The 108,678-nt window shown below is 39.5% G+C and overlaps 2 protein-coding genes across 2 annotated transcripts; one reads left to right on the top strand and one right to left on the bottom strand.

Annotated features, from left to right (window-relative positions):
- The first annotated feature begins 1,010 nt into the window (after window positions 1–1,010).
- Window positions 1,011–27,601, top strand: Ripply1 (ripply transcriptional repressor 1). The gene is made up of 7 exons (XM_013118187.3): window positions 1,011–2,130; window positions 13,242–15,617; window positions 16,551–16,605; window positions 17,181–17,245; window positions 17,743–17,896; window positions 20,053–20,114; window positions 25,819–27,601. Exons 2-7 carry the CDS (start codon window positions 15,520–15,522, stop codon window positions 25,991–25,993), a joined length of 609 nt encoding a protein of 202 aa, XP_012973641.2. The 5' UTR covers window positions 1,011–2,130; window positions 13,242–15,519; the 3' UTR covers window positions 25,994–27,601.
- A 14,544-nt stretch (window positions 27,602–42,145) lies between these two features.
- Window positions 42,146–108,000, bottom strand: Tbc1d8b (TBC1 domain family member 8B). The gene is made up of 21 exons (XM_005076699.4): window positions 107,687–108,000; window positions 93,344–93,454; window positions 90,754–90,872; window positions 89,326–89,551; window positions 88,292–88,532; window positions 83,884–84,091; window positions 83,122–83,286; window positions 72,566–72,715; window positions 71,728–71,878; window positions 71,052–71,266; window positions 59,696–59,813; window positions 58,027–58,312; window positions 56,587–56,713; window positions 56,006–56,104; window positions 53,850–53,918; window positions 53,462–53,702; window positions 52,261–52,326; window positions 49,891–49,974; window positions 48,633–48,689; window positions 45,982–46,079; window positions 42,146–44,657 (listed from the first exon to the last, which is right to left on the bottom strand). Exons 1-21 carry the CDS (start codon window positions 107,814–107,816, stop codon window positions 44,265–44,267), a joined length of 3,354 nt encoding a protein of 1,117 aa, XP_005076756.1. The 5' UTR covers window positions 107,817–108,000; the 3' UTR covers window positions 42,146–44,264.
- Window positions 108,001–108,678: the final 678 nt, after the last annotated feature.

Genomic DNA, 108,678 nt, shown 5'->3' with positions numbered 1-108,678 from the left:
CCAGACACTCCCCACCCGCTTCCTTTCAGCTTCTCAAGCATGCCATGTACTCCTTAATCGGAAGATGTTTATAATCCAGATTCTTTTGGCCTGGAACTCCTTCTGCTTTTTCTAAAAGTCTTACCGTTTAGTTCTCAGTTTACACATTGCTTACCTAATGTCTGGTGTCCCTTTGTTGGATAGCATTCCTCTCTGCACTGAAAGCACTTTGTTAACCCCATCCTGCTCCCCCACCACCAGTCCTCCTGGGATGTAGTGGTTGCTTTTCCCTTAGTGGTCTATAATTGCCCAGAAAGCATGGTTTTTACTTGTGATTTTCATTAAGCTATTCTACAGTCATTATCATATAGTAACATTTCCATAGGACACATTCAATTGAACTGAGAAGACAATGTGGTAAGAAGAGAAATGGTGGCTATCTCATGGGTGGGAGGACTCTGGGAGAAGAGGGAGATGTAAGAGGATTCTGTAATGGAAACAAATGGAGAAGACTTCTTGGCGGTGCAAGAGAAATGTCTACAGATATCTCTGAGAGACAGGAGAGTATTATGGTGTTTGGGGACATGGCTATGAAGATCTCGGCAGAGAGGTGTGGAGTAGACAGTTGTACTGCACTGGTACATGGACTTTGAGAAGAAAGGAGAGGCGGGATGGAAATCTCACAAGGTCCCACCCCTAAATAAAGAGCTATATGCAGTTAAAGACTGCTTAGAGATGGAGAATCAGTCTTCTCTTGGGAATTCATCCACAAGTTTTTACTCTAGACTTTTACTCTAGCTTTTTCTCTGTGCCTTTGGAGAGTTCCAAGGCCAGTAGCTAGGGTTCACATTGGCAAGGTTACCATGCTATCATCCATCTGCATCAAATTGTAGAATAAGGAACATGCGATTGAGGCATCTTGAAAGGCCAAGTTTGTGTTCCTCAGCTGCCAGGTGATCCACATCTCAGAATAATGGGGTTTCACTAAGTTTAATGCAGATGAATTTAGAGACATGTTAGCCGAAAGGTAACTCATCTCCAGTGGCTACCGATGGTACTACTGATCCCTATAACTACACGAATGAAACTCAAATGTATTTTTCCAGGTCAAAGAAGTCAGACTCCAAAAGATGCTTGCAGCATAATTCCATTTGTGTGGCCTTCTCAGAATGACAAGATTATAGGGATGAAGAGGAGATCATTGGTTGTATGGCACAGGAATGGGAAAGAGTTGAAGTGATATGTATAGGAAGTTAATTTGGTTATTGGACCTCTAACTGTTGCTGCAACAATTCTACTATGCATTTGTGGATCCAGGCGTAGTGGTGCGTTCATGTAATCCTAGCTCTTGGATGCTGGAAGCAGGAAGATTCAGTTCATCCCCATTGACATAGTGAGCTCAAGACCAGTCTAGACTTCATGAGAGCCTGTCTCAAAACACAAACTTCATAGAGATGAATACCAAGAAGAGTGAATTATGTGTATCCTTGCATATTATAAATCTATTATACGAAAACCAGCATATATTCATGAAAGAGTAATTATATTTTCCAAGACGGAAAAAGGCATTATATTACACGATTGTGAATTGGTTGGATGAAGGGCAGCTAGATTCTAAGCTTGGCTCCTACACTCAAACAGTTGCTGTATGTTGTTTGGGGCTGGAGTATAGAGTGAAAATCAAGCCTTACAAGGATAGGTAGTTGGCCAAATGAAGCCTTTTAAACCTTTCCAGGAACAATTCTAGGATTGACCTACAAATGACTCTTAACTGGAGAATTTCCTACCTTTGAGAATAGATATTTATACTGAAATATTCTTACAATTGCATTAGTTATGGGACAATAGAAATTATCTAATTGTAAGTTCACTTGAAAGAGGTTTTCCAGTAGCAGACAAGGAAGTCATAGGTCTTTGGAAGTGAGAAGTATTTAATGTGTCCTTGATGGTTTCATATTACAGGGGCTACAGGAGAAGAAATGTGTGTAGTCTTTAGATATTGAGAACTGCCTTTGTGTGACAGCCAGCAAGGCCACAGGGACCTCAAACCATACTCACAAGAAAGTGGATTCTGATAACACCCTTGGAAGGGAATGTTTCATCAGATTCTCCTGATAAGAGCCCAGCCCTGTTGATATGACTTCAGCATTGGTAAGACCCTAAGCAAAGAACACAAATGAACCCATCTGGACTTCTGACCTACGTCACTGTGAGATAATGAGTGCTGTATTAAGTTGTTAAGTTTGTTGTAATTAGTTATGGCAGCAATAGAAAATGAATTGTGTGGAATTCTTTATGATAACTAAACTTCGCAAGTGGTAGTTTCTTAATATTTATTTGCAGTGTTGAAACTAAAACCCTATCAAGGCACCTTTTGTACTCTGTTACATTAAAATCCATTGGTTTATCTTGTACTTTGAATGGATCAATTATCCATGCATGGTTTTTAGAACATCATACATTAGTCATTAGAAAAATACCAGTTAACTTGGTTACAGAGATCTTCTGGTTGTTGACTCATTCTTGACTACACAATATAAACAGCTTTTGCTCACCTAATATCACTACTAATCTTGCCATAAAGGTCTTTAAAGGTATAAGGAAGTTCTCAAGCTCCCAGTGTGAGATAGGGGTTTTCAGATGTGTATATTTTACCTGAAAACTTAAAATGTATGATTGACAGCAAATACCTTTAGTTGTTTTCCTTATGGTGACAGGATCACTTTGTTGATTTTCAATAAAACACTAGGCAAATACTCAAAAACTACAGCCTACTATTGATTTCAAGTAAAGAAAATGCTCCATTAAAAGTTGGATAGTGCTAATTAAAAAGAGAGGGGTGATGGAAGTTTGCCAGGTTGGCTTTCAGTTAGTTGCCCAAATGTTGCTCACGACAAGTCATCATACTTCAGTGCGAGGTGGAAATATTCCTTTCCTACTTATACACACACACACACACACACACACACACACATACACACACACATACACACACGCGCATGTGCACACACACACTATGAAAAAGATATATCTTAAAAATCATTTATTGTTATTGTAAGTGTGTGCAAGGATGTGTGTACCATGGTGCATATGTGGAGGCCAGAAGAGAACCTTGTGGAGGTCTTGCTTTGTTTTGGTTAGGTTTTGTAATTCTTCACTTCCAACTGTGTGCTGGATCAAGATCGCTAAGTCAGGTCACCAGGTGTGTGAAGCAAGTACCTTTACCTACTGAGCTGTTTCTCTTTCTTCTATCTCCATTAGTTTTGCTTGTTTTAAGAGGTGGGATCTTTCTTCCTCTCTGACTTTCTTTCTTCTTTCCTTCTTTCTTCCTTTCCTTCCTTCTTTTGTGCATTTCTATTTTTTCCAGTTTTATTATTTGCCCATAGTGGGCAGAGAAGACACATTTTAAGTCGACAACCACAGGAGGAGTCTGTACAAGATAATGTGTATTTAATATCATATGCCTCGTCTTTCCTGTTCTTTTCCTTGTTTTAACTTGCTCTGTATTTACTCTTTGTGTCTTTCACATCATGCATCTCTAACCCATTCACTTTCTGCGGAGCCCCAGAGCCCATGTTGTATATTTGTTTTAAGAGATCAGGCTAGCTTCAGTTCACAATCCTTCCAAATCCACTTCCTAAAGCAGTGGACTACTACACCTGGCTGAAATGCAGTAATTTGGATCATTTCGTCAAGATGTTCTGGTGGCAGTTCCTCTATCAGGAGTAAGTGCATTGGTTATGAAGACTGAGTAAGAACACTGTCTTCCTCCATGCTGAGGCAATGGAACTTTTACCACACCCCATTATTGATTTTGCTCTTGACAGAAAAAGGCAACTAGTATCTGAGCATTACAAAGGTCCATTGAACACCTTCAGAATCTTAGGGGCCCCCCCTTTTTATTTTTGGACTGCACTTTCAGGGCTGTTGGTCTAAGCCAGGGCTAGGAGGTGTGGGAAGAACGGTTTAAAATGGCTGGCTATAAGGAAATGAGGAAAATTTTTCTAGGTTCATTCGCCCAAGTACTTACACTCTTCTTAGTTCCTACTTCCAACATCCCTTGTGTCTGAAGACAATAGTTGCTCTCCACGGCTGTCGACATTCTGAGATCTTACATGTTCTGTATCAAATGCCCAAAAAGGCAACAGAGCATCCTGGCCTGGCCTGGGCACTGCCATAGCTGTTTGCTAGCCCACCCTGGTTCCCTGTGGCTCTGCTAGTCTAGAGCTGTTTGTCTCTCGGCCCAAATGCCCTGTGTCAAACACCATTCCACTCACAATGAACGAGCACCTGCTGTGGAAACAGTCCAGTGCCAGGTGCTAATGGGAGGGAGAAAGCATCACTTAGCCATTGACTTTTGTGTAACACCTACATAAAGAGGCTTACTTCACAAGTGCAGAGGAGACTGAAGGGAAAGGGGAGTATCCCTTCATGGGAGGGGACTTCAGATGAGGGGCCTCTGGGGGAAGACAGACACCAGTGCAGCTTGAAGGCTCCCTGGAATTCATGTGGGTTTATGGAGGAGTTCATAGAAGACATCAGTTTCTTGTTATACAGGTGAGGGAGACATTTAAGACTGTGGAGCAATAGTACTAATCAGAGTGATGGGAGTGATGCGGAAGCTGTGCGGAGTTGGGGGTCAGACCGAAAGTGTGAGAACAAATCGTGGGTACCCGTTCTCTTCTTGCCAGGCATGAGTTGCTACTACATGTGGGTGAGCAGGATGGAAGCCAAATCTGGCCCAATATGTAGAAAAACCCCAAAGATGTGAGAAGCCAAAAGACCTAAAAGCAACGTATCTGCCGTATCTCATTTCTTCTTCCGCTAGCCCTCTGAGACGGGCCTTGGCATTTTCATCTGCAGGAACTTGAGACCCAGACAAATGCATTAACTTACTCAAATTCACCCAGGTGGTAATCTACAGGGAAATTCTTCCAACATAGGAATTTCTGTCTCCACCGTCTAAGTTCTAAGTAACCACAGTGATGGAGAGAAATGGAATGATATAAAAGGGGAAGATTCAGAGTATACCAAGTGCTAGCTACACATCAGGCTCTGAAGAAAATCTATGTGCTCCTCTGTTCAGGCTTGTCTATAGGCTTCTGAGGTAGAGATCATTGTTACCCTCACATCCAAGTCTAACTAGAGAGCTGAGACTTCCTGCTTGAAGGTTTCCTGCAGAAACACAGGCAGAAGATGATTGGGGCCTGAAACCAAATGACCACCATGTCACTCAACAGCCTCTTGACCCTTAGCCAATCAGGCATTCTGTGCTTCCATTTTCTGCTCATCTTTGAGTGGGAACAATAAGATTTGTGGAAGGAGTCAATGAAATAAGATAATAAAGTGCTTAACACACTGCTTGAGAAACACTATTAATAATTTTGTTATTGCCGTTTTATTAGTTGGCCAGAATCTGCCTTCCAGGAAGGCATCTGTCAGTGGCTACCAGGGTATGGAAATTTAGAAGACAAGAAAAAAAAAGAGTGTACTGGGTTAGAGAGATGACTCAGCAGTGAACAGCACTGGCTGCTCTTCCAGAGAACCCTGGTCCAATTCGCAGCCCCCACATGGCAGCTCACAACTGTCTGTAACTCCAGTTCCAGGGCATCTGACACCCTCTCACAGACATACACACAGGCAAAACCCCAATGCATATAAAGCAAAAATAAATAAGCCTTTAAAAAGGGGTGTACCACAGGAAATTCAGCCCGGTCTTCAGAAGCCTCATGCTAGTGACGGAAAGAAGGTGGGATCAGAAGGGTAGGATGGGGTGGCTGCGATGGAAGAGGCAGGCCTAGACCTGGCCTGTCAAAGTGCAGGAGGGAAAGAGCCCTGGCAGGAGTGACCTTAGCAGGCCCTCTCCACTCTAGCCTCCTCCTTCCCCTGTAGTTTTGTTTGTCTAGGCCTCCACAGTCCAAACGAGGAGCAAATGGGGAGCTACAAGAGGCTCTGCTAAGAGAGTGACACCACAGGGGCCATACCCCTGACTCAGATGGTGGCCAGGCCGCTGGCACGGGCTGCAGAAGGAGAGCTGTGTAGTAACAAACTGTTCTCCAGAGGGAACTCCTTGTCCCAGCAACCTGAGGTACTGGCTCCAAGACTTGGCACATTTGGGACATTTGGACCTGAGGGCAGAGGCCCCAGGGACCTTTTGCTATCTGTGCTTTGGGAGAAGACCTTCTTTTCTCATCTTCCTGAGCAGTTCCTGCCTGTCTTGTTCCATGTCTCCGCCACTGGGCATCCAGGTTTTGTATCCTTGGCCCAGGGTGCTGATTCATGAAGCAGACACTGCAGAGAACGAATAAGATGCATTTCCCAGGCATGAGAGGACACTGGTTATGGGGACTTTCAGGGGCTGCATTATACATGCCCGCTGGCTGAGGCGTTCCCGGCATCCTTGGTAGCTCCCTTTCTGCCCTGGCTTCCGGTTGCAACACCGCAGGGTAGTGTTGAGCAAAGGGACTGAGTTCACACCCCAGCTTTGTCACTTTGAGCTCTTTGACCTCGGACAAATGTCTGATCTCACCTGCAGAATGAAGTCTTTAGTAATCTCTTTCTTCTAAATGTGCTTGTGAGGCTAAACTAAGCCCCATAAACTGCTTGAGGCTTTGCCTAGCCCATCAAAGTTTAACCAATGTTCCCTGCTCTTAGTGTCTGCTTTGTACGACTTCTCCCTGCCAACATCACGTCCCCTTCTTGATGCACCCTTAAACGCAGTGCAGTTCACTGGCTCCCTCACCCAATAGCTTTTCTGGAATTGACAATTCTATTGTTACGAGCAAAGGACTGTGTGAATAAAATGAACTACAGAATAACGTCTCCATTAAATACTTTAATGCTATCATTTCTTTTTTAACCTGTTTTTTAATTTAAATTAGAAACAAGCTTGCTTCACATGTCAATCCCAGCTCCTTCTCAATCCCCTCCTCCCCCACCCCAAATACCCCCAACCACCCACCCAATCCCAAATCCACTCTCCAGGGAGGGTGAGGCCCTTCATGGAGGAATCTCCAAAGTCTGTCATATTGTCCCAGGGCAGGGACTAGGCTCTTCCCCATGTGTCCAGGCTGAGAGAGCATCCCTCCATATGGAATGGGCTCCCAAAATCCATTTGGATGACAGGGATAAATATTGATTTATTGCCCAAGGCCCAAAAGAATGCTGGCCTCTCAGCTATCAGTCTGGGGTCCATGAGCTCCCCCTTGTTCAGGTCAGCTATTTCTGTGGGTTCCACCAGCCCAGTCTTGACCCCTTTGCTCATCACTCCTCCCTCTCTGCAACTGGTTTCCAGGAGTTCAGTTCAGTGTTTACCTGTGGGTGTCTGCCTCTGCTTCCATTAGTCACTGGATGAAGGTTCTAGGATGGCATATAAGGTCGCCATCAATCTCATTATCAGGGAGGGCATTTAAGGTAGCCTCTCCACTATTGATTAGATTGCCAGTTGTGTCATCCTTGCAGATCTCTGGAAATCATATTAGTGCCAGATCTCTCCTCAAACCTATAGTGGCTCCCTATACTATGGTATCTCTCACCCTGCTCTCCTCTATTCTTCCCCCGACTCAAACTTCATGTCCTCCTATCCCCTCTTCTTTGACCCCTCTCTTTCTCCCAGCTTCCTCTCACCTTCCCCCATGCTCCCATTCACCTCAAGAGATCCTGTCCCATTCCCCTCCTCTGGGGTACCATGCATATCTCTCTTAAGGTCCTCCCTGTTTCCCAGACTCTCTGGTAGTGGGATTGTAGGCTGACACTCCCCTGTTTCATGTCTAAAATCCATATATGAGCGAATACATACCATGTTTGTCTTTTTGTTACTGGGTTACCTCACTTAGGATGGTTTCTTATAGTGTCACCCATTTGCCTGCAAATTTCAGGATTCCATCGTTTTTTCCACTGAGTAGTACTCCATTGTGTATTCCACATTTTCTCTATCCAAACTTCAGTTGAGGGGCATCTAGGTTGCTTCCAGGTTCTGGCTATTACAAATAATGCTGTCATGAATATAGTGAAACAAACGTCCTCGTTGTATGAATATGTATCTCTTGAGTATATGCCTAAGAGTGGAATTGCTGGATCTTGTGGTTGACTGATTCTCATTTTCCTGAGGAATCTCCATCCTGATTTCCAAAGTGGGTGTATGAGTTTGCACTCCCACCAGCAGTGGAGGAGTGCTCCCCTCTCTCCACATCCTCTCCAATTGCTGTCATTTCTTTTTACTGTGACCCACAGTAAGTAATGTGTTTTATAGCACAATAGTACACAAATCTGTCTGTCTGTCTGTCTATCTATTGATCCATCTGAGTAAAATAAGTTTCTCAGAATAATGCTGCTTATCCTTGTGCAGTGGGATTCATTCTTTTTTATATATTTTTGAGATATGGCCACTCTATGTAGCTGTCCTGGAACTCACTATCTAAGCCAATCTGGCTTAAAACAGAGATCCCTCTTGAGTGTTGATAATGAGAATGTGCACCACCACACCCAAGTGGGGTTACATTTGCTATTCATTTTGTTAAGTGCTGATCTCAGCCTACCAAGTTGATTTTGAAGCCTGCCACGAGTTACGACCCAAGGTCTGAGAAACACAGGGATAACCCGGAGACTCTCCAGTCCACTCTAGAGTGAGAGGCAGATTTTCATAGACTGCCAAGTGTGAAGTGATTCCAGAGGAATGGCCTATTTGTGGATTGGCGATCGTCACCGGGAGCTGCAGAGAGTCAAAAGAGGCAGGAGCCCGGAGAGGCAGGCTGGCTCCAGTGACAAGGGACTGCCATACAGAGCAATTTCTGTTTTTCCCAGACGTACCTGGGTGTGGCTAAAAGTTTTTAAGCAGAGGAAGATCCATCCACAGGACTGTTATAGAAAGATTATTTGGAGTACCTTGGAGGACACTAGATTGGCAAAGCTAAATCATGGACAATCAGGAAGCAATGTTGCTTCATGTGGTTTCAGATGCTGCGTTTTAAATGTGCTTAAAGCTAGTCTCAAACATGTCTTCATGGATCAAAATGGAAACCATAATATCAAGTCATTTTTGCCAACAAGAAGTAAGTTTGTTTATTTCTGTAGCACAAAAGTCTGTGATTCAGGATTCGACAAACTCTTGGAAAGAATTTTCTGCATCGATCTGATTGGGGAAGTGTTTTCCCTGCAAAATGTTGTCTAGATGCTTGAGGATATGACAGCCAGTTGCTGACAAGTTAGATGAATATGACAGACAGGCAAGATTCAGAAGTCCAACTTTTTTCATTTTCTTTCTGTATTAATTAAATTCATTCAGTGATAATTTAATGCACATATACAAAGCATTCTGATTACTCTCACTCTTCACATGTTTTTTTGGTCTCCCTCCCACCCAGGCCACTAACTCTCCTCCACACACATCCCCTTTAAGCTTTGATTGTGCTTTGTGAGATCAGGGATCGTGGAGAATTGGGCCCTTTCTGTTGACAATACCGGCTGCGCGAAGTGTGGTTCTTGGTTCATCCCATCAACGTGCTCAACATACTATTCAGATGTAATGGCTTCACTAGGGGGCCAGCAAGTTGACCTGCATCAGGCAGGTATCACACCATCCGAGTGCCCATGACTCAGTATTTGATACACGTTTGGCTTTGGGGAGTGTTTTCCAATTTATCACTCCAACCACTGAGATTATTGTCACCAGTTTGCCACCACCTTCTGTCACAAAGCCAGTTAAGAAATGGTTCATTGCTGTTGACTAGAATAAGGGAGGATGATAGTCTAAACTGATGATTTAAAAATATTTTTAGACAGCTCACAGGGCATCCACTTACTGATTCTTTACATTATTCCCACTTGCTTCCCATTCTAAATGGCTATTAAATAGTCCATGATGAATTCTTTGGAAATATTTACTGTAGTTATAAAAGGATCAGCTCTGATTGGTTGTTGGCCACTTCTGGTAGCCAATCACCATGCTCCTCATCCTCAAAGCTCTGGTCTGCTCTCTGTAAAAGTTCTTGAACTACCACTGCAGTGTATATTTCTGGGCTAAATGTGTTCATAATGTTATGAATTGTCTTTGCTGCATTACAATCATTTTGACATTGGGTAAGAAAAATCGCTAGAATTCCCTTTTTGTCTATATCCACAGTATAAAACAAGCACCAAGGGAAGGCCCTATAGAGATGGCTCAGGGGAAGAGTACTGACTGTTCTTCCAGAAGACCCAGGTTCAATCCCCAGTGCCCATGTGACAGCTTGCAACCATCTGTAACTTCAGTTCCCAGGAATCCAGTGCCCTCTTCTGGCCTCCTGGGCACTGCATGCATGTGACCCACATATTGACATGCAGGCAACATATCCATATGCATAAAATAAAAATAAATAAACCTTAATAAAAATAAACAAACAGCCAGTCATGGCGACACATGTCTTTCATCCCAGCACTTAACAGGCAGAGGTAGATGGATCTTTGTGAGTTTGAGGCCAGCCTGGCCTATATCGTGAGTTTCAGGATACCCAAAGCTATACAAAGAAACCCTGGCTCAAAAATAGAAAAAAAATAACAAGTAGTAAGTCATCGACAAAAAGACATAAAGCAAGAATGGACATTAAAATGATATTTAACATAGCTGCACTTATTTATGAATGCAGTAGTCAGCCAGGCAGTGGTGGCGTACACCTTTAATCCCAGCACTCGGGAGGTAGAGGCAGTTGGATCTCTGTGAGTTCAAGGCCAGCCTGGTCTACAGAGCCAGTTTCAGGACATCCTCCAAAACAATACAGAGAAGCCCTGTCTCGAAAAAACAAACAAACAAACAAAAAACCCTGTCTCAAAAAAATAGATGTATTAATGTAATATCAAATAGAAAATCTCAACAATGCAAAAAGCACAGCCACTTTTATAACAACCCAACATTCAGGTGAGAGTAGATAGAGGGAGCCTGGACATGCTGGGGGAGACAAAAACGAAGGATATCAAAGAACTAAACACAGAGGTGGAGGGTGTTAGATCAAGTGACTGGCGCAATATGATGCTGTCGGTAAGGTGGGTACACAGGAGGCTTGTTGAGGGAGAAGAATTGTTCAACTTTGGAGTGAATTTTAGATGCCCATTGGGAAAATTCCAGGCTGGAAATACAGCTCTCATTCTTTCACTCATTCTATAAATATTTATGAAGTCAACGCTAAGAAACTAATGTTTCATTTTGTCAAGTGGGAACATTAAGGAAATAAGCTAGCATTCACTATTACCTTCACTTTGAAAAAGAGATCATTTAATCACCACAAACCAGGAAGGATAGACTCTTAGAATGAAGGACAGTTGTTTAGAATTCAATAAATTTAAACTGTTGAGAAATTGTCCTAGTGAAGTGTCTACCAGTCAATTCTGCTGTGACCCACTGAAAACATCACTGTACCATGGGGATCTGAGGACCACTGAGTGCAGAAACGAGCAGAGGAAGAGCAGTCAGCTTCAAAGACTGAGCCAGGCCTGGTAGAGCACGCCTGTAATCTCAACAGGCAGTAGAAGCAGAGGAGTCAGAGTGTCAGGATGGTATGGGCTTTGAGAGTGAGACTCTGACTAAAAAAATCCAAAACAGTAAAAAGAGACTATGAGGTTTAGTTTCTGGGAGAGAGATGGCAGAGAGGAAGGGGCAGAGGGAGAGAAGGAGTGAGAGAAAGGGGCAGGTGATCATGGAGGCCAAAAGAGGAAGATGGATTTGCTTGGCCAAGAGTGCCTGTTGCTGGACATTGCCTAGTAAGGGATGGACCAGAAAAAGGAGCTACAGTTCAGAGTTCATCGAATTTGGCAATTAGGAGGTCATTGGTGACCTTTGTCAGTATGCTCTCACTGGGATGATGGGACTAGAGCCAAATTGCCTTTGGCTGAGGTGTGAATGGGAAGCTGAGGAAAATTTAAGTCTAGAAGTTAGGCTCTACTTTCAACATACTTGAGAAAGAATGGAAGAAAAGAAAGTGGGAAGGAGGCAGGAAGAGAAAGAAACTGAGGGAGAGCAGACTAGGGGAATAAGAGAAAAAGTGTGAGGAGGGAGGGTGCTTGTTTTAGGGAGTCACAGAAGCAGGCCTTTTATACTCTGGTGTAGGGAAGTTGGCTTTTCCTGAAGGGAAAGAGGATACTGCCTTGGAGAGAGGGCCCAGAGGAGGGTGGATGAGGCCATGGCCCAGGAGAGAAGGGATTAACCTTTAACGAAAGGGGCACCTTGTCCCTTGTTAAGGGAGGGTGGAGGGTGGGAAAGACGTTGGAGAGGCAAGCCAGTTTTGGGGGTTGGGGCAGGGCACTGAGGTAATCCATGCTTGAAGGCCTCTGTTTTCTCAGGGAAGTAGGAGGAGAGGTTGTTCTGAGCAGGGAGAAGGGTGCGGCAGGAACATGGTAGGGAACTGAAGGAAATTTGGAATGAGGCCCAGAGAAACGTGGAGGCTGCTCTGGGGCCTTGACAAGGGAACCTCTCTGAGGTTGCTGGAGGGGTTCCGGTTTGGCAGAGGCTAATTAAGACTGTCTTTCTCCACCCTCCAAGCTGTGAGCCTCAACACAACATCCTCCTCTTTCTATCCGGTCTCCTTGCCAAGCAATGCCTAACAAAGTGTCTGGCCCAGAGAATGCACCTACTCCTCACAGAAAAGTCAAGGAAAACGATCGCTGATAAACCCTGCACAATATAATTGATAGAGAAATTAGTTGTTATCATAATTGCCTTTATTAGAAGTTCTGTTTGGCTTATCTTGGTCCTTCCTGCAATCATGTTGACCACCTCATTCCTGTTCCGTACTAAGTAAGACAGAACAGGCAGACTCTGATACTTTGGTTCAGCAACAGGCCTTTATCCTACAATGTGGGTGGGTGATGCTGAGGTGAGTCTTAGGAGGCAGCAGGCAGAGCAGTTGTACAGGGAGAACTAAGAGTCATGGAGACAGGCCTGGAGGCTCCCTCAGAGTTGGGACAGCATGCTGGAAGCTGAGTGTAAGAAACCCCATGAGGCCTGCATTGCAGAGGGAAGGGACGGGCTGAAGGAATACAATTTCAAGGTCAAAGGTGGCATGGTGGATGACATGACTAAGTCAGGTTGGGCATGACCTGGGACCTCCAGAAAAATGTGTGTCCTCCCCCTTTCCTTCTGACCTCCTGCTTATGGTCAGAGGTCACCTAGAGGTCAAAAAGATTCCAGGATGTGATAATATGTCTTAAGCTCTCTCCGCTTTGCATGCTGCCTCTTTTTAGCCCAGTCCTTTTGGCTTTGCTCCCTTCTCTCAGTTCCTTGTGTTTCCTTTTAGCAAATTTGCACAGGATCTCCCTCTTCAGGATACAGAGTCCAGTTCCAACTTCACGCAATTCAGCATGAGAGCGCTCAGCCCAGACCGAGGTAGTGCATTCCACAGGACTCACTTCATCTCATAGAATAAGCCTCTGTCTGTGGACAGCAGGTACAGTGTCAGACCCTTAGGTGGTTGTACTGTTAGAAGCTTTTCCTTTGATTGAGCCAAAAATGAGTCTCCCTGGCGGTTCCGCCCTTGGGTCTTGCTCTAGCTTGCCCTTTGAGGTCGTACAGAACAAGCAGAATTCATTGCAGTCGAATCCTCGGGTGTTTCAAAATGACTGCTGTCTCTCCAAGACTTTTCTCTGCTTCACAGATAAAGGGTTTTCCTTTGTCTATATTTTTAAAAATACATACAATTTAATCATCTGTTAAAACGTATAGACATCCATATATTGAGAATTTCCTGCATCCTACTTCTCCCTTTCTAGACATACTCCCCATCCGTACCCACGCAACTTCGTATCTTTATTCTTATTTTTTGTTCATCAGACAACATCAGTTCAGTTGTGGAAATCGTTTCAAAAAAATCACAAAGAAGGAAGTGACGCTTCACCTTACTCTCTAACCCCCTGAGCTGACAATTGCAACATCTTTTCTTCTAACCAGCCCATTTTTTTCTGTGCATACTGTACATTCCACATCCATTATCAAAATGGAATCGTCCTTAGTGACATTTTCGAAACTGAGGCGTTTCGCTCTTGAATACATAGGCTGTTTGTGCATTCTTTCACTGGAACATTTTAAACATGAAGTTGTTTTCTTCCTTTTCTTTTTTTTTCTGATGCTAGGGGTCAAACCCCGCTATGGCCGTGCTCCATCACTGAGCCGTATCACCAGCTCTGTCTTTACTTTTTATTTTCTTTGCAGTACGGATCACAGTGAGGCTCAAATTCAAGCAGAGTGCTGAGAGGCGGGAGCTACATAGGGAGCCCTTGAATCAAGTGCGTCACACTCTTTAACATCTAGCTTTACAGTTTTCTTCACTGATACGATGAATCTGACTGCTCAGTATGCGATTACATGAATTGTCCACGATTAGTAAAACTAACGGGTTTCCTATTATTGGACACTGAGGCGGTTTCTAATTTTTGAACATTACAAACCAGGCTGTGATGAACATCCAAGACACTAAATCTAGGCAGGTGCTGGCCACTGAGGTCAGGAGGAATATTTTTGAACCCTCTAAGCATGAAGTGCCTGCCAGTTGTTGTAACTGGAAGCTTTTTGGCCAAGGCCCAGAAGGTGGCTAATACCAAGCGCTCTGCTCAGACCGTTTGGCTTGCTGGGGTCGGTGCCCATTACCCAGCTCTTGTCACAGAGTGTTCAGGCTGGCAGGGCCCTGGGGACCCCTAGGCCAGCACCCTCATCTCACGTGAGAGGACGGAGGCCTCCTATGGTCCTTTGGCAGCACAGTGCTGGGCAGAGCCCTCCCAGCCTCCAGCACCTGGGCTCCTAAACTAGAAGCTGAGCTGTGCCATTTGGAATCTGCCCTGCAAACTCCCTGGGCCTGCTCCCCACACCACACAACTCTCTGCTGATGCCAGAGGGGGCTTTAGGCACTTTTGCAAGGCAACTGAGCAGTGAGGTGGGGGGGGGGAGGCATTGAAAGATGTCTTGAGGTTTCCCCTGCAAGAGACTGGACCTGTGCCACCCAGAAGCCCTCTTTATCCTAAGCCACGTGACAGGCTTCATGGCAGTGATCCTGTATCAGGTCCACCTGGCAAATCTACTTGGGATTTGAGCTGAAATACCTGGTGAGTTCCTCTCTCTCCTCAGAGCTGGCAGCCTCCTTTTCTCACTGGGAAGCAGCTTTGCTAGAGGTCCATGTACCCAGCCCTCTGGCCCAGACAAACATGGGTGCCTTGTGTGCTAATGAGCTCCACTCCTTCCCACCTTTGGCCTTGGTAGTGCCTGGGGAGTTCACACAAATGGCGTGAAATTTGCCCCCTGCTTTGTTTTCCTTTCTGAGTTGGAGCTACAGCAGACCCCTTGCCTCCACGGGACCCTGTTTATTCAACTGGGAGAGATTTCACACCCAAGAACATAGCTGTCTCTCCAGGAGCCCCCTCCCTAAACCTTCACAACCATCCCACATTCCGCCACCCCTGCACTGCCTGAATAATTGATGAGTCAAGGCAGGGCTTATAAAAGGGTCTCTGGGGGAAAAGCCGAAAGAGTGCTGAAGGTTCTGAGGACTGGAACAGCCCACAGCCATCTGACTCGGTGTCCCAAGGATGGACCCTGCTCCTGCTGCTGCTCCCCCTGGCCTGGCCCTGGCCCAAGCTCCTGCTGTAGCACAAAACAATGGACAAGAAGTTTCTGGAAGTGGAAGGTAAGTGAAACTTGGCCCTTGACAGCCTGGCCTCGGGGAAATGAAGGTGGGAGATGGTGAGATGCCCATGCGGGTGGTGGCCCTGTTCTCTTTGAAGGAGGGAGACGAGCGTCTCAGACCTCACTCGATACCTTTGACTGGAATATTTTACCTCACTCATCACTCCAGGTGACAAGAGTGGGCTGAGAGACAGTGAGCATTGCCAAAGCTGAAAGCCAAGTAGCCTAACTCTCATGGGCTAGTCTGTCCAATTCCTGAGGGAACGGGAGAAGTTGCCATGGAATTCGGGCTTAATGCAACCTGGACTATGGGACCTAGATGGTGGCAGGTGACATAGGGTGAATGGGACAAAGTCTAAAGAGGCCTTTGGTTGAAGTGCTACCTCTGTCCTGAGCACGCCACCACGAGTTTCCTATTTGCTTTTCCTTGCCATTAGAAGAAGTCTAGAGGAGAAGCAATGGGCCTAGGAGTACTCTGGGCCTGTTCTCCAGCTAGGCAAATGGCAGAATTCTGTTCTCTACTACTTGAAGCAGGAGGTAGGCAGCAAGATACTCCCTATATAACAGGCATTCTCTCCTCCACATACTTCACATTCACATTCAACAGTTAAGCCCCTCCTGTGTACAAGGCATAGTACTAGGGGTTGAGGGTTCAGATGAGCGAATATGTCTCCTTTGCTTAAGTGGCTCAGACAGACAATCACAAAGCAGGGAAATAATAGCAGTGATAACATTGTTGGAGTAGAGACCAGGGGTATCTGTCACAGCCTTGGTTCAGTGGTCAGATGGCTCGTGAGCCAAGCTTTTAGGAGACCGCTTCTGTGATTAGAAGAGGCCTATGTTTAGGTCTCTTCCTCCACCACGCTTCTGTGATTAGAAGAGGCCTATGTTTAGGTCTCTTCCTCCACCAATTGCTCTTTTCTGTTTGCCCTAGAGAAACTTGTCTTTGGAGACCCTGGCTATCCTCCATAAATGATCGCCCAAGGCAGGTGAGGATGTTGGTGGACTGGGCGAGTTGGAGACCCTGTGACATGTTTGCACAGGCACTGACAGCCATGTCCCTTCTCAGACATCCCTTGACTCCAGTCCAAGGCTGCCGATCTGGGGCTGCATCTTGCCAACTTTGGTCGCATTTTATCCCCACAGCAGCTCTGGTTGGAAGGCAGGGCTAAGGTTTCCATGACAAATGAGACTGGAGATGAAAGCTTAGAGTGGGTAAGGGACCAGGGCTGGACTCGTAGAGTGTGGTAGAGCTGCTGCTGGAATCCAGGTCTCCTGATACCTTGTCCCAGTGCTCTCCTGCTTCGCTCCGGGAATGTTTTGTCCTCTGGAGAGTCTCCAAACAGGCACTGGAACACGGTCAGGGAAGAAAACAACCCCCATGACTCTTACTACTTGTTTTTTAACCAGATCCAAGACAGGCCCCTTGCTGTAGGGCAGGGCTGGGAGGTGGCTGGATCTCAGAGATGCCTAGAGTCTTTTGAAGATCGTCAGAGCCTGCAGATCTCTGACCCTTGATTTGGGAGAGGCAGTTAAGCCACATGCTAGCTTTTGCTTTTGACAGGCTGCTGGTGGGGCAACAGCTGCTGAGGCCACCAAGGCTGAGTCTGAGTTCCATCACCCTGTCAGGTAAGCCTCTGGTGTTCAAGTTCAGAATGTGACAAACAGCCATGAGCACTATGTATGCTCATGACAAGCTCATGACACAGGTGGAAAGAGGCCATGGGACTTAGTAGGCCAAAGTGACTTTGACTTTCCGCAGAGGCCTTCCCTGTCACTGAGCCCTAAGGATGGAATCCTGTGAACCCACCAATGATAGAATCCTCAGTAGAAAAGGAAGGGCTGGGATGATGGAGTCGTTAGTGGTATCAGCGTTAGCACTGAAAGACGCTGGGGTGACTCACCCTCTATCACAGCCATAGGCCCGTCAGAGGTGATGTTCCTTCCTGGAACCATTTTTGTAACAATCACAAAGGCTCTGCACCAAAGCTGTTTCTTCCTTTCCCTCTCAGACCTTTCCTGCAGCTAGCAACCAGTTCTAAGGATCTGCTTCCTTCCTGGCCCTATTAGTCCCTCTACATTGAGAGTTGCCTAAGTTAGGGACCCTGTTTCTGCTTTGTCTGCAGACTCTTCTGGCCTAAATCCCGTTCCTTTGACTACCTGTACAGTGCTGGGGAGATATTACTACAGAATTTCCCTGTCCAGGCCACCATCAACTTATATGAGGATTCTGACAGCGAAGAGGATGAGGAAGACAAGGAGGAGGATGAAGAGGAAGAGGTCAATGAAATAGGGTCAGAAAAGGGTGCGAGGGTACCAGAGGCCACAGCACACAAGGCCACATCTCATTCCCCTGAGCCACCCATGACCTGTCCAAACTGAAGCAGTCCCACTTACACTTGGCAGATTTCCAAGGACATCGATTAGCTAAGAGTCTCCAGACACAGATTTTCTGGACTGGAACCAGTGTCCTCGGGCTGTCTAGCTCACCGTGGTTCTCCTAATGGGCCTGCGAGTCTAGGCCTCTGGCATGTTCTTGTCTGGGCTGCTCTTGTGCCAACAGGAGGCGGTTCCTAAGACCTGGAAGGGAATCAGGAAGCCTTGATTTCTGAAGCCCTTGGGAAGTAGAGCAGGGCAGGGGATGCCCTTGGACAAGAGACCAGTCACTCCCCAGGGCCCTTTGATCCCCCAGTTTTCGAAGGTAGCCATATGAGCCAGTCTCCAGGGGAGAAAGGCTGACCTCCAGCTTCCTCTCCCGAAACACCAACACCAGACCCAAGCAATACTGGGGCACTTCCAGGGAAGGGAAGGGAAGGGGAAGGGATGGAACACACGTGGGCATCTTGAGAATCTGCTTGTCTGGGGATCTGCATCCACTTTGCCTGCTATTCATTCAGTTCTGGGTATTGGCAGAAGATAAATCAGGAGAAAAATAAATGGAATGATGTTTGCCTTTTTCTGGGAATTGCGCTGATTTCTTAACTGAACTCTGCCCGTGTTGTGAAGCCATAGAAGGAGGTCAGTTTGTTGCTCTACTTCTACCTGAGGTCAGCTGACAGAGTTTTCTCCTCTGAGAACGTAATCCTGGAGAGAAAGCCTCATGCCAGGCTGTCTCTGTTCACTTGTGGAGTCAGGCTTGACTAAACGTCAAGGACAGCTCAGAAAAGAAAGGAAAAAGCACCCCCACCCCTCAACCCCGACTCCTTCCCACCCCCCCCCCCCACCCTCCCACCCCCGCCATGGGACAGCTCGAGAATTATGGGTAGAGGATGAGGACTGAGGTAAAGGTGAGATGGATTTTCTCACTTAGTACTTGGGGGCTGTTGTCACATATAAGGAGGAACACTTGGGCACTCACCACATCTTGTCAATTGTATCTGTTTGGTTCCCTTAGTATCTACCATAGCTCAGGCCTTCATGTTACTCCTGTCCCAATTAGTCTTCAACGAATTTTCTCACTTCCAGCATATTGTTTCACAATCTATCTGCACACGGGCCACCAAATCAGGTCATGGACTTGCTTCACCAACAGCCAGACTTATTACCCCCCAAAAAACTCATGCCACACATCCAACACTATACATTCACAAATCAAGTCTTTACTGTGGGAGTCTGGATTCTTTAGTCATCTGATTTTGTGTTTGGCTTTTTTTTTTTAAAGACAAGGTCTTGGTATGTATCCTAGCTCATGTTGGCTACAAACTTACAGCAGTCCCCCCATCTTAACTCTCCACTGCTGGGATTATAGGTGTATGCCCCAAATGACCGGTGCTGATCATGTAATTTCTGCCTGTCTTTTCAGACTCATCTCTCTGCCCTTAAAATTTGTTTTGCTTGCCCTTGAGTGTAGCATACTTTCTAACTCTTCTGTGGCTTTAAACTCCTGCCTGCTATGGCTTTCCACTCTTCTCAGCCTTTGAAACTCTCGTTCATTCAATAGAAGTACCCTATGTTACCTCTTTGTAGGGAGTGTCTCCAGAACCCCAAGGTCAGGATTGGTAACCTCACATACCCACTGCCTCATCTATGACAGTACCTGTCTAATCCTTCCCTTTGCTGGAACCTGTGTTTGATATCCCACGCAACTTGGTGGCCTAGCACCCCTCACACACACACACACCAAAAACGATGGCTCGGAAAATTGCCCAGGTGTTCTCAAAGCAGCTCTCAGGAGAAGCACTGTGGATCCACTCACCCACTTTCTCGAATCTTTCCTCAACCATGGAAGGGCATGCAAATGGCATCTTGATGCAAAACAAAATGGTGACTTCCCTCCTCTCCCTTCTCTCTCAACCTGGGAATTCCCTAGATGAGATGGATAGTCTGGAGTAGGCCACCAAGCTCACACACTGCTGCCATCTATCGGTTAAAATTGTACCTTGGTCTTGGAAGAAGACTCTCAGGCAACTGAACTTTGACCACTCTAATTCCTTCAGGCCATTCGATGCCGTCTGGTAAGTGAAGTGGAATCTCCCAGAAGCCAGATGCACCACCTTGGGTGAGTTACTTATCCACCCTGAGCTCCATTCTCTTAATCCAGGCCATGAAGTGAGGGGTGACAGTTGCTGTCAGTGAGGCTGTGCCGATTCAGTGAGATGGAATAAAGAAAAGAGCACAGGCCCTGACGCATAAGACACATAGGATGACTCCTCACAAGACAGCAGGACTCGCAGGAAAGTGAGTGCCTGGACTAGGAACTGTTGATAGTTAAAAGGTGTCTGTTTCCAGACTGATGTGATGGTGTCTGATCTATTTAACTAATGAGTATGTCCCAGGCCTCTTTGGTTAATCTTTGTCATCATTTGATGGCTTATCAGTCAAAGCAAAGCTGGCAGTGTTTATAAACAATTAAGACACAAGAAAAGTCTGTTGGGGCTTTTGGAACCTCTCTACATTCAAGTGGTCACTAGATTTGAGGTTCCTTTATCCTGGGACAGGGGTTTTAAAACTTAGCAGCCTTTGGCAAGAAACCCTTTCTTCTGAATTGAATGCAAAGGACTAACATGTAAATCAGATAGAAATGGAGCTGCCCCAGGGAAACCAAAAATCAAGCTGTGAGGTGAGGTGGTAGAGTGGGGTGGGTGCAGACCCCATTCCCCCTTCATCACCCCCCCCCCCCCCGCACCGTGTTGTATTATATTTTTTAAGCTGGCTCTTTCATTTTCTCTCATGAAATACCTTCAAGGATCCCCAGATCATGGGGGAGACAATTTGGAAACACTGTTCCAAGGGTTAAGTCAAGAATGATTTGAAACCCAAGGAGGATTAATTAGTAATTTAACATGTCCAATGTTCCGTTTTAAACCCTTGTTTTGAGTCCTAATCTCCTAGCATTGCAAAGCTCATAAATTGCTCGAGTTCTTCTTCTACCATAGGTTATAGGGATTTAAAATCCTTGGAATCCCAATATCCTTGCCTTTAAAGTATTATATAGCATAGAATTACAAATCCTTAAATCCTCATGGGCTTAAAGACCCTAAACTCCATGGAATAGTAATTCCCAACTCAGAGGGAGCGCTTCTCCCTCGCCTCCCCCCTTAGTGCTCACATGCTGTTTACTGGACTGGCATTTCGTCTCATGTCCCTCTCAGTCTCGTGTCCTGAAATGGCTCCCAATCCTCCGCCCCCGGCACAGTTGCTTAGTGTTTGGAACTTTCTGTTCTAACTAGGTAGTGCCAGTGAGCCCTGCCTTATAACAACTCTAATGGCACTCACTGTGTAGATTCAGGAGAAAAGATCTGCACAAAACCCAGTTCCTCCTACTTGTCCCACCCTTCGTACTTCATCTAATATCACTCCAGCATCGATTGTTCCCTACGTGATAACAACATTTATTGAAGGTGCGGCTGTATTTGAGCTGGGCCTTGAAACATAGGCATCCATACAACAAATGCCAGGGTCTAGAGAGATCAAAACAATAAAGTAAGGGTGCCATGTTAAAAAAATGTGCATGAGGAGATGTAAAAAAAATAGAGAGGTGGGGAAGATCTGGGAGGAGTTGGGAGTGGGAAAGATTATGATCAAAATATATATTATGTAAAAGAAACCCAACAATTTTTAAAATTTAATATGTATGGAGTTGTATCTGCCTTTATATCAATGCACCATGCAAATGCAGTGCCCGAAGAGTCCTGAAGAGGATATCAGATCCCCTGGAACTGAACTTACAGACAGTTGCCAGTCACCATATGTGCAGGGAATCAAACTCTGATCCTTTAGAAGAACAGCCAGTGCCATTAACCACTGAGCAATCTTTCCAGCCTCAAGACCCAAAATTTTGCTACCAGAGACTGGGAAGAAAATAGGACGAACTGTTGGCTCTAGCCGCAGTTGAGGTGTGTGGGTAGTTGCCTCTTCCTCCTCAGTGGCATCCCGAAGGGCACAGGCGGGAGAATGGCTGGGAGGAGTGGCAGGACCACAGATAATTCTCGAAGCGCATTGCTAAGCAGCAGGTCTGGAGACTTGACATGAAACTTTCATACAGCCCTGAGGGATGGTACTTAGGGAAGCTAAGGCTTACAATGGTTTTATAAGAACCAATAACCTGGGTACTTGTAAGGTCTTCATATGAGTCTCCTTTAGCCCTTACAACATCCCGAGTATATCATCCTTATTTTATAAATGAGGAAACAGAGGTTCTGGATAGCAAGGAGTCTGCTCACAGTTATCCTTATAGTAAATGACCAAGCAAAGCCTTGGGAAATGACAGCATCCGCTCGTGGTTACAGTGATGGGAAGTGCTAGAAGTAGGATTTGGGGCCCTCAGGTCTGAAGCCCTAGACGGTGAGGAGGAGAAATGAACAGGGCTTGGCAAACATTTAGTTCTGTGTGAGAGCCAAGAAGAGAATGTTTAGGTGCTGCCTGGAGGGAAGTGAGTCAGAGGATATGAAGAACTCTCGGCCAGTAGCCAGGAAAAGCTGAAGGCCACTGAAAGGAGTCACAGAAGGCGGCCTTTCTGGGGTCTGGTGCTGGCAGAGAGAAGCAAGCGCTTAGAATCCTAGCTATAGGTACAGTGTTACCAGAGGCAGGGTGCTGATAAGAGATGAGGGGGGATTGTCACCACCGAGGGCTATGCTGGTTGACAGTGGGTCAGGCTTCAGCTTCCCAGACCATGTTCCAGCTGGGTTGGGAAGCCACGCAGAACTACCGACTGTGGAGTTCTCCCTAGATGACAAGTGTAGTGATTTCCATCCTGCCTTCCCACTCTGCTCGGAAAGCGCCTCACCAAAGCCGGGCAGAGTGTGCGATGCACGCGTGCATTTGACTCAGAGAAGTGGAGTCACCCAGCCAATAGTCACGCAGTGAGACAGCTGGAGACCTGTGACAGTGCAATGCAGTCATGACTTCTAACTCCATTCCCCGAGAAGTCCTGAGAGCCCTGCAGGCAAGCTGCCTCCCACAGACTACAGGAAAAAAGTCTGTAAACTGTCACCTATACCTGTCATAGGTGATACCTGAAGCCCGAGGGGAAATGTAGATTTTAAAAGACTGAGAGACAACCCTACAAGGAACTGGAATCACAAGATGTGAACAGCCGGCCCTGCACTCCGGGCTCAACTGGTGTCCATTACCAGAAAGAGACACAGCGCCCTCTTGTGGTTGAGCTCCAAACCTACAGTTTTAGAGCTTTAACTTGCTTTTACTATGATTGTAATGAAAATGTATTTTCTCAGTAAACGAAAAAAGCTGACATCTTCAAGCTGTCTGCAACAATAAAAACATAGGAAACACATTCATAAATCTTGTTTGAAGAAGGTATATATGAAAGTTGAAGAAAATAATATAAAAGGAAAAGTATCACTTAAAATGTCTCCATGTAAAAGAATGGCTTACACAACATCCTAAGAAATTGCCACTTGAGACTAGGACAAAACCATTAATATTGACAAAAATCATTCCCAATAGTTCAATAGGACAACTGCTCAAAGACAACATAAAAGGGTAACCTATTGGCAAGTTCTGCAATTTTTTGATGTCCATGGATTCAGTACAGCTTAAAATGCAGAATGCAAGTAGAAAGGGTTCCCATGGGGTTTGATACAAAAATGCATCACCCACTAAACGTCAACAAAACCTACAAGCGCGAGTCACCTCATGCATGCTGTTTTGTTGTTCTTGGGAGTCTTGCTGGACTTGGTCTTCTTAATTTAAGCTATCCTTCTACCTCAGACACCTTAAATAACTGAGACTATGGGAAGGTGACACTATACCTAGGTGGCAATTTTTAGTGCCTGGTTGTTATGGGGATGGGCTGTGGCATTTAACCGAATTTCAGTAGCAATACTCTTCTCTAGTAAGCAGTCACCAGAACATTAATTCTTAAGGCTTGGTTTCCCTCCCTCCCCTTCTCTTTCCTTCCTCTTTTCCTTCTTCCGTCCCTTCCACCTTCCTTACTTTTAGGCATGCACACATTATGTGCACATGTACACATATATACACATGGACACACTGTCAAAATGGTGTAAGACATAGCTTCTTAAACTGTGGGTCCTGACCTTGTGTGGGGTTATGTAACTGAATCAGAGGGTAGAAAAATTTGGCGACAATAAACGTTTTCTGAATGCATATATTAACACATAATATCACAAGGCAGTTTTCACCCAGCAGAGAATCACTGGGTATATCAACCACACTCCATGGCAGGTCCCATGGTCAATCCAAAAGGAACTCCATGTTTGCGGTATTTGTGGCTGTAGTTTTGTGTGTGTGTGTGTGTGTGTGTGTGTGTGTGTGTGTGTGTGTGTGTGTTTGTGTGTGAATTCCTTGTTTGGACATGTTTTGTATTATTTGGTTTCTTTTTGTTCTTTTTTTGAGAGAGAAAGAGAGAGAGGAGATAGAGAGACAAAGAGAAACAGAGACAGACAGACAGAGAGAGAGGACAGAGAACAACAACAAGTTAGGTGGTTGGGAGGGGAAGATCGTGGAGGCATTGGAGGAGGAGGGGAAAACATGATTAAAATATATTGCGTAAAAATTTAAATCAAAGAAATGAACAATCACTTCCCAATCAGATACGGCACGAGGCTGAGTCGTTTTGTGCAGTGCTCAAATGGAGCACTGTTTATGTCACTGCAGCTTTCTTGCTAAACACATGACACTCACACTTGGCACTGCACTGTCTGTCACACCATGCAGTGCCAATCGATGCTGTCCGAAGTGCCTTGAGTCAGATTCAAGATTACTGCATTTATAAATTGCAGTGCTTCAACTATCCAGAAAGAGCTCTCTGTTCACCAGTTTCTTTTCCCATCATTTCTCAGCCTGCATCAAATTAGCACTTTTTTTGAATTGTATTAGAATGTTTGATTTTAAAATTTGCTCCTGGTGTTGCCTATGTGAGCTTCAGTAAAGCAATCATCAAATGAACTTTGGCTTGGAATGAATGCAGCATCTCCAACAATTTCCGCAATGGTTCTAAAACATGCTCTTACCATTTTGTACTACATACGTAGGTGAAGTGGCATGCTCAGCACGGACAATTACGAGATCCAAATCTGTCCGCTACCTCTGGAAATTGTGAAAGATGCTCTACAGCCTACAGGATCAACTATTGTGCCAAGGTTTCATTTTTTGTGTGTAGAAAGAGACAGGCACATCTCTCTCACCTGCAAGCGCGTCTGTTTTCATATTTGTTATTGTTGCTGCTCTTGTGCGCTCACACGATGCCTGCCTGTGGGAGTGAGTATAACATGGTGCTCATGCGGAGTTCAGAGGATAACTTTTCACAGTCAATTCTCTCCTCCATCATGGGATCTTGGTCTCAAACTCAAGTCATCAGGTTTGCACAGCAAATATTTTACCACCTGAGTCATACCCAATAATCCAGCCCTGCTTTTATCTTTAACAAATGGTAAAATTACATATATGCCAAAGAATAAAACAACAACAAATCTTTATGTTTTATTATGGGTAAATGTGTGAGGATTAAAACACAATAAATCTTTATGATTTACTACAGGTAAATGTTTGATGTGTATAACAATTTTATATATTTGCATACCCAGGGTTGTGCAAAATTTTGTAGAGTGAAAAGGGGTTATGAGTGAAAATTTAAGATGCTTGTTTTAGTACTTGTGGGCCAGACAGGCTAGCAGACTTGATTTTCTCCGTGCATGTTTTTAAGATTCCCAACAGCACATCTACTTTCTCTTGCAGACGTTAATATTGCCTCACACAGGCCCTCATCTCTTTCTGTATTTTAGAGTAAGTTTGCATCCGTCCTGTCCTGTGGTCCTTTCCATACTCACTAAAGAAACGGACTGTGGTAAGAACGGAAATGCTGCAGTCACGGCTGCACAGGAGTCAGGACCAGCACCCAGAGCCTTCATGTCAAGCTCAGCGCTTCCCCCCAGCCCTTTCAGTCACTCATGGCCCTGAGTTCAGTCCAAGGATGAGGCACTTGTACCCCAGGACATGACTGAGTCTTGAATGTCACATCATTGTACTCTGATACGCAGTTTCCTGCTTCTACAGAGGCTGAAGTTGTATTCCAGATGAATTGTCAAACTAGACATCTTCACATAAAAGAAACGGCAGCATGTTGCTAGGCCAGGCGACCAAACATAACCACATCTTAAACCCATGCCAAGAATCCGGTCAAAGACTAGAAGACAGTTGTGAAGCGATACGAACATTAGCTCCTCAGCTGAACACTGTGCTCACAGCCAGCTTGGAGCTGCCTCCCATCTCCTGTTAGAACTAAGCACTGGGTCTCAGAAGGGCAACTTGTCTCTAGTACGTGCAAGGATTGTGCAGTGCTGATGTGTGTCATCGGCATGGCTCCCAGTGGCAGCATCTCTTCACAGGCACTGGGGGAAAGAGGAGTGACAATAAATAACTCAAAGCTCTCAGCGTCACTTGACATGACTCAGGGGCAGAGAACGTAGGCTTGACAGTCAGTTCCAGGGCTGTGTCCTCCTATTCTAGCACACTGGCAACAATCCAAGCAGGACTGAGATAAATTACTGAGCCCAAAGACCCCCTCCCTAGCCCTTATTTGACATGGGAGCCCTGGCAAGCATGGCTCCGAGGAGAGAGGAAATTTTGTTACTTCCTCTTGCTGGATTTCTGAATGACACTGAATTTCTCTTTGTGCTGTCACTTGATCCTCACTCTCTCGTCACCATGGCAACCCAAGTGAAGGAGCCACCATTGAAATCAATGCCTTAACGATAGGCATTTGTGGAGCAGCAAGTGCACACTGTCTGACATTGGGGAAGCAGAACACTTTTAACCCTGTCTCCACGCTTCAGCCGTGGTCTATGGCAGAATACTTTCACTTGTAATTCCAGACACTTCATATAGCCCTCTCTTCAGTCTTTCTACATGGGAATTACTAATCGGATTAGCTGGAGATCAAGTCCTGGGCCTCCTGTCATTAGTGAGCAGAGTCATCATAGCGAGATATGATACCCATCTGTGAGTACACATCCATCCGCCACTGGATTAGTAGGTCAGGCCACATCCGTTCTGAAGACTTTGACTTCTCAGGCTCAGAGACAAGTATCGTTCTGCTACATTTTTCCCAATCCCTCAGAACCAGAGTCCCCTGAAATGGAAAAAGTGGGGGAAAGATGGGGCCAACAAGTCAATGCTGAACTGTCAAATCAAGGTTTTACTGGTATTCACTGCTGTGTCAGAGAGAAGGGCGAGTGTTAAGACTCAGCTATGAAATTTCATTTTGGACCCACAGCACCTATGGTTTCAGTTCTATCCCAGGCTGTGTCCGCTATGGGCAGAATGGGGGCACATACTAATTTTCCTCATCCACCACTGACTTCTGAGGAAATGGGGCATACATTCAAATTAAATTCAAATTCTTTTTTTCATAATAACTTTTAAACTGACACAGTAACTATGCACACTACTGGTAGGCATTCCAGTGCATTTATAATGCCAAATAAAGACAGGATCAGGGTAATTGGGTTATCTATTCCCTACAAAGATTTCTCTGTGTTAAGAACATTAAAATTCCTCTGTACTGGCCATTTGGGATTATTTGATTTACTCTTGTTAGTCAATAATCTTACCATTCTACATAGAACACACAGAGTCATTTTCCCTACTCAACTGTATTCCTACACCCTTTACTAACCATTTGTTCCCATACTCGCACACACTTCTCATCCTCCAGTGCCCTGAGACTCTCTAATATTTCCACATGCAAATAAGAACACATGGCACTTGCTTTCCTGTGCTGTACAGAGCTTCCCGTTGTTCACAGCATTCTTATGGGCATCATGAATTGAAATTCTTAGTCTAGGAAGGGAGTAGGGGTTTTATCTTAGGATGACAGTGAAAACTCACTCTGCTCACAACCATGGAAACCTGTTCGATCAGTAGAACATTCTTGGGAAACTCTCACCCACGCTAAAACAAAACAAAACAGGCTTACAACACAAAACCATTCTCTTTTGTTTGTTTCTTAAGACAAGGTCTCATTTATGGCAGGCTTGTCTTGTGCATGCTTTGCAGCCAAGGGAAATAACTTTGAGATATAAATCTTCCTGCTTCTACCTCCCCTCCTATGATGGTTTGAAAGAAAATGGCCACCATAAGATCATGAGGAGTGGTGCTATTAGGAGGTGTGGCTTTACTGGTGTAGAGGTCTTGTTGCAGGAAGTGTGTCACTGTGGGGGTGGCCTTTGAGGTCTCCCATGCTCATGGTATGCCCAGTGTCTCAGTTCAGTTCCTGTTGCCTGTGGATCAAGATGAAGAACTCTCAGTTCCTTCTCCAGCACCATGTTTATCTGCCTGCCACCATGCTCCCTGCCATGACAGTAGATAGTGAACTAAAGCTCTGAACTGTCACCCAATTAAATGTTTTCCTTTATAAAAGTTGCCATGATCGTGGTGTCTCTTCACAGCAACAGAAACCCTAACTAGTGTACCTCCAGAGTGTAGAGATTTTAAGTTTGCATCATTATGCCTGGCTAAAGGTTACTCTTTATAAATGTAGTAGTTCCACTAATATTTATTATTTCAGAGATGAGAATAAATCAATGGAAAGGAAGGAACACAGGCTATCAGGAGACCCTAACTTAGGTACTGGTTCAACTTCTGTCACATCAGCAATAATATACTGGACAAATGATTTAGTATCCTCACATCTTAAACAGGGACAGTCTTTAGTCCATTAACCTCATTTTTTTGTTTTATTTTGGAGGGGGTTGGTGAGGGCCTGAGAGCTGTGTGCCTGGTTATATGTTATAGCCCAGTTGGAAAACTGTGAAAGCTAACATCTCTGTGTTTGTTTATTTGTTTTGTGTATATGAATGTTTGTGAACACGTGCTTGCCACAGTGTTCATGGACAACTTGTGGGAGCTGGTTCTCTCTACTCTCCATGCATGTCTCAGGGATCAAGCTAGGTTGTCATGCTCAGCAGTAGTTGTCATTACCTGCTATGCTATTTCTTCAGGCCAAAACTAATCCTTTAATAAGGATTGTGCAAAGAAATTCAGCATCATGGTCTTTCAAATGAGTCATCAGTCGTGCGCCGGTGTGTGGTGTGTGTGGTGTGTGTGTGTGTGTGTGTGTGTGTGTGTGTGTGTAGAATACTTGCCATCTTTTCTGTCTTTTCCCTTAGCATGTTTTTTGTTTTTTGAGACAGGGTTTCTCTGTGCAACATTCATGCCTGTCCTGGAACTCACTTTGTAGACCAGGCTGGCCTCGAACTCACAGAGATCCGCCTGCCTCTGCTTCCCAAGTGCTGAGGTTAAGGGTAGGTGCCATCACTGGCTGGCCATGTTTGTTTGTTTTGAGAGAACTTTGTTATATCCTAAGCTAACCTGAAGCTCATTAAGTAACCCAGGATGGATTTGAACTTGTAGCCTTCCATCTAGACCACTAATTCTCAACCTGTGTGTTCCAATCTCTTTGACAAACCTCTATCTCCAAAAAATGTTTACATTATGATTCATAACAGTAGAAAATTACAGTTATGAAGTAGCAACGAAAATAATTGTATTGCTGGGAGTCACTAACAATGAATAAACTATATTAAAGGGTCGCAGCATTAGGAAGATTGAGGTTCTAGACATTTCTCGAGAAAATCCATTTTTATTGAATAAAAAAGACCACATCCAGCTGACAACACTGTAACTGAGAGATAAGCCAATAGAATTAAAAAGAGAGAAATAAGGGCTGGAGAGATGGCTCAGTGGTTGAAAATCCTTCTTGCTCCTGTAGAGGACCCATGCTCACTTCCCATCATTCACATCGGGGGCTCACAGATATTTATATTTCTAGATCCAGGGGGTCCTATGACCTCTGTGAGGATCCACACAGGTGGCATGCGCGCACACACACACACACATACACACACACACACACACACACACACTGTTTAAAAATAAGAGTTAAAGAAAGCTGGTGTGGTGATTTAAACCATGATCCAGAACTCTGGTAGTAGAGGCAGGAAGTCTGTGAGTTTGAGGCCAGCCTTATTTCCAAAGTGAGAGAGACCCTGTCATTAATTCATAAGTAATAAATGCTTTAAAAAGGACAGAGGCAGGCTAAAAGTAACCATTTAAAATACACAAACACTATCTATGAGTGCATATTTGCGAGATTTCAATTTATATTCACTTGTTTTTCAAATGCTCCTCAGAAGGCTCACATTGGTCTGTTTGGCTTTAAGTCAACGGCTTAGCCAGCTAGAGGGCAAGAAAGCATATAAATTAGCCTCAAAAGCACCACAATGGAACTGACAGCTGCATGGAGTCAATAAAAGCCAAAGACAATGGGACAATCTTATTGAAGTCCTGGAAACAAAACAAGAACAAAAAAAGCAATCTAGGAGTTTCTACCCAGCAGAAATGTCTTTTAAAAATGAAAGCGAATACACCCACACACATGTAGCAAATTGAATTTTGTCAAAAGCACAAAAGCAATTCTATGGGAAAGATTTTGTCAGAGAAAATGCTGCTGGAGCAATTGCACAGGCAGAGGCAGAAGACACGAAGCTCAAATTTCACCTCATATTTTATTAAGAAATTCAAAATGAATCAACTCTTTCAGATTCCACATATAAGTGGTATCATGTGCCATTTGTCTCTCCGTGGGTGGCTCCACTTAAGATGGTACCCTCCAGTCATCCATCACAAATGCCAGTGCTGCTTTCCATTTAGAGGCTGAACACTATTCATCGGCCATGCACACCACCTTCTCTTTATCCATTCATCTGCCGTTTGTTCAATTTACGTTATTGTGCACAGTGCTAGAAGGACCGTAGGAGTATCAATATCTGTCAACATACAGATTTCATTTCCTGAAACTTACCTCACAGAAATAGGATGACGGTTATTTAGGGCAGCGGCTAGAAAGCAAAAAAAGGAGGTTCCTGACAAGTGAGTTCAAGGCACCTATTGTACAGTACGGCGACTATGGTTATGGACAATATGTTGTAGTTTTGAAATATGCTGACAAAAAAGAAAGATGCTGACAGAGCCAGGCATGATGGCGCATGCCACTATGTGATTCTAGTACTTGAGAGACTGAGACAGGAGAACTGCTATAATTTTACAGCATAATGAGATAGCTTGTGAATTCCAGGCCAGCTAGGGCTATATAGCAAGCTACATACTCTGTCTCTTAACAAGGCAAGGGACAGAACACTAAATGTTCTCAGCACAAAAAATTATAACTACGTAAAGGTAATGTGTACCTTAACTGTAGAGATTTGGTTACTCCACAATGCAGAAATGCTTTAGAAAAAACCATGACATAATTTTTCCTCTGATTTTAAAAGACAATTTAAGGTTAAAAAATCATAAAAAGCCTAACAATGAAAACAGAGCATACACATGTCAAATGATTCCACAGCTTGGTTTTCAGAATTTCATCCAGGGGCAATAAGGGAATGAAGAAAAGACAGACACATTCCACGAAAGCCCAGAACTGGTAGACTGAGCTCTCCAATGGCAACGTCACGGCACCCCTCCCCCCAAAGTGCAGCCTGTTTATTTTATGCAGTTGAGCAGGGAGGTGGGTTATTGCACACCATTGCACAAGGACATGGGTTTATTAGGGAGCGTTCTTCAGGCCGTAAACACTGAAGGGTGGGAGAAAGCTACAGTGGACTTTTTCTGTGCACACTGTTAACATCCACACATAGGCCAGAAGAAGGCTTTGCCATCCCTCTGAATCCCACTTGGGGAAGGCTTTTCTACTCCATGGGTCTGAAGTATTGGGGTCTTTGACATGCCCATGCTCATGCCAAACAATACACATTTACTCAGGACCTCACTTACTCCCTACACACGTGCACACACAAATAAAACAAAATAAATATATTCAAATAACAAAATAAAATCAAAACCAAAACCTCAAAATGGATCATAGGGCTGGTGAGATGGCTTAGCAGGTAAAGGTATTTTATGCGATGACCTGAGTTCAATTCCCCACACCTACACAGTGCAAAAGGAGGGCCACAATATGTCCTCTGACCTACACATGTGTGTGATGGCATGTGTGTACCTGCACATACACAATGCAATAAATACATGTCACATATGAACAATAAATACATGCGTTTTTTAAATGCATCATAGGCCAATGCAAAAACAGAAAATCTTTGAGATTCCACAAGCAGGCAGAATGCCAACACAATACCAAATTTATGATAGGACAAAAGAAAACTGGATAAACTGGATCTCATTAAAATAACAACTCCTGTTCTGTTAAAGATCCTTTGAGGAAGAGAAAAGACAAGCCATGGAGTGTCAGAAAGTTATTTACATGTGGCAAAGGACAAAGATGGCATCTAGATCATAGAGTCCTCAAAATGCAACAGCGAAAACCAACAAGAAAAGGAAAAGTAGATATGAAAATCAGTTAGGAAACGGGCAAAGGACATGAACTTCACCCATGAGGGTATACAGACGGCAAATCAGCACATGGGAAGATGTCTGGCATCATCGCTTACATTCAGTTGCTAGTCTGTCATAACAAAATAGCACAGGGTGTGTGAGTTAAACTGCATTAATAACTCTCTCATAATTCTGGTGGCTAGAGGGCCAAGCCCAAGATGGTAGCAATGCTGGCTTCTGAAGCCTCTCTCCCCAGCTTGTAGATGACTGCGTTCTCAATGCTTCTCCATGTCCTTATCCCTCTGTGCACACACACCCCGGTGTCTAACTTACTTTCTTAAAAAATGTAAAGCATTTGTCTTCGTCCTTTGAAATTTTCCTATGAGTATACAATGTACTGATCCTATTCACCCCTCATTTTCCACTCCAGCCCTCACTACTCCCCAGTGCCTACAAACTCTGTGTGTGTGTGAGTGTGTGTGTGTGTGTGAGTGTGTGTGTGAGAAAGAGAGAGTGTATGTGAGTGTGTGTGAGTGTGTGAGTGTGTGTGAGTGTGTGTTTGAGTGTGTGTGTGAGTGTGTGTGAGAGTGTGTGTGAGAAAGAGAGAGTGTATGTGAGTGTGTGAGTGTGTGTGAGTGTGTGTGAGTGTGTGTGTGAGAGTGTGTGTGAGAAAGAGAGAGAGTGTATGTGAGTGTGTGAGAGTGTGTGTGAGTGTGTGTGAGTGTGTGTGAGTGTGTGTGAGTGTGTGTTTGAGTGTGTGAGTGTGTGAGAGTGTGTGTGAGAAAGAGAGATTGTATGTGAGTGTGTGTGAGTGTGTGAGTGTGTGTGAGTGTGTGTTTGAGTGTGTGTGTGAGTGTGTGTGTGAGAGTGTGTGTGTGTCCCACTGAATCCAATTAGTGATGCTCATATGCATGTGGCTGTGTGGCCACCCACTGGGGCATGGACAACCTACTACTGATTCTTCCTCCACAAAGTCATCAACTGGTAATTGCTCCTCAGCTAGGTTGGGGCTTTATGAGCCCCTTTCCTATTCATGCAAGACTTTTTTATCATTTAAATTTGCTTTCAGATAACTTCAGATGTATGTAAAATTGTGCAGGCCTGCCTCTTTTAACGTGAAACCATTTCTTGTTGGGTTAACACACCAAACTAAAGGCCTCCTTTTTAAATTAAATATATTGTTTGACAACTTCATACATGTATATAACATAACTCTTACTCTCCATTCTCTCCTTTCTCCCTCTCACCCCCTTTAAGACTGGGCTCGACAACTGTCATGAACGAGGGCAGGGCTCATGGCACCCTGTCTCTCCCTGGGGGACTACTGGCTTTTGGTGGATACTAGGACAAGGCCTTATTTTTTACTTACTCACCTCTTAAAAAGCTTTGTTTCCAGCCATGCAGTGGTGTAGCAGGCCTTTAATGCCAGCACTCAAGGAGGCAGGTGGATCTCTGTGAGTTCAAGGCCAGCCTGGTCTACAGAGAGAGGCTCCAAAGCTACACAGAGAAACCCTGTCTCAAAAAAACAAAAAAAGGCTTTGTTTCCAAATATGCTCACATTATCACATTATGAGGTAATGGGGATTGGGCTTCAATATATGAAATTGAGGTAGACACAGGATCATCTCATAACAATTAATAATATCACAAATGGTGTTCAATATTGAGCACCAGGACAATATAAATTAAAATCTGCAATGAGATATTACCACATACTAAGACAGCTGTAATTAAAAGACAGAAAACAACAGGTGGTAGCAAGGATGCAGAGAAAGTGGAAACCTAATCCAGTGCTACTGAAAATGTGAAACAGTTCAAGCACGTTAGAGAACAATCTGTCAGTGCCTTAAAATATTCAACACGGAGTTACCATATGCCTCAGCAATTCTATTTCCAGATATATAAATACCTCAAAGAAATGCATAAATATGGGCACAAAAATCCAAACACTAGAATCCTTACAGACACATTATTTATAATACTTCTAAATTGGACAGCCAAGTTTTCATCAAAAGTAGAATGGATGTTTTTTACTATATCTATACAATGAAATATCATAGCACAATAAAAGGGAACTAAGTGTTGGGACACAATAGGAATGCATCCCAGGAGCATAATGACGAGTCAAAGAAGCTAAACACGAAAGAATACATATTTCATCATGGCTGTGAGATTCCATGTACACAATTTTCAAAAACATGGGCAAGAGAACTTTGAGATTTAAGAGATCAGTATTATCTTTATCTCTGGAGAGAAGGGAAAGGGCTAAGGATCAGCAGGGGGCAGGAGGCTCTCTAATATGTCTGAGTAATATGTTCATCCAACATGACTACATCCACTTAACTGGTGCTTTGGGTTCATATAGAAAAATAATCCACATAAAATTTCCAGGGACTGTGACTGGAGTCCTAGTTCTGACACAGGGCAATAGACATGGACTCCCATACCAAACCAAGAATCTATCTCCAATTGACATCTGCTTGCAAAGGAAAATTACGTTTTCTTTAATGGAGACTCAGTGGGTACATTTACCACACTTAAGAATGGGCCCCGTGACCAGCAGTAGATAGACAACACAGACAAACTCAATTGTATTTTTGTAGACTTTTTCTTTCATATTGCTTTGTTTGGGCATGTTTTGTCTTATTGATTTTTTGTGCATATTTTGTATTTTTATATTTTTCGGTGTGTATGTTTCTTGTAATTTTTATCTGGCTTGTTTTTATTTTTGTCTATTTGTTTTCTAAAGAGAGAGAAAGGGCATGGAGCTGGTGTTTGCGTATCTGGGAGGAGTTGTGAGAGGGGAACCATGATCAAAATATATTGTATAAAAATATTTTTTTAAATCCCCAGGGCCAGCTAGATGGTTCATCTCTTGCTGTGAAAGTATGATGTTTTAAGTTTGACCCCACAAACACATGGTGGAAGGAGAGACCCAACTCCTGAAGGTTAGCTGTCTTCTGACATCCATATGACTATTGTGGCATGCGTCCAGTTAAAAAATTTAAATATCCTCAAATTATTTTAAAAAGTTAGGCATGGTAGTGAGGCAGGTGGCATTGAGGGGGTAGATGCAGGAGGATCATGAATCTGAGGAGTTTTCACTACAGGATCCAGAAAATTCCCATCACTTCCTGAAACTTTCCTATGTTGATTCTTTGTGGTCACATCTACCCGTGCCCTGAAAGCTGGGGCAGCCGTTGGTTTTTTCTTCATCACTATATCTTTGGCTTTTCAAGAATGTCTCTCTAATCTTTGTTATTTTAAAGTAGTGTAATATGTAAAGAAAGACAGTTGAGCAGTACTGAGAATCAAAACGAGAATTTACATCAAGAAAGCAAATAGGACACACCTCACAGGCAGACAGACCTGCTCCTCACTGAAGTATATATCAAAGGAGGGTAGAGTAACCCCTTCCCTATAGAATTCTCCATTCATTCATTTTTATGGTGCTGAAGAATAGAAAACAGGGCAGTGTACAGACATAAACCTGAAATTTTATGTCAGTTCTTTATCTTCCATTTATTCTATTTGTTTTTGACAAGGTCTGTTTGTGTGGCCCTGGCTGGCCTGAAACTCAGTCTGTAGAGCAGGCTGGCCTCAAACTCACAGAGATCCACCTGCCTCTGCCTCCCTAGTGCTGGGATTAAAGACCTGCACCACCACTCATTTTATGGCCAGTTGATTTTAACAAAGTTGACCAGATCAGAAAATCTTTTCAATAAATTAGGACAATTGAATATCTACTAGCAAGAGAATGAAAATAAAATATTCATTCAAAGCAAATAAAATCACCTCAAAATGGATTAAAGGTTATAAAACTCTATGAAATTGTCACAAGCAGTTTACTGACTATGAATCCAAAAGAACAGGCAACAACAAAAACCATAGGATTGTATCATCCAATTAAAAGAGCTGATATAGTTGAGGAAACAGCCACGAGGGTGAGGAAACAACCCACAGATTAGGAGAAAGCACTTGCAATCTATTCATCTGCTAAAGAGCCAATACTCACAACATGTAAGAAGTAAGCTCATTGGCAAGGAGACCTGTTTACAGTGGTTGCCTTCATCTAGTTCACTTGCTCTCACAACACACTTTATAAACAACAGGCCTGGAGACTGGGAAAGTCAAACCCCAAGAGGCAAGCTACATCAGTGTTTGCTGAGGGCTTTCTTTCTGTGTTGGGAATTATGTTTCGATATGTGAATTTGGTAAGGAGAGACACAGACATTCCGACCATAGCAATGGACAAAGCCTTGATGTGATATTTCTAAAATAAGATAAATAATGGACACATGTACTGTTCAAAAACAAAAACAAACAACCCCAACAACCCAGCATTAATAACTACTCAGAAAACACAAATTGTAAGCACCCTGAGATATTTCTTCCACCTGTTAGAATGACTGTTATCAAAAAGACTAAAGATAAGCACAGACAGTGACGTGGAGAAACAGGACCGTTGTACACTGCTGGTGGGAATTCAAATCATGCAGTCACTGTGGCCAACATGGAGACACCTCAGAGACCTGGAAAGAGAAGTACTGTACCATATACTCAGCAATCTCACTACTTAGGGAAAACGAAATCAGTATGTCAAAGACTCTTGCAATCTTGTGTACTATGCAGCACTACTTGCAACAGTAAAAACATAGAACAAACTTTTGTGTGTCAAACTGATGAATGGATAAAGAAAATCTCTCTCACACACACCTTTTCTTCAAAAAGAAGAAAATGCTGGATTGGTGACAACATGGGTGAACCCAGGGACACTATGCTAAATGAAATAAGGCAGGTACAGAAAGGCAAATAACATAACGGTATATGCACATTTTAAAAGTCAAACTCGAAGAAGCTGATATAAGAATGGTTAATATTTTTCTTCAAGGCTTGTGAAGTTGCAAAAGAGATCGTAAATAAATTTATGGGTGCCAATTTCAGTCTTGCTATATTCCATTGTTCGTGCTTTATAAACAGTGGTCAGGCAAAAGGCCCATCTTTAATCACTTTCAGTGAAGAGGAACAATGGATAACCTGTGGCCTCTGACTGCCAGTGTAAATAAGGGAGTCAAAGATAACTGCAACTTTTATTGTAATCATGTAAGGAGATTCCTCCATGGTAAACAAGGAAATGAAATGGTCTCACTAGTTAAAATCAGATGCTTAGTATACCTGTAATCATGAACTAGGGACTCAGAAACTCTATAAATTATAAATCCATAATATGTTCCTGGGGTCATATTATAGGTGGGAAAAACAAGATTATTTTTTATAACCTATGTATATCACATCTCAATTAATTTTCTCTTTCTTACTCTTTTAGGATGCATGAGAAAATAAGATACTTTTCATAAACTATAATATTAAAAATGAAATGAATTAAAAATTCAAACACATGTAATGGAAATTAAAAAAAATCATTGTTCACTGGAATTTCAGGGCGCCCTGGGAAAAGTGATTGCAGGGCTAGTAGGATTCCCCACTCAAAGGACTTAAGGGAGCGAGGGAGTCTGTTGTGCTACTCAAAATGCTTCCTATCAAAGGGAAAATCATATATGCACAGGACAAGCTTTTAGGGAACGTATGATCTTCAGGGGATCAAGTTCAAGATAAAAATGGAGAAGGGTGAGATGGAAGATGTTCATGTGTTCCTTGATGTGATCTTCTATGACCTAACAAATCGTGAGGGGAAAATCATATTCTTTTTGTGGTTTAATTTCTATTAGAAGGTGGTGAGGTGGTAGAGGTACAGTCTCAGCGGCAGTGGTGGCTAGTTTTATATCAATTGTTATAAGCTGGAGTCATCGCAGAGGAGGCAATTTCAATTAAGAAAATGCCTACATAAGATTGGGTTGTAGGAAAGCCTGCAGGGCATTTTAATTAGTGTTTGATGTGGGAGGGCCCATCTCATTGTGGAATCTCCAGGGTGAGCAAGTCCTGAGCAGCACCCTCTGTGGCCTCTGCATCAGCTCCTGCCTCCCGGTTCATGCCCTGTTTGAGCTCCTGTTCTGACTTCCTTAACTAAGACAGAAGTCTCATAAAGTCCGAGAACATTTAGAAGCAGTGAATGATCCCGAGAAACATGAGAACACAGACAGAATCACTTGACCAATTCTGGGTTTCCTGTGGATCTAGAATTGAGGCTCAAGAAAAATATGCTTTTTCACTAAAGGAGGAATGTCTTCATGGCTTAGTGTTCAACTCTATGCCCATTCTCTGATAATTTGAACAATAAACACACTTGAAACGGAGAGATGGCTTGTTGGGTCTAAAAAGGACCAGACACCAGGCTTAGTGGAATTTTCTGAGCCTGGCCAGAGTTTGACTACCTGTCTCAGCAAAACTGCCGCTGCCCAGCTACTGCTAATGTGGTGGAATATTATTGGCCCTTACTCCTCACCCCATCCTGAGGTCCCCACCCTCTTTCTCAACCCTATACAAGCGAATGCCTGTTACAATGAAGTGAGACTCTGCTGCATCAGGTCTTCACAATTCAGTGTGGTTCTCTCTGGTGACTAGGAGGGGAGATCTGGGTGGTCAACACTCACCATCTCTCTCAGTCTTGGGAAATGACTGGCTGGACTGGCCCTTCCCACAGCCCTGACTGCTGGAGGACCCGGCAGAGTGGTGCCCAATGTGGGGCCGCCCCGTGTGAGGAATTCATCCCTTTCGGGAGTACGCTGATGGGACAGTCTGTCTTTGGTGTGTGTACTCCCATAAATTATTGGGCAGTCTTTATTTAAACCAAACCCCAGTCCCTTATGCCAGCCTAAGCCTTTGTATCCATCCCTGGACCGTTTAGGGAGTGCCCCCTGGCCTGCTGGGGAACCACGCCCCCTAGGTCCTCCCACTACTCCCTTTCAAATTCCCGGGTTCACAGACATACGTGCAGGCAAAACACCCATACACGAAATAAAATGACAAAAAAATCTGTTTAAAAACCAGATAAATTATAACAAACTTCAGAACACTGGAAAAATCACGATCTTAAAAAGCAAGAAGATGGAGGCATGGCTCGGTGGTTGAGAGCACCTGCTACTCTTCCAGAGGGCCCAAGTTCAGTTCCCAGCATCCACATGGTGGCTCACAAACTTCTGTAACTCCAGTTCCAGGGGATCCAACACCCTCTCTGGCCTCAGTGGGCACCAGACATGAATGTGGTACATATACACAGGCAAAGATTCATGCACATAAAATAAAACGAAACACATCTTTTAATATTTTCTTAAAAGCAGGAATCAGAGGACTCAGCAATTAAGAGCACTTTTGCTCTTGCAGGGGAATGGAGTTGGTCTCCCAGTACCGTTGTGAGATGGCTCACAACTACCACATAACTCCTGCTTCAGGGAATATTATGTCTTCTTCTGGACTCCAATGATACCTGCGCTCATGTGTACATACCCACCTCACACGTTCGCACAAATTTAAAAAAGATCTCAAAATTAGTCACAAGAAAAGGTGCTTCCCGCAAAGGGAGATGAGCAGAGTTTGGAAGTCCATTGATGGATGCGATGGTTGGAAAAATGTAGTTCTAGTGACAGAAATAGAAACTGCAACATAATGTGAGCTTAACAATAAAATGGGCTTCCTCTGATGATGGATTTTATGCCTAGCAATGAAGTTACTGGAATAATTTGCCTTGCCTTTAGAGATTCAGTACTACAAGCATCAATGTCACCTGTCCCTCTACTTCACGCCCCCAGATTATAGCTGATAAAAAACAAACCAAAGACAAATGAAACTCATTGAAATACTAATGAGATCTGCTTGAAAATGGGTAGGAGTGAAGTGTAGGCATTTAAAGTCATTTTAAGCCTTACTTCAGTATCTGAGTGCTTATAGCAAGACCTATGTCATCAGACATGCAGTATTCCCTGCTTTCCTATGGCTTGCTGTACATTCAAACAGTCTAGGAACAAATATCTAATTAACTGTTCCTTAGTTACGATTCTAAGGGACAGAGAACCTGGGAAAGTAATCATCTGGTGATTTATAAGGTTGATAAAGAACTTATCAGTTAGTTGCTGGCTAGGGGTGTGAGAAAATATGTAAGTGGATGACATGTTTTTAGGGTGAAGGAAGTAGTCTGTATCTTGATGTTATAAAAATACATGTGTTAAGATTCATTGATGCATATACCAGAAAAATTTGTTTACGGTATGATCAGAGGAAACCAAACCCATCTCACCACAATGATAGCCTTGACTAGTTGTATGAGGACTGCAGGAGCCACCCATTTTCTCCATCTCTTTTAGGTATCTATTTACACACAATAATCAATTTCCTTTAATAGTCCCTCCTCCCACTGTTTTATATCAATTGACATTAACTTTATAATTTCTTTCACACATTCTAGGACATTCTAGGAAAATCAAGGTCGGATTGAGAATGAATAAAGAGGAGCGATCATCAGCCATGGATAGATGGAAGTAACTGATAGAGACTTGGGTGTTCCTTTAGGAGAGATTAGTGTTCTTCTGTTCATAGGTGTATATGATGATGGGCACAGCAGTAGCTGCTGCTATTACTCGTTATTTACAAGTATTAGAACAGTGTGCTGCACAGTGAAAGTAGTGTATAGCATAATGACATGGTTCAGCACTGGTGGCATATAGATTCAGAGACACTAGGGGGCACCTCTCCTTATCTTTGCCTGCTGGTCTTCATGCTTTTATGCAATCCTTCCCCCTGAGCATAGGCAGAACTTGTTTCTAATCAAACGCACATGGCAAAGGCAGGGGTACAGCTATTGGGGTTATGTCATATGTAAGATACTCTTCCTGGCAGACTCATTCTAGAGGTTCTCTTTTCTGACATGAAGAAGAAGCCATGCTGGAAAAGCTGGAGAGGCAAGGCCTATAGATGCTATAGGTAACTGCTAGGGACTGTGTGAGGACTTCAGGAGCTGAGGGTGGCCACTTACAAGAGGCTGTGCTTTCAGACCTAGATATAAAGCCCGCAGTGAATTTGGAAGTAGATTTTTCCCCTGTTGAGCCTTTACCTGAGAACCTTGATCAGACCTTGCTTAGTCACAGCCTTGTACTCCAACCCAGAGGACCTGGCTAGGCTGAGCCCCCAGTTGTGACATACTAAAAGGATGAGTTAATGTGCATTGCACTAAATAATTATGCAGCAACAGAAAGGGAAAAAACCTCACACAATTCTCAATATCCATTCCAGTCTATTAGAGTGTTTCCTGTACTTCAGAAGCTAAAAGGACATTTCCCACATTCCTGTACAATTATGAGTGCAGACTTCTGAGACTTGGCTGGCAGAGGCAAGGTGGACCCTGTGCTTCGGACAGCTCTGCTGCTGAAGATGATTGTGAAGATGTTTGGCTGCCCTACCGCAATTTAGTCATGAGTGCATGGGAGCAGAGGGGCAAGGAGCTCGGCATCTGTCTGCAGATGGATCATGGTTCTGGAGGTAGCAGGAGTAGTGATGTCCTTTCATTTTGGCAGTTTCCTAATCATAGAAAAATTAGCAGTGTTCCTGGTAGCCTGGGAGTGGTGTGGACTTGGATCTTGTTTTTCAAAGTTCAACTAAGTTGGTCCTTCTAATGATGATACAAGTCGCTTAACATCCAGTAATAAAGTCTCCTGCCTAAACTAATTGAGAATGAATTCTGTGTTTCTTGCAACGAGACTCTAAACTAATGTAGAAATGGCACCCTCAAATGGTGTGTAGAATGCATAATAAATGACATTCACCTTTTAATAAACATTTTAATATTTAATATAATAGATTTTAATACTTATTACAAAGACAAAGTCACTTTATAACATTTAATGCAAAAGTCATAATACACTAGTTCAGTTTGACACAACGAAATATTTTGAATATTAGGAACAACTCATTTGCTTAACAAGGCAGCAACTATAAAACTATAATGTGTTTAGCTTTTTCTCTTGCAGACTCAGAAAATACACTGTTTTGTTAACCTTCATTTATAATCTTTTGAAATTCAAAAATCTCCGCGAGTATTTATCTTTAGACAAGGCTAAAATACCATATTCAGTAATCTTCACAATTCTGACTTCAAAATAATATCAAAAATTAACAACATATTCTTTAAGAAAGGATTTCTTGTAAATATAACTGACAAAATATTCAATCAAGTGTGTGTAACAGTGCCTTTGTATATAAGCACGGACCATATGTTTTTCTAGAGCTATTGTCATATAATTTAACAATGGTTACATTATAGCAGATGTGATGGTTTGCATATAAACTATTAACTAAGATTGAAAATTGGGACATACATTAGCAAACCATTTCGGAGTCACAGCAGAAAGACTTGGTTCTAAATGATCCCTTTAAAGTAGTCATTTCCTTGAAAAGACAGTGTAATCAAATCTTAAAGATGCTACCAGTATTTGGCCAAACCTAACTCAGAAATTTTCGAAGACTCAACTTGAAAACTGTTTAACTTCATTGAAAAGATTGTATGCTACATCACACAGCCCTCCCTCTGTGTTAGGTTTTAGTCACAGCACATCCTTGCCAAAGACTGACCACACCAATTCCTTCCCAGAAAGGGAAACTTCTTTGGTCACCATTAAGGAGTTCTGCCTTTCTTTTTCTCTTCCTTCCTTCCTTCCTTTCTTTTTTTTGCTTCTATCCAAGCCAGAGGGCTTGAAATCAAAGTCTAGTGTGAAGACAGAAGCTCCTCAGGGTGATCCCTGCCCCATTTCCTAAGTCAATTGCTTAATAAATTCCTCTTGTTGGAAATGGCAGAAGACAGGGCAGGTTCACATGGTTTGATTGTTTTTTTAAAGTGCTATCGAAGTCCACACATATTTAAATGGACTGTCATATAATATCTGACCTAGAAGAAGCATAAAGTAAGTAAAAATTACTCACCGACGTCAGAGAGTCACACCTTTTAAGTAGATGCTGGCAGTTACACATAGTACCTTAGTAAGTATATGTGCACTATACTTCATGTGCTTGCCAGACTAATAGGGCAATTCACTCTTAGTGTAACTGTTTCACACTACCTACTATAAATTAAACTACAACTGGTGAAAATCCAGAATAAAAAGCTGGGACACAAGCAATCACAAGGCATTCTGAGACAAATGCACAAACAACAGCGCTCTAAAGAACTTTTAGATATATCTCAGTGTAAACGAAAGAGCTATCTAGTCAAATCAACTGTTTCTTAACCTTTTTCAAAATGCTGGCTTCATTTTATTGAAGTCTAAATCCAGTGATGTTTTTCTTTATCTCAGCTCAGAATTTAGACTTCTTGATTTATGTTTACCAGTAACAGAGTTAGTAGTGTGAACCAGAAAATTCTGAATCCCTCAAGAACAGAGAATGCAGAAGTTGCTTTTAAAAAAACATGTATTACTATGTTGAATAAACATAACTTGGAAATCAAGGCTCTAAATGGGTAATTTCCTAGATAATTAAAGCTACAGTTCTAAAGACCAGTTTTCTAAAGTGCTTTTACAGGACTGGGGTAATTTGAAAACAAAGTTTACCAGTATGCCATAACAGTATTACTAATAAACACATCACCACCTTTTGACAAAGTAGTAATCTAATGGAAACAGCAGCACAAATTTGTAACTGACTCACTAAAGTGATATGGTGGTGCCCTCTGGTGGTTCCACTGAGCATGTGACCCTGATGCTGCATATCTTGTGACACAAAGTAGGAGAATTTTTTTAAAACTACAATTAACACAAAGGAATGAACATTGTGTTTCTGAGTATCTTTTTCTTTTTTGCTTTCAAGCACATAGGTAATGCAATATGTCCCTGAGAAGAATTCCCAGGAATCAGGCTGATAGTACAGGAATCTTGGTAAACTTGACGATGGCAGAGATTTACACCTTGGTTCTAGACCTTAACTGAGAGCTTTTTGCATTCTCTAGCTTGGCTTTTAAGTCTAAGGGTCTCTCAAAAAACCTCACCAAGGCTGGTTCATTTAACAGGGAAGCAAGAATCTGCTCAAATGCAAAAGACCACTGGTGTTCTTCCCTGGGAGAGGAAGGACCTTTCTCCACATTGCTGTCTGCATCCCCCTCACGGGGGCCAGAATCACAGGCCATGCCAGAGAACTCTTTGGCTGATGATGTCGGGCTGTGGAGTTTCCTTCCAACTTCTTCCATCCTGAGCAAAAGGTTGGTGACAATAGCAATGGCTTGATATAGTGACTCTTCTTCAGGGTCCTCATGAAATAAATTATACAGGGTCTTTGAAAACTGAATAAATTGTGACTAGAAGACACAAGTTGGAAATTTAACATGAGACTTAGTGAATATAAATGGAACTTAGAAGTGGATAGAATTCTGAATGAAATTTATAATACATAAATGTCACCATAGAACTGAAGACTGATTCCATGATATATCTTTGCTCTAGGGAGGTAAGTATGCACCATGGAAAAACATTTCATTTAAGCCCTTTCACACACTGCCAAACTGAACAACAGCATATCCACACTAATTCTTGGCAGTTGGCTTACTAGGATTATTTGCTGTTGGGTGACATTTTACACAAAGTTCCATATTTTCTTCTATGTAATTCTCATCAATCAATTTTAAGAAAAGGATTAAGGACTTCCATTTGCTATCAAAGGGCTACAGTGGACACTCAGGTAAGATGATTTAGGGAAGAATGACTTTTGGGACATATCTAGTAGTGCAAGAACTCTAAGAAATTCCTTTGGATGTGCTTGTTTTTAAAGGCAGATACAGGGCCAAAATTAAGAGAATCTAAGTTTACTAACTGACTCCAGATAATTCTGAATATTACTAGAAAATTAAAGCTATTCAAATCCAGGAGTTAGTTCTCCAAATCAGTAGTTCAACCTTACAAGTTTGTATGTACAGAAAATAAGTACAAATAATATGCCTCATAAGATATATTATACAATGATTTACCCTTCCTTTTGCAGTACTGTTCATGTATCATGAATTTAGAAAAAGTATTCCAAGTTGGCTTATTTTATAAAGCATTTATTTAACTATCAAACTGGAAAGTCCATTAGGACTCTTTAAGCTATTGATAGTTTCGTTTTGGTAAAGTTCCAGGGAACTTCAGTATCTGCACTAAGTCACCTTTCTTTTAAGACTATAAAAGCATATGGGCAATGTGTAGAAGGAGATCAATTTAAATAATGCCTGCATCACCTATACAGCATCAAATACAAGATAATCGGGAATTAAAGTGAAATCTATTGTAGTAATTTCTTAGTAGCTAGCAACAGATTTGACATTTGGTAGGCACTAACTAAATATCTATTTGATACATGTATGGTTTTAATGCTGAAATATGTCATATATACAAATTTTTCTATAGAAACACTAAATGCATTTAAGTGTTTAAGGTATAAAATAATTCAAAAAAATTGTTCACCTCTTTCATGATAACCTGAATCTTATAAAGATGATAACCTGCAGATTATTTAACTATTTTCGTAATAGTATGTAAGTTCTTTTCTTTTCCTTTTCTTTTGTGGTATCAGTAAATGAACCATGGGCTTCATACCTCACATTAATACAAAACAATTTAAGCATTTTCACCTAGAAAATTCTATACCTGATTCATTCTTGGTAAATCTTTAATGTTTTCTTCTTTTTTAAGAAGCTCATCTTGCCATTGACTTAAATAAGCTTGAATGTCAATTTTTCCTTTGCCTGAATGAAAGAAATAAAGATTTTTTAGAATGAACAACTCATAATATATCCCCAAATCTCAAAAAGAATAACTGAATTTGAAAGATATTTCTCTGAGGTAAAAGAGTCCATCTCTTTAGTCCAGGACATGATCTGAATTTAGCTTTGATCTCACTCACTGGCTTTCAGAACATATTCTCCACTTCCACTTAGACCAAATCTTTTACTTTGGAAAACTTGGGAGAACAGCAAAAATACAGAAAAAGGGGAAAATGATGTATTTAGATTAAAACAGCACATTTTGATCCAACAATAAATGCCATGTAGTCATACTCATATATCCTACTTTCTAAATTAAATTATTCATATGCATATATGAAAGTGGTCAATGGTGGCTCCTTTTCAAAAATTGAAAACACTACTATTGATTCATTTGTTTAAAGGGTTCAGTCAAGATGATAGTTGTGTGATCTTGAAATTCTTATTTAAATTTTCATGTACACTGGGTAAAATACTGAAGGAGTTAATTTTATTTTTTTGAGAAAGGGTTTCTGTGTATAGCTTTGTAGACCAGGCTGGCCTCAAACTCACAGAGATTTGGCTGCCTCAGTCTCATGAGTGCTGTGATTAAAGGCGTGTGTCACCACCGCCTGGCCATGCTCCATTCTTTTTTCCCCCATTTTTTAAAAATTTAAATTAGAAACAAGCTTCTTGCCGGGCTTTGGTGGCACACGCCTTTAATCCCAGCACTCAGGAGGTAGAGGCAGGCAAATCTCTGTGAGTTTGAGGCCCGTCTGGTTTACAGAGTGAGATCCAGGACAGCCTCCAAAACAATACAGAGAAACTCTGTCTCGAAAAACCAAAAATACCCCAAAGAAACAATCTTCTTTTACATGTCAATTCCAGTTCCCTCTATCTCCCCTCCTCCCCTGCCCCCCAATGACCCCCTATACAATCCCCTTTCTGCTCCCCAGGGAAGGTGAGGCCTTCCATGGGAGATATTCAAAGTCTATCATATCATTTGGAGCAGGGCCTAAGCTGTTCCCTAGGCTAAGAGAGTCTCCCTCTATGTGGAGTGGGCTCCCAAAGTCCATTCATGTACTAGGGATAAATACTGATCCACTACCAGAGGCCCCATAGATTAACCATGCCTCCAAAAAGATATCAATGTTCAGGGGGTCTGGATCAGTCCTATGCTGGTTTTTGAGCTGTCAATCTGGGATCCATGAGCTCCCACTTGCTCAGGTCAGCTGTTTCTGTGGGTTTCTCCAGCCTGGTCTTGACCCCTTTGCTCATCATTCCTCCCTCTCTGCAACTGGATTATTCTTTTATGCTGCATTTGTTTAACTCTGTGAAGCTGTGTTACTTTACCTGTCTAAAACAACTGATTGAACTAATAAAGAGCTGAATGTCCAATAGCTAGGCAGGAGAAAGGATAGGCAGAGCTGTCAGGCAGAGAGAATAAATAGGAGGAGAAATCTGGGAAGAGAAGATCAAGATGTGAGAGAAGGAGAAGGAGAGGAAGACATCAGGGGACAACCACTACCCACACAGAAATCCACAGAGTAAGAAGTAAAGAAAGGTATATAGAATAGAGAAAGACAAAAGCCCAGAGATAAACGGTACTCAGGATAATTTGAGTTAAAGAAAGCTGACTAGAAATAAGCCAAGCTAAGGCCAGTCATTCATAAGAAAGAATAGGCCTCCATATATTTATTTGGGAGTTGGGTGGTGGGCCCCCAAAGAACCAAAAGACTAAAAAACCACTACAATCTTCAGGAATTATTTTTAACTAAATGTTTAATAATATAGAATGATGATCTTTAGATAGATAATTTCATAGTCTATCAAAATATCAGCTGTGCATATTACTTTATTCAATTCTCTGCATTTCTCTTATTTTAAAGAAATATTTCTTAAATTATCCTAAAATTTACATGTTAATTTTTTGTGGCATCACAGCCTGCAATGAAAAAACACTGGAAACCTCTTAAATGTCCATTAGTATTGAGCTAGTAATTGAGACAAATTGTGTTGCAATCATGAAATGTTCTGTTCCCATTAAAAGTCAAAAGGAAGATCAAAATGAATCCACATGGAAATTTATCCGTGATATATTAAAAACATAAAAACCACCCAGTAGAGCAGTGTTTAAAGATATTTGAAAAAGAGAGGATGTCTACATATGTTTATGTATACAAAGAAACAAGGCTGAAAAGGATACAGCCAAAACTGTTTACAGCCTTTACTTCTGGCTGGGTTACTGTGAGGGTAAGAAAGAGCACATGCCACCTGAATCTCTGCCACGACGCTTGCCTATTATTTTTGTAATTAAAATAAAATCTTTAAAATAATAAAAATGAATATGGATCATTTACTATTCAACTTTTATAACTTCTGAGATGTATCACAAGAAGAAGAAGTAATAAATTGTTATAGCAACATAATGTAACAATAATCATATTAGGACAAATCCAAAGACTTTAAAGAACTTTCCCTCCTTCCCCTCATAGCTATTTATAGAATTAATAATTGAATGAATTGAAGGATATTCCTAGATTGTTAACACAGTACCTTTTTCAGGGATATTTTTTCCTGATTCTGTTTCCTTCTCATCTGCATGCTTGGAAACTAAAGGGAAAAGAAGGCAACTCCATATTGTAACATGTTTAACAATTATCTTTTAAAAGTAATATTTTATACAAAGACTTATGAGCATTTATTACTTTTTTGACCCCCCAAAGCAAGTTTATGTGATCTGACCACCTGACATTAGAATGCAAAGTATCAAAAATATTCATAGTAAAAGAAAAGGACACTGTATATTAATATTTAAAAGTCATAGAGGGCAATATATCAAATTTAAGTATTTGCTTCTGAGTGATAGTTTCTCCATTTGATTGCCTTCAAATGAAGATGCATTACGTTTATTATTGGGAGGAAAGCCCCATACATAATGGACATCTGAGGAACAAGCCGCATGTCCCGAGTAAGGCAACAACTCTCTGTGAAACCCTGTACAATTCACTTCTTTATGTACTCACTGCTCTTCTATATAAAGTGGGCAGACTTAGATGCTTTTTGAGGCTTTGTAATGCTCACTTTACATACAGTGACCAAATAGACATATAAATTGTCTTTGTTAGACCATGTGCCTATGAAAATAAAGCAAATGACACACACGAGTGTGCATCACTTGCAATTTCTGTGAGAAAAGCAGATTCATTCTTGTGTCTTACACTTGATTTAAGGAGTACTCACTATCTAAGCTGTGGTTTATAAATCATCGACGATTCTATCACCTTCAATGCCCTTTATCAAAGCATAAAAATGGTATGATACAGCCTAGAAATTTCTTTAATACAATTAAAAGCAAAAATATGTTATATATACTTTCTTTTAAATAATAGGAAATTTAAAAAATAAAAATTATTATAGTATAATCAGTCAAATATTTACGAACTATGCTAACTGCTACTGTAGGGACTAAGTGATAGGTACAGTGACCACCAAGTCAGGAAAGCTCCACAAGTAGCCAGTCATTAAGACGCCCATTGTTCTATCTACCTGGAAGACAGAGGCAGGATGATTATTGGAGGGCAAGACTTTGAGATCAGTCTGAGAAATACAGCAACTCAAAACAACACAAATTCGCCGGGCGGTGGTGGCGCACGCCTTTAATCCCAGCACTCAGGAGGCAGAGGCAGGCGGATCTCTGTGAATTTGAGGCCAGGCTGGACCGACAGACTCCAAAACAATACAGAGAAACCCTGTCTCGTAAAACCAAAAAATACCCACACAAATTCAGCTAAAAGTTAAGATGAATATTTACCGTGGAGCCGACTGAAATAAAGTAATTCTTCTGTTGAAAGCTCATCGCCCTTTGACGAAGTCTTAGACATCACTTCAGTGTAAGCTGAAAGCATATAACCCAAATCACATTTACTAGCAATGTTGGACAGAGAAGTGGTTCTTACACGCAGACAAATTGAAGAGTAGACATTAGATGAAGTGTATAAGAAATGTGCACATACAGAAGCTAAGCAATAGTGTAGAGACTACCTCGAATGCCTATTCCTGATAGTGAACTTGATGTCTATAACCATCCTGGAGCCTTCATACAGTGACTGATGGAAGCAGAGGCAAACACCCACAGTTAAATACTAAACAGAACCCAAGGAACCCAGCGACAGAGAGAGAGGAGCAAAGAGCAAATTGGCAAAGAATGGGCTGGCAAAACCAGCAGAGACAGCTGATCCGAACAGGGGAGAGCTCTTGGACCCCCAGACCGACAGCTGGGAGGCCAGCATGGGACTGATCCAGACCCCCTGAATGTGAGAGTCAATGAGGAGGCCTGGGCTACCTATGGGGTCCTGAGCAGTGGATCAGTGTTTATCCCTGGCATACAAACGGACTTCGTGTGTCCATAACACAAAGAGGATTGCTCTCTCTGCCTGGACTCTTAGGGAAGTGCCTGGACCCTACTCTGAATGAAATGACAGACTCTAATATCCCCTATGTGGAAGGAATTGGCAATAGGGTGGGAGGATGGGGGGGATGGGGGGAGTGCAGGAGGAAGGGAGGGAGAGGGAACTGGGATTGACATGTAAAACAAGCTATTTAAAAATTTTAAAATGTTAAAAAATAAATGTAAGAAGTGAAAAAAAAGAAATGTGCACATACAGAAATGTGGAAATAATATTGCTCTGCTCTGTTGTGTGGCAAATAACCCTTTACTCACTTTGAGTTCTAGGGAGCACTTGCTTTATAGTAGTTTTCTTAGAGTCATGATGGATTGAAAGAAGAAAATCTGGTGTTTGGATTATGTCTGACCATGAAATCTTAAAACTCCCGCACCACCAAGGAAACATGAAGCTGAGTGTTTCACTTTGTTTTCCACTGTTATTCAACAAAACACAGTGTTTCCTAATTTATATTTTACCCTATTTAATATTCCTATATTCAATTGCTCTGCCAGCAATGTATGAAATGTAAAATTTAAACATTCAAGTGGTAACATAATTAATAAAATTTATTCTCGTAATCCAATTATTATGTTGTTTGTCTTTTGTTTTCTGATGCTGTGTGATTTGGATTTTGAAGGATTAAAGATGTTTTTTGTTTGCTGGTCTGCTAAGCAACGATTCTTGTTAACCTGAGAAGCCTTTAAAAGCTTTAAAAGGAAGCCAGGGAGAGCATTAGACAAATTATGAGATACTATTTGATTTTATGAATGACCATATCCAAGCTACTTTTTGCAATATTTCTTTTCAGAGTAGGGATGTGTTGGGAAGTAATCTTGGGGACAGTAAAAAACATTTTTTATGAAAACTGGAAGGGCATGGTGACTTTGAGAATGTATAGTAGAACAGAAAAAAGAGCTTTTGAGTCAGATGGATCTCATATAAAGTATGTGATTTTTAGAACATAATTGAACCTCACAGTTTCCTTTTTTAAAAATTGGAAGGATAATATAATCTTTCAAAGATTATGAGGCTAAAATAAGAGAGTGCATATAAAATCTATTTTAATGTGTGTGGTTATGCATGCTTTCATTCATGAGCCCGGGTAAACATGTGGAATCCTAAGGTTGACATCAGGTATAAACTGAATGTTGTGACATAGCACTTGCCAATTTGTACCCATCTGCAAGTTTAGCAATCTGCCTAAAGAGTATCTCTATTCTCTATTCTAATGACAGTGACAGCAGAAATTCACCATTATTCCAATATTTCAATGATAACTAATTTCTTGTACAAGCTATCATTTTAGAGCTAGCTAGTTGGACACAGTGGCACATACATGACAGCCTTGCACTTCTGAGGCTGAAGTCGGTTTGGGATACACATTGAGACCCTACCTCAAACTGTATACATCTATATATTCATATATAAACAAATAATTTCCTACTAACAGGAAACTGAGGATCCACCTGTTACACAGAATCTCTTCCTCAGATTTCATTCCATCTATATCTATATCTATATCTATATCTATATCTATATCTATATCTATATCTACACCAGCAAAGATACTAGCAATATTACTTGAGGGCTACAATGAAAAAAATAATCTTTTGTCATGTAGAAAATGGTTTTGTTTGTTAAAATGAAATTATATGTGCAACGGTGCCTGTTACAATGGAATGAACTCTTACTATATACCCACTTACTATATACAATTAAAGACTGTTAATTCTTACCTGGAGGTATATGCAGCTTAAAAAGCAGCTTAAGCTTCTCAGTAAAACTTCCATTGTACATTATATCTGTTCAATAAAATTCAGTTATAAAAATTATGTATCTAAACATTTAACCAATTCCAACCAAAGCAATTAAAATAGACAGTAATCAGGAATTATGATCCAAAACATGGTCTCTTCCTTTTTTTCTTTTCTTTTCAAGACACGGTTTCTCTGTGTAGCAGCTCTGGCTGTCCTGGAACTCACTCTGTAAGGCAGGCTGGCCTCAAGCTCAAAGGGATCTGCCTGTCTCTTCCTCCTGAGTGCTGGGATTAAAGGTGGGCACCATCACCACCTCACAACATGGTATTTCCTAAGCTAACAGTTAACTACTCAATCAGTAAGATTTTTCTCTTTCAAACACATAACCTGAAATACTGTATCAGGGGAAAAACCTGTTCTCTTCACTAGCTACTTTATCCCAGCATCACATTTCTCTTTTCTTTTGAATGAGGCCTTATGATTCATTTGAGGAAAGAACTGCTCTTCAAGATAATCTGAAAAGAAATCATTGCTGGGGGTATGCAAAACAAAGGAACAAAAGCTACAATGCATCAACTATATGCACAACTCATTTGTTTAGTATTTCTGTAACACTTATCTAGGCTATGTGGTTAGAATTTTACTCAAGGGAAAATCTTTCTGTTGCATCTATCTGATGTGGGAAAATCCTAGACAGTCTCTTCCTTCCTGTTAAAACATTAAAACATCAAACAGCTTGCATCTTTGAGAGGGTTGGGGCAAAAAGAAATCAATATGTGGGCCTGGAGAGATAGCTCAGTGGTTAAGAACACTGGATGCTCTTCCAGAGGAGCAGGGTTCAATTCCCAGCACCCACATAAAGCTCACAACTGTCTGTAGCTCCATTTCCTGGGGATCTCACACAGTCACACAGATATACATATAGGCTAAACATTAAAGCATATAAAATAAAAGCAAATCATAAAAAGGAGATCAATACACATAGGCTTAGCAGAAAACACATTTTAAAAGCCTCATAATTACTAAACCTGAAGACAATGTAATCGAGAGTGAAAAAAATCTACCCTAAACTAGCAGTAATCATCAATAGTAAAAATATTTTTTGGGTGCTAGACAACTTTTAGGGGGATGGAGAATATATTTATGTTTTGCTTTAGAAAGTTGAAGGGCATCAGCCTACCAATTGCAGAGGAGAATTCTTTGAAGTTTATAAGGCAATCAGAGTTTTCGTCCAACAATCTGAATGTCCATAAAGCCAGTGAGTCTCTGTTTGCTGAATGAGCCCAGGGACTCAACAGGTGATACAACACTCTGAACTGCTGGCAGTCAATCTGATATTGTTCCAAATATGACAAACTGGGGTCATGATGCTTCAATCCTGGACAACTCAAATACCAATAACAAGATATAAACAGCTCTTTCTATGAAAAACAAATAAAAAAGCAAAGTCATTAAATCAGAAAAAAGATTTTTAAAAACATGTCTGTTAAAACATAAAAAATATGTAAGAGTAATTGCAATAAAATTCTGCTAAAAGATTATTTTTCATTAAAGAGGAACAACCGTACCTTAAAAATGACATAAAGTTCTTCCAATTCCAAAAGATTCATTTTCACATCTTGTGATACAACACGCAACTTTAAAAAGATTAAAAACAATTTAGACTGTAATATTTCCTTTCAAAAAGTCTTTGAATTCACTTGAAGTTTTCCTCTACAAGTATAAAATATTTACTTTTCTTTTTTTAAACCTACACATCAATTTTTATTGCAGCTCTTACAATTGTCAAGTTATTTCTTGATTTTTTTAACTGCTGAATTAACCTTGTGTTTCTGATATAACTACTACTTGATTTAGTGTACTATTATATTAATAATATAATACTATGTCATATATTATTAATATATAGCTATATTAATACTTTGTCATTTAATTTAAAAAGTAAAATAGATCTTGGTGTGATAAAAGATAGCATAAATAAATATCAGTGAGAAGAAAAGTGTAACATATAGGCTGACAAAATGGCTCAGTGGATAAAGGTACTTGCTACCAAGAATGATGGTCTGAGTTCAATCCCAGGGACCCATGTAAATAGAAAGAACCAACTGTCATAATTGGTACTCTGGCTTCCACGTGGATGCTACAGCATATGAGTGCATCCCTCCAATAAATAAATGCAATAAAATGTAAAAAGGATAACATATAAATATGGATATAGAAGTCATTAAGGTATTCATCATGCAGAATGTAGCATTTAATACCTATCAAATGAATTCCAAATTGTTATGCAAAAGTATCTGAAAATTGAGATAAAACAGATAATACCCTTGGGAAATATAAGTCACCAAAATTAACTGAATGTGCAAACAATTTGAATAGACAGAACAGAAATGGTAATCAAAGAGCTACCATCACCAGACATCAGCAGACTCAAAGGTTTTATAGGCTTGTTTTCTCAAACTTTCTAATAACAGTTAACTCCTGTGTTTGCGAAAGTATTTCAGAGCATGAAAAAATGAGTTCCCTACAAAATCTATTACATATCATACAAAATTGATATAAAATTAGCATTCACAAAAAATTCTTAACTGGGCATGGTGGTTCACACCTTTAATCCTAATACTCGGGAGGCAAAGATAGGCAGTTCTCTGTGAGTTTCAGGGCAGTCTGGTCTACAGAGCCAGCTCCAGGCCAGCTAGGGCTACATACTGAGACAATGTCTCTTAAAAAGCAAAAGAAATTCTATAATCAATGTAATTTTAACACAGATGCAGAGAACCTTGCTAATCTCTTTGTTCAAATGATCAAAATAGAACATGAGTGATACTACAGCCAAATAAGAGTCATTAAAATGACTTGACTTGTTCCTGGTTTTAGGGGAATTGCTTTGATTTTTCTCTCCATTTAATTTGAAGTTGGCAATTGACTTGGTGGATATTGCTTTTTATTATGTTTAGGTATGTCCTGTATATCCCTGATCTCTCCAAGACTTTTATCATGAAGGGGTATTGGATTTTGTCAAAGGCTTTTTCAGCATCTAATGAGATGATCATATAGTTTTTTTTCTTTCAGTTTATTTGTATGTTTAGTAGTTGCCTATGGAACCATAGAAATACTTTAAGAATGAATTCTGTTTTATACACTTTTAACTTTCTTTTAGGTATTATAGAAAAATAATATTGGAAACATTTGCTATTATGACAGTTAGCTATCTTTAAAATTTTAGTATTTAATTATGTGTATATGTATATCTGTGGGTTTGAATGCATTTCAGTGCAATGCCTGTGGAAGCCAGAAGTGGGTGCTGAATTCACTGTTGCTGCAGTTAGAAGTGATTGTGAGCAGCTGGATTTGGATGCTAGGAACCAAACTTGAGTCCTCCAGAAGAGCAGTACATTTTCTTAATCACTGAGCCACTTCTCCAGCCCAAGCTATGCTCACTGAAGCGTCATGCCACAAATGTTTACTGCTCAAATGCCTACGTTGTAGCATTCAGCACCTTCACACTACAGTTGAAGGTCAAGTAATAGAAAACATGTTGAAATAAACACAATCATTCAGCCAGAAGAAAACAACATTTCTCCTCTAAAAACTTACAAGGCAAGCCAAGGCAAGAACCCAGCTCTAAAAGTTAGCCTCTTTCATTTTATTCACATGGGAGGTTAATTTTAAAGGAAGTTAAATAAAAGTTACTTCAGAGTCTCCCCCCTGGGTGTATACTCACCACATTCTGCTTTGTTGTTTCCTCCAGGGTCTGTATCACATATAACCTATTTCGACAGCGCATGCTATGTATATCTTCATAGCGGATACTACCATATTTCTGCAAGAAATGATTTCAGGGGATATTCATTCGTAATAAATAGCCACTTCTCTTACAATTGAATTTTATCGGCCTCAATTTTCCGAGGCTTTGATTCTATTTCTAGCTATTTTCCTGATCTGTTCAGTGACTTTGCACGTTTCCACCTCAATATTTTTATATATGTATGTTCACTGGAGAAAACTGTATCTACTATGTGTCTTGGCTAAGAACATTGGTCAAAGTCTTAGTCTGCAAAAGAGAATCGGTTTTAACTTTTTATAGGCTGATACACATTTAAAAGTGGTCATCATTTGTGAAGGCAAGTGATTTTACTATCACTTAATGAAAAATAAATTGAGGCAGAAGTTATACAACCTAGGATCAATTCACAGAACTCAGTGCTATAGTGCAGTTAGATTTTAAGTTATTTCTTTATTTGCATTGTTATCTCATTCTTAATATACAATATGTAAATATTATTTATGGAACATAAATCTTACCTCATTGGATTCTCTAATCAAATCTGTAATATCCACTTTAGTATGACTGCATTTTTCATCGATATTTGAACCCTGCTGAACATTTGAAGGCAATGGGCTATCCTTATTAATGACATTGTCAAAGAACCTATCCAAAAGTGACAATAATATAAGAATTAGTGAAACTAAAATAGTTGTAGCAGAGAAAATCACAGCTAATGTCTCCTAAAGTCAGTCAGAGGTCAATTTTAACTGAAAGCACAAGGGAAGGAGTATGAAGAAGAATCTAAAGATGATTGGGAATTAGGAAAATGGATAGAGGGAATGAGATACAAAAATTACTTGTAGAGTGAGAATGTGAACAGGTTCAGTGCATACTTAGGAAAAGCTTCAAATCCATTCAGAATAGAATGAATATCAGGTCTATAGAGGCTTGAAAGGGGAAACCAGTTTAAAAAAGGAAAACTGGCTGGGTGGTGGTGGCACACGCCTGTAATCCCAGCACTCGGGAGGCAGAGGCAGGCGGATCTCTGTGAGTTCGAGGCCGGGCTGGTCTACAAGAGCTAGTTCCAGGACAACCTCCAAAACCACAGAGAAACCCTTTCTCGAAAAACCAAAAAAAAAAAGAAAAGAAAAGAAAAGAAAAGAAAACTGAGGCCTTATCTTAGAGTTCTGAATGCCAAACGGAGATGTCTAAATTATTCTGTACAGAATGAGGTTTGACGAAGCATTACAACAGTTTCCAATTCAAGTTTCAGTTGCTTAACTCACAGAAATTATGTATATGCATCTATATTTAAAACTCCATGTGCTCCAATACAAAGTCTCATTCATACAAAATTTACCAGGAAAATAAAATTCAATGACCTGACTAATACTACCTGGAAACCAGGATAATTTTCCCTCCTGGACACTTTAACATCACTGACTAGCTCTTTGCCCCTCAGCTTTCTTCCTATATAGACACGTTCTAGTTTAAAATACAAGTACTAATGTTATGAGTTACTGAATTAATGACGTTAGCACAGATATGTAAGCAACCTAACTTTATATCAAAGTGATTTACTTTCTTTGCACTCCATTCTTTGCACTCTTTTTGAAAACAAAGGGCAGGGCTTTGGGCTTGGCTTTGTCTTTCAAGCAGCTCTGTGACTTAAAGCAAATTGCTTGAAGTTTCTAGGACTCAGTTTCCTCACTGGTAAACTAAGCAGACCGAACAACTTACTCACTCAGATCTCCACTGGATTTAAAATTTTTTAATTTTACGGATGTGTTTGCATGTTTATATGCCATACATGCTGTTGGGAAGACCGTGGCGGCAGGAAGAGGCCTGCAGCTGGAGGGAAGCCTGCCATGGGTGCAGTGAATAGAACTCATTTGGCATAGCAACAAACATTGTCAATTGCTAAGCCATCTCCCCGGGCCCACCTCCAGATTTAAATGCTACAGTTCCTACAATACCTGTTCAGTGCCGTCACAGCTTCAGCATCGTCTTTACATGTCAGAAGTTTGTCCAAATTATAGTCAAGTACTGCCAACCCCAGTTGTAAAATGGCCTTTATCCCATCATAGAAGAAACAGTCCACCACATTCACTGCACTTTCAATAGGTAGCACACTAATGAAAAGTGTGAGGAACCATGAGAGAGAGACTGAGGAAAAGAAGGTCATATCAGTCATGTGTTCGGTCAGCTGAGGAAGGTGATCCCTAATAAGTTCTTCAAACACTGCCTGATCCACCAAGGCACCTGGAAAACATCAAAGCAAGTTAAAAACAAAGGACCACCTTGCCTTGCAAAAAGCTTTCTTTGTCTCCACTTTCATTAGCTTCCTGACACAGCTCATCTCCCTTCCTTCAAATAGGAGCCCTTTAGTGCTTTTTCTATAATTTGAGCATCTCTGCAACTGCTAGTTGAGTGTCATGAACCTAAGAACACTTGAGAAATTCAATTTCAATTCATTTGAGGGGTCACTGAGTCTTTCTTACATCTAGAGACATACACTAGATACTATTAATGATGTGGGATCATCTTCAAAGAATTGAGTATCTTTTGTGGCGGTAGGGTGTAACTCAGGGCCTGTGCATAACCGGCAAACATGCTACCACTGAGCTACATCCTTAGTCCTGAAATAATTCAATATTCAGAGAAGTAAAGATAAATGCACACATAACTTATAACAAAAGGTAACATAATCAGGACCTAGGCACAGTACTGAAAACTTACGAAGGTACAAAGGATACATTATGTATAGGTATTAAAATGGGATTACAGATCTTTATATATTTTATAACTAAAGATATTATCACACAATTAACAATGAAAAATTGATTTTTATATGTAAAGTAATGTAAATATGGAGACTTTAAGTTGATTCAAATCTCCCTCCCACCAAGAAACTATTAAAAACTTCCTTAATATCTCTGGATGTCTCAAATCATCATTTTGTCAATGTAGTGTTTATAAACTCAAATTAAAATTTCCGTTTCATTACAGAGCAGATCAGGTCCTTAATTTTGAAAAAGTAAAATATGAAACATTTTTCCAACTACACATTCAATATTCGCAGGTCTTTGCCCAAGAGCATCAGTCAACGTGGCATTTTGATATTGTTTGTGTTTTCTGCCTATCTCCATCTAACTTGACAACTCTTCAATAAGAAGCCAGGCTCAGTGGCACATGTCTGTAATCTCAGCACTTGGGAAGCTGAGGAAGGAAGATTGCTAGTTAAAGCTACACACACCGAGCTATACAGCTGGACCTTGTCTCAACAAATGGTCCCCCAGTCCACAAACAAAAATATTTATGAATCGAGTAATTTCATGGGTTAGTAAGTTATCATGAAAGCAGATTTGTTATAAAAAAGCAAGCTAGTTCTAGTATGCTTGCTCTGTCTGGTCATATGATATTCTATGTCACATGGTTATAATGCAATAAGACCCTGACAACACACTGAACAGATGTTGGCACCACGCTCTTGAACTTCCCAGACTCTAGGCCCACCAATTAACATAATATAAATTACTGTTTGTGCCATTTGGTGATAGCAGCAAGAACAGATTAAGCCGGCATTCATGTGTAGATATATACATGTATGTTTGTGAGTATTATTCTTTTTGTATTTGTTTTTACCAATGATTCGACGATTAAAATAATCAGGCAACATTCGTTCACATACAGCAACCAAAAGCCAAAAAGCTTCTTCTTCTTTTGCATATAGAAGCAATACTGAAGTCAAAATGTTCATTGCCTAAATTTCATAGAAAGGAAACAAAATGTGATTATTGCTTAGGTAATAACTGCATTTCTTCTTTAAGCATAGAACTTTTGAATAGCAATAATGACAAGTGATAAAACAATAATGGCAATATAAGGACTTGAAACTAATCCAAAGCAAAACAGTGTATAGTTAGGCTAACAATTGCTAGTCAGGTATCTTATATATCAATATTAAAGGGAAAGGAAGCAGTAATATAATGGATATAAAATACTATAAAGAAAATCCAATTAGGCTGATTTTAATGGGTTAAAATATCTTAATTATTGTGAGTCTTTAAAACAAAACATATAATTGTGGATGATACTCTAATATTGAAGAAAACAACTTTATAATAATCTCCTGGAGATTACCTCTTAGATATCAAATCAAATTCATTACTTCACTATTCACAAAACTAAATATCACATCCCCATTAAATACTTTGTCTTCTTAGTTGTTCCAATTTTCATTACTGTAGAAGAAACTCTTTATCTGGTACATGCAATTTTGATTCAAATCCTAGAGTTTCTACTAGCAAAATGTTTTTTTACATATATTCTTTCTTCTCCATTTTCATTGCTACCTAACTTTCTGCTTATACTGGAGGGAAGAGAATGGGCTTGGGTTCTTTCAATGGACCATTTGTAGAGGACTGCAATTATTGAATCTGTCTGGCACTTCTCTAGACTTCATTTACAAAGCTGTCTTTATTTGACCTGACACAGAGTTCATCTAACACAAAGGCCCTCTCCCAGAAGTGTTTGTTAAAAATAATCAGAGGCAGCTATTGAGCATGTGGTTGCCCGAGGCGATGGGCCAAAAGAAATTAATGACAACATTTGAAGACAATCTAGCGGCTTTGAAAAACTCTAGCATATCCTTAGGAATCTAGCAGTCCATGTTCATGTATATTGCTTTGGAGATGTTTAGATCTTTATGTATATTTTTTCTGAGGTGCTGGGGATGAAAGCCACGGCTTCGTGCATGCTTGGCAAGCACTGTATCACTGAGCAATATTACAGCATGTATGTATGCTAAGAAAGAAGACCAAGCTCTCACCACTGGCTAAGTTTTGGGCTTTTGACAATCATAAACTGGCAGAGACTAGAAAAAGAAAAGAAGGCTTAACATCATCTGAGATACCATCTTATTCCTGTCAGAATGGCTAAAATAAAAAACACCAATGAGCCGGGTGGTGGTGGCGCACGCCTTTAATCCCAGCACTCGGGAGGCAGAGGCAGGCGGATCTTTGTGCGTTCGAGGCCAGGCTGGACCGATAGCCTCCGAAACAATACAGAGAAACCCTGTCTCGTAAAAACCAAAAAAAACCAAAAAAACAAAACAAAACAAAAAACAAAACACCAATGATAGTTTATGCTGGAGAGGATAAGGAGAAAGGGGAACGAACACTCCTCCACTGCTGATGGGAGTGCCAAATTGTACAGCCACTTTGGAAATCAATGTGGAGTTTCCTCAGGAAAATGGGAATCAGTTTACCACAAGTCCCAGCAATTCCACTATTAGGCATATACCAAAAGAGGCACATTCATACAACAAAGACATCTGTTTCATTATGTTCATAGCAGCATTATTTGTAATAGTCAGAACCTGGAAGCAACTTAGATGCCCCTCAACTGAAGAGTGGATAGAAAAAAATGTGGTACATTTACACAATGGACTACTACTCAGCAGGAAAAAAACATGGAATCTTGAAATTTGCAGGCAAATGGATGGCACTAGAAGAAACCATCCTGAGTGAGGTAACCCAGTCACAAAAAGACAAACAATGTATGTACTCACTCATGTATGGATTTTAGACATGAACCAGGGGAATGCCAGCCTACAATCCCACCACCAGAGAGTCTGGGAAACAGGGAGGATCCTAAGAGAGACAAACATGGTCCCCCAGAGAAGGGGAAAGGGACAAGATCTCCTGAGCTAATTGGGAGCATGGGGGAGGGGAAAGGGAGTAAGGAGAAAGAGAAGGGGAGAAGAGGAGGACATGAGGGACCAGGAAGATTGAGTCAGGGTAAGAATAGAGGAGACCAAGAAAGAGGTATCTTAATAGAAGGAGCCATTATAGGTTTAAAGAGAAATCTGGCACTCAGGAATTGTACAGAGATCCACAAGGATGATCCCAACGAACAATCTAAGCAATAGTGGAGAGGCTACTTTAAATGTTCTTCCCTGATAATGAGATTAATGACTATCTTATATGTCATCCTAGAGCCTTCATCCAGTAGCTGATGGAAGCATAAGCAGATACCCACAGTTAAACACTGAGCCGAACTCCTGGAATCCAGTTGCAGAGAGGGAGGAGTGATGAGCAAAGGGGTCAAGACTAGGCTGGTGAAACACACAGAAAAAACAGCTGACCTGAACAAAGGGGAGCTGATGGACCCCAGACCGATGGCTGGGAAACCAGCATAGGACTGATCCAGACCCCCTAAACAAGGATGTCAGTTAGGAGACCTGGGCAATCTATGGGGCCTCTGGTAGTGGATCAGTATTTATCCCTAGTGTACGAATGGACTTTGGGAGCCCACTCCACATAGAGGGATACTCTTTCAGCCTAGACACACGGGGGAGGGCCTAGGCGCTGCTCCAAATGATATGACAGACTTTGAAGATCCCCCATGGAAGGCTTTACCCTCCTGGGGAGCAGAAAGGGAATGAAATAGAGGGTCGGTGGAGGGCAGGGGAGGAGGGGAGGGAGAGGGAACTGGGATTTACATGCTTCTAATTTAAGTAAAAAATCATCATAATTTCAAAAAGGAAAGCTTAGTATCATCAGTCTTACTCAGCTGTGAAGCCTGTGAAGTACAATAATGGCTGGCTTTACCAAGACACTGTCCATTTGTGCAACAGTGGAACAAATATTGTGGGAGTAACCAACCACTTTCTAATTATGCTTATGGCCCATTCCACAAAATGAAAACCATACCTGAAACCATTATCAGACCGGGAACCCATAGCTAGAGAGATCATAGATCCTAGTAGAGAACCTACAATTATTATTCTGCCAAATGAACATGGAATTAAACCAATGCCTAATGATATCATCATATCTACACATTAAGGTATCTCCTAAGCCTCGTCAGAGAAACTTGCAGTAGATGATGATCAACATAGAAAGCCAGAACTAGCCGAAGTGCAGAGAATAAGAAATTATAGAATGTTCAAGCACAACTGTAACATATATACTATACCACTTCCTACAAAAACTCAGGGGTCATTGCAGAAGAGGGTAACAGGACAAGGGTAAGAGGCAGAGGTGGTGGACAACTACAAGGAAACAGTGTCTTCTGGATACAGCAGGGCATCTCCAAATATGAACTCACAGTGGTTGTGACAGCATTGCAAGACAAATACCAGCATGTAGAGGGTAGTTGAACATAAAGTTCCACAAAGTTTCAACCTTTGAGGAGCTATTGGCAATTCTTAGCTGCCTGGAGAGGAAGGGTCAGTTTTCTCAATGAATGCAGCCTTTGATACATGCCACAGTGGAAGGCCACACATCCAAGAATATTCAAGCCACACCAATTGACCTTGATAGAGCAGGGGAAGGAAAAAGAACACAAAGTTGGGCAGGAAGCGAAAGAAGATAAATCTGGGAAGAGTTGGGGTAGGAAGGGTAAATGTGATTAAAACATGTGCAAAATTCTCAAAGGATTAATGAAAATATATACTAAAGAAGATTTTCTTTTTTTATAAATTCAACAAATAAATTAGGATCACCTAAATATCTTACAATCAATATTCTTTAAAACTACATACCTTTAGCTAACTGAACAAAAAAGATAAAAAAGAGAGGGTGAACTCCAGTTACTGCCATCTAAAAAGAGGTAACATACAAATAACATTACAGAAATAAAAAGAATGTGGTGAACAACTGTGTGATAAATGTTTGATAAAATGGCCAATTTCTTTAAAAATATCAGCTACTAAAACCAGTTCTAGAAGAAAGAAAAGTCAGAATGGAGATACAATGAGAGACTGAAATCATAATGGAAACATTTCCTACAAAGACAACGAAGAACAGATGGCTTTATTGACATGTTCTATTAAACATATAAAGAAGGAAACCAGTCCTTCACAAACCATGTAAAAACTAAGAGCAAGAAACATAATCCTACTCATTCTAAGAAATTCTGTCACCAAAATTAGAAAAAGGTATTATGAAACAACTACACAGCATACTTTATGAATATGAATGTAAAATCCTCAACAAAACAATAAGAAACCAAACTCAAGAGCATATAAAAATACTATATACTAAGAGAAACTGGTATTTACCCTGGAAATGCAAGAGCAATGCAAAATATGAAAACCAATCAATGAAATATGTCATTTTAACAAAAAACACATAATAATCTTAGTAAACATAAAGAAAAAAAGAAGAAAAAATTTCATGAGGCCTCAGCCTTACAGAAAGAACTATTGGAAATTAAAGAAATTGGGAATATGAGAGGTGATCTTCCCCAGAGAAGATCATATCATATCAATGGTTATTCAGTACCAAATGGTCAACCCTGAAAACACAAGTAACGTTAAATGGACTGAACCGGTTATATTTAGGGATATATATGTATATAGATATATCCATGTGCTCCTGCTTCACCCACGGGAATAGTAAACCAGGGACCATTCGAGGGCCAGCTGCCTGTGCTTGGGGTCTACCACTGTGGCTACCATCCCGGAAGAGGGAGCCAAAGCACCCCACCATCGAAGTCTCCTGGTTCCACCTATGGGACTAGGTAAACCAGGGCCCATTCCTAGGCCGGCTGCCTGTGCTTGGGATCTGCCATTGCGGCTTCCATCCTGGCAGAGGGAGCCAATGCACCCCACCATCCTACTCTCCTGCTTTGCCCATGAGACTAAATCAACCAGGGCCTATATCCAGGCTGCCTTCCTGTGCCTCAGGTCTACCAATGGGGCTTCTATCCATTCTGGCGGGATACAAAGCACCCCAGCATCCTAGTCCATTTCTCCACCCACGAGACAGGCATAACCAACAGAATACAAGAAATGGAAGAGAGAATCTCAGGTATTGAAGATTCACTAGGAGAAATAGTTTCATCAATGAAAGAAACATTTAAGTCCAATAAATCCCTAACACAACATATCCAGGAAATATGGGACACCGTGAAAAGACCAACCCTAAGAATAATAGGCATAGAAGGTGAAGAAACCCACCTCAAAGGGGCAGAAAACATATTCAACAAAATCATAGAAGAAAACTTTCCCAACCTAAAGAAAGACATGCCAATTAAGGTGCAAGAAGCTTACAGAACACCAAATAGAGGGGACCACAAAAAAGTCCCCTTGACACATAATAATCAAGACCCAAAACATACAGAATAAAGAAAGAATATTAAGAGCAGCTAAGGAAAAAGGCCAAGTAGCATATAAAGGCAAACCTATCAGAATTACCTGACTTCTCCATGGAAACTCTGAAAGCCAGAAGGTCCTGGATAGATATTCTACCAACACTAAGAGACCACAGATGCCAGCCCAGACTACTATACCCAGCAAAGCTTTCAATCACTATAGATGGAGAAAACACGATATTCCACAACAAAACCAGATTTAAATAATACGTATCCACTAATCCAGCCCTACAGAAAGTTCTGGAGGGAAAACTCCAATCCAAGGAAGCTAACTACAACCAGAAAAACATCGGCAGTAGATAATCCCACTTTACCAATTGGCAAAAGAAACAATGGGTGGAAATACTCATACAATTCCAACAACAACAACCATTCCAAAACAAACAAGAATGAGCAATCAGTGGTCATTAACATCCCTCAATATTAATGGTATTAACTCACCCGGAAAAGTCACAGGTTAACAGAATGTGTTCGAAGACAGAATCCATCCTTCTGCTGAATACGAGAAACACACCTCAGCTTCAAAGACAGACGCTACTTCAGAGTTAAGGGTTGGGAAAAGATTTTCCAATCAAATGAACCCAAGAAAAAACCAGGAGTAGCAATCCTAATATCTAACAAATTAGACTTTAAACTAAAATCAATCAAAAGAGACGAAGGAGGTCATTTTATACTCATCACAGTAGAAATCGACCAAGATGAAGTCTCAAATTTGAACATCTATGCCCCAAATACAAAAGCATCCACGTTTATAAAAGAAACATTACTAAAACTCAAATCACATATAAAACCTCACACACTTATAGTGGGAGACTTCAACACCACATTCTCACCATTAGACAGGGCTACCAGACAGAAACTTAACAAGGAAACAAAGGAACTAAAAGAAGTTATGACCCAATTGGGTCTAACAGACATCTATAGAACACTGAATCCAAACACAAAAGAATATACGTTCTTCTCAGCGCCACATGGAACCTTCTCAAAAATCAACCACATACGTGGCAACATAGCAAACCTCAACAGGTACAAAAAATTGGAATAGCTCCATGTATCTTATCAGACCAACATGCTCTAAAGTTATAATTCAACAACAACACAGACCTTGAAAGAACAATTCTCAGCTTTATATGGAAAAACAAAAGACTAAGGATATCTAAGACAACCCTGTTCAACAAAGCAACTTCTAGAAGCATCACCATCCCTGACTTCAAGCTCTATTATAGAGCTATAATCCTGAAAACAGCTTATTATTGGCATAAAAAATAGACAGGTAGAACAATGGAATCTAATTGAACAGCCTGATATTAACCGACACACCTATGAATACCTGATTTTTCGACAAAGCATTTAAAAATATTACAATTGAAAAAAGATAGCATCTTCAACAAATGGTGCTGGCATAACTGGATATGGGTATGTAGAAGACTGCAGATAGATCCATGTCTATCTCCAAGCACAAAACTTAAGTCCAAATGGATCAAAGACCTCAACATAAATCCAGCCACAATGAACCTCTTAGAAGAGAAAGTAAGAGGTAACCTTGAACAAATTGGTACAGGAGACCGCTTCCTGAACATAACACCATAGCACAGACACTGAGATTGACAATTAACAAATAGGACCTCCTGAAACTGAGAAGCTTCTGTAAGGCAAAAGACACAGTCAACAAGACAAAAAGGCAGCCCACAGATTGGGAGAAGATATTCACTAACCCCACATCTGACAGAGGACTGGTCTCCAAAATTTACAAAGAACTCAAGAAACGAGTCTCCAAAACACCAAAGGATCCAATTAAAAAGTGGGCTACAGAACTAAATAGAAATTTCTCAATAGAGGAGTCTAAAATGGCTGAGAGACACTTAAGAAAGTGCTCAACATCCTTAGCCATTAGGGAAATGCAAATCAAAACAACTTTGAGATATCATCTTACTTCTGTCAGAATGGCTAAAATCAAAAACACCAATGACAGCTTATGCTGGAGAGGATGTGGAGAAAAGGGAACACTCCTTCATTGCTGGTGGGAATGCAAATTTGTACAGCCACTTTGGAAATCAATATGGAGAGTCCTCAGGAAAATGGGATTCAGTTTCCCAAAAGACCCAGCAATTCCACTCTTAGGCATATACACAAAAGATGCCCATTCATACAACAAGGACATCTGTTCCACTATGTTCATAGCAGCATTATTTGTAATAGTCAGATCCTGGAAGCAATCTAGATGCACCTCAACTGAAAAGTGGATAGAGAAAATGTGGTACATTTATACAATGCAGTACTACTCAGCGGAAAAAACAACAGAATCTTGAAATTTGCAGGCACATGGATGGCACTAGAAGAAACCATCCTGAGTGAGGTAACTCAGTCACAAAAAGACAAACATGATATGCACTCACTCATATATGGATTTTAGCCATGGATCAGGGGAGTGCCATCCTACAATCCCATTGCCAGTGAATCTGGGAAACAGGGAGGTTCCCAAGAGTGATATGCAAGATACCCAGAGAAGGGTAATGAAGCAAGATCTCATGAGCAGATTGGGAGCATGGGGGGAAGGGAGAGGGAACTGGGAAAAATAGAGAGGAGGAGAAGAGGAGAGGAAGCTATGGGGGAGCAGTAAGGTTGAGTCAGGGGAAGAATGGAGGAGACCAGGATGAGAGATACTAGGCCCTTGTGTCTAGGCTGAGAGAGTTTCCTACCATATGGAATGGGTTCCCAAAGTTCATTCATACACCATGGTAAACACTGATCTATTACCCAAGGCCCCAGAGATTACCAAGGCCTCCTCACTGACACCACATTCAGTAGGGTCTGGATCAGTCTCATGCTGGCCTCTCAGCCATCAGTCTTAGGTCCAAGAGCTCCCCCTTGTCAGGTCTGTTGTCTCTGTAGGTTTCACCAGCACCAGTAGAGGGCTGGTAGAGGGGTAAAGAAAGAGGGGTGGGAGAGAGAAGCAAGCATGTTTCTAATTTAAATAAAAATATATTGAGAAAAAAGATATATCCATGTAACAATAAGTAGTGAAAACACAGGCCATGCATTTGAAGGAGAGCAGGTAGGGGTTTATGAGAGAGGTTTTAGATAGAGAAAAGGGAAGGGACACATGTAACAAAATTATAATATCCAAATATTAAAAATCTAATACTATTTTTCCTGCTTTTCTTGAGACAGTATCAGTATGCAGGCCATGGTGGACTTGTATTTAAGATCCCTGTGACCAAGCCTCTAAGTGTTAGGATTATAGGTGTGTTTCACTGCACTCAGCATCTATTCTCTTTCTCATATTTAGAAAAATCCTCAGAAACTAGGAATATAAAGGAAATTCTTGAACCTGATAATCTATACAAAACCTTCCCCAGTTAACTTATAACAAAAGACTGGCTCTCTCTAAGATAAATAACAAGACTAGGATATTCATTTTTAACACAACTATCAAGCCAGATGTGATGGGGTACACTAGTAGTCCCAGCTGCTCAAGAGGGAAGAGTGACAGGATAACTGAAGCCCAGGAAAACTAGACAAGCCTAGAAAATAATTCCATCTCAAAAAAGTAAAATAATAGCATTAGCAATTCCATTTAGCATTATATTGAAAGTTATCTATTTAGAAGAGAAAAAAGGAAGAATAGCATTCCGATTGGAATGGAGGAAAAATGTCTTATTCAGATTACCCAATTTCATATTTCGGTGGTCTTAAAGAAAATGGTCCCCAAAGGCAGTGGCATATTAGGAAGTGTACCCTTGTTGGAGGAGGTGTGGTCTGTTGGGGGAGGTCCTTTTGTATGCTGTGAATACATGTTTATCTTATTGGTTGATGAGTAAAGCTGTTTTGGCCAATGGACAGGCAGCATGTATCCAGGCAGAAAGTATAGGTAGGGCTACCAGACTAGGAGGAGGGAGGGAAGAGAAACACGAGAGGATGGCATGTAGCTACTGGGAAGATAGGACACCACGAATTCTCCAGTAACCCAAGACTATGTGGAGGTACATAGATTAATAGAAATGGATTAAGAAAGAGCTAGCCAATAAGAAGCCTAAGCCATTGACCAAATAGTTTATAATTAATATAAGCCTCTGTATATTTATTTAGAACTAAATGGCTGCATTACCAGGTGGAACAGGAACTTCCATCTATAGTGGTTTTGTCAGAGGAATTGTGTCACTGTAGAGGTGGGCTTTGAGGTCTCATATATGCTCAAATCCACCCAGTGTTTTAGATCACTTTCTGTTGCCTTCTGATCAAGATGTGGCAAGCATCATGTCTGCCTGAAGGCTACAATGTCCTGACATGATGATAATGGACTGAACCTCTGAAAATGTAAGCCAACCCCAATTAAATGTTTTTCCTTTATTAGAGTTGCTGTGGTCATGGTGTCTCTTTACAGCAATAGAAACTCTAAGACACATATACAAATGATCTTCTAGAACCAATATAAACTAAGCAAGGCTAAAGGAGACAAGATTGGCATTTACAAAAATGAATTGTATTTTAATATGCTAGCATGAAATAATAAAAAGAGACAAAAATTTATTTATTATAATTTCAAAAGGATCAAAATACTTAGAAGTAAAAATGTTATCAAAAGAAGTTTTAAGATTTTATATCAAAAGCTATCTAACATCTTTTCAAAAGAAACCAGAGACTTACTAAATAAAGAAGGAAACACCTTGTTTATAGTTTGAAAGATTTAATATTGTTAATATGTAACACTCCCCAAGTTTATCTGCAGATTCCATGTACTAGTCATTAAAATCTTAGCTTTTTTCTGAAATGACAGTATATTTTCAACCCATAGCCTAAGTCCCTTAATAATCCCACAAAAGAGAACTTTCTACTGACCTAAATAGCTGTGTGCTTACTCCTTTAATGAATAATATTCCATAATATTTCAGTTAATATCTATTTGTTTCTAGTAGCAGCCAACTACCTAATTAACACAGTACACTCCTAAAGGATTTTTACCAAGGACTCCTCCGTTGCCTATAAAATAAAATGTAAACTCCTAACCAACTCCAAACTACCCAGGATTTTTTCCTAATAAATTACTGCTTTATTCATCCCCACTGTATTAAACAACATGATCTTACACAGATTCTTTACTTGCCTCTATTTGTTTTGTGCTGCACCAACCTTTTCACTTAGAATGTTTTTAATTCCATTTCTATGTGTTCAAAATTCACAAACCGCCATGACCTACGAGTGCTACCTCTTCCATGAAGCCTTCTCTGATCCTCCCAGATAAAAATAAGACAGTGGTGGAGAAACCCGCAGAAACAGTTGACCTGACCTAGTGAGAGCACGGAGACCCTAGTTGTAAAGCTGGGGAAACAGCATTGGGCCGAACCAAGCTCTCTGAATGTGGGTACCAGTTGGGAGGCCTGGGCAGTCTATGGGACCTCTAACAGTGGAACCAGTATTTATCCCTAGTGTACCAATGGGCTTTGGGAGCTCATTCCCCATGGGAGGAGGGGTGCTCTTCAGAGGACCTGTTTTTAGCTCTTAGTGTTCACGTTGGGCAGCATCCAGCTGTGTGTGACTCCAGTTCTAGGAGATCCAATCCCCTCTTCTGGCTTCCAAGTGCACCTACACACATGTGGCAAATACCCACCCAGAGATACACATATATACATAAATAAAAATGAATCTTAGAAAAAGAAAAAAGTTAAATATCAATATTTTAAAATGTTCCCACTATCATCCTACTTACTTTAATAATGTCCACTATCACTCTCAGCTTTACCTCTGCTCTCATTATCATATGTCCCAAAATTCTAGAGTTGAATTTGATGATATCATTTGAAATATGCACATAATATTTGAGATCACGGTGAAGTTATACCTGGCAGTATCCTATTTTGGGATTCCTATAGGCATAAGCTGTCAGGACCCGCCTCAGAGCAGATATGCCAGTGTCACTCTGAAATGCTGGGTGCTCAGGCAGAGAGCGACGTAAGTCACGTTCAATTTCTTCTGTAGCCAAGTTGCAGGTCCCTAAGGATTTTTCAACCACTTCAGCATAATAGCCAGGATTAGTAGCCATGTCATTAACAGCACCTGCAAGGACAATTGCATTCACATACAAAATGAATAATATAATAAAGCTAAGATTTGCATATAGTGGCGTATTTGCATTTTATTACCTTGAGGTTTAGCTTTATGCTCAAATGATATCTGAACACACAAAAAAGAATGAAAATGAAGCAAATGGGAAGCATTACACAGGTCTACAACATCAAATTATTATTTATCTGAAAAACATTCAATAAGTTTTTACTTATAATTTTCCCTTGATACTACAAATATGAATCCTATAACACTATACATATCTTGCCTACTAAATTAATCTCGGCAGACAGTAGATACGTAGGTATTTAGGTAAGCACATATAAATACAGTTTTTTTCCCCTTTTGACTAGTCTGAACTCATGTCCTAGCCATCTTTGTGCTCAGAGCATAACTCCTAGAAGAGGCATCCTTAATGTCTATTGAATGAATGAATCAAAGAAATGTACTACCTGAGAAAAGCATCCAGAGCTCTCCTCTCAAAGTCTCTGGAATCCCTCTTACAACTAGATCTCGGGTCTTTTTTGTCCGGAACATGCTAACACCACGCCCACATTCAGAAAATAAGATGTTCCAAGATTGTTCTTTCATCTTTTCTTTCAGCTGTAATGGAAAAATCAAGGCAAATAAGTAATGAAAAATAAATTCTTTAAAATAACTTGCTCATTTTGTTTACCATGAAATAATGTATGTACAGTTAAAAATATTAAAAATCATATGCACATAGTAAAGCACTAGAGCCTTAACATAAAAAGACTTAAACCCATGCAAACCTAATGGTTTTAATTTACTATCATGACTAGTTAAACTAGCTAAACTCCTAAGCATTGCAAAAGCCTAACACCTAGGTGCTTAAAGCTTCAAACCATCATCTTGGGACTGAGCCAATAGCCAACATTCCTCTTTTATCTTCACTATTGATAATAGTCTGAGTGTTGTGGAAACAAACCTAGGCATACTTCAAACCTCAAATGTAAAGCTTTTCGTTCAGATATCATCCAATACAGCTCTCAATCTGTGGGTTGCAAGACTTCTGGGAGTCGAATGCCCCTTTCACTGGGGTCATCTAAGACCTCCAGAAAACATAGATATTTACGATTCATAACAGTAGCAAAATTACAGTTATGAAGTAGCAACAAAAATAATTTTATGGCTGGTGGTCACCATAACACGAGGAACTATATTAATGGGCTGTGGCATCAGGAAGGTTGAGAACCACTGATCTAGTATGTTCTAAAGAATTTTTTCATTGACTGCTTCAATCCATTGATCGAATTATTTTTTCCTTACCATTTTAGAATCAAGATTCTCCAAATTTTGAGGGTGAAATACTGTCATTAAAGCTTCAGTGTTCACAGTTTTGCTGCATTCTTTTTGACATGTCAAAGGTTGATCCTCAAAATTATCACATTGGCCTGTAGCATCAGAACCAATAGCAACCTGAAAAAGAAAGTGCTTGTCCTCAATATATGTTCACAAGTTCATTAAGAAAAATGTGTTGCCAGGCTGTGGTGGCACACATCTTTAATCTCAGCATGAGGCAGGCATGTTCTACAAAGCAAGTTCCAGGTTAGCCAGGACTGTTATACAGAGAAACCCTGTCTTGAAAAACAAAACAAACAAGCAACCCCCCCAAAAAAACAAAAAAGAGAAAAATCTGTCAATGCTCTGTCTGTTATTCATAAGCCACAATCTATGGATATATTAAATATTCAAGAAATGTCCCAGAAGCATTGTTTTCTTTTCAAAATTAAGACCATGAACAAAGAGATCTTGGAAACAAAAAACTCAGAATCTCAGTGAGCCCATTCCTCAACAAAAGCAACAAAATACTGTCAAACACTTAAACCGTTTCAGAACCCTACAAGTTAACCAGAGGCAACAACGACTTTAAAGAATTCATTCAAAGAAAAATAATGTGGTCTGAAGATATACCTCAGTGGAAGAGTGACTGCCTGGCAAGCATAAGAGCCCAGGTTCTATCCCCAGCACATACAGAAAAGGAGGGGAAGAAGGAAAAAGCATCAAATCCCCTCATGAACCTTAGTAAGAACACCAGACCCTGAGCGGCTTTAACTCAGGCTGTTCCTGCCCTAAGTCAGAAGTGGAGTAGCCATGAGAAGCCAGCAGTAAGGTAGCCTGTGGGTCTTCTGGAGTTTCCCCTAAGCGCCACAGTGTCCTCAGCACAGTTAATATTTGATTTACCAGGCAGCTCCTGGCAAATCTCCACTTCTAAAGTGTGATTTGATTTGATTCACAGCTCAGCTCTGAAAAAGAGCCTGTTTCCAGGACATTAAAGCCCCCCCGAACTGCTTCTGACACCACAGCCGTTTACTTTGTGATTTCATTTGGGGCAAAAAGGGTGCCTAGGAATCTGAAAGGAAGATATGAATAGCCAGATAAGCATATGGAACTTTGAAAGGTTAGACATCTTCTTGGTTATCTGGAAGAATGCACACTGCCCTCTGAACTGCTCAAGGAAATCAATGTGACACAGAGGGGTCTCTGTCTTTCAAAGTGGGGATTGAAAATAAGGGCGATTTATAACCTTCTGAAGTTTGAGTAACATTTTCACACAAAATATTGCCTCACATAAAAGATGGAAGACTTAAAAGTTCAAGTCACCGAAGGAAACCAAACCTGTAATGGAATGATTACTAAATTCTGCTAACTCAGAAGCTGTTCTTGGGAAGGCAGGCTTAAAAATAAAATCAAAACTTAAAAAAAAAGCAGCTCATCCTCTGTCACTATGGTAAGAGATGGAACCTATCTCGTGGTGTAAGCCATCCAGCTGGAATTAACTGCAAAGATGATTCTAAGTGGGCTGCAAAACCAAATAATCAGGCACTGTTGACCATTTTATGATTCTCCAGTAATTCTGAACTCAAGGCAAATTTTTTGAAACATTACCTGGAGCCAACTTGAAAATAAATTTATAAATATGAAAAACAGCCAACAGAAAATTTCCCTGAGAGTGACTAATTGTTGGATTTCACATACAAAGTTTATAAAGCAGATACTATCAACATATCCAAAGAGTTGAAAAAAACTACTCTTAATAAAAGACCCAGATACTTCTTTACAGGTCCAGATGAAAAATTAACAAGTTTTATGCAAAGGTCAGAGTGCAAATATTTTAAGTTTCATGGACCATAAACTCCCTAATCAATTTTCCCATTGTGGTATTAATGTACTCATTGACAAAACATAATTGAATGGTGTGGCTATGTCTCAACATTTTATTTACCAGAACAGGTTATAGGTTGGTAGTCTCCATACTAGAAGGTGGTATAGTCATTGGGAACCTGGGACCCCATATGAACTTTATGGAGTGAAGCTTATTAATATTACCTTAGTCAACTTTCATTTAGCTGTGACCTAAGAAATAAATGCTTATAATTCTAAGACCAAATAATTTTATAGTGTTATGATTTGGGCATAGTTTTTATTTATTATAACATACTCTAACTATTAAGGAAGGGTTATGCGAGGGTCTTTAAAAAAACACTCCATCGGGCTGGGGAGATCATTACCGGTGTGTAAAAGTTCTTGCTGTAGCCTGAACTGCCATATACTATGATCAGATTGATTACCCTAGTTGTTCCAGGAGTGCTTTCATCTGGTGGCTGGTGAAGGCACATTCAGAGACCAAAGGTCAAACATTGGGCAGAGTTCAGGAAGTCCTGCTGAGGAGAGGGAGGAGAGACCTTAGGAAACAGAGAGGGGTCAGGAATACACACAGAAACCACTAGCCTGGCTCATGAGAACACACAGAGTCTGAACCAAGAAGAAGGGAGCGCCTGCACAGGACCAACCTAGGCCCTCTGAATATATGTAACAGTTGTGTAGCTTGGTCTATATGTGGGACTCCTTGGCAATGGGAGCAGGAGCTGTTTCTGGTGCTTTGGCTGGTCCTTGAGATCCTATTTCTCAGCTTGAATACAAAAGGAGGTGCTTAGTCCTATGGCAGCATGACATGTTATGCTTTGCTGAAGCCCATGGGAGGCAGTCCCCTTTCTGAGCAATTTCAAAGGAGGAGTATATGGGGGGGGAAGCAGAAGGGAGGAGCGTGGAGGGAGTGAGAGGAGAGAAGGGGATGTAAACTAAATACATTTATATAAAAAAGCTCTTGCTGTACAAGCAAGAAAACCTGACTTCAGATCTCTAGAGCCTATGCAAAGTTGTACAAAGTAATATGTATGTGTAATCTCATCATTTCTAGGCAAGATTACAGGCAGACACAGGTGAATTCCCAAAGCTTGCAAATCAGCTACAGTGAATAAGAGTGACTCTGCTTCAAAAAGGTCAGAGGTGAGAACTGACACCATAATTCTCCTGTGGCCTCAACATGGGTACTGTGGTTTTGCACATGTATTTGTTCTGCACACATGCATGCAGGGTTGCACACAGAGGCCTTACAGAGATGATAGCATTAATTTTATGCCTTGAGAGGTAAGTCACTGTACTGGTAGGCAAGGTGAAGAGTATTCTAACGAAAGACAACCTATGTGAACCAAATAACAGAAGACTGGAATGTAGTATTTTTGCACTGGAAAACAGATGTAAAAATGGCTACCAGGAAATTGAAAGTAGGAAGAGAACAAAGCAAAGGGAAGAGGAATAGAATTGCACTGTATTCTTTGTGGCCCAGCTTTCTGCTAACATACCTTGCAATTCCCTCCATTTCTATACACTGACTCAAGTGGAACCCTTGACATCTATTCTCTCCCTGTCTAAATTCCACCCTTCTTTTGGGATTTTATGAAATGTATATTTGCTCCACTATACAAAGAGGTAACAGGCCCTTTTGGAAAGAGTATAAGTTTGTTTGTTTAATATTTTGCATGTGGGGAATAAACCCAGGATTTCATGCTTGCAGGACAAACACTATACCACAAGCCACATCACCAGCTCTCAGGGACAAGCTTTGAGGTCCACATAGGCACGGGTTCAGAACTGGATCTCTCTATAAGGGAAGCTAAGGAACAAACTATTAAATGCAAATGAGCTACAATTTTCTGTCTTTAGAAATGTATTGGTGTCCTTACATGGCAAGACATTTCTGAAAGCAAGAGCTGGATTCTAGGCAAAGATAAAAGCCAGGTCCACTATTAGCAAAATAGTAAAACTCAAAAGCACAGCTAAGGAACCCTTTGGTAAGATATCATAAAGATGAAATTGGTGCTTCCTAGACCCTTTACATAATATGTTAACAACTCCTTCTGTTAGACATTAGAAAAGGCTAGCCTGTCTCGGAGGCTAAGGAAAAGAGTCAGACGATGGCACTCGTTTAATGGAAAGCAGGAAGTATTTACAAGGATTCATAAGAGGCCAATTAATTTTTAAAGGAACTATTTGTAGCTTGAACTGAAGGAAATGAGTGGACATCAGAGGAAAATAACATAAATGATCCAATAAATAGTAGGCAAAAGATATAAAAAGATAAACAGCAAATAAACATACAAAAATATTCACCATCATACAGTAATAGGAAATGCATTTTAACAAACAAACAACACCTACTAAAATCAAAACACTGACAATATTAAGTCACTGTGAGGATGTAGAACATGAACCATTGCTCATTTCTGTTTTTTTAAATATATAGCTACTTTGCAAGATGACTTGGCAGTTCTTACAAAAGTAATACAGTTTTAACACACAGTTTAGTGATGACAAAAAGAGAAGAGGGAGGAGCGAAAAAAGGAGAAGGAGAGGAGGATGCAGGCGCCAGTCACCCAGCTACATAGCCAGGTGTGGACTAAGAAGGAAAGAGAAGATATACAGAAATAGAGAAAGGTAGAAGCCTAGAAGCAAAAGGAAGATGGGATAATCTAAGTTAAGAAAAGCTGGCTAGAAACAAGCCAAGCTATGTAAGACTAAGTAAGAACAAGTCTCTGTGTGATTATTTGGTAGCTGGGTGGTGCTCCCCCCACACACAAAGAGTAAAGAGTAAAAAAAGAAAATCGAAAAACACATTACATTTATATATGCCTATCGTAATGTTTCGATCACAGTGGTGTTTACTATAGCTGTTTAGTACATTTTAAAATCAGGGAGCTCTAGTTTTCTACTACAGTTTTTATTTGCTTGCTTTGCTTGTGTTTTTGAGACAGTCTTACACCTCTAGCTGTCCTGGGACTCAGGATCCTCCAGCCCCAGCCTCTTGGGTGCTAGGATTATAAGCATGCACCATCTTGCCCAGATTTCAGTTAGTTGTATTTCTGTGTAGTTTTTATAACCTCTGTTTTTAATTTTAATACATTTCATTAACCAGCTTCTAAAAACTAACAATGCCAAAGATCCTAAATGATTTAAAAGAAAACTCATTTGACCTCCCAAATTTTACCAGTTTAAGAAAGATAAAAATGATGTCCATGGTTCAGGTAGATGGAAAGTAGCATCTTATATTTTATAAATATAGACAGAATAAATGATGTTTGCAGGTCAAATGTCAATTAATGCACATTATTTAGTTTAAACCATCTGATGGATGCCCCAATTATCTATTGATAATATATTCAAACTATTGGAAAATATTCAAGAGGAAGAAGAGAAAAAGTTCTTAAGTGAAAAAAAGCCCCAGCAAGTATTCTAACTGTATTCATAACTACCATTGAAGTATTCATGAAATCACATTCACCTACAAAGACAGTGGCTTGAAATAATTTAACATTTGAATTGTTAGAGGGTGCAATGAATTAGATTATTTAAGGAACAAAGCTTAATTCTTACGAATTGTTTTTTCCCTCTGACTTTTACTTCATGGATACTACCTTTTCCAAATGGCATGGGTTTGGGTGCTCACAATTATGAAAGGACATTTTGTCATCTGAGCACAACCCAACCCCATCTAGAATGTAACATAGGTTTTTTTCTTTTATGGCAAGTACCCTTAAGGCTGTTTTATCCAGTTTTTCTTTTTTGTACCAAGCACTGATTTTAGAAATAGGATATGGCTTTAATGGTAAAGGAAAAATAGGGTAAAGGTTAATATTTATTTGTGTATAACCTTTTCTATAAAATAATGCATTTAATATATCTTATAAACACAGCACAATAAAGTGATTGGGAGACAGAGTTGAGCTATAAAAGAGAAAAGAAAAAAGACAAAAGTAGAAAGAAACAGTTCTTTCAAATACCAGAAGCTTACTGTAAACTGCATCCCATTCATACTCCATAATTTAAAATAGGCTGCTAATTTCATTTCTAATAAAATTTCTGATTTCCTAACTCAGAAATAAATCTATTCCCCTTGAGCTAAAATACCTATTGTAATTGTAGTCACAGAAAATATACCTTATTCTTTAAAATTTTTATTACATTTATTTACTCTGTGTGTGTGTGTATGTGTGTGTGTGTGTGTGTGTGTGTGTGTGTGTGTGTGTGTGTGTGTGTGTATAGATCAAAGGACAACAGGTGGGATCAGCTTTCCTTTTCCACCAGGGATCAAAATCAGGTTGTCAGACTTGGTGACAAATGCCTTTACCTAAAGATGGATGTCTCTAGCTAATATTTCCTTATTCTTAAGGCAAACAAAAATTAGTCATATGGGTTTAACTACTATTTCTGTTTGTATCATTATGTGCAATAAGTAACTAATTCTTTTCCTTTGTTTAAATTCGCCTTTGGGAAAAATTAGTAGAACACAGGTGATATTAAATGGGAAAGGGAAATCCTGGAGAGGGAGATTCAAGTAGTGAGGGGAGGGTGATACAAAAGAACACAGACAGACAGACAGACACACACACACACACACGCACACACACACACACACACACACACACACACACACACTGAGTTACTTAGCACAAGGGAAAATGTTCTTCCCAGAAGCCATGGGTTGTCAAATAAACAACCCAGTACCAGGCTTGTATTCAGTAAGCTGCTTAAAGAAAGAGAAAATATTAAGTCGGGAGGAGTTAGGAGGTGATTTGGGAGGAGTAAGAAGGACAAATAGGGATAAATACATTGTATACATGTATGAAGTCCTCAAATAATATATTACTAATAATAAAATTAAAATGTCCCTGACGAAAAGAAATCTCCTTTATTTTTTTAAATAAGGATCGAATCCAGGGATATGGACATGCCAAATATGTGCAGTAATACTGAGACATATCTCTAGTATTTTTATTTTCTAATTCTTAAACAGGGTCTCCCTTAGTTACACAGGCTGTGCTTAAACTTGTAATTTTTCTGCCTCATCTTCCCAGGTAGCTAGGGCTAGAGGTCCCAGCTCTATCGTCTTTTATTGGCAATTACAGAGTTTGATAACACATTATTCTATCATGTAGAATAAGTGTCCCTGGAACTCAATATTTATAACTGAAAATGTAGAAATTAAGACAAAATCATGAACTAATTAGATATATTTACATATGTTTTGATAACCTGTCAAAATATTTGCCTATCTGAATACTTTAAGGCATAAAACCAGTTCTACTTTTCTTAACATTCTATAGCAGTGGTTCTCAACCTCCCTAATGCTGCAACCCTTTAATACAGTTTCTCATGCTGTGGTAACCCTCAGCCATAAACTTATTTTTGTTGCTACTTCATAACTGTACTTTTGATACTTTTTATGAATTATAATATAAATATCTATGTTTTCTGGTGGTTCTAGATGATCCCTGTAAAAGGTGGTTCTGACCCCCCCCCACAAGGGGTTGCAACCCGCAGGTTGAGAACCATACTGTTCTCTAGTCTTATGATTTATTTGTAATGCAATTTCAAATAAAGGAAGGCATCTAGTAGTGCTTTCTACTCTTGGGGCCTCTTTGCCTCAAGATAAGCTAAAAGAGCCCAATTTTCCTATATTTAGTAGCTTCAAAATCTATCTAGTAATATTTCTTTATCATACACATCAAAATTCAAGACTAATATGTTTTTAAGCAGTTGGTCAGAATTTCATAAAACCTGTTCACATACTAACTGAGAAGCCAGCAGGGAACTCATCCAGACTCCCTGAATGTAGTGTCCGTGAGAAGGCCTCAGAATCTCTGGGACCTTGGGTCAGTATTTATCCCTGGCGTACGAATGAACTTTTGGAGCCCTTTCCACATGGAGGGATACTCTCTCAGCCTGGACACATGGGAAAGGACCTAGGACTGTGGAGATCCCCCAATGGAGGGCCTCACCCTCCCTGGGGAATGATGTGGGGATTGAGTGGGGGGCTGGGGGGTTTGTGGAGGGACAAATGAGAAGGGGTGGGAGAGGGAGTTGGGATTGACATGTGAAGCAAGCATGTTTCTAATTTAAATAAAAATATATTGAGGAAAAAATAGCCAAAAAAAAACCTGTTCGTGCACCCAGGTTTTAGTGTAACTTATTAAACCATGGAACACTGTAATTGATATCTAGTTAAAATTTTGACAGAGCTGGTGCTTATGCATAATCCCAATTACTTCTGGAAGCATTTGTCCCTTATAACATATTTTTATGTCCTCATGGGTCCTATGACAAAGGACAAAATTCCTGAAGTCCTTTCTGTGCTCAGATTTAGATTTGTTGATTTAGACTCTGAGATTTAGATTTTTAAGTTTTGTAGTATAAAACTCACTGAATTTATTAAATTCACACTATGCGTTTTTGTCATTGTTTAGGTAAGTTGATTATAGCTATGAAAGACTGAAGCAACAATTTCTGTTATTCAGAAATCAAATTGCACTGTTTTTTAAGTGGTAGGCATTTAATGCTGGATATTAATAATGCTAAATAAGTAGTCTACCACTGAGATTTGTCCCCACTATCTCTTGTTTTAAAAGGCTTTCTCTTCACAAATTTTATGATGAATATTGAATATGCAGATAATGCTAAAATGGGTCAAAATTCTTCACCACTGCTAAGATGAAAATCTTCAGTTATGAGTTGGTGAGATGGCTCAGCAGGTAAAGGTGTCTGCTTCCAATGCTGATGACCTGAGTTCAATCACCAGGACCTATGTGGTGGAAAGAAAGAACTCCCACAAGTTGTCTTATGGTACCTACATGAACATTAAGACTTGTGTTCGTGCAAAAACACATACGTGCACGCATGCGCACGAGCACACACACACATACATACACACAGAGACTTAAAAGTCAATGAAAATAAAACGTGAGCATTCAAAAACATATTTCCATGCAAACTGCTATAATGATACTGATTAGTAAGTATTCTCTATGCATCTGTATTAAAGTCTCTTAAAATGGGTAAGAAAATCCTTAGCGTTCTTTTTTTTGGGTTTTTTTTAATCCTTAGCATTCTTATATATCTAGAGAAATGGTAAACATTTTGAAACAAAATCTTTTCTTGACAATGGAGGATACTCAGTTACCAGAGACATGTGAGGCTTTAACAAATATTTATTATTCTTCCCACATTAGAGGGGCAAATACATTAAGTAAAGGGAAGGATACTCAGAATACTGGATCTAACACATTAAATATGAAAGAAAATAGGATAAGACAAATTTGATATAAGCAAGAATATGAGAGTATTAAGAGAGTAATTAGAATAAGACTGTTTAAATTTCATTGGTATTCTGACATCAAGCTAAGCAATATTATGGCTAAAGAAACACTAAAAAGTATGAGTATGGGAAGAAAAACTCCTCATGGCCTATGTGAGATTCTCCACCTGGTACTGAGATGACACACATATATTAAAACACTGTGGTTTATTCGAGGGAAGTCTCAATCTACCAATACTGCATTATAACTGAATTAGCATTTCAGTCTTCACTCTACAGCGATAAAGGGCTCTATATGTCAATCTAAATAAAAAATTTAACAAGCAAAGTCAAAGCTGATTATTTACCTTTGAATCTTTAATAAAACACAAATAGTTAAATTTGGAACATTTTATAAACATGTAAAAACACAGAGCTCCTGGATTCTGAATTGAAAATTCATTTGAATTAAATTGGTCTACATTTCCTGTAAAAATATATTAGAGACTGGGTCCTAACTCCTCTTTCTTCTGAGTATTTATTATCTCTAATATTTTTATAATTTAAGGCATGTAGAAAAATCATTCTCAGTATTGGAAAATGATTTTACTGACTTATTCCTGTGTGTGTGTGCAGAAATCACAGGATAAACATTTGGAGTTAGTTCTCTTCTTTCATCCTTACTTAGGTTTTAGGAATCACATTTAGGCTGCCAGGCTTGAATGACAAGTCCCTGTACCTGCTAAGTCATCTCATCATTCCTCTCACCTAGTAATTTGCTAGTAAATGCCCATGTCACTATTTTGCCTAGGGCATACTTATGTTAATAAAGCTACACAATTAGAAATTAAAATATTTAATATGGTTTAAAAATTGCTCTATCTGCAGTAACAAAAAAATTTCAAATTTTCACTTTATGTATATGGGTGTTTGTTTGCCTGCACATTGTATATATGCACCAAGAGCATGCAATAACTTCAGATACCAGAAGAGAGCATCAGGCTCCCTGGAACTGAAGTAAGTAGTTGTGAGCTAACCAGTGTGGATGCTAGTAAGAACAGCCAGTACTCCTAATCATGGAGCCATCTCTCCAGTCCCAGTAAGAGAGAATTACAAATATTCTCTTAAATCTTCATAGATTGAGTTAAAAGTCAAAGTGTGCTTACTGAAAAACAGCACATACAGAAGAAGAAAAAATTATAGTATTTCTTAAAATATTAGTTCCTAAACACTCGAAGGTACTTAATTTTTACTTCTGTGCATAGTATAGAGTATATAATTTCTTTAGATTTAGGCTTTTACAATGATAAATATAGGTGTGAATAGTAAAATTACTATGGATACCCTTTTGAAAGAATAAGCTATTCTAGATACAAGCTTTACTTCAAAACTATGTGATTGCTATAGAAATTACCTCTGTACTAACATCACATTGAGTTGAAGCTGCCCGGCACTTGAGCCTGAGTTTCGCCACCAGTTGCTCAAAGTCTTTCACCTCATTGAAACGAAAAGCTGTTTTTCCTTTGATGCTAATGATTACAGATCTGTTGGAGTCATCAGTTTTATCTACAGCTAAGACCTGGGGAGTAAAAAGACAAAGAAGTGAATCACATTTTCTCCTAGTGCTGGCACATTCAGATAGTATATGTTTGGCTTGCTCTGTCATGGCTGAGAGTTTCAGTCTGTGGTATGGCTTACTGAGAGATTTGTGCTAATGGTGATACAAATCTCCTTAGTACAAGTTACTTCACTTTTCAAGGAAAAAGCTAAAGTAACATGGCCTTTAAAATTGATAAGATAAACAAAACCTTCAGTGATGAGTTCTAATTTTTGACTGACATGAAAGTTATTTCTATTATTTCTGAACAAGTACATCAAATGTGATAGTCTTAATTTTGGTAACCATATCTTAAAGGTCAGAATGATCAAGCTTATTTGTGTCATCCTAAACCTTTATCTGTTTTTAAAATTTCTCCCACTTTTACTTTTTGCAAATCTTTTAAAAGGAATTTAAAAATATCTCACAAGCTAGTGTTTTTAACTTGAAGAGTAATTTTGTACTTAAATTATTATTTTAAATTGCTAAGAGGATACATTTACTGAGCTTTTTACTAACTCACAGAATTAAAGGGTATTCCATAAATTAAAAACTTATATGACCCCAAATTTATGTTACCTCTCGTAATGGAATGATTAAACTACATAGATTTCCATCCTGGCTAGCAAAGCAGATGTAGTTTTCTGAAATGCACATTTTTCCATGAGTACTGAAGTGGCTGAATGGTACCCATAAGAAACATTCATGTACTTCTTTCAAAGTCTCTTCTTTGGGTAGCCTAAAAAAGGCTTTGAATTGCTCACTGTGGGCCCGATATTCTAAACCTCTGTAGAAAAGAAAAGAAAACGGGAGGAGGGGCTCAAATGGCAAATTCTAAAGTATGCACATATCTATATGCAATATCTATTTGACTAATCTATATAAACTATAAAGCAGAAACATTAACATTAAATAGTATGTTCTTAATGAATTCTTAAATGGAAAAATAACACAGATTCCTGATAACTTAATTTATTGCTTTTTCCAATTTCATTTTATTCATAGATTAAGATGCATAAAAGTTAGAGACAATACAGGTCTCAAAATAATCTGTTAGATGATTATCACAGGGACTAGTATTATAGTACGCTAATAATGTATTACTATGGCTAAAACCAACCTTGGAATACAGTAATTTACATATTTGGTTATTAGAAAATCAAGCACTTATACAAATAAAAGTAGATAATCCAAATTGGTGGCATTAAAGTTTAAAAAGGAAAAGCAGACTATAAAACAGAATATTAAGATTCAGTTAGGCAAAATTTTACATGGTTGTTTAAAAACATCCAAAATTGGAGCAGAACCAAACAACACTGCTTGCACCATGCTGGGCATAGGACAGGAGTTGGTAAACAGAGATGAATCTTGTTAACTGACAGATAAATACATAAACTCAAAGCTGTTGCTCTAAATAACATGATTTTAAAGGGGCACTAAGCAGCAAATGCCATCTGGAGTAGTAAGGAAATTATGCAAGTTCTAACTCAAAGCCAACAAAATTGAAACTAAATTCAGCCTTCCTGAACCTGCTGTTTGAAACTGTAGTACTTCATCATGTCTAACAAAATAATCCTGATATATCCAGAAACCCATGTAAAGCTTTAGTCTACTTAAGTTGTAATTTGGTGGGCTATTTCACTATTACTTAAATGGATGACAATCACAGCCTATTTGTGTGGATAGAAAATTTTCTGGGACATATTATTATAAAAGGAAAATAAATATGTTGTGTTAAGCCCTATTTTTGCAAACAAATTCAAATCTATGTAATAAAACACATGAATGGATATATACTAAATGCTTGCAATTGTGCTTCCAGATTGTTTCCATTCTACAGCACATGTTTGTAAAGCAAACAGAAGCAATAAAGATGCTCTATTTAAAATGTGATCTGAAGAATTTTTCAGTAAATTTATTCTTAACTTACTAGAAAAAGGGATTTAGATATATGTGTCTTTCAGTATGCTAGTAAAAGATATATAAAGACAAAATTTACTATACCTCATTTAAATAAAGAGTTGTTAATGGACACCTCATTGACACATATTCTCTTGGATCATATTTTAAGGTAAACTAATTTACTTTTTAAATGATGTTTTTCAATTTTGGATTTTTCCTTTTAATTTTTACATACATGGTGTTTTGCCTGCATATGGCTCAGTATACCATATGCACACAGTATCTGAAGAATCCAGTAGAGGGTGTTGGATTCCCCTGGGACTGGAGTTACAGATGATTGTGAGCTGTCATGTGGGTGCTGGAAATTGAACCCAGGCCCTCTAGAAGAGCAGCCATTGCTCTTAACCGCTGAGCCATCTCTCCAGTCACCAAATTTTATATTTAATTAAAATATTGTATCACCTCTCCCTCCAACCCCATCCTTTCCTATCCCATCATCCTCTGTGAAATTCATAGCCTCATTTGCTTTATTATATGTATATATATGTATGTATGTATATTTGTACACACATATATATGATAAACACATAAATACAACTTGCTTAGTCTGTTTAGTATTGCTTGTATGCATATGATTTTAGGGCTGGCCACTTGGTGTTCGGTAACCAATTAGGGGCTTATCCACATGGAAAACTAATTCTTCCTTTCTCAGCAGTCATTAGTTTCTTGTATGTCTTCACCTAGGTGTGGGGTCTTGTGAGGCAAAATTATTTTTAAAAGAATGTTTCTAGTGGTCAATCAAGGAAAAAAATTATAAAAGCAAATGCCTATGAATAATGCAATATGGTGAATATTTACATTGTTTTTATTTATGTGAATGTGAGTGTACCTGTGTGAGTTTATTTGGACTATGTGCATGTAGATGTTTGAGATCAGGGCATATTAGATCTCTTGGAACTGGAGATATAAGTGATTATGAGTTAGCTGATGTGAGTGCTAGGGATTGAACCCAGGTCCTCTGCAAGAGCATTTAAGTGCTCTTAACTGCTAAGCCACCTCTCCAGCCTTAAGTTCTTTAAAAAATTATCTATATTATATTTATTTTACTCTATGAATGTTTTGCCTGCATGTATGTCTGTTTGCCACTTGTGTACTTGGTCCCTATGGAGGTTAGAAGAACGAATTAGATCCCCTGGAGCAGGAGTTACAGGCGACTGTAACTCCTGGAAATCAAATCCAGGCCTCCTGCAAGAGTAGCTGGTGCTCTTAACTTCTCAGCTATCTCTCCAGCCCTGAGCCTTAAATTCTCCTTTTTGTAAATTTTGTTTAAATTAGAAACAATCTTATTTTACATATCAATCCTAGTTCCCTCTCCCTCCCATTCTCCCATGTCCCCCAATGACCCCCATCCCATCCCCCATCCACTCCCCAGGGAGGGTGAGGTCTTCCATGAGGGACCATCAAAGTCTGTCAAGTCATTTGGGGCAGGGCCTAGGCCCTACCCAGTGTATCTAGGCTAAGAGAGTATTCCTCCATGGGGAATGGGCTCCCAAAGCCCACTCATGCACTAGGGATAAATACTGGTTTCACTGCCAGAGGCCCTATAGACTGTCCAGGCCTCCTAGCTGACACCCACTTTCAGGGTGCCTGGTTCATTCCTATGTTGTGAAAGAGCTCCATTTATAAATAATGCAGAGACCTCACTTTGGTAATAAAGTAAAAAAATTCGGCTTACAGACTCACAAAGTAATCTTTATGCACCTGAATTTTGGGAACAGTTTAGAAACTGTGTGAGAAATGACTGACTAGTCAGATCTAGTTAGTATACAACAAACCTCAACATCATTTATTCTAGTCTATCCACAGAACTCTGGATTGGGTTTCTCTTAAACTTTCCCTGTGTAGTTCAGGCTGGCCTAGAGCTAATAATGATTCTCCTGCTTCAGCCTTCCAAGTGCTGGCATTATATACACATGCCCCCATTCCCACCTAGTCAGATACTTCTGATGCTGTACATAGCCTGCAAGGCATCTTTCTTTCTTTCTTTCTTTCTTTCTTTCTTTCTTTCTTTCTTTCTTTCTTTCTTTCTTTCTTTCTTTCTTTTTTTCTTTCTTTCTTTCTTCCTTCCTTCCTTCCTTCCTCCCTCCCTCCCTCCCTCCTTCCCTCCCTCCCTCTCTCCCTCTCTTTTCTTTTTATTTGAGACTGAGTTTCTCTGTATAGCCCCCGCTGTTCTGGAACTCACTCTGTAGACCAGGCTGGCCTCCAACTCAGAGATCCCTTTGTCTCTACCATCCAAGTGCTGAGATTAAAGGCTTGTGACATCACCGCCAGGCATTTTCTTAATTAGTGAATTATGGGGTAAGGGCCCAGCTCATTGTAGGTGGTGCCATCCCTGGGTTGGTAGTTCTGGGTTCTATAAGAAAGCAGGCTGAGCAAGCCAGTAAGCAGCACCCCTCTATGACCTCTGCATCAGCTCCTGCCTCCAGGTTTCTACCCTGTTTGAGATCCTGTCCTGACTTCCCTCAATGATGGACTATGATGTTGAGGAATGAGGAAGTATAAGCCAAATAAACGCTTCCTCCTCAACTTGCTTTGGTCATGGAGTTCCATCATAGCAATCAAAACCAGAACGAAGACATACTCTAAGAAAAACTCTATTTAATAAAAAAATCCCAGATCTAACTTCTATTACATCTTAGAATTAAATTTCATGGAGGAGCAGCAGTTCTCAAATGTATTCAAATAAACTTACAAATACATATATCAATGATCAATCCCAAAGAAAATCTATCATGTATTATAAAACATTATCTTTTAATGGTAATCACTGTTATACCATTCTTACTGCCAAACAATACTCCAAAATGTAGATACTGGGGTCAGTGAAATGGCTCAGAAAGTAAAAGGCACTTGCTTCCAAGGATTAGGATCTGAGGTTTGATCCCAAGAATCCACATTGTAGAAGGAGAGAATTGACTTCTGTAAGCTATCCTCTGTGTCCATACCTTAGCATGCATAACTGCCCCGATCCCAATAGATAATAGATGAAAAGAGAAGTAAATGTTAAGTACTAATACTAAAATACCTTTTGGTAATTTGTAGAGGATCATCAAGGACTGGGTCATTATCAAATGTTTCCTTATCAAAAAGTCTCTTTATGGCATAGTTTGCCAGCTGTTCCATAAGAAGGTATGTTTCATTAATGTGCAAAAACATTGAAAAATAGTGATCTTCTCCTTGGGAACATACATGAATGCTCTCTGTTAGTATAACAGTTGAAGTCTTTTCTAGTTTTGAGATTGCATCCCAGGAGATAATGAGTTTAACTGCAAATAAGAGTTGTAAGTAAGTGCAATTAAATTTTCAATATTGATTTATGTTCATAATTCACTTCTTTTATCATGACCACTGGAAAAATGATACAGTACTTTAGAGGTCAAAGTTAGTTAAAATTTTGAAGCATTTTTCATAAATATATAATAATCAGTGATTCTAAAGACATATATATACATATATACATATATATATATGTTCTTGATTTTTTTGTTTTGTTTTTAAGGGTACTGGGATTGTTTCGCATGCCTGACATGCATTCTACCACTGAGTTATAAACCCAACACTTGTAACAGATATCATTTTAAAGAATTAGAAAAAGATTTTGATGCTTAAATCTGTTTCTTCATATGTTATTATCTAATTATAAAACCATTGATGTAAAAGCTATACACATGCTATAAATAATACCATTTGATTCTTTGTGGCTGCAAAATGAGATGTATGAGGTACAATGGCTACTAGCTTATGCTGTATGTTTACAACAAGAATTAAAACACATATTAAAGCAAGTGGGCAGCTTCTAATGAGGTAGAAATGGTTATATACCAGATGCTTATCACTTAAAATTCATCTGCTATTCATATGTCTAAGACTTTATATCCACATTTTAGTTGTTTCCTGTGTTACATAGAGAACCTTAAAAGAATTCTTTCTGTGGTTGAAACCTTTTTGACTTGAGAATATAATTTAATTACTTATAATATCAATCCCATTACTGCATACACAACTTAATGCCACTGCGTTGATAAGTCATTCAGAAAGTTGAAAGCCACAGACACTTACTTTCTGATCCTAGCAAGAAAGAATAGAAGCTCAGAAAATTGGTACTTAGATACAGCCAACCCTGACAAGGAACCCGTCCTCTCCAATAACTGCAGGAATAATACGTTACTAATTTTTCCTGCTCTGGTAGACCAAAAGATTTTTCAAATTTCAAAAGGGCTTCTCGAAATTTCTCAGGATCATCTTCTTTAGCAAAAGAATCTTTTCCCTCTTCAGCAATCAGTCCCTGGAAAAGATAAAATAGCTTCTGAAAACTTACCATCACCTAGCAACAAAAATCTTTTGATATTTAATTTTAAGTATTGATTAAATAGATCTATATGTGTGTATATACATAGGTTGTATGTATACATGTGTGCATAGCATACTTCTCTTAGGAAGAGATGAGCACATTGTCTTTAGTTTTGTAGCAGTTTTTTTTTATAAGTAGCTATCACAAATGTAGGCATCAAGCATCTGAATGAACAAAGGCATTGTTCAAAATCCTATTTAAGAGACAGTGAAAGGAAAACACCACTAGGAATATTCACAAGTGCACCAAAACCAAGCCATTGTATAATTTCCTGAAGCACTTATCCTGGCACTCACACATGTGCTTCTGAAAGTCCTAAAAAGTGCCAGTAAAAGGAGGACCTTCTGTGTCACCTCCAATCTTTACTGAAGAGGGCTGAAGATTTTAAGTACACCATTTACAGAATATATCCATATCACTTATTTTTTTTGGAGTAATGCACATTTTATTTGAGGGCTTAGAATTCACTCCAACTAAGAAATGAGGAATTTAAAGGTAAGCTGATTTCTGTAGCTTCTTATTGTATGTATGTATATATATATGTATACACACACATACATATAAACAGGGTTTATTATGGCATTTCCATACATGTACATCATTGCTCATAATTCACCTCTATCACCCTCTCTTGTCCCTCACTATCTCCACTCCTACAGACCCCTTCCTACTCCAATTTCAATGTCATATATGTGTATATACAACATAGATTTTGATATATGTTAAATTTGTGCATGAGAGATACATGCAATGCTAGTCTTTTTCTCATATTTTTCTACAATCTAGATATTAATAATATTTAAATCTGTATATGAAACATGTAATATTTGTCTTTCATTTTATCCCCAATTGTCTCTCTGTTCCCTTTCTTTCTCCAAGTAGTACCATCCTTCATTTTGGGCATGTGTGTGTCTGTGTGTGTGTGTGTGTGTGTGTGTATTTTGTGTAGAATTTAAATTCTTCAAAGGAAAGAAACATGGGACACTTGACTTTGAGTCTAGATTTTTTTTACTTAACATAGTTATCTTCATTTCTATATACTTTCTACAAATTACATCATTACTTCATTACGGGAGAATAAACTCCACTGTGAATATATAACTTATCTTCTTTATTCACGCATCCATTCCACTTACTCTTATTTTTCCTTGTACAAAATTAGTAATATCTTCATTTGAATCAAACACAGATAAAGTCTTCATGATATTTTGTTCCAACCAGTCCCAGTGTTTTGTTATTTCTTCTCTGTTGGCCCCTGATTAATAATATAGGGAAGAAATATTCAAGGAAAAGCCCTTAATAAACCTTCTCTTGATATTTAAACAAATTTCGTTTAAAAATAAATAAATCTATTTTGTCATAGTCACAAATGATGCCTATACAGAAATAAAGTTACATATTTATTCTCTATCTCATCTGAATATATGAACATGAACAGCATATTCATACTTATTCTAAATAGAAACACAATGTTTAATGAAATGGGAGAAAAGCGGTTATAACTCATAATATAAAAAATTCTGAAAATAAGATAACAATAATTAGTGCCTAGAAAAAAATCATTATCTTTAAAAAGCATGTAGGAAACACAGACACACACACACACACACGCACACACGCACACGCACATGCACACGCACATATTTTATACCCCTTGGTCAAATACAACTACTAGCGTTGTGCCTAAATTCTTTGTGGCTGAAAATAACAAGCTTGTGACTGTCCTTTTCACTGTGGACTTTTTACTATGGTTACTAAACATACAAACCCATTGGTAATAACCAGTCCATTCACTAGAAAACTTAGGAAACTTACAGACATTCCAAGATGGAAGTCAGGAACCTGTGGCAATAGTAAACCATAAGGCAACAGTCTTAGCTGTCTTATTGAGGGTCATATTATATATTATTATTTCTAGGTTTGCTTTCACTTGTAGAAACTTTCATTATCCAGCCCCACTCCTCCCATTACCAAATATCTTTAAGTCTTCCTAGAAATATGGATTATATTGATCTCACTAAAAAGAAATAATCTTGACTTCATAGAATATTCCCATGGTATATGAAGGATCACAGTAAAATTTTATTGACAGCCAGGTGGTGGTGGCGCACGCCTTTAATCCCAGCACTCCGGAGGCAGCCTCCAAAACAAAAACAAAAAAAAATTATTGACACTGAAAAATTGTTCATTTTGTATCCAGTTAGACTTTATTTTTGGTTTTTACGAGACAGGGTTTCTCTGTATTGTTTTGGAGGCTGCCAGTCCAGCCTGGCCTCGAACTCACAGAGATCCGCCTGCCTCTGCCTCCCGAGTGCTGGGATTAAGGCATGTGCCACCACCGCCCGGCTTTTTTTTTTTTTTTGGCCAGTTAGACTTTTATTCATGTTATGAATAAGAACTATATTCATGAATCAGTTTCATTAGCAAGAATAGTCACATTTTACTTTTTAAAAATAGACAGGACATTTTGTTTTCAAAACCATTTTGGCTAATCAGCTTCAGAACTGAGGTTACAAAATTCTCTTAATCCGAATTTAGTTTTGATACAATGCAGTTTAAAAGAGCCAGAACAGACTCAGCAGGGTGACTAAAGGAAATTTAGACAAGAATTTCCTTCAAAGTCACACATCCTGATAAATGTATGCTGTATGTTCACAAATATGAAGTGTCTATAAATTCATGTGCATTTTCTCAAACAAACACACACACACACAGACATACAGACACACAAACACAAACACTCTAGAAAAGAGGGGAGGAGAAAAGAAGAATCAGTCAGTTAACACTAAAAATTCCAGAAATATGAGATTCCAGTTTTATTCAATATTACAGTGGAAATGAAGTGACATGGAAATCAAAGACAAATATTACATATGAATTAAAATCATTCTGATTTGTATTATTTGGAAAACTCATCACAACCTCTTTCCCATGCTACCCACAATATACTCTGTGGAAAGGTCTGGACCATGTGGGCATGAGTGATTGTGTAGCACTACCTGCAAATCATTTCTTCATATTTCATGGTCACGATGACTTTTGAGAAACATCAAGTATGTGAATTAAAAAATTCAAATATTTAGGGTTCTACTTTTTCAGGGAAGAACCTTTACAATTTGAGCTCACCATAAACTCTATGTTCTCCTTATCTCGGTTATTAGAAGGAGAGAAAGAGAATACTGATATTTAACATGGAAGGTCTAATCTCCCCAGCAGTTTGGTAAAGAATTTACTACGTTTTTAAAAAGAGCCAGGCAACAATAACACTGACTTAAAACATGCTTAGAATCTGCACCTGTGGCCCACACACTTCAGGACTCTCATATCAGTAGAGTGTTAATTTTCCAATAGCCTATAATCATTCTTAAAGAGAGGTGGTATTGTTATTCTCTCAAAGAATAGTTGCATTTAACTTGCTCCAAGATCTCAATAACTGGGGAATATAAGCAAATTTGAATATTCAGTTTTCATACATACAAAGCACTTGTAACAGTGCTTAGTGTACAGTGACATGTGATATTAGTTGATTTTGTTTTTAGATAAGAATCTTATACATTTCAATAAGATTAAAATCTTCATTAATAATAATGTTTTAGCAAAAGTAATTTCATTTCTGTAATTATTAACTCTTCACTTTGGAACTTGAGACTCAATTAGTTCTAATCTAATTATCTTAGTGTCTTAATTCTATTTGAACTGTAAGGCTTTTTAAGCTATCATACTTACCACATGCAATTGACAAGTAAACTTGAGAATCCGGTGTCTGGTGCAAGATGCGAAACGGAGCCACTTTAGCAGTAGAGTCCAAGACAGAATCAAGAGTTCCAACCAGAAGCCCTGTTGTAGCAGAAAAAATTTTTTAAAAATATGGACTTTACATGAGATTAAAAACATAGATTCAAATGACAAATTAATGAACTTATTTTAAAAATCTTACTCCAAGGAGTCTTTATTGAGATATTTTTCTTAAAGTAAATATATAGAGATGATAGGGAGTAGTCAGGGACCTGTGTTCAATCCCCAGAACCAACATTAAAAAGCCAGATATGATGGCACACACCTGGAGATCCAGAGACAAGATGGGTCCCTGGGAATCACTGTTTAGCCAGCCTAGCCTACCTGGTGAATTCCAGACTAATAGGAGACCACAATTCAAGGGAAAAATTGTAGACGACATCTAAGGAACAAAATCCAAGGTTGTCCTCTGACACACACACACACACACACACACACACACACACACACACACACACACACACACACCTAACCAGACATAATAAAGACCAAACAAAAATACATATTTGGGATGGAAAGGATAATATTTATCAATGTAAGTAGTGCTTGAAAAAATAATCTTTCAATAAACATATGTGAGGCTTAGTTGTCCAGATATGTTATCTGCAATATTTCCAAAGTTCTATAATAAGGTTTTGTATTTATTAGACAAGGAGGTACAATTTAGTACTAGAGACTATATGAAAATGAATTCTGGTTTTGTCACTTACTCCAATTTGAGCTTGTTAAAGTAGTTTCCATTTCTACATCCTCATTTGTAAAATAGTGAGGACAAGAAAGAATCAGTTGCAAAGGGTATAATAAAGATGAAGTGAGTTATAACTTAGAGCAGTGGTTCTCAACCTCCCTAATGCTGTGACCCTTTAATAAACTTCTTCACATTGTGGTGACCCCAACCATAAAATTGTTTTCATTATTACTTCATAACTGTAATTTTTCTACTGTTATGAGTAGTAATTTAAATATCTGACATGTAGGATATCTGGTATGCCACCCCTATGAAAGGGTTGTTCAACCCCCAAATGGGTTGCAACCCACAGACTGAGAACCAATGACGTAGTGCAATGCTCAGCACACAGAGAAACATTCAATATTAGTTACTTTGTATTGTATAAGGACATCTTAAAATGTAAATAAGGTAAAGTTATCATTATTAAGAATGTTTCAGTAAAATGATTTTCTTTTCAACAGTTCTTAATTCCTCAATTTTGCATTCAAGGTTCTTGCTCAATTAGTTCCATTATAATTATCTGATTATATTCCCTACTACTTCCTGGAACAACATTTTCTGTTTTCACAAATAGCTAGCTAATTTTTCCCTTAGAGTCTTTGCTGAACAATTATCTTTTTACTGAGAAATGTTAACAAAAGTCTTCTAGCTAACTCCAGCTAATCCAAATTGCATATTTCCTTTAAGATCCACTTCCCCTATGAAATCTTTAGTAGCACTGCCAAGCAATAATGTTTTCCCTCTTCTCTAAATACTTATAACACTTTAATTCTATACTACATAACTGAGTATTTACTCATTAGGTTGGTTATTACAACTACTTCCTAAGTGTTTCATATATAATATGTATGCCTCCTTATATAGATTATCAGATTTCTGAGAATAACTATGTTTCCTACCTCTGGGTTTGTATGGGGTTTTTTTTTGTTTTTTTTTTCTGGGTTTGTATGTTAACTTCAAGCACAATATGGCACAAGGTGTTACCTTATCTATGTCATGGAATGGCTCAAATATATACATCTACTTTTCTATTTTGAAAGCTTTGATTGGCTGAGTGACAGTTTTACTCTATGAGCATTTCTTTTTAATTAAGCATACATAATGCCAAGAAAAATTAAAAACAATTATAAGCCAGGCTTTTGGCTCTTTTCCTATTTTTAGGGAAGAGTTCAGATTTCAAATTAGTTTTATAGGTAGGCTGGCATATATGCGATAGGAAATCATTAAACTCATAAAGGGAAGCAAATTAGAGAAGAGAAGACAGAAAATGGAAATTTGATTTAGCTGAAAAGACAAGAGTGTGGATATGGGACTAAAGATAAAATAAAAAGGGTCACAAATGTAGCTTAATGTTCGTTAGTAATATGACCCAGGATTTTGATAGTGGGAAAAATTCTTGATAAAGATTTCTGGGGTTGGAGAGATGGCTCAGCGGTTAAGAGCACTTGTTCTTGCAGAGGACTAAGCAGACACATGATTGTTCACAACCATCTGTAGGCACGCATGTGGTGCACAGACATACATGCAGGGAAATCACTCATGTACATAAATAAATCTGAAAACTTGTTTGTTTTATGAGAGAGAGAGAGGGAGAGAGAGAGACAGAGGAAGAGAGAATGAGAGAGTGCATGGAGTTGGGTGTGTATGATGGTGAAGAGAGTCTGGGAGGAGCTGAAGGAGGGAAAGTATATGATCAAAATATATTACACATAATTTTTTAAGAATAAATTTTAAGAAGAAGTATACATGACACTGCTGAACCCTATATCAAATGTCCAGTCCTGAAGATATACATGCAAATAGCATTATACAAATTGAGCTGGTTATATTTAGAACACACACACACACACACACACACATACACAATTGTTGAAAAAGAGCTCATGAATTGAAAATAAAGCAAAGAGAGGCACATGGTAGGGTATGGATGGAGGAAAAGGAAGGGGAAATGATGTAACTGTAATCTCAAAAATAAAAGAAAAATTCTTTAGTGAAAGAAGTAAATAAAATAAAATCTAGTGGGATAAAGTTTTGCCTAATCAAGTGGATCTCTGTGAGTTCAAAGCCAGCCTGGTTTACAGAGCGAGTTCCAGGACAGGCTCCAAAGCAATACAGAGAAACCCTGTCTCGAAAAAACAACAAAAAGTATTGCCTATTGACATAATTCAAATTAGGACAGCACCATGTAGTGGGCTTAAATTAAGCCTCTTTGAAATTGTATAGTGACAAGCTTTTCTAGTCCATATGGTAGGTATTTTATTCCTTACATAAGAAAATGAAACAGGACTTTAAACAAGAAGATTTCTTCAATGGCAGCATGTAGATTATAAAGGAAAGAAATGACTGGATATGGTCAAAAGTTAGGGTATGGGCTGGGGATGGAGTTGATGGCAGAGTGCTTGCCTAGCATACATGAGACCCTGGGGTTTGATCTTCAGCACTGCAAAAGGAAACTAAAAGGAAACTAAGAATTGAAGATTTTATTGAAGCATCAAGAATCAGGAAATCTAGACAAATACTATTTAAGAGGAGGCACTGGATAAGAGACAATGAAGATAGAGGAAATGATTATGCTGCAACTAATGAGGAGGGAAATAGAGATTTCAGCATAAAAAGATAATTAAGCATCAAAGTAGTAGCTGTAAGAAGTTGAACATTTGGTCAAGGATGAAGGGGAGAGGAGCTAAACATACACAGTCTTTTAATAGTAATGGAACTGAAATTAGTTGGAAAATGAAGAAAAGGAGAATGTTCTCAATTTGAAGGCAGGAGGGTGAAAATATTTAAAAGACAAAAGAGTCTTAGCAAAAGCTAAGATAGATCAGCCAAAAAATCAAGTCACATGTATATATACATATAATAAATTGACAAAATTGTCAGGATAAAGAAATGAAAACTTATGGAAGTGCTTACTAAAAGTTGGACATGGGGGTACACACCTAGAATCCCACCATTTAGGAAGAGCAAGAATTCAAAGACAGTTTGGGCTACATACCAAGTGTGAGGTCAGCCTGGGCTACGTGAGAGCCTTTCTCAAAGGGGGAAAAAGTATTTATTTACAACAGGGCAGTTTGGCTGCTAGTTTATTTGACACTTGTCTTCCAAGAGTTTAATTTTAAACAATGTTTGGGAAAAATAAAACAATATAGTAACAAGAAAGCTATTTATTTATTTATGAAATTTTTAACAAAACTAGCTCAATTGTTATTTCTTTATTCATTATAAAGGTATTATTAGAAGAATTGGCAAAATATAAACGGGTAAAGTTTGGTAGAAAGAAACAGTGGTGGTGTGGATGTCTTAGGAGGAAGAGAGCACAGACAGGAGATGACACAAAATCATTTCCAAGTGACACAACTATCCTCTGACAGGTTGTAATGACACTAGCAACAGAGCTGTCAAAATCACTGACAAGAAAGGTTAATATTATTTTTTGGCAACAGAAATGTTGACGACGTTATGTCTTACATAATATAAAAGGAAATTGTTAGGATTTTATAAGTACATGAAATTAGGTAGTTAATATAAAACTATGCAACAAGTAATTTGGAAGCTAGCACTAGAATACATTTCTAGTCACTTGGGGAACTCTTCCAGCTCATTAAGCTGTAATCATCATCAAGTCCCTGCAAGTCATACAGGAATTAATATGTGCCAACGTCTGAGCTCTAAAAGCACAAGAAAATAAGCAAGCAACTTTGGGTTGCTTTTCCATATACACAGAGGTTCATCTTTTTATTTTTTTCCAGTATTCAGTATCCAGGGCCTGGCACATGCTAGGCAAGCACTCTACCACTAAGCAAAATCTCCATTTAACCCCCATGGCTCTTTTATTGCAGTCTAAGATGGCTAGCTGTTTTGGATACCACATCGTTATTAAATTATGCTTATGATAAAACAACACTGACCCTTTTTATAAATGTAAGCACTGGCCTAGATTTTATTTGTATTATTTGTATAGTAGATATTATATATATATATTAATCTTACATCATTGATTTTTTCAAAAATGATCTTTTTCTTTTAATAACCTTCTAATTTTTGATATTATAATTATATCATTTCTTCCTTCCCTTTCCTCCTTCCAACCTCCCCCCCGCTCTCTTTCAAATTCACGGCTTCTTTTTAATTGTTGTTGTTGTGTGTATAATGTATGAATACAACCTGTTTAGTCTGAAAAATATCATTTGCATGTGTGTTTTCAGGGCTGACTATTTGGTATTGGAAAACCAATTGGCATGCTCTTTCCTGGGAAAGACTGTCTTCCACTTTCAACATTCTTTAATTGTCCATAGTTCTTGGTGTAGAGTTGAGATTTTGTGGCCTTTCCCCAATTCACTTTAGCATGTCTACAGTTGCTGTCCTTGTTCAGTTCATGCTTAGATAGTCTTGTTGGTGAGGTTTCATGAGTGTAGCTTCTCACATTTCCAGGAGTCATAAACTCACTGTTTCTCTGACTCTTACAATCTTTTCACCCTATCTTTCACTATGATCCATGAGCCTTAGGTGCAGGAGTTGTGTTATAGATGTATCAATTAGGACTGGGTTCCATACTCTATAGTTTCAGCTTTTATCTGAACACTCCAAATTGCCATATCTTTCTGAATCTTGACTTTTTTAATCTTCCATGATAATGATTCTCAACCCAAACTACAAATTTGAGTCATTTAGAAGAGTTTTAAAACTTAAGGTTTAAAAATACTAAAGCCCAGGGATTATGATTTAATTGTTCTTTTAAGTTATTCTATTTTACCTTGTATTATAAAGTTTTCAAACACCAAAATAAACTATAACAGAACTTCTATATATCCATAAGACAGTTTCAATAATTACCAACTTTTGTTTATTCTTACCTTCAGAAATACTTTAAATTAAATCCAAGATATCAATTTCTCCACAAATACACCAATATCATTTAGTTGTTTTTAAATGTTCCTCAGTCAAATGTTAACAGATAGCCAGTATTAAGAACATAGATCTGGGCTGGCGGGATGGCTCAGTGACTTAGTGTACAGTAAACAAAATCTAATAAAAGGTACACAGAGCATTGACACTAATTGTCCCTTCTGATTTTCAGATACTTGCAAATTTGAATTTCAGATACTTGCATATTTGCTCCTGCCTTGGGTTCCTGTCTTGGCCTCCCCAGACAGAATGTAATTTATAAGATGAAATAAACCCTTTCCTCCCCAAGATGTTTTTGGTCAGAATGTTTTATCACAGCAACAAAATAGCAAACTATGTTATGTTCATTACCAACATGCTCATTTAGAACACAAACTAACATGTACCTTTTTTGGCAAGCAGCTCTGTTTATAAAGTAGATTGAGGGCACTGTGTAAGACAACATTGCTCTAGCTGCAAAAGAATAATGTAAATGAACTTTATAATTACCAATAATATTCCCTTCTAGTCTATATAAAATGTTTGGTTATAAATTTTGTCCACAGGAATCACTACTGTAACCTTACAGCTGATTCTTTTATCATAAGTTGCCATGCTTAAAAAGTCTGGCCAGTACACCGTTACTGAATTTTTTATAATGTCAATCTCATTAAATGTTAATGAGAAAACTAATTAGTAAACTGCCAATGCACTTAGTAAAAAATATATTCAAATGTGAGAGAAGTGTTTTCCACAGAGGTCGTAGATTTTCCTGATTCTATTATTTTGCTACCAGATCTAAGCCTTCAAACACAACTGTGAGTGCTTATTTTAGAATAACCCAATAGCCACATGGCATTTTGAAAGCTGCCAATTTTATGCTAAGCACTTTGGAAAACAGTTAATAAAAATAATTCTTTTTAGGCTGTGTTTTCATCATTGAACATTGTAAAAGACATATACTTGTACACTAAAAAATTTAAACACATACAGTTTATTTCTCTAATTGAAATCTTTACTTATTAAAGGATTTACAAAAGAAAAACAAAAGACAAAAACAAAAAAAAACCTTTTGTTGAGGCAGGATCTCACCACATAGCCCAGAATGGCCTCAAAAATCACAAATTCTCCTGTTTTGGTCTCCAAGTGATAGGATTGTAAGTGTATGCCACCATGCCCAGATAGCTTAGAATTGCTTTATGGAGGGAACTTTTGTCACATAGTTTATAATGTCTTATGGGGGATTAAAAAGAGTAGATATTTGGTTAATTAAACCTAGTTACATTTCTCAACATTAAAATATAGGAAAATAGGATTTACTGCCCCCCAAACTGCTATGTTTTTGCTTTATAACACCATTTCTCCCAGTGACAATGTCCTTCTCAGTTCTCCCTAGCAAACAGCCTCCCAGATATTGATAGTGCTTATAGACAGATGATTAAATTAAAAATGATCCAAGTTGGATTTTGGCAAAAAGCTGCACAGATGCCACACTGGAATTCTGCCACAAGTATTTCAGCTATTGTTATTAACCAATGATTTTAGGAAAACTTTGTTTAATTTAACAGCATTTCTGATAATCATAAACTATATCAGAGCTGGATATAGAAAATTGCATTGGAGGCTTCTATTATGTCTTTGTTCATAGATTAAATAAATCAACAAATTGAGCCACTGACTATCCCAGTAATAATATATTTATGTACCTATTTATCTACTGTTCTAGAAGACTTCAAACTTTGTAGGAACCATGACAATTCTGTTAACCAAAATCTATAACAATAACCAGCTACCACCCCACTTCTCTGCAACTGGTCACAGTAAAATTATCCAAGAATTATTTCAATTTATCCTGTTCCCAAATACATGGTTGGCTCATATTCTCCAAGTCCTTCCAATCTCTGCTCATAAATCAGTTTCTACAATATGAACCACTTCCTTGTTTGCCATGAGATCTCACTTTACCCTGCATTATCGTTTACCAGCTCCTGTCATACCACGTAAGATTGTCTATTGACTGCTCTCAGCTAGAATGAGACCCCATGAAAGAATTTTTTATTTATTGCTTTATCTTCAGCTCTCCACAAAAAAAACCTTTTGTTGAGGCAGGATCTCGCCACATAGCCCAGAATGGCCTCAAAAATCACAAATTCTCCTGTTTTGGTCTCCAAGTGATAGGATTGTAAGTGCATGCCACCATGCCCAGATAGCTTAGAATTGCTTTATATGTCATCACATTTAATATTCTGTATTTTTTGTACTTAAATCACAGAGGTAAAAAGATGAAAACAGGGAAAGCTTTCTAACAAAAAGGCAACACAAAACCTATGGTGTAACAGCAAAATTACAGTACATGGGACTGGAATCAAGTAAGCTAATTTTATTGAAGAGAAAATCACTTACATGAGAAACCAATATCACAGAGTCAGCGCTCTGAGCATGCAATATCATCTCTTCCCGAGACCCGACTGGAACCCCAAGAGAGCAAACCCCAAGAGAGTGCTGGGCCTCCTCTCTTCAGGTCTATATCCCACCACCTATGGCCACGCCCAAAAGGCATGGTCATCTTCACAGTCACAGGTGCCTAATAAGATCTCTCCCTACACATGTCACCACTATTACAGAAGTGTGGTAAACTTCAAATGCTTTCTTTTTTCCAGCTTACTTTACAGCTGTAGTCCTTCCTGAATTGTCCACAAGCATCATCAGCTAAACAGCTATTCCTTCTTCAAGAAGGTAGAGGCAGGCAGATCTCTGTGAGTTTGAAGCCAGCCTGGTCTACAGAGCGAGTTCCAGGACAACCTCCAAAGCAATACGGAGAAACTATGTCTCGAAATAAATTGCTAACAGGGTAATGAAATCTACACTCATTTTTCAACACCATTCAGCAGTACAAGTGATGCTTAGATCTCTAAAAGCATTATTTGGGAATGCCTAAGTTTAAGGGACTCATAGATCAAAGTGAACTTGATAATGATAAATTATTCTATTTCTACATTATTCTGATTACAAATAAAAGGTGCCTAATCAGCATCATAACATTCTGCAGTGATTATCAGTATTTTGCTTACAGTGTTATTATATTGGATATATTCGATATTACTACTTCAAATCAATTTCTATATACAACATGAAAAATAATTATTAGGGAAAATAGTGGGGACATGAGGGAGAGAGAAAGCAGGAGAGGAAAGGAGAGAGGAATAAGACTGACTTCTTTGGTCTTTCAGGCCCTAAGTTACCATTTAATAAGAAATGTTTGTTACAATTCAAAGCCCATTTGACCCACACTACAGTGATCTGATATAGAGAAGACAATGTTATCTTCATTTCACAGATGAATAGGCTAAGCCTTTATTTGTAAAAAAAAAAATATTACAACTATAGGACCAAATCAGGCCTCTTGAACATGGGTGTCAGTTAGGATCACTGGGCAGTCTATGGGGCCTCTGACAGTGGAACCAGGATGTATCCCTAGTGCACGAAAGGACTTCGGGAGCCCATTCCCCATAGAGGGATACTCCACCTAAATACACGGGGGAGGGCCTAGGCCCTGGCCCAAATGACTTGACAGATTTTGATGATTCCCCATGGAAGGCCTCAGAGCCTCCCTGGGGAGCGGATGGGGGATGGGGTGGGGGATCTTTGGGGGGCATGGAAGAATGGGAGGGAGAGGGAACTGGGATTGATATGTAAAATAAGATTGTTTCTAATTTAAATAGAATTTATATAAAAAAGAGACCAACTACATATTAAAGACTCAAAGAAGGTAAAGGAAACAGGGTTAATGAAGAAAATGTGAACACTGGATGGTGCATTTGAACAATGTGAATGCTGGTAAAAATCCCATAATGTAACATCCAGAGGGGAGGAATCTTTCATACTGTGCTCCCCTGTCTGCCTGGAACATCTTAATACTTCTGAAGACACACACACACACATACTGCACACACACACACCACACATGTGTGTGTTATACCTATATCTATATCCTTATATCACAAAGGTATATATTTAAATTACATATTCTATATTATATACATATTATATAAAAAAGTATATTTATATATGTTATATTTAAATATGAAAGACCAGGTTGAAGTTTTGAAAAATGAAGATGGCCAATTTGGTAATTTTTTTCTTGATGAAATGAAGGATTATTGACAACCTCATGCTTTTTTAGGTATTGGTTGACATGTGTCTCACCATTTCCCATTCCCTTGACAACCTCATGCTTTTTTAGGTATTGGTTGACATGTGTCTCACCATTTCCCATTCCCTATCTGCCCCTGGGGCCTCTTCCTTTGTGGCACAGACTGGAATGTTTACTCCTATGCACCGTAGGGACATGAACCCGAAATCTTTCAGAGTTAAAGTCATAATTATACAGATTAGGTATAAAGGGTTTGGGGGAAACATATAGATTTATATGTTAAATAGAAAAGTAATTTTAAAAGCTAGAAAACTGATAACATTGACTATTTTAGTTCTCAAAACCTATAAAGCTATATTTTCTTGTTACATGAAATTTTTGAAAATTTATTTCTATGTGTATTAGTGTTTTACCTGTATGTATGTCTGTGTAACATATGCATACCTGGTGTCTGTTGAGGTCAGAAGAGGGTGTGGGATCTTCTAGAATTGGTAGACAGCTATAAGTCACTATGTGGGTGCTAGGAATTGAACCTAGTCCTCTGGAGGAGCAGTCACTTGTCTTAACCGTTGAGATATCTCTCTAACTCCCAAGAGATCTTTAAAGATAATTTTTATTTGATTTTACTGGGATCAGGTGCCCCAAGGATTGGGGCAGGGGCACAAAATATGATTTGTCCTTCTTAGTGTTTGCCATGTGAGATTTTTCTTTTTAATAAGTCAATATGATAATTTACCTTTAGCATATGATGTATATATATGGGGAGCAGGACTTTGCAGGCCTATCATAAAATTGCATGTTTACCCTTTAGGTACCAAACATTTTATCAGATGATCCCTTTGTGAGCATGAAATGCCACAGTATTTTGCTAATTATATGAAATATGAACATTTTCAGAGTTGGACTCTTGAGTAAAGGATTTAAGAAAATGAAAAGCTTTTGGTTTCAGTTACATGGTTATACATTCTGTTTATTATACATGTGTTTCCAGTAAATTATTTACAGTGATTTATAAACTTTAAATAAAAAATGAAAAACTACAAACACTTTAAAATAAAATGCTTATTTCAAATTTAACCATTTTCTAGCTTATATAGATTCTTTAATTTCAAAGGAACAATACCAAGATCAAAGAGTGGATAAGGAAAGAGAATACTTTAAAATAATTTGTTTTAATATTTATTTTATAATTTTGCTCTACATGGAATTAAAAAAGTCTGTTAGTGGTAATTATAAATCTAATGAAAGCTATAAATCTAATGTCTAAGAACCTGCTTACCACTATTCAGGTGTGAAAAATTCAAAGGGAAAATTCTCTCAACAGACTACCCAAGACTTCCTGATTGGCAGGTCTTCCTAAGCCTCATTCTGTAGAGTACTTAACAGGATGTAGTCTATGTAGTGGCTCTCAACTGCCAAGGAGAGAAAATTGCTGATTTGTGCTTAATAAGCTAAATATGCATGAATTATTTTAATTATACAAAACAAGGTTCTAAATTTAGCTGCAATAGTGAAGTCTCTACCTTTATCAACCATGAGAAGGCAAGGAAATTGTGAGGCAACTAGAGAAATCCAGGATAAAATAGCCTCCAGATAAATGAAAATAAGAACCACCACCAAATTTCCATAAAACTTCCATTCTGCTATGACCCAGGATAATTAAGGAGGACAAAGTTTGATAAATGGTCAGTAATCTACCAGATGTCTACTAAAAAGTATCTAAAAATTTAAAAAAGGGTTGGTGTGATCCTTTTTTTTCTTTTTTTCTTTAGGTTAGAAACAATCTTGTTTCACATGTCAATCCCAGCTCCCTCTCCCTTTCCTCCTCTCCTGCCCTCCCCACCAGGTCCCCCAGTCCCCCACCCAATCTCCAGTCTGATCCCCATGGAGGGTGAGGCACTCCATGGTGGATCTCCAGTAACTGTCATTTCATCTAGGGCAGGGCATAGGCCATCCCCCATGAGTCCCGGCTGAGAGAGCCTCCCATATTGTGGCATGTCTTGTGATTCTAATGTCAAAATTCTTTTGATAGAACCATCGTTATGAAAGAAAACTAAGTTCATGAGGCTTGGTGGTTGGTGTATGCCTATCATACCAGCACTTGGGAGGTTGAGGAAGGAAAATGGTGAGTCTGAAGCTGGCCTGAGTTATATAATTAGACCTCTCCCTGCAAATGGAACCAACCAACTTCACCAAATCCATACTCAAGATATTAGATTACTGGGTGGTACTGCCAGTTAGCACATATCAAAGAAAACAAATCTTTTGTTTGCTTGTTTGTTTCGCTTTTTTTGTGAGAGGGTTTCTCTGTGTTGCCCTGGTTGTCCTGAAACTCAGTATGTAGCCAGGCTGACCTCAAACTCAGAGACCCACCTGCCTCTACCTCCTGAGTGCTGGGATTAAAAACCTGTGCCACCACTGCCTGGTGAAAACAAATCTTAAAATACAATAGTTAACATTTCTTGGTGGTCATTGTTACATCTCCATTATACAAAACCTACAAACTAACCTTATTAAAGGGGTAGCACATAACACAACACACAAAGTAAATGAAAAGGAAAAAGGCACACTTCTGTTAGTTATATAGACATGCTCTGATGAAAGCTTGTGCAAATGAGCACAGCACAGCAAAGCTCTTGGCTTCTCAATTAGAAGACAGCAGTTAAACAGCCATGAAAACCAGCATACACTTCTGCTGTGGACCAGGGGAAAGCAAGGGAACTTTTAAAGTAGCTCTTTGCTCCTTGTTGAGTCATTTTGTTTTTTTACACGACGACTTCAGGTATCTTGTCAATGTCACAGGTAAAGCAATCATGCAGAAATCAACTGACCATAAGTCACTACATACATACATGATTGGTAGAAATCTTTGTTTACTTCTTCAGACAAATTTCCTTATTTTCTAGCAATTGGGAAACTAACAAAAGAGGAGGATAGGATAGAGAGAAAAAATCCATTTATAATTCACCTGCTTTGAGAAACTCTCATTGAAGTGAAACTGCCATCCAAATGAAAACTTTTCTGTAAGATAAATTGTAATTTTTAAAGAAAAAAAGCTAAATGACAGGTTTATCAGGGTAATTTTTGTTCCTGGAGGCCCTTTTAAGAAGTTAGATAAGACGAATGTTACTTGTAAAAATTATATATCTCATTAGACATATGAATGCTACCCAAATTAGGGGAGGCTTGCCTCAACATAAATATAGTTCTGTGACCATTATCTTCTATTTTATATTCTTATTTCCATAAAGTAGGTACCAGTACTGTTTTTAACTGGAGAAGGAAATCAGTGTCACTTAAGCCAAGAATCTTCTTCATTCAAGCCTTCAGTCATTTGGCTCTAATTATAGTTTTCTAGTAAACCAACTTATCTTCCTCTACTTCCACCGTCCTCTCTTAGTCCAACATTCCAACAGAATTACAATTGCCAAAAGTCACTGTAGCATACAGAACTGCATATATGAAAGAATTTGACAAATGTCATCCAACAGGTAAGAGATAAGGATAGGATCAAAATTCAGATTTTTCAGACTTTTGTTTCTTTCCTCCACATCCATCACCTTCCCCAAATTAAGCCTGGTCCACCACTTCAAGGTCCTAATACCAAGCCATGAAGTAGCATGAAAAACAGATCTTGCCTCCTCAAGGTCTGAAAGTTTGAAAGCCCCTGCTTTCTTTGAATTCTTCAAACATGGACCCATTTTGAATTTTTCAAATTAAGAGTTGTGGGAGGGTGGGTTAGGAAGGGAAAGTTGAATTTCCTTCTGTTTCATGGGTTTGGTTTACACATCTTTAAAAGAAGAGGCATTGCCAAACTCACCGGAGAGAAACGTGTGCTTAACAGAAACAGGGATTCCCAAGGACTGAAAACTTGGAGATATATATATATATATATATATATATATATATATATATATATATATATATATATATATAGCGAAAGATGCAAAACTGGGAGAGGTGAGTAATTCTGAAGGCAGCTCCTCCACTTCCCCAGCATCAAGCATCCCCAAGCCCTGACCCAAATCTCACTTGAAGCCTCTCAGTGTGTCACTGGGACATTTTATTTTCCTTTGGATTCCCACGTCCTTACAATGCCCACCCCCGCCTCCCGCGCATTTACTCCCCAGGGTAGTGGTTATTTGTTTAGGTTTTGGAAAAAGTTAAGTTCCCAACCTCGAACCCGCTCCCATCGCCGGTCTAAAAGCTAGCACACTGGCCATCTGCCCCCTCCCCCATGGGCAGCGATCCACCAGGTACTGGATTCCTCCTTAGCTGCCCCCCTCCCAGGGTCCGACCCAAAGAGCAACTGTTCGTCCAGTGCAGTCGGGACTCTGTGGTAGCAGCAGAAAGGTGGTGGCGGGAGCCGAATCTCCAGTCCGTTGCCGCGGGTTTAGGACGAGGTGCGGGGCAGCGAGGAATAACTGTTTTTGCCTCGCCACCGAGTGGACAGTGGACACAGCCCTAACTCAGGTGTAGCTGGCCACAACTGCTGGCCGCCACTTACCTGTAAGTCCCCCTCCGCCTTCTTCCCCATAGCCTCGACGCCTTTGCAGGACAAAGTACTCGTTGGATCTTTCCATCAGCCACAGCTTCAGCGCATTTTTCAACAGCACTTCCTCAGGCTTCAGCCACATCTCGAAGAACTTTGTGCCGCCTCAGAAGAGGCGACCTATTTGTCCTCCTTACCTATCCCCTCCCAGCCTGTCTTCGTCCCTCTACTTCTCCTCCCACCAAACCTTCCTTCGGTGGCGGTGCCTCCGGAGGTTTGCCACACTTCCCCCAATCCTGCCTTCTCTCCCACGTAGGCAGAGAGAGTGCCAACTCCCTCCCACGGAGCAACCGCCAGACTGGGAAATAGTCCCGCTTTGTCTCCTCTTGGGAGTTGTAGTTTTCTATCGGTTTTCCTGCACCCATTCGACTATAGCTCGAGACTACATTTCCCGCAATGCACTGGGGTAAGAGTTGGGTGGGTGGGGGACGCCTTCGAAGCGGTCCCGCCACCAGTTAAGTGAGTTTTGCCCGTGTAAAGTTGAAAACATTTTTTTTATTCAAATAAGCCAACCCTGGGTATGACAGCAATGCTTCTAGTTCTTTTATAGTGAGAGGACTAATTTGTTGAGAACAAAGTTTCCGGCATTTTTGAGTAATGGCCCATCCAGGAAGCAGTAGCCTGCAGCAACTTCCATTTAATTAACGCCAACTAGGTACCAAGTGATTTTTTGGGGAATCCTCCCAGAAATCCTTTGAAGTACATCCTCTGCTTTGCTCACTAGTAAATGGAAAGCTCTAGCAAGTGAAATGACGTATCCAAGGACTCACAGCTGGCAATAAGATTCATTGTTCAAAATCCTTGCCTAAATTAAATCCTTTCCTCCCATAACGGAAAAAATATAAATCTCACAAAGCACATACCTTCTTCACAACTTGCGACTCTCTTCCTCCATACTTCCTCTGTTTGTTTACTGTTATAAACTATGGAGAATCTCTAGTCCAACT

Source organism: Mesocricetus auratus, unplaced genomic scaffold, assembly GCF_017639785.1.
Source record: "Mesocricetus auratus isolate SY011 unplaced genomic scaffold, BCM_Maur_2.0 Super-Scaffold_100003, whole genome shotgun sequence".
In the NCBI taxonomy this organism is placed as follows: domain Eukaryota; kingdom Metazoa; phylum Chordata; class Mammalia; order Rodentia; family Cricetidae; genus Mesocricetus; species Mesocricetus auratus.
Note: the sequence above shows the minus strand (reverse complement) of the source record. Positions and strands in the feature narration are given on the sequence as shown.

Coding starts and splice junctions, on each gene's coding strand:
- Ripply1 (XM_013118187.3), top strand. CDS start 15,520: ATGGACCCTGCTCCTGCTGCTGCTCCCCCTGGCCTGGCCCTGGCCCAA. Junction 17,246..17,742: donor GAGTTCCATCACCCTGTCAG/GTAAGCCTCTGG, acceptor CTTTGTCTGCAG/ACTCTTCTGGCCTAAATCCC. Junction 20,115..25,818: donor AGCCAGATGCACCACCTTGG/GTGAGTTACTTA, acceptor TCTGTATTTTAG/AGTAAGTTTGCATCCGTCCT.
- Tbc1d8b (XM_005076699.4), bottom strand. CDS start 107,816: ATGTGGCTGAAGCCTGAGGAAGTGCTGTTGAAAAATGCGCTGAAGCTG. Junction 88,533..89,325: donor TTTCTTGCTAGGATCAGAAA/GTAAGTGTCTGT, acceptor TCTTATTTGCAG/TTAAACTCATTATCTCCTGG. Junction 49,975..52,260: donor TAAGCTGCATATACCTCCAG/GTAAGAATTAAC, acceptor ATATGCTTTCAG/CTTACACTGAAGTGATGTCT.